Source organism: Stegostoma tigrinum, chromosome 21, assembly GCF_030684315.1.
Source record: "Stegostoma tigrinum isolate sSteTig4 chromosome 21, sSteTig4.hap1, whole genome shotgun sequence".
NCBI classification, from domain to species: Eukaryota; Metazoa; Chordata; class Chondrichthyes; order Orectolobiformes; family Stegostomatidae; genus Stegostoma; species Stegostoma tigrinum.
This window is the reverse complement of record NC_081374.1, coordinates 2,936,798-3,080,976: the sequence shown is the minus strand read 5'-3', so window position 1 is coordinate 3,080,976 and position 144,179 is coordinate 2,936,798. Positions and strand designations below refer to the sequence as shown.

At 45.1% G+C, this 144,179-nt stretch overlaps 4 protein-coding genes across 6 annotated transcripts; 2 read left to right on the top strand and 2 right to left on the bottom strand.

Annotated features, from left to right (window-relative positions):
* Positions 1-22,867: 22,867 nt before the first annotated feature.
* amigo1 (adhesion molecule with Ig-like domain 1) lies at positions 22,868-29,492 on the top strand. The gene has a single exon (XM_048553328.2). The coding sequence runs from the start codon at positions 23,576-23,578 to the stop codon at positions 25,094-25,096; it is 1,521 nt and encodes a 506-aa protein (XP_048409285.1). The 5' UTR covers positions 22,868-23,575; the 3' UTR covers positions 25,097-29,492.
* A 36,857-nt stretch (positions 29,493-66,349) lies between these two features.
* LOC125462856 (probable transmembrane reductase CYB561D1) lies at positions 66,350-78,261 on the bottom strand. Of its 2 annotated transcripts, XM_059653301.1 has the most exons (4): positions 77,927-78,040; positions 77,187-77,282; positions 74,639-74,676; positions 66,350-67,719 (listed from the first exon to the last, which is right to left on the bottom strand). In XM_059653301.1, exons 3-4 carry the CDS (start codon positions 74,648-74,650, stop codon positions 67,216-67,218), a joined length of 516 nt encoding a protein of 171 aa, XP_059509284.1. In that variant the 5' UTR covers positions 74,651-74,676; positions 77,187-77,282; positions 77,927-78,040; the 3' UTR covers positions 66,350-67,215. The 2 variants fall into 2 exon arrangements, with proteins under 2 accessions (XP_059509284.1, XP_048409250.1); XM_048553293.1 differs by lacking the exon at positions 77,187-77,282 and having other exon boundaries at positions 77,927-78,261.
* Positions 78,262-78,398: 137 nt separating this feature from the next.
* Positions 78,399-88,216, top strand: LOC125462913 (uncharacterized). 2 transcript variants are annotated; one of them, XM_059653218.1, is made up of 3 exons: positions 78,399-78,463; positions 85,975-86,141; positions 87,209-88,216. In XM_059653218.1, the coding sequence occupies exon 3, from the start codon at positions 87,219-87,221 to the stop codon at positions 87,975-87,977; it is 759 nt and encodes a 252-aa protein (XP_059509201.1). In that variant the 5' UTR covers positions 78,399-78,463; positions 85,975-86,141; positions 87,209-87,218; the 3' UTR covers positions 87,978-88,216. The 2 variants fall into 2 exon arrangements, with proteins under 2 accessions (XP_059509201.1, XP_059509200.1); XM_059653217.1 differs by having other exon boundaries at positions 87,192-88,216.
* A 10,252-nt stretch (positions 88,217-98,468) lies between these two features.
* LOC125462630 (ataxin-7-like protein 1) lies at positions 98,469-141,129 on the bottom strand. Its single transcript, XM_048552848.2, is given in 12 exon segments — positions 98,469-106,929; positions 111,713-112,559; positions 113,217-113,338; positions 115,478-115,673; positions 120,853-121,079; positions 123,200-123,282; positions 127,090-127,409; positions 129,154-129,370; positions 131,774-131,878; positions 132,134-132,196; positions 141,001-141,105; positions 141,108-141,129. Coding segments are annotated over 12 exon segments (2,325 nt in total). The 3' UTR covers positions 98,469-106,911.
* Positions 141,130-144,179: the final 3,050 nt, after the last annotated feature.

Below are 144,179 nucleotides of genomic sequence, written 5' to 3'. Positions count from 1 at the left end.
CGGGCTGCTCTCTCTCAATAGAGAAAGACAGAGGAAAATGACTGATGGTGGTTTTGCCTGAGGGACACCGTGCCTCAGGTGAGGGTAGAGAGTGAGAAGGAAAGTCTTTCATGGGAACCTCAGCTGGTTTGGCTGTCACTGTATGAAAACAGACACATGCGCCATCAGATCAGTGCAATGTGATAGTGTCATCCCACTTCTAGACTCGGTCATGTGATTTCTCCCTGAAAATTCTCCAAACTGTATGACTCCATCCAAACTCCCTCCTTCTCGTTGACACTTTCCTGACATTGTACCCAGTGCATTTTCCTTAGCACAGGAATCAGGGAATTCTTAACTTGGCCTCATCACCGTCAGATAATCTCAACATTCCTGATCAAAGACATACTTTTTTCTCAGCTAACTGTAACTCTACTCAATCACTGACTGGAAAGTTCCTTTCCCCCACTAGATGTTCAGGGATAGAAGCCACCAATTATCAGCATTTTGCAATCATAGAATTGTCATAGAATCCCTACAATGTGGAAACAGGCCCTTCGGCACAACAAGTCCACACCGACCCTCAGAGCATCCCACCCAGACCCATTCCCCTATAATCCACCTAATCTACACATCCTTGAACACCATAGGCAATTTAGCATGGCCAATCTACCTAACCTGCACATCTTTGGACTGTGAGAGGAAAGTGGAGTACCCGAAGGAAGCCCATGCAGATGCAGGGAGAATGTGCAAACTCCACACAGACAGTCACCTGAGGGATGAATTGAACCGGGTCCCTGTCGCTGTGAGACAGCAGTGCTATCCACTGAGCCACCATGCCCCCCATTGGGCAAATACATCCATGCCTACAGCCGGAGAATGAAACCAGCTTTCACAACACAGCTCCTCGGAGCAATGGATCCATCTGCTTCAACTGAATGGCTGAGCTTCTCTCTGCACTAATATTTTAACCGATGTGCCAAAGTTGTGTCTCACAGTCAATGTTGAACAACCAGTTTCTACACTTACCATCTAGACTACATGTGCCAGCCTTGCTGGCAATCTCCACCATCAGCTGTGTCTCAGGGAGTAACACTCTTACTGATGACTCAGCAGGCTGTTGATTCCAGCCAATCACCCAACAAGTGAACATAAACGCCCAGGCTGACACTCATGCTGGCGAAGTGCTGAACAGTTGGAGGTGCCATCTTTAGGGTGTGATGTTAAACCTGAGCACAGCTGCTCTGTCAGATGGACACAAATGTTCCCACAACCACTATGAAGAAGATTAGAACATAGAACATAGAACACTACAGAGCAGTACAGGCCCTTCGGCCCTTGATGTTGTGCCGACCTGTGAAACCAATCTGAAGCCCATCTAACGTACACTACCCCATTATTATATATATGTTTATCCAATGACCATTTAAATGCCCTTAAACTTGGTGAGTCTACTACTGTTGTAGGCAGGGCATTCCATGCCCTTACTACTCTCTGGGTAAAGAAGACTAGAAGATTTTGAACCAGTGTTCTAGTCAGTACTTATCCCTCAATTAAAATTTCAAAGTGGAAATGTGGCACTGATCCTCAGCTTGTGCTGGGGTTTACTAAAGACTACAGAAGGGCCAGGACTATGAGCCTATGAGAACAATGAGCTTGACAGCAAGATGGTGCATTGAAATGACAAGTGACCAGAGGTCAGGGTCATGTCTGTGGGCTGAGTGGACATATCTTGCAACACCTCCATTACCACTCCACTTGCCTTCTGTTCTATGGTATCTTTGCTCTCTAATCTCACTTGTCATTGAACTTCTCCCTGGCCTTCTCTCCTCTTCCAATTGGACTTCTCCTTTTCTCAACAATGTAGAACACATCCTCGGAACCCTTCAGCTCTGAACATCACTCACCTTGCATTCAAAATATTAACTTTATTTCCTTTCTATACAGATGCTGTCAGACCTATTGAGTTTCTTCAGTACTTTCTCTGCTTTATAATATAACCACATGTTTTATTTTCTCCTTTATGGGTCATTTCCCCTACTTGCAATGCCCAATAATGTGACTAATGTAGATTTGTAAATTAGCTGAACTCCATCTTGTGAGCAACTACAAAGCTGTTTTGCCAAACAATTCTGGTGGAATTTTCAAGGAGTTGACCAAGTGTCTGTCAGAGGGTAGGGCAGTTGATGTTCATATTATTCATAAACAAGGCCCTACATGAGAAACTGATAAAGAGGGTAAAAGTTCACGGGATCCAGGATTATTTGGCAAGCTGGATCCAAAATTGGCTTTGTGACAGGAGAGACAGGCCGGTGGTAGAAGGTTGTGTGCTGGTGCCCAGTGTGCAGTAGTGTGCCACAGTGATCAGTACAGGCCGGTGGTAGAAGGTTGTGCGAGAGGTGCCCAGTGTGCAGTAGTGTGCCACAGTGATCAGTACAGGCCGGTGGTAGAAGGTTGTTTGTGTGCTGGTGCCCAGTGTGCATTAGTGTGCCACAGTGATCAGTGCTGTGTCCCTTATTGTTTGTGACATTCATAAATGACATAGTTGAGAATGTGAGGGCATTATAAGTAAGTTTTCAGATGACACAAAAATTGGTCAGATGGTTGACAGTGAGGAAGAAGGTGATAGGTTACAGGAGGATACAAACAGATTGGTCAGATGGGTGGATCAGCAGCAGATGGAATTTAACCTCGATCATTGTGAGTTGATGCACTTTAGAAGAAGGGAAAAAACAAGGGACTACTTACTGAATACATTAGGAAACTCAGAGAAAAACAGGGATCTTCGGATGCTTGCCTGCTGAACCCTGGGCAGATTCATACAATAGTTAAGAAGGCATATGGTACACATTTCTTTATCGGTCGTGCCATAGATTATAAGAACAGGAAGGTTATGTTGGGTATGTACAGAACATTGGTTAGGCCACAGCTGGATTACTATGTGCATTTCTGGTCACCACACTATAGGAGGCATGTGATTGTACTGGGAGGGGCTATGGGGGCATAGATTCACCAGGATATTGCCTGGGATGGAGCACTTCAGCGATGATGAGAGGTTGGATAAGCTCCAGTTGGTTTCTTCGGAGCAGAGAAGGTTGAGAGGGGACCTGAGTGAATTGTATTAGATTACGAGGCGCATGAATAAAATGACTAGAAACCAGCTGTTCTCCCTGGTTAAAGCAACAATAACAAGATGGAGTGGGGGAAGGAGGGCATCATTTTAAAGTGAAAGTCTGGAGCTTAAGGAGGATTTGAGGAAAACCTTCATCACCCAGAGAGTGGTGGGGATCTGGAATGCACTGCCTGGAAGGGCAGTTGAAGTGGGGAACTTCACAACCTTTAAAATGTACTTGGATGAGCACTTGAAATGTCGTAACAATCAAGGCTTGGGTCGAGAGCTGGATAGTGGGACTAGCGTATTTTTGGTGGATCGGACTCGATTGGCTAAAGGGCCTCTTCTGTAATGTCTGATTCTATGAACACAACGCTAATATCCCACAAACCACTTTAGAAAATGACTCAGCTCAGAGCTATGTGCCATCCTGACTACAAAGGTGCTCCTCTCTCTCAGTGAGTGGGGACCTTGTATTCGCTGTGTGAATTCTTTAAAATATTCTCCATCTGAGTAGTTGAATAGTTCCTGTCCATTACAATAATTTTGATATCAATGACTGACTTGCTGGACTATTTCAGGTGAGAATTAAAAGCCAATCACAAGACTGTAGGTCTGGAGTAACACAGATGGGTTTTTGCAATATAGGCCCATCAAGCTTTAATTAGATAGGCTTTTTAAATCCCAACCATTACCACACAGATCATTCATCCCAGTCTGCCAGCTTTTTGCACATCGGCTGATGAAATACAAACACATAGAACCACATAAGTACTCAACACAAAAACGTAGCACCAATTTTATCAAAAGGTTTTCCTTTCTACACCCGCTGTGTGTTACTGGCACAGTGACAACTCACAAAGGGAACTAGAGGTAAAAGTACACAGTTACTCCTATTGATTTGATTGTTTGTGATTGCGTGTTTTTGTTGTCTGTTGCTGATTGTTTTGTAATGTGTTAGCCAAAGTTATGTAATTTTGTTTTATTCTCCCTTGGGATGTAGGCATTGCTGGCTGGCCAATGTTTATTGCCAATGCCACATTAGAGCATAGAACATGGAACAGTACAGCACAGTCCAGGCCCGTTATCCCACAATGTTGTGCCAAACTTTTACCCTAATACGGAGGTCTATCTAACCACCACCCCTACCTTCTACTATCATCCATATGCCTAGCGAATAGCCGCTTAAATGCCCCTAATGAGGCCGACTCCACTACCGTCTCTCTGGCAATGCATTCCATGCCCCGACCACTCTTTAAGTAAAGAACCTACTTCTGGCGTCTCCCCTATTGTCTACTTTCACTCACTAAAAAACTAAGCTCCCTCATAATAGCTACCTCCACCCTTGGAAAAATTCTCTGGCTGTCTACTCTATCTATACTTCTGATCATTTTGTCCACCTCTAGCAAGTCACATTGCTAAGTGGATTTGAACTCAAGGGCAGTCATTTCCAGCTTACCATGAATGCAGGGTTCTGAAGAAGAGTCATATTGGACTTGAAATGTTAACCCTGTTTCTCAGGGGAGTCTCACCCACTGGGATGAAATAGTAGGAAGTAGAAAGCAATGAGTAGAGACCTCATAGAAACAGTGGAGCTCACACCCAAACCCCTATTCATCCATAATGGTGGCTAAATGCCTTTTGGAAGCAAGACAATTTTAAACCAAGCCTTAGCAGTGGAACAAAGGCTAGATGAAAGTAAAAAGGGAAAGTCGCCATAGTCCTACTAAGCCATAGACATCTCTCTCATTAGAAAGAGAGCCGGTAGTGGTTAAACCTAAGGATCACAGAAGATGAGGGGAAATGTTGAGAAAGCAGGACCTTCAGGACAATCTCATCCAGTGCATGAATGGAACCTGGACTGTTAGCATCACTCCACATTGCAAACTAACTGTCCAGCCAGCTGAATTATTCAACTCCTTGGATGAAACAACCTTAATGTTAAAGCAACAATCGAGCAGACAAGCCCATCTGGTTCATTTTATTTACTCATTTACGGGATGAGGGCGTCACTGATCAGGCAGCATTTATTGCCCATTCCTAATTGCCCAGCAGACAGCTCAGAGTCAACCACATTGCTGTGGGACTGGAGTCACATGTAGGCCAGACCAGAAAAGGATGGCAGTTTCCTCCCCCAAAGGGCATTAGTGAGCCAGATGGGTTTTTCTGACAATCGACAATGGATTCACAATGTTCATTAGACTCTAAATTCCACATATTTATTGAATTCAAATTCCACCATCTGCTGTGGCAGGATTCGAACCCAGGTCCCGGGAACATTAATGATGCTTGTGAGGGCCCAGATCAATATCAGATAGCCCACTGCTTTTGGAAACAACAATAGAGTGGATTGGGTCATTTATTACAATCATGTGCCTTGACACAAAAGCCTTTGTGTGCAGTCTGTGGCAGACAGTAAACACTCATCTTGTGTAGCACACAGCAACTGAAGAGCAGGATGTTCGCTTCATTGTTGTCAATATTTGACTCTCACCCAACACTATCATAAAAATCAGAATAAATGATGGACCAGCACATGATCAGTGCATACAATGACAGTCAGAGAATTGTGTAGCGTCTAGCTGCTAGATTTCAGTGACTGCCATTTGTTTGCCTGACAATACTGGCTGTGCTGAAAGTACCTCTTTGCTGACTAACTTTATGAATCTCTTCTTTCCACTTCAAGGACAAGGGGGGAAAGTATCGTCCTATCAGCAGCGTCACACATTAGGCTTTGACCCCCAGTACAAACTACATTTATCAATGGCGAATCAAGTCATGGAATTTTAAGTGAAAATGTGTTTATGTGCCCTGATTGTCACCCAAAATCAAACTTTACATGTAATTCAATTAGCATCCATCATTTTTAAAAAGCTCACAAATTATTTGCATGCATTTGTGTTGAATTTCAGCCAAATAAAAAAATCTTGGTCCATTAACTCCACATTTTATCTGGCACTTCCTTTATGCTTGGAATTGTCTCTGATATTATGGACATTTTCTTTTGGAAGTGGGGAAGGATTGTAAACAAATATATTGTAAACTGCATCAGAGATAATGGAAACTGCAGATGCTGGAGAATTCCAAGATAATAAAATGTGAGGCTGGATGGACACAGCAGGCCAAGCAGCATCTCAGGAGCACAAAAGCTGACGTTTCGGGCCTAGACCCTTCATCAGAGAGGGGGATGGGGAGAGGGAACTGGAATAAATAGGGAGAGAGGGGGAGGCGGACCACCCATCCCTTCCTCCCACCCCAAGCCGCACCCCCAGCTACCTACTAACCTCATCCCACCTCCTTGACCTGTCCATCTTCCCTGGACTGACCTATCCCCTCCCTACCTCCCCACCTATACTCTCTCCACCTATCTTCTTTACTCTCCATCTTCGGTCCGCCTCCCCCTCTCTCCCTATTTATTCCAGTTCCCTCTCCCCATCCCCCTCTCTGATGAAGGGTCTAGGCCCGAAACGTCAGCTTTTGTGCTCCTGAGATGCTGCTTGGCCTGCTGTGTTCATCCAGCCTCACATTTTATTATATTGTAAACAGCAGTTCTGATCCTTACAATTATTGTTAATAATTGATAACCCAAATAGCAAGATCATCTGTACAACGGGCCAACAGAGACCTCACATCACCAAAATTAATGGAAGATCCATTACAAGTACACAGCAAGCTCCTGCAAGGAGCATATTGCTACTGCACAATGCTGGAGGAAAGAAAACATGCTACTGTATTGACTTATTAGTGAGGAAGATCAGAACTATGTTGTTTCCTCCACTACTGAAGCTGGGAGGAGGGAACATTTTTGCTCCGGTTTGTAAACAATATCTTAAAACCAATGGATGGATTTCAATGCCCTTCGGGACACAGACAAGATAGGGCCTGGGAAGATCTGATAAATTTTTGGGGAAGATGCAAATCCAGATCCTGCATTTTTTAAAGTTAACATTGGGACTTGAATGAATTGACTATTTTTTAGGATGTTGTGATGCAATTTGTCACAGGTGTCAAAACGGGAGCGGAGTTTTCAGAGCAGATTATTGGACTTTGGTTGGCCTGTAACCTCCTCAGAGAGATGATTACCCTAATAATAAAATTATTTCCTTTTAGCAACTCATGAAGAAGGCAAGCAAAACACAGACACATGGAAGATAGAGCAGGAATAGGCCATTGGACTCCTTGAGCCTTCCCCATTGTTCAATATTATCATGGCTGATTATCAAGCTCAATATCCTAATCATAGTCTCGCCCCCATTTCTCATCATCCCCTTAGCCACAACAGCCATATCTATCTCCTTCTTGAAAACACATAATCACAGAATCATTGAATCCCTACAGTGTGGAAACACACTGACCCTCCAAACAGCATCCCACTCAAACCTAACCCCTTACCCTATCCCTGTAACCCTGCATTTCCCACGGCTGACCCACCCAGTTTGCACGTCCCTGAACACCATGGGCAATTTAGCACGGCCAATCCACATAACCTGCACATCTTTGGGCTGTGGGAAGAAACTGAAGTTTCCGAAGGAAACCCACACAGGGGCAGGGAGAATGTACAAACTCCACACAGACAGTCACCTGAGGGTGGAATTGAACCCAGGTCCCTGGTTCTGTGAAGCCTCAACCATTTTCTGTGGCAGTGAACCCCACAAGCTCACTACTCTCTGGGTGAAGAAACTTCTCATCTCAGGCTTAAAATGTTTACCCTTTATCTTTACAGGCCCCTGGATCTGGCCTCCCCCACCCTCAGGAGCATCCTTCCTGCATCGACCCTGCCTAGTCATGTTAGAATTTTTAGATTTCTAAAAGGCCCTGCTTCATTCTTCTAAACTCCAGTGTATACAATCCTAATCAACTCAATCTTGTTAAACTTAAGACGGTGCAGAAAAGATTTACAAGGATGTTGCCAGGAATGGAGGATTTGAGCTTAAGGGAGAGGGTGAACAGCCTGGTCTGTTTTTTTCTCAGAGGCTGCGGGGTGACCTTATAGAGATTTGTAAAATCGCAAGGCACATGGATAGGGTGAAAAACGAAGATCTTTTCCTAAGATGGGGGAATCCAAAACTAAAGGGCATTTATTAGAGAGAAGAAGGTTGAGAGGTGACTTAATTGAAACATATAAGATAATCAGAGGGTTAGATAGGGTGGATAGGGAAAGCCTTTGTCCTAGGATAGTGACAGCGAGCACGAGGGGGCATAGCTTTAAATTGAGGGGTGAAAGATATAGGACAGATGTCAGAGGTAGTTTCTTTACTCAGAGAGTAGTGAGGGAATGGAACGCTTTGCCTGCAACGGTTGAAGATTTGACAACTTTAGGTACATTTAAGTCGTCATTGGATAAGCATATGGACGTACATGGAATAGTGTAGGTTAGATGGGCTTGAGATCCGTATAACAGGTCGGCACAATATCGAGGGCCGAAGGTCCTATACTGTGCTGTAATGTTCTATGTTCTATGGCATAGTTTTAAGGTGAGAGGGAAAGATTTAAAAAGGACCTGAGGGGTAACTTTGTCACACAAAGAGTGGTGTGCATATGGAATGAGTTGCCAGAGGAAGTGGTAGAGGTGGGAACAATTACAACATTTAATAATCATCTGGATGGGTATATGAATACGAAGGGTTTAGAGGAATATGAGCTAAATGCTGGCAAATGGAATTAGGTCAGATTGGGATGTCTGATTGGCATGGATGAGTTGGACCTAAAGGTCTGTTTCCATGCTGTGTGATTCTATGACTCTCCTCACGTATCAGTCCCACCATCCCAGGAATCAGTGTTCACAGCACTCCCTCGAAAGCAAGAACACCCTTCCTCAGATAAGGAGACCAGAACAGCATGGAATATTACAGGTGTGGTCTCACCAATATCTGTATAATTGCAGCAAGAAATTCTTCCAGGACTCAAATCCTCCCGCTATGAAGGCCACGCTACAGCTCGCGTTTTTACTGCTTGCTGCGCCTGCATAATTATTTGCATCGACTCATATACAAGGACACCCAGGTGTCATCAAACATTCTCCTCTCTCAATTCTCAGCCATTCAAATAATAATCTTCCTTCCTATTTTTGCTATGAAATTGGATCTGCTCACATTTATCCACATTATACTGCATCAGCCATGCATTTGCCCACGCACTCAGCCTGTGCAAATCACACTGCAACATCCCTGCATCCTCCTCACAGCTCACCCTTTCACCCAGCATTGTGTCATCTGCACTTTAACAGATAATACATTCAGTTCCCTTATCTAAATCATTAACATATATTGTGAGAACCTGGGGTCTTCACGCTGATCCCTGCGGTACTCCACGAATCATTATCTGCCATTCAGAAAAGACTCATTCATTCCTAAACAAAAATCTGAAAGAACTGTGCTTGCTGGAAATCAGAAATTAAAACAGAAATTGCTAGAAATAACTCAGCAGGCCTGGCAGCATCTATGAAGAAAAAACAGAGTTAACATTTCAGGTCCAGTTTCTGAAAAAGGGTCACTGGACCCAAAACTTTAACTCTGTTTTCTCTCCAGAGATGCTGTCTCTATCCCATGTACTTTAAGTTTGCACATTAATTCCTTATGTGAAACTTTAAGGAAGTAATTGTACTGATGTTGGGTTCCAACAGCCTGTTGGAGATATGTGCTCAACTTTGCACTCTCTTTACCTGTTCGCTTCTGACATTCACCATCATTAACCCAGTGTCAATGTCATTTCAGTGTCGAGGGTTAAATCTCCATTTTGCAGACTTGACAAGCCCAATGATACAAAATATGCTGGTGATGTACATAGGGGAGTCAATGGCCCAGTGGTATCATCGCATGGCTGTCATTCCAGCAATGTGGGTAATGATCCTACCATGACAAATGGTGAAATTTGAATTCAATGAAAAAAAAACCTGGAATTAAGGGTCAAATGATGACCATGAATCAGTTGTTGGGGGAAAAAACTGATGTGGTTCATTAATGTCCTTTCAGGAAAGGAAATCTGCAATCCAGTGAATGAATTACAATTTCTGATATTGCACAGTGCTACATGCTGTGCATGGGAAATCTGGACCATGTCATGATAGCGCATTGAATCTGGAATGATATTTTTCACACAGTAACCCTCCTTTCATACCCCACCCAGTTTAATCTCCATCTCCCCTTAAATCTCTACATATTATTAATAATCCATGCAATCTAATTTCATTATTTTATTTATGAGGTTCCATACCTTTAATACTCATTTTTACAAGAAACATCTGTGAACTGCAATAATTTAATGTTCTATCACCTGACTATGAATTCACATTTTTAAAAATCCCATCAAGGCATGCTGGCCAATTTGAAATCAGTTTTGAAACCTGGAATTAAAATACTGGTGACAGGAAGTGAGTGTGAAATGATCAGGTAATGGTTGAATTGGTTCAATAATGCCCCATAAGGAAGGAAACCTCTTGTCCTAATTTGGCCTGGGATGATAAGTGATTTCAGACCAATATTAACATGACTCCTAACTATCCTCTGACGTATAACTCATTGACCAAACCTTCACTTCTGCCAGGGTAGCGAGGAGACAGACCATCAATTTCAGCCTCACCCACTTCATGCACGTAGCTACTTACATTCCCTTCGGAAATACTATTTGGAATCTACTCCAGCTGCTATTTCTGGCAGAGAGTATCCATTGTCTAAACAATCCCAATATGAACAGATCGTTTTCTAACACTGTTCTATAATTCTTTTCATGGTTATCATAAATTTCTCTGATTACCACCTAACTGACCAAAAGAAAAAGGAAGAACTTACATTTATATAGCACCTTTCCCAACTACGAGACATCCCAAAGCAGATTACAACCAATGAGGTACTAAGAAGTGCTATAAGAAATGTGGTAGCTAAAATGGGAAGGCGATGGCTTTGTGGTATAATTGCTGGATTGTCAATCCAGGGACCAAGGACCTCGATTTGAATCCCACAGCAGTAGATGGTGGAATTTGAATTCAATAAATACCTGGAATTAAGAGTCTAATGACCATGAAACCATTGTTGATTGTCAGGAAAAGCCCATTAGGTTCACTAATGCTCTTTAGGGAAGGAAACTGCAATCCTTATCTGGTCTGCCCTACATGTGACTCCAGACCCACAACAAAAGGCCACAGATGCCCTCGCCCCATGAATGAATTAAGAAAAGAAATCTGTACACAGTAACCTTCCCCAAACAGCCACACTTCAGCAGAAACCAGTAGGAATGTGGGCAATGAGAAGATGATGATTGTCAATAACTGCACTACGAGTTCAAGACACAAATATACAGACATAGCCATAGGGGGACACGCTGCAATCAGGAGGCAAGACTTTAATAAGTCCAGCTCCAAGTCTCTGTCTAACTGTGGCCTACTGTGAATGCTTCATTGCGTTCTGTTCATCGTTTCATCTTGCCTTCATCATTAGCACTGCGGGTGAGTTAGCACGCAGTGCACCATCACTGAAAGCACAGCTGAGGCACCTATTAATACTCTTGATAACAGCGTCCAGCTCAGCCCGAGCTGAAAACAAAATGAGCAGGTTCTTAAATGTGTAGATAAGAAAACATAAGGGAGAAAAATCTGAGAGTTGGTCTGACAGCAAATGCAACTGAGGCCTTTCCAGCTTTTTATACCATTTGTTGTTCTAAAACAGGAGCACTCCCAATTGCAAATCCGCTTAACCCTTCAATGTCCACAGCCACCCCAGTGCATGTGAAGAATGAGCAATGGGTCTGAAGGGAAGGTCTTTTTACATTCAGTCAGTGGATCAGGGTATGGAATGGTTCAGGGGACTGTAAGCCTGTGGAAGGGTTGTGTTGATGTCGTAAACTGCAAGGACAATATACTTGTTCTGATTTTCTTCAGAGCATGCAGTTGCAATAAGAATGTAGTCTCCTAATGCACTGTTAATAAAACATTCCATTGCATTTCGTGAGGCAACAGCTGGGGCGAAATGTTAATTTTCTTTTCCTGGTTGCCTCACATTTTCCTGGATCTGCGCTTTTTAAAAAATGTCAGGTCTCTTAACATCTGAACATCAACCTGTAATGTGGCTGGATCTTAACTTTGTGCAAACAAATTTTGAATGGGTTAAAATTTCACCCACTAAAATGCTGCTTTTCCCTCTCTCTCTCTCTTCATAGAAGCTTCCTGCCTTGAGGCAAGTTCTCCAGCATTTTTCTGTTTTCGTCTCAAATCACTTCCTTGCTCTACTGGACAATACTCCTGCATTAAAAATAAAACCCATTTTCCAATTTGTTTCCCTTTCCAATCTCTCACCTTTCCAGATTTGGAGAGAAATTGTTTTGCTCAAATAGATGTTGACCCTGAACTGACCTATCCTGTCAACACTCCCCCTCCGAAAACAATCACACAGATTTTGTGTGGGAGATGGAGGGGATGACAGTGCGGCAGAGAAGTGGTTAGGAAATAAACGCAGATCTCATTTTCCTTTTAAATGTGTTTTATTGTAAATCAAACAACATGCATTTAACCTGATATCACTGCTAAGGCATGCACTCTGCTGCAGATCCATGATGAATAGAAACTCGAGGATGGGTCCAGTAGTCCAGCAGTAATTCCTTGATGAAGCAGAGGGATCATCTATCAGCGCAGAGGCACTGAGCTGCTGTTGCACACTGATCTCATTCAACTAAGCTGTGGGACCTACAGAGCCAACATCACATTTCATCAATATCCAGGAGACATTCTGAGAGAGGAAAAAGCTGCACATTAGCTGTGTACAAATGAGAGTTTATTAGAATGGCCTGCTCTTCAGCATTTTACACACACTGTCAGCTACTTAATCACAGTCTGCACTCACGCTGCTCCTCTGTCTTCTCCTGTGAGTGACACACTCACCTGGAGTGAGTGTCATTAATCCTCATGGGCGTGTGTTTTGATTCATTTGTGGGATGTGGTCATCACTGGCCATTTGCTGTCAGCACCAATTTCCCTAAAAAAAAGCAAAAGTGAGCTGCCTTCTTGAACTGCTGTAGCCCTTCTGATGGAGGCACATTCACAATGCTTTTAGGGAGGGACAACCTGGAATTTGAAATATACAGGCCACACCATCACGCAAGCCAATCTCCTATCCATGGACTCCATCTACACTTCTCATTGCTGTGGGGTAGGCCGCCAACATCATCAAAGTTCCCACCTGCCCCACTAAAACACTCGTCAAATCTCTTCCAATGGACAGAAGTCAATGAAGCTTAAACACACATAACAACAGGCTCAAGAACAACTTCTTCCCTGCTGTTATCAGACTGCTGAATGGATGTCTCTAATTTCAAACCTAATGTTGATCTTGCTTTGTGCACCTCCTGTGTAGCCAGAAACTTGTATGCTTCACTCTGTCTAAACACCCTCTGCTCTGTATGGAATAAAATTGAAAGAACTGCAGATGATGTAAATCAGAAACAAAAACAAAGTTGCTGGAAAAGCTCAGCAGGTCTGGCAGCATCTGTGAAGGAAAAGAAAATAGAGTTAATGTTTTGGGTCTGGTGACCCTTCCTCAGAACCTCGGGTCACCAGACCAAAAATGTCAACTCTGTTTCTTCCTTCACAGATGCTGCCAGGCCTGCTGAGCTTCTCCAGCAACTATTTTTATGATTTGTATGGCCTTGTTTGTGATGATCTGTCTGAACTGCTCATGAAACAAAACTTTTCACTGTACTTAGGTTCATGTGACAACAATAAATCAAATTAGATCAAGTCAAATCAAATTTGACCTAAAGATGTACAATTAGAGAAATCATTCTAAGTCAGGATGGGTTCGCCTGCACATCCGCCAATGTGGTATACTGCATCCGCTGTACACGGTGTGGCTTCCTCTACATTGGGGAAACCAAGCGGAGGTTTGGGGACCGCTTTGCAGAACACCTACGCTCGGTTCGCAGTAAACAACTCCACCTCCCAGTCGCGAACCATTTTAAATCCCCCTCCCATTCCTTAGACAACATGTCCACTCTGGGCCTCCTGCAGTACCATAATGTTGCCACCCGTAGGCTGCAGGAACAGCAACTAATATTCCGCTTGGGAACCCTGCAGCCCAATGGTATCAATGTGGATTTCTCCAGCTTCAAAATCTCCCTTCCCCCAACGGCATCCCAAAACCAGCCCGGATCATCCCCGCCTGCCTAACCTGTTCTTCCTCTCACCTATTCCATCCTCCCACCTCAAGCCGCACCTCCATTTCCTACCTACTAATCTCATCCTGCCCCCTTGACGAGTCCGTCCTCCCTGGACTGACCTATCCCCTCCCTACCTCCCCACTCATACTCTCCTCTGCACCTATCTTCTCCTCCATTTATCTTCAGTCCGCCTCACCCCTCTCCCTATTTATTTCAGAATCGTCTCCCCAACCCCGTTTTCTGATGAAGGGTCTAGGCCCGAAATGTCAGCTTTTGTGCTCCTAAAATGCTACTTGGCCTGCTGTGTTCATCCAGCTCCACACTTTGTTATCTTGGAAAGGAACCTTGCCTTGTGTAAGAGATGACAGAGCTTTTGGGTTTGATAGTTGGTTTCCAAGGAGATTTGGGAAGTTGATCCAGAGCATCTTTCAGATAATTGAGGAAATATGCGTATTTATCTTGTGTTAATTAGGTTCCTCCTTGCTGATACCTTCGCTCCCATTTGTAATTGCCTGAGTTACAGATTCCACTCTGTGTGCATTTAGAAATGGAGAGTCTACCATTTCTGTCTTGATGATTTGGAATTTCTTGCAATACAGTATCTCCCAGATAACTCTTGTTCAAACTATTGCATTGTCTCAAAACTTTGGGTTTCTTTAGGAATGTTTTCATGGTGAAGAATGTTGGTGAATCATTGGAAGGAAATTGAGGTACATGCAGATTTGTGAATGGTGCTCAAGTCCACAAGAAAATCTGCAGTTTGAAAATAGGCAATAATCAATGCAGAGTAGCAATGACAATCTGACCAAGTGTAAAACTACAATTTCTAAAACAACCAAATATAGTCAAATGGCTGGTTAAAAGAAGTCAAGAGGAAGTGAAGATGTTGCACCTTGAGCACTGTGTTGAGTTCTGGTCAATCCCAGCTTGAGCACTGTATCCAGTTGTGCTCCGACTGTATCTTGAGTACTGTGCCCTATTTTGGTCAGTGAGACAGAAAATGGAGATGATAAATAGAAGAGCCATGAGGCTGATTTCTCAATGTCAAAGCCTGAGCTACAGATAAACATATCAATTTATAAACAGAAATGGCAGATCCGTCAAGATTAGTTCATGAGAGCTGAAACATTACACCTAGACACTTTTCTGCACCCGATACAAGGAAGCAGGAAAAGGCCTGGAAGTAACAAAGGAAACAGAAAAACCAGGGCCAATTAAGGAAAAATATTTCAAAAATATTCTTCTCAACCACCTCTGTCCAGGAAATCACAGTGAATCAGTGTTGTCTGTAAAGACTGTCACCTATCAATGATTCCATTCACTGATCCAGCTGCTTCCTAAAGGCACAAAGAGTCAGTTGATCCCACACCAGTCAGCATCGTGCTCCAGAATTTAACTGTGCTCTGAGTAATCAGCCAATCTGTTCCTCGTGGCTTACAGTTTAAGCCCATGTCACTCAATCCTCTCCAGGCTGTTAAATTTGAATAATCCATCAGTGAGCACATTATCCAGAGATTCCATTATTTTATAGTTCTTTGTTGGGAAACCAAAAGGTTTTTGTTTCTGGTTTCAAAGGAAGCTTCTGAGATGTGATCTGATAGATCAATATAGGGTTTCTCAAGGAAATGGAGAAGATGCATTCAGAATATCGCTTTATGTTAAAATGTGAGAAAGGATTTAGAAGACATGATTTCAAACTAGCAAAAGACAAACTTAAAGCTGATAGTAAGAGATTCTTCGTTATACAGAAAATGACAATCTGGTTTAATAAACTCCTAGATAAGTTAAGGAAGGTTAAAAAAACTGGAATCACCTGCAGAAATAAAAATAAGATATAGCCAGCCCTTAAAACCACACCTCCGGAAGGACACACTGGCGCTGGAGCGTGTCCAGCGGAAATTCACATGGATGATCCTTGAAATGGTAGGTTTAACGTACAATGAACGGCTAAGGGATTGTATTCATTAGCGTTTAGAAGGTTGAGGGGAGATCTAATAGAAACTTACAAGAGAATGTATGGCTTAGAAAGGGTGGACGCTGGGAAGTTGTTTCCTTTAGGTGGGGAGACTAGGACCCACGGGCACAGCCTTAGAATTAGAGGGGGTAAATTTAAAATGGAAGTATGACATTTCTTCAGCCAGAGAGTGGTGGGCCTGTGGAATTCATTGCCAAGGAGCGCAGTGGAGGCCGGGACGTTAGATGCCTTCAAGGCAGAGATTGGTAAATTCTTGATAACACAAGGAATCAAGGGCTACAGGCAGAGTGCAGGGAAGTGGAGTTGAAATGCCCATCAGCCATGATTTAAATGGCGAAGTGGACTTGATGGGCCGAATGGCCTTACTTCCACTCTTATGTCTTATGGTCTTAAGCCTGTTCCACCTGCCAATCAATAGACCATGGTAAATTGTAAGTTAATTCCTTTGGGTCATTTTGTATATATCTCCTAATCCCCATACCATCAAAAATGGATCAATCTCAGTTTTAAAGTTTTCAATTCATTCCTAGAGTCTGCAATTCTGTTGAGGGAGAAGTATCCAGATTTCCAATCCACTTTGTATGAAGAGGTACCTCCTAACATCACTTCTGAATGGCCAAGCTCAAATGTTCTGGATGCACCTCCACCACCTGCCCCAGAAGAAATTACTTCTCACCAACTTTCAATTCCATGGAAACATTTGGATAATTCGATTGGGGAGGACAGTCAGTGAGGACTTTTTTGATTGGATTATGTAACTGTCAAGTAACTATATAGTGATCATTTTCATCATTATCTCCCATAGATTTCTCCCAATCACTCTACCGTCCTACAGAGAGTAATAACAATATTTTGTTCAAACGACATAAGAAATTCTAGATGAATGAACATCCGCTTATTATTAGGGACCCAAAACATTAATTTTGTTTTTTCCTTCACAGATGCTGCAAGAGCTGCCGAGCTTTTCCAGCAACTTTGTTTTTGTTCCTGATTTACAGCATCCGCAGTTCTTTCGGTTTCCGAGCGACACAGTGGCTCAGTGATTAGCACTGCAGCCTCACAGCACCGGGGACCCAGGTTCGATTCCAGCCTCGGGTGACTGTCTGTGTGGAGTTTGCACATTCTCCCCATGTCTGCGTGGGTTTCCTCCGGGCGCTCCGGTTTCCTCCCACAGTCCAAAGATGTGCAGGCTAGGTGGATTGGCCGTGCTAAATTGCCCATAGTGTTCAGGGGTGTGTGGATTATAGGGGATGGGTCTGGGTGGGATTCTCCAAGGAGCGGTGTGGACTTGTTGGGCCAAAGCGCCTGTTTCCACACTGTGGAGAATCTAATCTAATCTTCCACTTATTCCCACTGGACAAGTCACATGATACAACAAAAATGCATTATTTTAATTTCTTTTACTGTATAGACACGTTATTTCTGAACAGAGCAATGTTTATTTCTTTGAAAGTAAGCAGTTGGTCAGGAAATGCATTGCACCTCAGTACAAACTCTCCTTGCCATTTAACCGCCTTTCCTTTATCATTTGCTTAGTCAGCTGGTTTCTTCCTCAGTGACAGTCTATTGTCATGATTGGCCTAGGTATGATACTACAATGAGAGAAACAATCTGTAATACATAACCCTTGAATTGTCTCCATGTATTGGGAATGCCTTTGGGGAAATAGTTTACAAGTGCCTTCCACGTAAAAGGAGAGATTATGTCAATGACAAAGTACTAAAACTTTCCAAAGTGGTGATCCATTTTGTGGGCATTAAATCCAAAATTCCTCTCTTTGCCAATCTTGGCTCCTTAAACATTCTGCTGTTCATATCAGTTTAATTGTGTTTTGGAAGAACAGAGTTGGGCATCACTGATGTTTGACCTCAGGATCTTTTGTTAACTGGATCAGCACTTAAAACCCAATTAAAAACACAGCAACCTGCAGCAAAATCTTCACCACTGGCTGGCCTGGAACCACCAAGCTTGCTGTTAATAAATGAATGCACAGGCCAACTGTCCAACAGACAACACAATCTCTATCAATGTGTCCAGATCACAACCAGACATAAGGTGAGGAAAACCCCCAGTGATTGGGAACTTTGGGAATGGCAGGTCCAAAACTCATCTGTTTCTACTGAGCACATTATAGTCACAATGAAATCCTTTGGGAAGGAAGTAGAGATACACAGAAAATACTAATGGGGAAAAGAGAAGAGGTGCTGAGTACAATTAAGTTTCTCATTCAGGAAGATAAAGATTGTCACACATCTCCTTCTGGAATGTGCCTTTGCAAAGGAAGTCTGGAGAGAGATGCAGTGGTTTGTGTTAAGACTCGTCCTGAGCAGCTCCATGACATGGGGCTGTGTGCTGCACAGTCTGTTCCCTGGGATGCACACTGAGACAAACACCAGCTGTGACTGGAGGACCATCAAATTAGTGAATGACGCTCTTTGGTCTGCCCAAACTTGTTGGTCTTCTAAAGCAAGGATTTGACCCTGACCGAGTGTTGCGAACTGGCACGTTCCAAGGTTCAGGACTGGTTGCTGAGGGATGCACTAAAGCATGGGGGAGCTGCCACCACGGCACAGTGGGGAGAGACCACTGTCTAAGGTCTTTCTGCTGAATTAAATGGGGCTTGTCCAGTTACTGGACCCTCCTGGTGCCTCAAATATATGTAAATATAGTCTTGTAAAAGTAAGAAATACCTTTGGTTTGTTTATTGGATAGTGTCAAACTCCAGGGTTTGTTTGTTTCTTCATATGTTACTGCACAAAACAAACATGTTTAGTGTCTGTGTATGTACATAAAGATTTTTTTATGAATGAAGTATATTTTTGAAATTAAGAAAATGTTCAGACACATCCTGCCAACTCCCATGCCTACCATAGCAAATCTCTGCCATTTTTAATCACGCTCATTGTGTGGGTCAAGGGCAATACCTCGGATATGACTGAATTTGGACCTCATTTGTCCTGCATTGATTAGACGCTGGGTATTGCCAGCAGATATTGTATTTCCTAAGATGGCAATCAGAAATGGAAAGGAGAATGATAAAAGCTGTGGCCTTTATTTTTCCAGGGCCTCTCCAGCATCCAGCATGTTAACTCCTCTAATTGATGTGCTGTCCTCCTTCCTCATCTGGTCAACAGAAACTGTCACCCATACTGTGCCAATTACAAAAATTCCTCATGTCCATTCAAGCAAGACGATTACATATTGAAACTAATGCAGAGCTTATAAGATGCACTTAACTCCACACAAAACGACAGCTTCAAACTGAGTCATGGTGCAAGGTAATGAACAGGGAGAGCAATTAATCAGATAAGGGAGAACAACTTGTTTCAAATTGGTGAAGATGGCATTTATTGCTGATCCTTGGTTACGCTGAGCAGGTGAGGGTTGTGCTACTTTCCTGAGTCACTGCAGTCAAAGGTATTATTAGTGATTACGTACATTTCAGTGACTTTCTTATGCAGTGGTTCTCAAACTCCAGCATATGGACTGCTGCAGGGTAAGTGCTGAGTGAGCAGGATCAGCCATACAGGTTGAGGGTGGGGAAGAATGTTGGGGTGCTGGGTGGAAGATGTTGGGGTGTTGGGTGATATTTCAGAAAGAACACAGACAGTGTTCACATTCACCTCATCACCATATAAACCATCAGGGCCTACTGTCTCTGTCAATAAGATTTTAAATGAAAAATCCCACTCTGAACAGCATGGCAAAAAAACAGAGATTGCAAACCGTTACCTTGGTGACTATCTCTCCAAATTATCTACTGAGTTCCAGGACATCCTATAGATGCTGTCCCATCATTTTACCAGATTGGGTCTTACTTTTAATTAGGTGGAATTTTCATTGATGTTTTGGAAGACCGCACTTTTTAAATTCCACCCATTTTCACTGAAAAGGAAGAGTGGTTGGTTCTTATAGAAGATTGAGGACAGCCATAGATCCAGCTACCTGACTGACATCTATAAGCAAATACCTAATTTCTTAAACACATGATTCACTGCAGCACTTTTATATTATGAATATCATACAGTATCATAGATCAGATGTAGGTATTTGTGATCCATTTGGAAAGAAGCCCATCTATCAAAATAGTTTGAGAATTCCACTGTTGGATCACTTGAGATGCAATTCAACTTCAGGGAGGTGACCACATGGTTTTGGACAAGAATCACAAATAGGTTAAAAACAGGTCACAACAGGAGGGCATGTTCTGAGAAGGATGCAAATGTTTTTACAACAACCCACAATTTGACAATCCTTTACCGATATTAGCTTTGCATTCAAGTCCCTCCAACTTCATCTCCAAGTCAATTACCATCCTGACTTTGAAGTATATCATCTTTCCTTTAGTGTCACTGGGTCAAATTCTTAGAACTCCCTCATAAAGGGCATTGAGTGTTTATCTACAGCACATGGACTGCAGCGGTTCAAGAAGGCAGCTCACCAACACCTTCTCAAGAGAAACGAGGGACAGGCAATAAACACTGACTCAGACAGCAACTTCCACATTCTTTGAGAGAGTTTTTAAAAAATCAGATTTTTGAAAAAGTGAATTCAAAATGGCAAATGCCATTGTAGAAGTTCAACTTACCATCTCTGGGTCATTAGTCCCAATGCCATACTAAGTCCAGAGATAGTAGGAACTGCAGATGCTGGAGAATCTGAGATAACCAGGTGTGGAGCTGGATGAACACAGCAGGCCAAGCAGCATCAGAGGAGCAGGAAAGCTGACGTTTCGGGCCTGGACCCTTCTTCAGAAATAATTAGTCAATGAGGAGGCAGATTGTCCGAGGCTCCTAACATTGAACACATTACAGGGTTAGAAACGATGGTTTAGTGGTATTATTGCTGAAATGTTAACTCAAAATCCAGGTAACATTCTGGGGACCTATGTTTGAATCCTGCCATAGCAGGTGATAGAATTTGAATTCAATTAAAAATCTGGTCTCATGGTGACCATTAATCCATTGTTAATTGTCAGAAAAACCCTCTGGGCAGTCAGAGATGCGCAACAAATTCTGAACTAGGCAGCTACCTCCACAGCTTATTAATGTCTTTTTTTCAAAATAAAAGTTCTTTTTTGCTTATTTAAACTGAAAGTTTACACTGCGCCAAACACTCCCGGGACAAGGACAACATGAGGTGGATCCAGACTGAAGCTCCCTCTGCACTGACCCGATTAAATATTCTCAGGTAAGGTACAGCATAGGGTTAGGTCCAGGGTAAAATTTCTCTTTTAAACTGAAACTAAAACTCTCCCCACACTGTCCACACCAAATTCTCCCAGGACGGGGATAGATCAGGGTTAGTTACAAAGTAAAGCTTTTCGTGTAACAAAAACAGAAGTTGCTAGAAAAGCTCAGCGGGTCTAGCAGCATCTGTGAAGAAAAAACCCAAAACATTAACTCTGAATTTTCTTCACAGATGCTGGCAGACCTGCTGAGCTTTTCTAGTAACTTCTGTTTTTGTTCCTGATTTACAGCAGCCACAGTTATTTCGGTTTTAACAAAGCTTTTCCTGTACTGTTTAATATTTGTATGTTACTCTTCCAGTATCTTGGCTGCAAAGTACGGGCTAATACGATCTTTTACAGTACTGAGGGAGTGCTGCACTGTTGAACACGTCATCTTTTTATATTAAACTGAAGTTCAGACTCTGCCTAGGTGAATGTAAAAGATCCCGCGGCATTATTCAAAGAACTGAAGGAAGGTTCTCGCTGGTCTCCTTATTAATGGCTCAAACAATCCTTAAATTGTCCAATCCAGTCATTAAGCTAATTGTTATTTCTTGACACTGACTGTGATCAAATGGATTTTTGCGGGTCGACAGCACCTTAAAAATACTTCACTCTATAAAACAGCTTGGGACGTCCTGGGACTGTGAAAGGCGCTACAGAAAAGCAGAAATCGCCTTTGTGCTGCATCTTCCAGCTCTGAACTGCCACTCTGACTCCATCTGTGCCAGCAATATTGTTAGCTGTTCCAAAGAGGAGCTGGTTAATATCCCTAAGTGTCTGCCGGAATATACTCTGACAAATAGACTATGACATTGGTAACAGGAGACACAATAACATCATTCCCCCCTGCGGTGTTGCTGGGCTCTAACACTGAAGGGAAGGACAATGACTGAAACTGTGTGTGACTTCAACGTTATTGCAGCAGACGTGCAGTGAAATATTTATATTTACTAAAGGCGAACACGCGGCCAGTGTATCCGTGAGCAAAATCTAACTGGAATCTCAAACCCCATTTACAGGATGGCTGGTTAAATCCGCATTTTAAAAGTTGTTGCATTTCCTACAGCTCCCATTCTAATATTGGACCCATCTTTGTGGGAGTCTCGTTTTCTATGAATTCGATGGGAAATTCTGCAAAATGATTAAACATTAAAATGGCCATGAGAAGGGGGTTCTAAAAAGGGGACAGATTTCAAAATGATTGTAGAATGTTTTTGTCTCAGTGTCATTGCAGAGCTCGTGAACGTACGAGGCTGCGGTAAATACGGCGACAAAACTGTCCCCCAAAGGGTTAACTCCCAGGCACTGTTCATTGGATAGTTGGCTTCAGCATTTTAGCCAATGGGTTGGCGAAAGTGGCAAAGAGTTGAGGATGGATGTTCTTCTCCTCCAATAGAAACAGAGCAAAAAGCCAAGAAATAAACAGTCTATTTTGCCAAGAAGCAAGTGCGCAGGGAGCCGAATGGCCAGCGACCGGAGGAAGGTAGAGGGCGAATCTGCATTCTCTGTCTGGGATGTTCCTGCCCAGGACTTAGTGCACGGAATTTCCAGGCTCAATCCCCTTTCTGTGCCTGCATCCTCCCTCCCCACCCTCCTCCAAAAGTCTGCCCCTTGCTGCCGCCTCTGTCTGTCTCGAAGCTAATCCGTTCGCTGGTTGAACGTCCCTGAGCTGTGTGGAGCCGGGGAGCAGCATCTGAGCTTGGGGAGGCACCGGCGCCACTGGGCTGCAGTGAATGTTGATCCGCATTGAAGGAGGTTCGAAAGGCAGGCGAGGAACGGGGAGCGGTGCAAGCCCCAGGCGGTGGAACCGGTCACCGAGATCACCGGGAGCCAGAAGGTTTGCTCTTCTCACCAGAAAGTAAAACTTTTCCTGTTTGGCCCAGTATGTGAGCAGTGCAAATTGTTAAATGCCGGGGATGGTTAAAAACCGAGCAGTGGGTTTTGTTGCTAAATGCAGGGATCTGGCACGGTGCCAACTTCCACTTGCTCTCTGCACTCTTGTTCAATTATTGATGGCTTCAAATGCAACAACCTGGTGCCAGAAATGTCTCTTTTCAGCCAAGCTGTTTCCCTTGTGTGGTGTGATTCCTGGTCTACTCTGTTACACTCAGTGACCAGTTCCTAAAGCCTGACAATGTGGTTAAGCTGCCTCTTGGAGTCTCACCTTACTAAAGGATACCATTGCGGAGTTTCCCACCTCTCTGTTTTACTTCTCATGACTGTGTGTGCCAACTGTCCCCTGAGCGTGTCCTCTCTGAACTGCCACTCTGACTGCATCTGTGCGAGTAATATTGTTAGCTGTTCCAAAAAGGAGCTTGTCAATATCCCTAAGTCCCTGCCAGAATATACAGCAGTCCTGGACCTCAGCTACAACAGCCTCACTCGCTTGCGAGCCGAGTGGACAACAGTTCATCTGTTCAGACTCCACACTCTGCTCCTCAGCCACAATGGTCTGTTCTTCACATCTGAAGAAGCCTTCAGGGAGGTGCCTCATTTGAAATACCTTGACCTGTCTTCCAACAAGCTCAAAGCTTTGGAAGAGTTACACTTCCATGGGCTGGAAGAGTTAGAGGTACTGCTGTTGTACAACAACCAGATCTCTCAGATTGACAGGACTGCTTTTGAAGGCTTGGACAGTCTGAAGAAGCTGTACCTGAGCCAGAATCTGATCACACGCTTCCCTCAGGAGTTGGTGAAGGAAAATACCAGGCTGCCAGCACTGGAGCTTTTGGATGTGTCCAGTAACAGGATAAAGTCTCTGCCTGTTCAAGAACTCAACAGTTTACCTGCATACCTCAAAAACGGGCTGTACATACACAACAATCCCCTGAGCTGCCATTGTAACCTTTATCTCATGGTCACCCAGTGGTATGCTCGGCAGTTCAGTTCTGCTGTGGACTTCAGAAATGAGTTCAAGTGTGTCCTTCCCTTTAACCACAAGATGTCCATCAAGCTCTTTGAGCTGCAAGAAGACTACATGAACTGCAGCACCATCATTGACTCAGAGGTGGAGGCCTTCCTTGAGGGGACCTTGACTTTTCACTGTGACACCAGACTGAGGAACATGACCAAAGTGTGGGTGACCCCAGACAATGAGACGATCCAGACTGGCCACAACAACCGAAGTTTGAAGGTGTTTCCCAATGGCAGCCTGTGGCTTGGTAATTTGAGGTTGGAAGATTCTGGAACGTATACTTGCCTGGCCACCAGCAGTCAGTTTAATGAAACCATCCATGTCCAACTGAAAGTGCACAATTCCACAGTGAGCGCTGCACATGAGACGCTGAACACTGCCTACACCACACTAGTTGGCTGTGTTGCCAGCGTGATCTTGGTTCTTATTTACTTGTACCTCACGCCGTGTCACTGTCGGTGCAGGAGCAAAGCCGAGAAGCAAAGGAGTCAGCAAGAGGAGAGCATTCACTCATCCATGCTGAGTGCCGCCTCCACCCACGACATTTCTGGGGACAAAGCCGCTATGGATCGACGAGTGGCCTTCATAGAACCATCCAAGGACATGCAAGGGCAAAATGGGAAACTCAAACCCAATGCTGTGGAGGAATTCGAGGACAAGAGACTCTTGACAGTGCCCAGAAAGAAATCTGACTGCGGTTCTGTAGGCTCCGTGTCCTCAGACTCTCCCATTGTCGTTTAACAAACTTTCACCATGTATGTATTGTGCACAGGCTACAGGCAGGATACAGGGTGACAGCTGCCAATGCTTACTATCCAAGCCTGGGAATAATTAACAGCCTGTGAGCTGACACACTCAATAGGGCCAAAGCTAGACATAAATCAGGCACAAGGTGGGTAAGCAAACTGCACGGGTCAGGGTGAGATCTTAATTGTCCACAATATTACATAATATGCATTTATTTTCTTAAATTACTTCATACTCCCAGCTGACTAACTGCGTAGGCTTTGCAATTTCCCAAATGAAACCTACTTGCCGCATCAGCGACTCAGCCTGAATGAACTGACTACAAACACCGGCACTCACCGGTCAGAAATTGCTTCAGTGTGACACCTGCAAATTTGAGACGCTGCTTGCAAAATCCAAACCCTCTGAAAGGCTGTACCAGCATGGGGTGAGGTGGAAAGAAGTCTCAATTTCTGCTGGTGAATTGGGGGATGACTTTTTACCAGCAGAGATTTCCAGTAAACAACCAGGTCTTGGGAGATACTGTAAAGTAATGGCCGGTGACATCATTCAAAATCGAGCTGCTGATCTTGCCTCTGGTGATTCCAAAAGTCCGAGTGTCTGGGAAATATCAGCCTGTGTTTTCACTCCCTCCCTGTGTTGTTTGGCCAGTGACCACTGCATAAGCAGCTGTTATAAACCTCAGGAGGATAGGCCCAAAGCCTCACATGGTTTGGCCACTGATCTCTATTAGTTCACTCTGTGTGAACAGGTCTCTCCCACAGATGCAGCGAGATGAAATGAATGAGGAAGAAAAGGGATTTCATAGGGACACAATTCAAAAGCAACATCCAGGTCATACTGGGAAAGGAAGGGAGCAATTCATATATATCTGGTAATGTTCAGCTGCACCTGTACATTGTATTGCTTGTGTTGTCTGACTTTACATATATGCAGTTCATTTCAGGTTGTGGTTTGTAATACGGGATTCAGCATGCCCAGGGTTAGAATGCAACTCATCAGACTCCCTGCTGCCTGTCTGAGAATTGGATGCGATCGTGACAAGTTTGCTGTACTCACTCATAGCTTAAAGAAATAAGGGAAGTTACTAGACTGCGACCTTAGCCAATCCTGGAACGACAGCCCAGCAAGAGTTAACAGCCTTGGGTTAAGAGTAGACAAAATAGAACAGTGGAAATGAATGAAAAACCTATTGGAGCAAGTTACTGAGTGAGACTGACATCTTCTAAAGAAAAGGAACTTGCATTTAGATAGCACCTTTTTCAACCTTAGGATGGCCAAAGATGTTTCACAGCTAATTAAGTATTTTTTTGGATATGTGCTTGTTGTTATAATGTGGGAAACACAATTCTCTAGTCTTTATTGTTGTTTAACGTCAAATATCCCTTGTCGCTGCATTGTTGTGTGTTAACTTGTATTAGTGTTACTATAACTGTCCACTCTAAGCACTGCAGTACATGAATCATTGAAGACTCGCTGCAGCAGGCAGTGAAGCGGAATGTTGAGTGTCTCTCCCAACTTAGCCCAATGTACTGATCAGCTCAATGCTTCATCCAGTTTCCAAGGGAGAGGTGGACAAAGAATCTTCCTGAATGAGAATTGCATTAACTAAAATTTCCAATGAATAAGTTAAATCCAGATTATAATGAACCTTTATAAGATTAATAAATATATGCAGGAAAAATCTAATTAGTCACAACTTGAAATGGACACAGCATGTAGGTTTATACCTGGCTATACTGCATGTAGCTGCTGGTAGATGCAAATATTTACTTAAAAGATATAATGATTTATGTCTTCACAGCATCTGTAATTATAGGTAGTCTGTGTCAGAGCAACAACAGGTCTGAGGAATTTAGGCAATCAAACATAGAGAACATTGCTCATCATCTGTAGCTAGTTTTTTGATTCTTTTCCATTTCCTTGGCTATTTTTCATCGTGGCTGTGGTTTGAGGCAGGGAGATATTGTTTGTTGATGTTAGAGAAACAGGTGCTGGCAGCACTATCCATTGATCCCTGGGACATTTTGGGTATGGTGATCAGAGAGGAGGGGTGAGGGTGGTGATGGGAAGGGTGGTTATTGTGTAGAAGGTCCCTGACACTTGGCATGTGTGGCGGATACACTTTTATCCAGATTTATCAGAATAATTCTTGCATTCAAACGGTTAAACTCCAAGGAATCGTTATCCATTGGTTGTCATTTCCCTAGAAGTGAGAAGGTTAAGGGGGTCATTAGACCAAAGCTTTTTAAGCTGTTTTGGAGAACGGTTTGGATCAATAGATGGGGAATATTTCCATAGATTGAGGAGGCTAGACTAGAGAGCAACATCTAAAACATTGTACCAGAGCTTTTTGGAGTGAAAGCAGGAAGCACTTCAACTAAAAGGTGGTGGAAATTTAGAAACTCGAAAGATATTCGTTACTGAAATGATTGTTCATTTCAAATCTGAGGTCAATAGATTTTTGTTTGCCAAAGATGAGAGCAAAGGAAGGTAGGCACAATTAGTTTGCAGATCAATCATTGAATGGAAGAACAGGCTTGAGGGGCTGAACGGTCTACCACTATCTCTTCAATCCCATCTTGAACTAGCCTATGTGATATAGAAGCAAACTGCATACCTAAGCTCCTTTAATTGGTGTTGCTTAGTCCATTTGAGAGACATAGCAGTCAATGTGAGTTAGTAGTCAAGTGTTGCAGTTACTGAGAGGGATTGATTTGATGCAGTGAGCAAAGAGTTAAAGCATAGATCTCAGGAGTACTGAGGAGATGTCAGAGATCTGGTGTTCATATTCAATAAGAAAAATAGGAATGTTGTTTAATGATTTTGCAAACCAAACAAATACAGAATGTGGGGTGGGTCACATAATAACTGAAAAATGGAAGGAAAGATACTGCAGTAATATGGGAAACATGGCAGTTATCAAGCTCCTACAAACAACACACAGGTAAATGAATAGATAATTAATATTGGATGCAGAATAAACATTGCCCCAAAACATTGGGGAGAGTTCCCTTGTTTCCTATTTGAAATAGCACAATGGATTGTTTGCATCTACCGGGAGAATAAACTTTAGACTAATGTTGCAACTGAAAGCTGGTATTTCTGCCATTGCAGCTTTCCGCTGTCGCACTGGCAGTGCCACACTGGTTTACTGGCTGCAGCTGAAGTACTGTAAGCATCCGCAGAGGATCACAAGTTTTCTTCAGCCTCTCATTGCCTGCAGCATATCAACAGCCTCTGGAAAATCCCAAATGGGACCACCCAAGAACTTTAAACCTGACCCATATCAGGAGCCAGTTTTCCTGGTCCTTGCACAAGGATCGGTGGAGTTGTGCTCATGTGTGAGCGCACAGTATAGAATTGTGCACCTTCCCGAACCAGTACATGATGTAAGATTGGGATCTGGGATCTGTCAGCCCTTGGGTCACTCCAAGCTGAGTCAAGAGTCAAACCCATCACTGTGGCTGCTTGTAAATTCCAAGATGTTTAAAGGATTTATGTGAAAAATTGTTCTGTCCTTAGTGTTGTTGAATGTATCAGGCCAAAAACCATTGTTTATCTTGCTGGTTTTTGTCTAATGTCTTGTAAGCAGCCTAAAGGGAACTGCAACTGTGATCTGTGTTCCACTTAATGTCATCCCGAAGTACGTGGCATTGTGATGTTAGTGAGAATTATCTTGTTCAGTGAGTATAAACTCACCTTTTACTGCGTGCACTGAATCCTATACCACAATTCTCCCTCTAGCTCTCAGCGTGCCCTCCTGCATCAAGTTACATCAGTCACTTTCTTTTCCTTTTTCTCTGGCAAAGCTTAACAGTCCCATAGGTACCAGATGCCCCCTGGTGGCAGTGGCCTAATTGGCTACAGAGGGCATTACAGACAAATACGTTAACTTGATTGCTGAACACCCATCAGGAGAGTCAAGGTTTAATGAGCAGGAGATTTTGCTCAACATTATTTCTCCTATTTGGGCTGAGGGGCACTGAATCTGATCACAGATTTTCCCTAGTGTAACATCAACACTGTTTTCAAAGGTTTTTATTTTTGAAATGGCAATATTTTTAATCGGTAAGTTGAAGTGTTGTTACATTGCAAATTCTGGGCTGATGAACAATTGCACCTGCAGATCTGTGTGCAGAGCTGAATTAAAGGCACATGGAATGGAAAGAAAAGGTTTCATTTGAGTTCTCTTGAGCTGAACGTCCTCCACCCTCCACCCACAGAGAGAAACATGTACACAGTCTCAAATGCGCACACACAGAAACATATTTGCAGTCTCGGACCCATACACACATAGACAAACAAACACATACACATTCTCAGATATATATACACCCACACAGGAACATGAAAACTCAAAGAATCGATATGTACTCAGAACCATACAAACACAAAGAAACACATGTACAGTTGGACCCACGTGCACAGAGACACACCAATACACACTCAGGCACAGGTATACACTGGGGGTGGGGGGGAAGAGAAACCGGCACATGGATGCACATATACAGCCACAGATGCGTACAGAGAAACGCACACATAGACAAAATCAGTTAGCTGCACAAATAAAAACACACAAATGTATAAGTGCACAGACACACATCCTGTAATGTAGATGTGTGCACACACAGACACACACATGCTCTGATGCAGACATAGGTGCACTCACACAGACAGACAAGCACAGATACTCAGTCTATCACATCTGAAGCAGATTTGCTTTCAGAGTTCAGAATTTGTCACAGCACTTCACGCTTCAGTGGTTCCTGGTTGAAGCTGCTCGGGTCTTTTGGTGACAACTACAGCTGCTAGTGAACGGGCACCACAGAAGCTAAGAGTAACAGCAACAAGGCCGTTCAGCCCACCTTCTCTGTACTGGTTGTAATGGTGTATATGAACCATTTGGAGAGAAAGAAGTATGTTTATGATAGGGTGAGATGAAGGATGGGAAGACTTGTGTGGAATAGAAACACCAGCCCCCAGCAAACCAAATGGCCTGACTTTGTGCTGGAAATTCTATTACAATATTCTCTTAATTAGTACATCCTCCTATTCCTTTCTTCTTTCGTGTGTTTATCCAATTTCCTTTTCACCTCAGCCACTCTGTGGTAATGAGTCCCACATTCTCCTTACTCAGAAAACAGAAAGTGTTGGAGAAACTTAACAGGTTTGGCAGCAACAGTGGAGAGGGAACCAGTGTCCCACATTCTCCTTACTTTCCCATTTAATTGGTTTTTTCCTGATTTCCCTCTTGGATTGGTGCATGTGTACTTTACAAATACCACACTTAGGCTTAACAAAGTGTGGAGCTGGATGAACACAACAGGCCAAGCAGCATCTTAGGAGCACTGCTTGGCCTGCCATGTTCATCCAGCTTCACACTTTGTTATCTCGGATTCTCCAGCATCTGCAGTTCCTGTTATCTCTGACCATACTTAGGTTTTCCAAGTTTCAGTATCACGTCTTTCTGTTCCTGCTTCCATTCTGTTCATTGTCCGAACAGTGATCAAAATTAAACACATCAAACAGCTATCAGCAATCCACTAATTACAAGTGACCAACACATTGTTGGAAAGTCTGTCCTCTCCTGCTCCAAACCCCAGATTTTGTCTGTACAAACCAAACCAAAGTTGCTACTGAAAAATGCAATTGCAAGGGAACACCCAGAGTTGTTCTCACACTGCACTAAGGGACTTGAATCAATTTTGAGGTGCAAGTATTATTGTATTTGTTGTTTTTTGCTTTTACATGTTATTTGACAGCTTGGTCTGAAATTAAATCAGGTAGCTTGTACCAGCCATATATGTTTGATACATCGAATTTCATTTTGTAATTTTCTTTTTATGAAACTTTTTCCTGAGGGGTTTGGCCTTTTGATTTTAACCAACAAAAAGGCTGACAACTGGCTGCCATAGACAGTGGTGTCAGAATGTTCAGATGACACAGAACAACAGTAACAACCTGAATTTCTATAGCAACTTTCGCCACCATAGGGCATTCCGAAGTACTTCTCAATGAAGTACTTTCTGAAGTATAGTCACTGTTATAATCTCAGCAGCCAATTTGTGCGCAGCAAACTCCCACAGACAATAATGTGACAATTAAAAACAGACATTTGCTGGAGAAAGTCAGCAGGCCAAGCAGCATCTGTGAAGAGAGAAAGTAGAGTCAACATTTTGAGTCTGATATGACCCCTCTTCAAAACTGGAATGGCCGGAAAATAGTTTATATGGTGTTGACAGAGAGGCAGGAGGAGCGAGTGGAATAGATTGTGAGGGCATTCACAGCAAAAGACAAAGGGAGAGCTAATGGTGGCAAAGAAGAGATGTAATGTGATAGTGCCTTTCGAACAGATGGATAAAGATTGGGTACAATGAATAACACCCCCGCACTCCTTCAAAGTAGAGCATTTGGACCTTTTACATTAGTTTGAACGGGAGAACAAGGTTTCATCCAAATGATGGCCCTTCTGACAGGTTAGCACACCTTCACTACTGGACTTTATCAATCTCTGGAGTGAGACTTAAACTCACAACCTTTTGACTCAGGGGTTAAGAATGTTACCCACTGGTTCTGCACGTTCAGATCCAAGTGTGCCTTTGTTAAAGGAGACATAGCAATATCTTATTTTCTGAAGAAGGGTCTAGGCCTGAAACGTCAGTTTTCCTGCTCCTCTGATGCTGCTGAGCCTGCTCTGCTCATCCGGGTCTTCAACTTGTTATCTCTATAGCAAAATCCTATGATTACCAGCAGACAGTCAGAGGATCATCTTCAATAAAAACAACACTTTCTGTCAGTAGTGGTGATAATGGTTCCACATGGGTTCTTCCATTTATATTATTCTGTCATAATTACACATAGAAACATAGAACATAGGAGCAGCAGGAGGCCATTCAGCCCTTGAAGCCTGTCACACCATTCTTCACAATCATGACTGATCGTCCAATTCAATAGCCTAATCCTGCTTTCTCCCAATGACCTTTGGTCCCATTTGCCCCAAGTGCTATATCTAGTTGCCTCTTGAATAATTTCAGTGTTTTGACATCATCTACTTCCTGTGGTAATGAATTCCACAGGCTCACCACTGTTTGGGTGAAGAAATGTCTCCTCATCTCTGTCCTAAATAGTTCACCTTGAATCGTCAGGCTGTGACCCCTGGTTCTGGATACACCCACCATTGGGAACATCCTCCCTGCATCTACCCTGCCCAGTCCTGTTAGAATTTTATGAGTCTCCATGAGAACACCCTCATTCATCTGAACTCTAGAGAAAACAATCCCAAACTAGTCAATCTCTCCTCAACCAGCAGACCCACCATACCCAGAATCAGCCTGGTAAACCTGCATGGTACTCCCTCGAGAGAAAGACCATCCTTCCTCAGAAAAGGAGACCAAAACTGCACACAATATTCTAGGTTTGGCCTCAACAAGGCCCTGTATAATAGCAACAACACATCCCTGCTCCTGTACTCGAAATCTCCCACAATGAAGGCCAATGTACCATGTACCTTCTTTATTGCCTGCTGCACCTGCATGCTTGCCTTCAGCAACTAGTAGACAAGGACACCCAGGTCCCACTGCACACTCCCCTCTTCCAATTTATAGCCTTTCAGATAATAATCTTCCATCTTGTTACTGCTTCCAAAGTGAATAACCTCACATTTATCCAAATTATACTGCTTCTGCCATTGATTTGCCCACTCACCAACCTGTCCAGATCATGCTGAAGGGTCTCTGTATCCTCGTCACGGTTCACCCTCCCACCCAACTTGGTATCATCTGCAAACTTTGAGATGTTACATTTTATTCCCTCATCCATTGTGAATAGCTGGGGTCCTAGCACTGATCCCTGTGGCACTCCATTAGTTACTGCCTGCCAATCTGAAAAGGACCCATTAATTCCTACCCTTTGTTTCCTCTCTGCCAACCAGTTTTCTATGCATCTCCATACATATCCCCCATATCCATGCATTTTAATCTTGCACAGTAACCTCTTATGTGGGACTTTGTCAAATGCTTGCTAAAAGTCAAAATATACCACATCAACTGGCTCCCCCTTGTCAACTCTATGAGTTACATCTTCATAGAATTCCACTAGAAGGCAATAAACATTTAAACAAGGATTTCTGCTGCACCATAAATCAGGTTACAGCAACACAGCAAGAACAAATCAGTGAGAGTTCCAAGGCCCAGGGTAATCCAGTAATATACTGTAATTCAGAGAAACAGCCTTCACATTACCCCTGTCCTAGTTTGGGTTTGACAGGTATTGTTCCTATGCTCACACATATAGTGGATACTTAAGGATTAACCAGCTCTTGAGACAGAACATGCATGTGAGATCTTAACCTGAAAATGAGATAACAAATAATTGAGGAATGACAGGAGTAGAATGCAAAAGGTCCGGCCTCCGGTGCCTTTTCCTAACGATCCAAATATAAAAACTTCAACAAACCTTCCAACAGGGTTGCCTACTCTTTTGCAACATATTCCTGGAAGATCCATCATCCTGCGCCAATCCCTCCCCCATTTTTGTGATTGGTCAGGATTGAGCAAGAACTCTTTGTCACTGGATTGGACAGTTCTTGAAAACCAGACAAACAGGATTTTTTTTTCTCCATTGCAATCATATTTTAAAAAAGGTAAAATCATTACTTAAAGTCTTACTAGACCATAGGGCAGCTCTTCCAATAGAGAGAGAGAGAGAGAGAAAGATGACAGGAGATGGTTTAACCTGAGGGTCACCATGCCTCAGGTGAGGGGAGAAGTTGAGAAGGTGAGTCCAATATGACAATCTCAGCTGGTGGAGGAATTGAACCCAAACTGTAGCCTCGGTCTTCATTATAAACTCAGCAACTACCCCCTGCCCCCAACCTTCGTTTACAGACATTGAGCAAATGTGTTGACTGCAAAAGAGTAAGCTGACACCTTGTTTAATCCCACTCTGGACATTTCTCCTGGAATTTTTGAAAGTCTACACCTTTAAGGGTTTGGGAATTCTAATCACACAGAGAGGTTTTGGAAAGCAGTCTTACACTTCAAAAAAAGACTGGATAATGGCAGAATAATAATACAGAAAGTCTAAAGTGTCTGCTTGATAACATCAATGGGTATCCCAGCAAGGATAAATGCACAGTTTTGGCTAAATACACACTATTGTCGTAAAACATCTGAAACAGAGATACAAATATACACTTATAATAGAGATAATCTCAAAAGGCACATCAAACTGAATGGGAAAATACTAAATCTCTCTACAACAGGTGAGTTCTGAGATTTAAGGACAATTTCTGAGTTCTGAGGAAGGATCACTCGACGTGAAACATTAACTCTGATTTCTCTCTACCGAGGCCGCCAGACCTGCTGAACTTTACCAGCGTTTCTAATTTTGTCTCTGATTTACAGCATCCGCAATTGTTTCGGTTTTTATTAAGGAAAATTTCCTGTTGACCATAAAATCACTTTACATCTTCCACAGAATGAATGTGACAAATCTGCTCCTGAAACTCACACAGCCTTACAATTTTCAGTGGTAATTATAAAATGTATAATGACATGCTGTCATAACTCTCTGAATCTGTATTTATCACTGATACCTGTTTGGGGGAATTGTACCATTTAATTTTCTCAGCAAGGTGGAGAAGTTTTTATTTTAATTTTGTGCTCACTGACTTTAACCAGTGTTCCTCACTGGAAACCAGTATCAGAAGATCCCAACTGTGCTCTGTGAGTTGGGGTAACAGTAATAATTTGACTCAGTCATTTGAGAGGGGAGCAACCAGATTCCAGCGCCTGATTATTAGCCAGGGTAGATGTGTCCAGGATTTGCTGTGAGGCCCTGCAAAGTCAAGTAAGGATCTGAGAAGCCTTAATATCTGCACTGAGAAATGGAAAATTGCTCCTGACTATGATGAAGGGTTGAACATTGAGCAGACACTATTTCAAAAATGCGGAGGCTCTCAGTAGGGTAGTTGGGAATTTTTTTACCCTCAGGGCAAGGCCTTATCAGCAGGAATGATGTTGGAAGCAGTGAATGTAAATTGGTTGAAGAGGCCATTAGAGCTGGTTGTACAGAGGGAAGGAATTGGGAGATATAGAGCCATAGAGTCATACAGCATGGAAACAGTCCAACCAGCCCATGCATAGGAAAATTTTGGAGCATAATGGCTAATGTGACTAGTGTGAAGATAAAGGAAGAATGTGAAACAGAATGATGAAAAGCTGCAAGGGTGTAGTTGTTCTCTTGTAATTGAACAAACTAGCTTAATCACAGACTGAGGCCATTCAGCCCATTATATCTGTGCTAGTTCTTTGAAAATACCATTCAATTAATTCCACTTCCCTGCCCAATCTCTATCACCTTGGAAATATTATCTCCTTTAATTATAGATCCAATTCCCTTTTGAAGGGTGGCATTGGTTCTCCTATCAGTGTGCTGCCAGGCAACATCCTGCATTTTAAAACCAAAACTCTCCTCTGGTCCTTTTGCCAAGTATCTTCTACCTGTGAACTTTCGTTATTGACTCTTCTCACAATGGAGAACGTTTCTCTCTGCCTCCTCCCTTCCAGAATTTAGAACACTTCTATTATGCTGCCTCAACTTTCTCTGCTCGAAAGGGAACAATCCCAGCTTTTCCAACTTCTACTGTTACAAATAAAATTTATCTGCTTAAGAGACCTCTCTTTTGTAATTTTCATGACCTTATTTCAGACACTGTTCTAATGGTTTGCAATTAGCCTGAAATTAAAGGTACATGGGACCTGATTTGCTGGACAGTTTCCTCTATATCCCAATGTGTCATCATTTTTTTTAATTAAAGATATTCTCATTATACCAATACTGAATTATTACAAAGTGATTGGTGTTAGCATGAATTATTTGCTGAGAATGTGAGGAAATTTTGTCCTCTAGGGACAATTAGCTCACATTATTAACTTACATTAATTGAAAGATAAAAATTATCCGAATGCTATTATCCTTTGATCAACGTTGTGTGATGTTCCTGCAAACACATGTATCTAACGATGGCTAAACATCCCTTCTGAAGAAGGGTCCCAACCTGAAATGTCAACTTTCCTGCTCCTCTGATGCTGCCTGGCCTGCTGTGTTCGTCCAGCTCTACACTGTGTTATCTCTGACTCCAGCATCTTACTGTCGAGTCTGACATAACGCGGAAAATACCTGGAACAAAAACAGAAGTTGCTGGGAAAGCGCAGCAGGTCTGGCAGCATCTGTGAAGAAAAGATCAGAGTTAATGTTTCAGGTCCAGTGACCCTTCCTCAGAACTCAAGTTCACCAGACCCGAAACATTAACACTGATTTTTGTTTTTCTTCACAGGGGCTGCCAGCCCTGTCGAGCTTTTCCAGCAACTTCTGTTTTTGTTCTTGATGTACAGCATCCACAGTTCTTTCAGAAAATGCTGGAACTGTTTTGGGACATGTAACAGATTTTAAACAAGCATGGAGACAGCACAGATGAAGGGAGGAGGGAATGAACAAATGGGAATATCTGTGATCAATCTGTCTGTCTAGTTATTAAGGACTCTTCTGACTGGTGCTATTTGTTACCTAACCTATTACCAAGGCCTTCACAATCTTCATCCAGATTCCCTTCCCCGAAGCCTGCTGTAAAGCTTCCTCTTCATGTTACGTTTGGGGGGGATACTCACAGGGTCCCACTGTACCCATCACCATCCATTTAACTGGCATTGGGAGTTAATAAGCCAATAAGACATAAAAGCAGAAGTAGGACATTCAGCCCATCGAGTCTGCCTCACCATTCAATGAGACCGTGGCTGATGTCCATCTTTCTGCCTTTTGTCCATAGTTCTTAATTCTCTTACTTGTCAGCTGAGTACTGCCATCTCTCATGGCAGCTTTTGGTTGCAAAATCTCCCCAATATCCTGCAAATCACAAAACAGTACATCTCAGAAGGGGAATGTGTAATGACCAGCAACACAAATGTTTCAGCAATATTTTCTACTTGCTGAGTCACCAGAAAGGGGAATCTGAATCCACAGAGACACCTTGAAAAGGTACAAAGCAGCAAGAAGCAATTCACATTTATACAGGGCCTTCAACTTAGCAAAACATCCCAAAGTTCTTCACAAGAGTATCATCAAGCATGGAGCTACAAAAGGAAATAAAATTCATACCTTGCTCAACGAGGTAAGTAATGGCATTACCATCATGAATCCACCATTATCAACATCCTGGGGTTTACCATTGACCGGGAACTGAACTTGGCAAGTCATGTAAGTACATTGACTACCAATGCAGGTCAGAGGCTAGGATTATTACCCTGAGTACCTCACTTCCTGACTCCCTAAAGCCTGTCAGCCATCAACAAGGCATAAGCCAGGAATGTGATGGAATAGTTATCAGATTGTACAGCTCCAACAATATTCAAGAAGCTCAACACCATGCAGGACAAAGCAGCCCATTTGAGCCCATTCACTCCCTCCATCACCAATGTTCAGTAGCAGCAGCGTGTACTTCCGAGAAGATGCTCTGCAGAAATTCACCACAGTACCACGGACCAAGGAGTCTAACACATGCGCGAGTCAAAGGACATTGGCAAAACCCCATGGCTCAATAAAGGTGAAGGTCAGCCGGGGCTGACCGAGGTGGGATCCCACTGCCCCATGGCACAGGGGGCACCACCAGCGCATCTCACCCATATCGTCAGGGAGGTGGAGCACGAGCGCACATGTTAGGACCCAAAAGATGGTGAACTATGCCTGGGAAGGGCGAAGCCAGAGGAAACTCTGGTGGAGGTCTGTAGCGGTCTTGACATGCAAATTGGTCACCCGACCTTGGTATAGGAGCGAAAGACTAATTAAACCATCTAGTATCTGGTTCCCTCTGAAGTTTCCCTCTGGAAAGCTGGTACTCATCCACCATGCAGTTTTACCCAGAAAAGCGAATGATTAGAAGTCAAAAAGAAAAAAAAACAGGCTGATACAAAAGGTGAAGTCACACGGAGTCAGAGGTGAGCTTGCAAAATGGATTAAAAAAAACTGGCTCGGTCATAGAAGACAGAGGGTAGCAGTGGAAAGCTGTGTTTCTGAATGGACCGCTGTGACTAGTGGTATTCCTCAGGGATCAGTGTTGGGACCTTTGCTGTTTGTAATATATATAAATGATTTGGAAAAAATGTAACTGGTCTGATTAGTAACTTTGCTGATGACACAAAGGTTGGTGGAATTGCAGATAGCAATGAGGACCATCAAAGAATACAACAGGATATAGGTTGGTTGGTGACTTGGGCAGAGAGATGGCAGATGGCGTTTGATCTGGAAAGATATGAGATAGTGCATTTTGGAAAGTCTAATCCGGATGAAAAATATGCAGTAAATGGTGGAACCTTTAAGAGTACTGACAGGCAGAGGGATCTGGGTGTACAGATAAACAGGTCACTAAAATAGCACCGCAGGTGGAGAAGGTAGTCAACAAGGCACATAGCATACTTGCCTTCATCAGCCAGGGCATTGAATTTAAAAATTGACAAATAATGTTGCAGCTTTATAGAATTTTAGTTAGGCCGCATTTGGAATATTGTGTTCAATTCTGGTAACCACACTACCAGAAGGATGTGATGGCTTTGGAGAGGAGACAGAGAAAATTTACCAGGGCATTGCCTGATATGGAGGGCATTAGCTATGAGGAGAGGTTAGGGAAACTTTGGTTGTCCTCACTGGAACGACAGAGATTGAGGAGGTCCCTGATAGAGGTCTCCAAGAGTATGAAGGGCATGGACAGAGTGGACAGTCAGAAACTTTTTCCCAGGGTGGAAGAATCACTTACCAGGAGTGATAGGTTTAAAGGTGACATACGAGGCAAGTTTTTTACACAGAGGGTGATGGGTGCCTGGAATTCGCTGCTGGGGGAGGTAGTGGAAGCAGATACTGTAGTGACGTTTAAAGGGCGTCTTGACAAATACATGAATAGGATGGGAATAGAGAGATACGGTTTCCAGAAGGGTAGGGGGTTTTACTTGTGACGAGCAGCATGTCAGTGCAGGCTTGAGGGCCGAAGGGCCTGTTCCTGCACGGTAATTTTCTTTGTTCTGATAGCACCCTCCAAACAATACTCCAAGATCTGTGTGCAGCTGGCTGAAACCAGAAGTCAATGCATGCTAGATAACAAAGTGTGAAGCTGGATGAACACAGCAGGCCAAACAGCATCTCAGGAGCACAAGAGCTGATGTTTCGGGCCACGACCCTTCATCAGAGAGCTAATGCATGCTAGCTGTGCATGGAATCTTGAAGTGGTTGCACAGAAGTTACAGGGAACCCATGACCACTACCAGTTAGAATGGCAAGAGCAGCAGACACATACAAGAGCAGCAGTCACATGGCTAGGAAGAGGGGATCTTGCAGCTGGAATCTTTTGAATGCTTGCAAACTTCACCTGCAATTAATGATCTAGAACACAGTGTGACTGCCTCAATTGGGCAAAACAAAACAAAGACTATTTGTTCTGCAGAAAACAACATTAGTTCTATGATTTACAGAAATTTATAGCATTTTCCACAATAAATTAGAAGGAGTAAACAATGGATTCTCAGAATTACTGAGTACGAGCCTTCTTAACCTGTAAATCTCATCAGTCAAGTGACAACTCTACAGTAACAGAGCTGACTATCTTCAAGAAAAGCACTTGTAGACATTTATGGATCTGATGAACAACGTATAAATTGTGGCACACTGCGTTAATAATAAAATGAAGGATTCATGATTCAGCTGGGGCTAACAGAGGGAGTTCGCTATCCCAGAAATTCTCACAGGCACTCATCACACATCACTGCTGAGTTAACTTTAGATATGTTTTTTTCTAGTATGGCCAGGAAATAGAAAAAGAAAATTATTTCTGGTTCCTCCTGCAGACATAGCAGTCATCCTCGATATAACAGTGAGAAAGGGTAAAGTAATCAAATCAAGTTGAAGGGCTAATGGTAATATTAATGGGCTAATCACCTTGTGCTAATGTTTTTTTAAATTCATTCACAGAATGTGAATGTTGCTGACCAGGCCAGTATTTATTATCCATCCCTAATTATCCAGGGGCAGTAGCTGTGGGGTCACATGTAGGCCAGCCCAGAGAGGGACAGTATTAATGAACCAGATGGATTTTTCCCAATGATCGGCACTAATTTCGTGACCTTCATTAGGGTCTCATTTCCAGATTTTAGTTGAATTCAAGTTCAAACCCAGGTTCCCCAGAACATTGTCAGGCTGGATTAACAGCCTAGCAATAATACCACTAGGCCAACATCTCCCCTTGTCCTGGAGACATGGATTTGAATTCTACCTTGGCAGGTGATGAAATTAATTTTAAAAATGCTGGGCTAGTGAAGATCATATGGTAATTGAGGATTGTCATTAGGATCTATCTTATTGACCAATGCCTTTAGGGAAGGAAACTGCCATCCTTACCTGGTCTGGCCTACATGTGATTCCACATCCACAGACTGTGGTTGACTCTTAACTACCCTCTGGGCAATTAGGAATGGGAATTAATTGCTGGTCTAGCCAGAAAGGCCCAGATCCCATGAACTTATTTTTAAACATTGCATTTGCATTACTCGCAATAAAGGTTAATGGATGTTGAGTTTTGTTGGATGATTTAATAAGACAGACAAAGAGAAATAATTTTTATCCCCTGCCTATTCATGGACCTGTCTAAATTCTTCTCAAACATTGCTAATGTACCTGCTCCCCTGGCAGCGTGTTCAAAGCATTTACCACTCTGTATATAAACCTTGCCTCACGCATCTCCTTTAAACATTCTCCTGCTCATCTTACATCTATGGCCCGTAATGTTTGACATATCCACCGTAGGGAAAAAAACTTCAACTATCCACCCTATCCAAACCTCTCATAATTTGAAAGAGGACAGACAGCTCAGTACCTCTACTGCAAGCTCTTGGAAAATCTCACGATGCAACACTTCTCTACCTTTCACACAAAACATGTTCAAGAAACAATTTCTAACAGACAATCCCTGCACATACATAGGATATGCTCAGATGAGGAGGAACTTGATGGACACTTAAAGGTGCTGAAAGACAACCTCATACAAACAGGACATGATGCTCAACCCATCAATCACCAGCTCCAATATGCCCCAGTGAAAAACCACAATGACCTCCTCAGAAGACAAACATGGAACATGACCAATACAGTACCCCGTGTCATCCAATACTTCCCCAGAGCTGAGAAACTACACCATGTTCTTCACAGCATTCAATATGTCATCAATGATGGTGAACATCTTACCAAGGTCATCCTTATACCTCCATTTCTCAACTTTAAACTACTGCCAAACCTTAAACAGACCATCATTCGCAGAAAACTACAAAATCTTCAGGACAACATCGACCACAACACTACACAACCCTGTCATGGTCAACCTCTGTAAGACATGTTAGATCATCGACATGGACACTACCTTCATACATGGGAACACCACCCACCACACACATGGCAGGTACAAATGTGGCTCGGCCAATGTAGTCTACCACATATGCTGCAGGCAAGGCATGGTCTATTTGTGAAGCCACGCAGACTTTCTGACAACGGACAGGTGGACACCATGCAACAACAGCCAGACAAGGATGTTCCCTCCCAGTCGGGGAACACTTCTGCGGTCAAGGTCATTCAGCCTCAGATCTTCAGGTAAGCGTCCTCCAAGGCAGCCTTCGAGTTACACAACAACGCAGAGTCACCGAGCAGGGACTGATAGCCAAGTCCCGTATCATGAAGATGGCCTGAAACGTGATTTTGGGTTCATATCACGTTACATGTGACTCCCATATTGTTCTGTGTCTGTAAAATCTTCCTTACTGTCCAGTTTTGACACCGTCACCTTGACAACTTGTTATGATCTCTCTATCTTAACTAGTTTGGACAGTTTTGGGTAACAAGTACAGGTTTACAGTTCCTTGAAAGTGGAATTGCAGGAAGATAGGACAGAGAAAAAGGTGTTGGGTATGCTTGCCTTTATTGGTCAGTGCCTTGAGTGTAGGAGTTGTGAGCAGCTGTACTGGAAATTGGTTCAGCCACTTTTGGAATACCGCATGCAATTCTTTCTTCCCTTCTATAGGAAGGGTGTTGTGAAATTAGAAAGGTTTCAGAAACGATCTATGAGGATGTTGCCAGGGTTGGAGGGTTTGAGCTCTAGGGAGAGGCCGAATAGGCTGGGACTATTTTCCCTGTAGCACCAGAGGCTGAGGGGTGACCATATAGAGGTTTATAAAATCATGAGGGATATGGATAGGCAATTAGGGAATTTTGTAATTATCTCTCAGCCTCAATTAATCAGATTATAGGTCATGCCTTCACTTGCTATTCAGCTGTTGATACTTTCTACACACCGTTTGACACTTTTGATCACCTGCAGAGATTTGTTATTCAGTCTATCAACACTCCACACATGCCATTTGTGCTATCTTTTGATCTCTCTGCTGATAATTCTGCGCCTATGTGCTTCCCCCCACTTCACCTGATGAAGGAGCAGTGCTCCAAAAACTTGTGATTTCAAATAAATCTGTTGAACTAGAACTTGATGTGGTGTGACTTTTGACTTTGTCCACCCCAGTCCAACACCGGCACCTCCACATCACTTTTATACACATCTATCAGGGTCCCCCTCAGCCTCCAATGCTCTAGTGAACACCCCATGTTTGTCCAACCTCTCCTTATAGTTAATACACTCCAAACTAGCATCCCGGTAAACCTCTTTTCCACCCTCCCCAAAGCCTCAAAATCTTTCCTACAGTTTGGTTAAGAGAACTGCATACAATACTTCAAATGTAGCCTGACTAAAGTCTCATACAACTGCAACAATGACATATCAACTTTTATACTCAGTGTCCTTGCACAACAGCACTAGTCACAGACCTCCGGTCAGAAAAACACCACTTCAGATTAGCCTCCTTCTTTTATGACCAAGCCAATGTTGTATCCAACTTACCAACTCACTGTGGGTCCTATGTGACTTTACCTTCTGGACTAACCTACCATTAATGACTTTGTCAAATGCTTTACTAAAGTCCATGTAGACTATGTTCACTTTTCCACTTCAATCATCTTCATCTCTTCCACAAAGACTCAATCAAATTTGTGAGTCAAGACCACCCCTGCACAAAGCCATATTGACTATCCCTAATTGGTCATTAATTCCAAATGCAAGGAAATCCTATCCCTAAGAATCTTCTCCAATAATTTCTCCAGCGCTGATAGAGTGCCTATAACTTCCTGGAGATTCCCTGTTGCCCTTCTTAAACAAAGGGAGCAACATTGGCCATTCTCCAATCTTTTGGGACATTACATGTGGCTAAAGAGGCTATGAGGATCTCTCACAAAGCCTCAGCAATCTCCTCCCTTGCCTCCCTCCATATGCTGGAGTTGATTTCACTAGGTCCTAAGAATGTATCTACCTTAATGTTTTTCAAGACACCAACACCTCCTCCCTCTTAATATCGACAGGCCCCTGAAAATCAATGTACCCCTCCCTCATCATACCATAATCCATGTCCTCCTTAGCGAAAACTGTTGCAATGTACTCATTAAGGACCTCACCTGCTTCCTCTGGCTCCATGCATAAATTTGTCTATCCTCGAGTGAATCTACCCTTCCCCTAGCTATCCTCTTGCTTCTAATATTTGTATAATATGCTTTTGGTTTCTCCTTAATCAAACTTGCTGTGGACATTTCATGGCCCGTTTTACTCCTCTTTATGGTTTTGTTTAAGTTCTTTCCTGACTCCCTTATGTTCACAAGGGCTTTGTCTGATTTCAGTTTTCTAAACCTTACATATACTTCCTTTTCCTCTCCTTAAGTCAGGTCCCAGACTGAAATCTGGCTTTATAGATCATATTATGACTTTTTTAATTGAGGTCATCTTTCATTGAAACACAAACATGCAATGCTGCAGAAGTTTATTCTACAAAAGAAATGAAGAGGAATGGAATAAACCAAACTATTTATACATAACACAAGTTGAAAGATTTGAAACACACCATAAAATGCCATCTCATCCATCCCAACACTATCATGTAGGAGTACTCAAATACTAGAGAGTTCCTGCCTCTTTCACATTTATAGGTTTGATTTAAAGGTTTTTCTCAATTCCCAGTGTTGACAGCTTGTTAACCTCTTCCTTAATTAGTCACACAACTGAGCTTAGACTTTTACAGAGACCTTGGAGATTGTAAGGTTACAGGAGACTGGAGGAAAACAAAAAGGAGGAACAATGCCATAGTAGGATTGAACGTCAAAATGACATTTTACAGTGGAATTGAGAATAACCTCACCAGCTGAGAGTGACAAGATAGGATTGGCCAAATTGAGGTAAGTGTAGCTGGTTACAATTTGGAATGCACTGCCAGAGAGTGTGGTGGAGACAAATTCAATCATGGTTTCCCAAAGCAAACTGGCAAAGGGATTTGAAAATCCAATGCATAAATCACAACAAGCTAGCATTCAATTTCAACAGGTCATAGGGAAGGCAAATGGAATGCTGGCTGCTATTTCAAGGGGAGTACTGTGATCAGTTTTGACTATAATAACTCAGGAAACCCAGCTGGAAAGGAACATCGTTTATTGTTAACACCAAGATAGAGCCACTACTCATGGGGTACATAGGCCAGTCCCAGACCAAGAGAGACAGACGGACACCTCTGGTCTCCTTTAATTTTCTTTTTACCCAGGAGTGCCCTTACACACACCTGAACATTTTGGGTTTCCCATTACCAAACCACTATGACTGTCTTTTTTGTTTCTAACTATTAACCACCACCAATAAACTACTCATGTAGCCAATTGAATATTTACATGCAAAGCCCATTACAGGCAGTGCAAATCATCAGAGGTGAGGCAAGGGGAAGGAAGGGGGAGAAGGAACTAAATCACAATAGAATTGAAGGGGGAAATAGAGCACTATATTCCCCAAAATGCCCACCTCTCTCTAAAGACATCAAGAGCATTGATGGACACCATGTTCTCACTGTCCAATGATTGTAACTAGAGAATAGGGACAAGGGGTTTCTTTTCTCTTTCTACGGAAAAGTGTTATCACATATAACTGAGCAACTGGCCTCTGGAGGCAGTCCAGAGAATGTTCACCCTGTTGGAGTAGAGATGAGGAGGCAGTCCTTTCTCAAGGGGAGTGAGTTGGTGAAATTGTTTGCTGCAGAAGGTTGTGCAGTTTGGGTCGTTAAATACATTTAAGACTGAGATGGACATATTTTTAATCTGTAAGGAAATCAAGGGTTATGGGGGAAAGGCAGGAAAGTGGAATAGAGGATTATCACATCAGCCATGATCTCATTAAATGGCGGAACAGATTTAATGGGCTGAATGGCTCCTCTACCTTATTAGCTTATGGTCACACCCTCAACCAAAAGTGAATAAATGGCAGGAATCTACAATGGAAACCAAGGGATATTAAGCTTCTGAAAGTGCCAATGAAGCCAGTTTTAAGGAGTTCAGAAACTGTCAGCAAAACCTTTGATCAAAAGATTTTTGCATCATTTTTATTGTGCAAGACCCGGTAAAGTCCCAGAACATTCCCAAGATCTCTGTATCCAGGGAGTATATCTCCATAATCAGCAATTGGGCCTTTGAGACTGGCAATGACACTGTAAAAGGATGTGAATGCTGAGTCACAGCCTGTGCTGTTACCATAGCAACAGCATCAGCTCAGTGCTTACAAAGTTGGTGGAGGAAATGCAAGGTCATTGCAATCCTATAAAGAATACTCTTTTTGCATTGTTATTGTTCCAGAATGATGAGTTTTTACCACTTTTATTTTAAAAGGAGTGTGAAAAGTATTTGTGCCATAAGTGTGGTGGAGTAATGGGGCTTGGGAGGGTCTGGGACACAGGAGTTAATGTGTTCCTGAAATTTAGTGAACATAACAGCAGAGAACGTGCCATTCAGCCCATGCTCTTTGGAAAATAGTCATGCTTAGTCCCACATTTTGGCTGTTAGTCTGTTCATTCTTCTTCCTCAAAAAAGTGTTCAACTTCTTTTTGAAATAATTTATCAGATCAACTTCCTTTATCAGGTATGGCTCTGCAGACTTGAATTGGAAAAAGACATCTCCTGATTTCTCTTTGCCAATGTCTTTCCATCAATGATCTCTGGTTATTGACCCCTTTATCAAAAGATCCACAGAAAGCTCCCATCATCTCACAATCCTCTGTCAAATTACCTCTTCACCTTCTCTGATCCAAAAGTTTCCAATTGTTCCACAGAACTGAAGACACTCTAACCTTGTTTTTGATACATACCAAGATTCTGACAGACTTACTTCCTGCACACCAATTGGTCCTAATTAACTGCCCTCAAATTCCATTTCTGGCCATGAATTTTTAAAAATATTTTTGGAAAATTGCCTGTCACCATAGACCTGAGATGGCAGCATTTGCTAACGGCCTTGAGCAGGGTATCAGTGTTATTAGAAATGGAGATGTTCCAAGATTAAGGTTCTCTTAATGTTATAGTCAGAGGAAATGGGCTACATGCATGGGAGAGACAGTCCATGTGCATTTTAGCTGAGTTTCTGTAGGAGTAACTCACTCTGCATCATCAGTGCAGAGATGATCTTGGATCAGAATGTGTTGCATTTTTGTCTTCAGTTTTAGTCTGTCCCAGTCAAATTGGTAGCTCTCCTTATCTATGTGGATGGAGATGAGTCGTGTCTTTTTGTAGCCAATTGATGTTTGCGTACCCTTGTTGTACCCCTGGAACAACACCAAGATCCTGGGAGAAGCAAAGCAGAGATAAGCACAGGAATTCCTGGAAGCCTGATACTCCACGAAGAAAGCCATCAAAAAACACACACAGCTCGACCCCATGTACCCTCCATTGCGAAGGAAACCCAGAAGTGAGGCAATCCAGCTCCACAGACTCCAAAGTCTAAATAACAGGCAGGAAAACACAATGGCACTTCATCGGAGGCTACACTGGTGACATTACCCAGCAGGGTAATGAAACGTCTGCAGAACAATGAGCCAGCTTGGCGAGCCACCAAACTGCAATAGACGATGGTCTGTCTGACCAACTGGCCTGAGTCAGGTGACCATCAAACATCCAAAACTCCACTGCGAGGAATCTTGAAAATGTGACATTAAGAGCTCGAAATGCAAATTCTCACTCCTGGGAGATGCTGGCTGTTATTGAGTACAGAATCAGACACTTCGGTCCAACCAGACCACATTAACCATGTTCCCAGTCTAAACTAGTCCCACCTGCCTGCACTTGGCCCAGATCCCCTCAAACCATTCCTATTTATGAATATATCCAAATATCTTTTAAACATTGTAACTGTACCAGCATCCACCACTTTCTCTGGCAGTTCATTCCATGCACATATTATTGACAGAGGAAAACTGCAATGTCACCTGCGATTTGCCAACATGATGGCTGGTGGCCATAATAACACAGTAGCAGTTGCCAATACTGAAAACCACAACCCACAACACCGGCCAACCCTATTCCTACCCTTAATTTATACATTCACATCAGAAGAGTAAGACACAACTTGATTGAAAGAAACAAGATCTGGAAGGGTTTTGACAGGCTTAACATTTCCTCTTGTGTGGGAATCTAAAACTAGGAGTCACTGTATAAATATAAGGGTTACCTATTTGAATGAGGATGAGGAGAATCTTCTTCTCATTGAAGGACATAACTCTTTGGAACTCTCTTCTGTAATAAGACCGTTCAGAGTCTCTGGATATTTTTAAGGTGAGGTAGATAGATTCTTGAGAAGCTAAATAAATTAAAGGCAAAACGGTCTAGAGTGTGTTGTGATGAAAGGTGTGTGGTTTATATGCACATTTTTTGAGTTTGGATTTCAAAATAGTGGCATATGAATGTTGATTTATTTTAGTCAAGTCCTTTAAAAACTAATTAGGTATGTCTTTCCGGACCCATCATTTTAAACCACTGTGTGTCAGACTGCAGGTGACTGCAATGACTCCTGGAATGTTAACGGGTAGTTTGTTATATTGTGGGAGTTTACAATGAGAGAAAACCTTACATCATTATTCTTAGCAGAATCTAGGATGAGCATTTATTTTTAATTTAGTTCAAAAGCTTTTGAGCAATTTGAAGGAGATCTATCTGGGGTCAGATCCAGGCATAATCTCTTCTAGAGACAGGAGATTGTTCAGAGTAGTTAATGAAATAGATTTCTCAGTGAAAGAGTGTGGTTTGTGAAATTTTCAGATCAGGAGCATTTGGTTAGAAAGTTGCATTGGTTCTCAGTTCTCTAAGCTTCCAGTTGTCTGAATATTCAATGGGAAAAGCCTCACAGTTCATAGGATCAGAACTGAGAAGAAGCAGTTCAGTCAAGCTTACAGAGTCGATCAGGAAAGAAGATTTCTATAAATTTTGATTAACGGCAAAGCGATAGCATTGGTGCATTAATGGGACTTTGTTTTCTTGTGTGTTTTCAAATCTTTCAAATTGTGTTCTATTTCGGTTTTGTTTATTTTGGGTAATAAGCTCATTTTATTGTTGATACCAAATCTGCAGCCTTTTGTTTCAGTGAAAGTTTGCCATAATAAATTAAGGAAAAACTCAAACATCAAGACAGATTTTATTCTGGGATCCAGTAATAAAACCAAGTAGGGTCATAAGAATGGAAATAATCAGATCAGCAATGATCTTACTGAATGGTGAAGCAGCCTCAAAAGGATGAGTAGCTTACTCCTAATTATCATGTTTATACATACTTCATGTGCAACATTTGTAACAGAACCTGCTGCGTAGAACTGCTTTAGCTACAAGTGCATTTCCACTCCTAGTGGATTTGATATGCTTTGTTCCCAGCATCTTGCAATCTTGCATAACTGGAAGGAACAATGGCAAAACTTCACTCAGAGCTTTAGTAAAAAACCAGGAAAGGTCATTGAATCAAACAGTATAAATACATACAGGAAGCACTTAGATGACGGGGAGAAGATTAAGGGACATAGGAAGAAGGTGGGGTTAAGGATAATGTGAAAAGTTAGATAGCTGGAGATGTGGGGGCAAGGTGTGTCGAACAGAAGAGCTTATACCAAAATAACAGCAAATAAAGTATGGTCATTGTTACAATGTGGGAAATATGGCAGCAGATTGACTCTGTGGAAGAGTGGGGCCTCATTGTGCTCAATGATTTGTCCTCTAAAAATGTTTATATTCTTGAGACAAGGCTGCAAAGAAAGTCAAAACAGCCTTCAATTCAGAAAGAATAGTCTGTCAATATCACTGCAGTGATTAGAAGAAAGCCAGCCATAAGCCAGTAAAAGTGGTCGAGGCAAGAACAGCCAATCACTAATCAATTATGAAATTCAACAAATAACAACAGCAAAACCTTCAGAGAAATGGGTTGAATGTAATCCAATATTTATGATATCAGAGCAGTGCAGTAATGATTCCCTTTGAACAGTAATCACAATTCTGTCTCTTGAAAGACAAGAGCTTTATGCTGGCTGAGTTCCAGGTAATTTCCCATTCACCAAGACTCACTGACCCAACTGGGATAAACGTGAAGCTCGAGAGATGTTTGTTGGCTGCAAATAAATTCATTTCAGAACAAAGAAGGGATCCTGGGCTTTCATTAGGTTTTCCACTCTACTTTTTAAATACTTTGTTTTAATGTCATGGTTTTTTTTCAGTTCTTTCCCCTCACTTTCCTGGTGTCACTGAATTCTCCATTGTCTTGTTATTAGGTTGCTAAAAATAATCTTTTACAATGTCACCTTGACCAGCTCAGGCAGCTGAATGCAGACATATGCTAGGGGTTCCATTCTATACTTCGTTAATTATCTCTCCTTTTGTTGGGGAGGTATTAAATTCTGCCTGGCAACAGTCCAGTGAAACTAATTGAAGGGGGTAAGAGAATCTCCTGATATGCCCTGGTCAACTTTTATCCTCGACCAAAAACAGATCGTGCATTATCTTAAAGATGGTAGGAACTGCAGATGCTGGAGAATCAGAGATAACAAAATGTAGAGCTGGATGAACACAGCAGGCCAAGCAGCATCAGAGGAGCAGGAAAGCCGATGTTTCAGGTCCCGAAACGTTAGCTTTCCTGCCCGTCTGATGCTGCTTGGCCTGCTGTGTTCATCCAGCTCTACACCTTGTTATCTCTTGTACATTGTCTTGTTGCATTTTATGGAATGAAATTGGCTGCCATATTTCCCACATTGTAACAATGACCATACTTTATTTGCTGTTATTTTGGTATGAGCCCTTCTGTTTGACAATTTTCTTCAATTCAAATGTTGGGATCTGTAATGCTGTATATGTAAAAGATGCTTGTTTGATAAATCATTTTAGATAATGAAGTGCGTGCGAGTTATGGACAAAGAGAATAGAATAATAATTCTAAGCATGGCTGCTGTTTTAATGAGTCAACATAGCACATAAAAGCAAAATACTATGGATGCTGAAAATCTGAAATAAAAATAGAATGAGCTGGAGAAACTCGGGTCTAGCATCATTTATGTAGAGAGAAAAAAAGAGTTAACATTTTGAGTCCAAAGATTCTTCTTCAGAACGGAGTTTTATGTTTCTCTCTTCACAGATGCTGCCACACCTGCTAAATTTCTCCAGCATTCCCTGTTTGTATTTTAGCCAACACAGCACAATAGACTGAATGGCCGCCTGATCTATAAATTCTATAATAAACATAGAGATCTCATGATGCAACAAAGGGGTATGCAGCATCCATGAAATACCAGAACCTTGAATGAGATATGGTCAATTCCAAACCAATAGTTTGAAAAACCTATCAGTGATAATGGGAACTGCAGATGCTGGAGAATCCAAGATAATGAAACGTGAGGCTGGATGAACACAGCAGGCCAAGCAGCATCTCAGGAGCACAAAAGCTGACGTTTCGGGCCTAGACCCTTCATCAGAGAGGGGGATGGGGTGAGGGTTCTGGAATAAATAGGGAGAGAGGAGGAGGCGGACCGAAGATGGAGAGAAAAGAAGATAGGTGGAGAGGAGAGTATAGGTGGGGAGGTAGGGAGGGGATAGGTCAGTCCAGGGAAGACGGACAGGTCAAGGAGGTGGGATGAGGTTAGTAGGTAGGAGATGGAGGTGCGGCTTGGGGTGGGAGGAAGGGATGGGTGAGAGGAAGAACCGGTTAGGGAGGCAGAGACAGGTTGGACTGGTTTTGGGATGCAGTGGGTGGAGGGGAAGAGCTGGGCTGGTTGTGTGGTGCAGTGGGGGGGGGGGGAGGGGACGAGACGAACTGGGCTGGTTTCGGGATGCGGTGGGGGAAGGGGAGATTTTGAAGCTGGTGACGTCCACATTGATACCATTGGGCTGCAGGGTTCCCAAGCGGAATATGAGTTGCTGTTCCTGCAACCTTCGGGTGGCATCATTGTGGCACTGCAGGAGGCCCATGATGGACATGTCATCGAAAGAATGGGAGGGGGAGTGGAAATGGTTTGCGACTGGGAGGTGCAGTTGTTTATTGCGAACCGAGCGGAGGTGTTCTGCAAAGCGGTCCCCAAGCCTCCGCTTGGTTTCCCCAATGTAGAGGAAGCCACACCGGGTACAGTGGATGCAGTGTACCACATTGGCAGATGTGCAGGTGAACCTCTGCTTAACGTAGAAAGTCATCTTGGGGCCTGGGATAGGGGTGAGGGAGGAGGTGTGGGGGCAAGTGTAGCATTTCCTGCGGTTGCAGGGGAAGGTGCCAGGTGTGGTGGGGTTGGAGGGCAGTGTGAAGTGAACAAGGGAGTCACGGAGAGAGTGGTCTCTCCGGAACATAGAACAGTTTTTCCGCCGCCTTCGCCTCCACGCTTACTTCTTCAACCGGGAACCTAACACCCCCTCCACTGACCCCTTCACCCGCTTCCAACACAAGTCCTCCTCCTGGACACCACCCCCAGGCCTCCTACCCTCCCTCGACCTCTTCATCTCTAACTGCCGTCGAGACATTAACCGCCTCAACCTCTCCACCCCTCTCACCCACTCCAACCTCTCCCCCGCAGAACGGGCAGCCCTCCGCTCCCGCTCCAAACCCAACCTCACCATCAAACCCGCAGACAAGGGTGGCGCAGTGGTAGTATGGCGCACTGACCTCTACATCGTCGAGGCCAGACGCCAACTCTCCGACACCATCTCCTACCGCCCCCTCGATCATGAACCCACACCCGAGCACCAAACCATCATCTCCAACACCATTCATGACCTCATCACCTCAGGGGACCTACCACCCACAGCCTCCAACCTCGTTGTTCCCCAACCCCGCACAGCCCGTTTCTATCTCCTTCCCAAAATCCACAAACCTGCCTGCCCTGGTCGACCCATCGTCTCAGCCTGCTCCTGCCCCACCAAACTCATCTCCACCTATCTGGACTCCATTTTCTCCCCTTTGGTCCAGGAACTCCCTACCTACGTCCGTGACACCACCCACGCCCTCCACCTCCTCCAGGACTTCCAATTCCCTGGCCCCCAACACCTCATTTTCACCATGGACGTCCAGTCCCTATACACCTGCATTCCGCATGCAGATGGCCTCAAGGCCCTCTGCTTCTTCCTGTCCCGCAGGCCCGACCAGTCCCCCTCCACCGACACCCACATCCGCCTAACGAACTCGTCCACACCCTCAACAACTTCTCTTTCGATTCCTCCCATTTCCTACAGACTAAGGGGGTAGCCATGGGCACCCGCATGGGCCCCAGCTATGCCTGCCTCTTTGTAGGTTATGTGGAACAGTCCCTCTTCCGCACCTACACAGGCCCCAAACCCCACCTATTCCTCCGTTACGTTGATGACTGTATCGGCGCCACCTCTTGCTCCCCAGAGGAGCTTGAACAGTTCATCCACTTCACCAACACCTTCCACCCCAACCTTCAGTTCACCTGGGCCATCTCCAGCACATCCATCACCTTCCTGGATCGCTTAGTCTCCATCTCAGGCAACCAGCTTGTAACTGATGTCCATTTCAAGCCCACCGACTCCCACAACTACCTAGAATACACCTCCTCCCACCCACCCTCCTGCAAAACTTCCATCCCCTATTCCCACTTCCTCCGCCTCCGCTGCATCTGCTCCCACGATGAGGCATTCCACTCCCGCACATCCCAGATGTCCAAGTTCTTCAAGGACCGCAACTTTCCCCCCACAGTGGTCGAGAACACCGTTGACCGCGTCTCCCGCATTTCCCGCAACACATCCCTCACCCCCCCCCCCGCCACAACCACCCAAAGAGGATCCCCCTCGTTCTCGCACACCACCCCACCAAACTCCAGATACAACGCATCATCCTCCGATACTTCCGCCATCTACAATCCGATCCCACCACCCAAGACATTTTTCCATCCCCACCCCTGTCTGCTTTCCGGAGAGACCACTCTCTCCGTGACTCCCTTGTTCGCTCCACACTGCCCTCCAACCCCACCACACCCGGCACCTTCCCCTGCAACCGCAGGAAATGCTACACTTGCCCCCACACCTCCTCCCTCACCCCTATCCCAGGCCCCAAGATGACTTTCTAAATTAAGCAGAGGTTCACCTGCACATCTGCCAATGTGGTATACTGCATCCACTGTACCCGGTGTGGCTTCCTCTACATTGGGGAAACCAAGCGGAGGCTTGGGGACCGCTTTGCAGAACACCTCTGCTTGGTTCGCAATACACAACTGCACCTCCCAGTCGCAAACCATTTCCACTCCCCCTCCCATTCTTTAGATGACATGTCCATCATGGGCCTCCTGCAGTGCCACAATGATGCCACCCGAAGGTTGCAGGAACAGCAACTCATATTCCGCTTGGGAACCCTGCAGCCCAATGGTATCAATGTGGACGTCACCAGCTTCAAAATCTCCCCTTCCCCCACCGCATCCCGAAACCAGCCCAGTTCGCCCCCTCCCCCCACTGCACCACAGAACCAGCCCAGCTCTTCCCCTCCACCCACTGCATCCCAAAACCAGTCCAACCTGTCTCTGCCTCCCTAACCTGTTCTTCCTCTCACCCATCCCTTCCTCCCACCCCAAGCTGTACCTCCATCTCCTACCTACTAACCTCATCTCACCTCCTTGACCTGTCTGTCTTCCCTGGACTGACCTGTCCCCTCCCTACCTATCTTCTTTTCTCTCCATCTTCGGTCCGCCTCCTCCTCTCTCCCTATTTATTCCAGAACCCTCGCCCCATCCCCCTCTCTGATGAAGGGTCTAGGCCCGAAACGTCAGCTTTTGTGCTCCTGAGATGCTGCTGGGCCTGCTGTGTTCATCCAGCCTCACATTTCATTATCTTATTTTGAAAAACCTGTCAGTTTGTGTAAAATGAGAAGGCTTATCAAGGATGAGGGTTTGTACCACTTCGGAGATAAGAAGGCAACCAGACTAAGCCCCATTATCCACAGTTAACTCAGTGAGTAGCTCTCGTTCTTCATATCACACGGCTCTGAAATCCCATCCCACTACAGAGTCAAGCTTATCATCCAGACTTGACACGCAGTGCAGTATTGAAGACATTCTACACTGTGACAGGTGCCATTTCTAAGCTGAGAAATGGCACCTAAGGCCCTCATTTACCTTCTCAGATGTGTGTAAAACATACATTAGCACAAGTCAAAAAGGAGCTGGGAAGATCCCCTGGTGCCCTAACCAGTATATTTTCCTTATCAATGACAAAAAGAGATTACAACGTCATTACCACATTGATGTTAAAGTAAGACATGCCAAAAATTGCAAAGAGCACTTAATCGGCTGAGGGGCAATTTGGGATATCATGAGGTCATGAAAGCTGCTACAGGAATGCAGACTTTAAAAATGTAGCCTGTTATTTTTTTCCTTGGGGAAATGGGTGCCGGTGATGCACCATTGAAAACATACTGTCCAGGTGCAGAGCAGCCTGGTACGGCAAATGCTTTGACCAGGGCCGTAAGAAACTCCAGAGGGTGGTGTGCACAGTCCAGACTATCACAGAAGCTAACCTTCTATCCATGGAATCCATTTACACACCTCACTGCCATGTAGACAAACAGGAGGCTAGAAGAACATGGCAAGCCAGGCAGGATCTGGAGGAAAGAAGTTTATGTTTCAGATATTATCCTTCAGAACAGAACACAAGCCCAAGCCCAAGCATGTTCAGGACCAGCTTCTTTCCAGCCATTATCAGACTGTTGAATAGTCTCTAACCTCAAATAATGTAACCTGCAAGCCTCTCAGTCTTTTACACCTGTACATCCTTTGCTTGCTGTGATCTGCCTGTACTGCTCGTAAACAAAACTTTTCACTGTATTTCAGTACACATGAGAATAAAAAGCAATCAGGGGACATTTGATGTTATCCATTTTCACTTGATCAGTGAGCAATATTGTCAGATTAACAATTCCCAATACATTATCAATCATGAAACTTGGGGCATGTGCATCATAGCATTTTACAGTACAGGAATCCATCTGGCCCATCATATCTGCACTGGTTCCTGAAAGAGCTACCCAGATCATCCCACTCTCCAGCCCTTTCTTCACAACTCTCTAACTTCATCCCTTTCCAATATATTTCCAACTCTCTTTTTGAAGCCTCCTATGGATTCCACCTCCGGCACTCTCCCATGCAGAATACTCCAATCCTAACACTAGAATTTTCTTCTCATCTCCCACCTAGCTCTCTTGCTGACAAAATGGTGACCCAGGGTACTCACTTACCAGCCAGTGGAAACAGAATATCCTTCTTTTCCCTATCAAAGTTGTTCAAAATTTCGAACATCTCAATAAGGTCACCTCATAATCTTCTGTGTTCCAGGGAGAACAAGCCTAATTTCTTTAATCTTTCCTTGTATCTAAAATCCCTCAATCGAAGAATCATTCTAATAAATCTGCTTTGCATTTTCTCTACGGTTTCAACATCCTCTGCATTCCAAATCCACTTTGTGGAGAAATTTTGGCACCACCTGTACTTTTGAAAGTTGACAGGGAAATTACTGTATGAAGATCTCTTTACATTGGAGCAAAGGTTATTATCTTTAAATATTAAACTCTTGCTCATTTCATGGATGCTGCCAGTAATAAAGAGGGAGATGTTAGATGCCCCTCTGTCAGAACAGGAACTAAAACCACAATTGGTGGAATTGTCAACCACGTATTCGCCAACTAGTCCCCTAAACAGCCAGATCTGAATGTTTCCTATATCCAAAGTATTTTGCATAAAGCTTTAAATTGGAGAGGGCATTACATCCAGTTTCTCTTAAGACACTCCAGTCAATGCTAGTTTTCATTTTCTCACCTCTTGATGCAAAGCAATGCTTTCCAAAAAGTTATCCAGTTTTTCCTCACATGACATGGGGTCCCAATTTCGCTAGGGGTGTAGTGTGGACTGGGGCACTGAATGGGCTTAGGAATGCTGGCTCATCTTATAGTGAAGCAAGGCTGGGATGTAGGTCCAGGACAAAACTTTGGTCACGATGAAAAATTGATGTTCTTCTCTGCCTTATGAATTTAGGATGGGCAGTGCTTATGCAGAGTGAAGATGGGAGGAAAATGGAGTCATAAGAGAGCTGACAAGCCACCAACCCTCCCTAGCCCCAACCTTACCACTTCACTAAGTGTCCAGTCACATTTTGCAGTGTGTGCACATATTTGGCACCAATTGAAGCATTTTACAACTGATAAATTTCAACAGGGACAGTGGGAAAGGTCCCTGGGGCTTCTTTGACAGAACCTCAGTTAACACTTGTAACACTGCCATTCCCTCATGCCTGCGGTGGCAAGTCAGCCTTGGTTTTTGTACTCGAGTAATCTTTATGCATCTCACATGTGCCCTTGTTGCTGCCAGCTTATGTTCATGGTGACTTTTTCTTGAACCCCTGAACATTGGTAGAATTGACACACAGAGCCTGACGTACGTGGCCCTTTTTGTGAAGCTGGAAGAAAAGTATTCAAATGAAAAGACTTATGAAATTCAATAAACCAAGATATCATTTATTAAAATAGCACATTTTAAAGGATAGTGCAAAATACAATCATTTAATTCTTTTAACAGCTTTACTGCAATTTTATAAGTTTTACTATTCAATAGATTGGAGTTCTGGAAAGTTTAAAAGCCCATCAGAAGCCAACAGAATTCAAAAACAAAATCATCAAACCACATCCAACATTTGCAGGTTGTAATCAGCAGGACATACATCAAGGCACTCACTCCAATTCATCGTCAAGGACAGGTGTATGTCAGGCATGATATTAAACAAATGAGACCTTCTACAAGCTTATCAGATACAGTAGATTGCAGGTCCCAATGGCATTATCTGAACAGGGTGACTAATTCTTGGCTCAGCCAACACCATCAAGAACACCTACTTAGGTCACTGGTTTCTGATGCCAAGTGTAGGATCTTGCTATGTACAAAATTGACTTTAATGGCAGTATGTGCCGCATTTTAAAATAACTAAGACACTTAATCTCTAAAGCAAGTTGCCTCCAAGCTACACATCACCTTGACTTAGAACTATATCACACTGAAGGCTAAATGTAATGATAGAACACAACACACTGCAGTCAAAATGATGCCCAAGAATCCCTCGGAAGACCCAGTTTAAGTTTTAATCAGATTCATTAAAATGTCCTAGTAGATCTTTTGGAATAGCAGGCAGCTGTGCCAGGAATGATTCAGTGGGCTCATGCACAAAGTACAAGGTCTCACTCCAGGGACTTGAGTCTATAATTCGAGCTGATGTTCAGTGCGGTTTTGAGGCCTTTCAGACGAGGGGACATAGGGAATTCTTCAGCATCCTTGGCCAAAACTCATGTTTTAATGATAGTAGGAACTGCAGGTGCTGGAGAATCTGAGATAACGAGGTGTAGAGCTGGATGAACACAGCAGGCCAAGCAGCATTGTAGGGGCAGGAAAGCTTGTTATCTCAGATTCTCCAACATCTGCAGTTCCTACTATCTGAAACAATTTTAATCCCACGGCAAAGCTGGGTCTAGGCTCAAAACGTCAGCTTTCCTGCTCCTACGATGCTGCTTGGTCTGCTGCGTTCATCCAGATCTACACCTTATTACTCATGTTATAATATTGGTTGAAGGATTACAACTAGTTGTTCTCTTGCTGCTTATACATTGGCAGCTATATTTCCTTACAAATGACTACATTTCAAATATTTTGTTGCCTATAAAATGCTTGAGGATTGAGGCAAAGCAAGGCACTGTGGGAAAGACAAGTCATCCTGAAAGCCGAGACTTTTGGCTGTGCGTGATACCTCAATCGTGCATTTCTCTACGAGCACTTCAGCCACACTGCAAACTATAGGAATCTGACAGCTCCACTGATACTTCTCAATTCCTACTCTCAACATGCAACTCCTTCTAACTGCATCAATTAAGTCAATAAATACCTCTGACATTATGTGGTCCATTATTACACACAAGTGATTTGCAATCTATATTAATGACTTGGATGAAGGGACTGATATTATTGTAGCCAATTTTGATGATAAAGTTTGGTAGGAAAACAAACTGAGTATGTTGAAGAGTCTGCAAAGGGATGTAGTGACAACAGTTAAACTGCCAATGTTGTGCCTAATGTAGGGAGATGAGAAGTCGTCCACTTTGGTGTGTAAATGGGGTCTATTTCAACATGTTTATCTCACCGGTGGTTGAAAATCAGGCCTCCAGGAACTCTCATGCTTGCCTGTGTTTCGTTTGTCCTGGTACTGTAACTTTGTCCCAGTAAAACTGATGTCCTTCTATGTTGGAGTATACTGAAACGAGCGAGAGTTGGTTGTGCCATTTTGCTGCGATTTGGCTTTCATGTATCCTGGTAAGTTTCCTGCCCATCTGTCCTATGCAATATTTTTTGCAGTTGCTGCACATGATATACAAAATACCATGCATACATACCACTACAGGATGAAACTGGAACCAAGATTGCCCATCATGACAGACCAGACCACACAAATTCAGAGCAGGACAGAACAGCACTTCAATGGAAGCTAGACAGCACTGAAGATGTCACCTAGAAGGGAGATGAAATGTTTGCACAAAAACCAGTCAGCTCAGTGAACCGACCAACAGCTCCAACCACAACCCAAGCTACAGATCTTTGTTAAAACATTCGGTCTCCTTACTTGAGGTATAGCTATTTCTCACATGTCTGAAGCAGCTGGGGCTGGAATCTGGGGCCTCCTGACTCAGAGGTGATGACACTACTAGTGTACCACTGCACACATGAAGAGAGATATATACTTACATGGGAAACATTTCAGAGAAGACTAGTTTTAGGCTGATTCCCGGGATGATGGAGTTGTTCTGAGGAACGTTTGAGCAGATTAGCAGATGTGACTAATAGACACATTTATTCAAGATTCTGAGAGTTCTTGACAGGGTAAATACTGAGATAATGTTTCCTGGTGTTGGAGAATCTAGAACTGGGGGCAGAGTTTAAAAATAAATGGGAAACTCCTTAAGACAAAGATGAAGAGTAATCTCTTTATTCAGAGCATCGTGGGCCTTTGGGCTTCTCTTCTATCAACATCAGTGGAGGCTAGGTTGCCAAATTTATTCCAGACAGTTAGATATTTTGATCAACAGGGGAGTTAAGGCAAGAAAGTGGTTAAAACTACAAATCAGTTCTACCATAATATCACTGAATGGTAGCGTATACTTGACTGAATGGCCCACACACACTCCTATCTCATGATGTTGAGAATTTACAGCACAGTTAGAGACTATTCAACAAAGCAAGTCTATACACTATATTAGACTCTATTAGCTGTAGGTGGACCCTTAATGCTTTAGGCAATTAAATTCCAAGATTTTATACTTATGCCAAATGATCATCACCATCATGGTATGCACAACGAGTGAAAACAATATTAGCCAAGTCACACAATCAAGTGTTGAATGTACAGCTGAAGTTTTGATTGGCAGTGAAAAGTACATAGGGTTTATTGCAACCAGTGAGCAGGTTGGGGAACCTGAATTGCCTATTCCAAGATCTTGTGTTCAACACATCAGTGGATGCCATTTCCTAACGTAATTTTTCAGAAAATCGGCGGTTTTTTAAATTCATTCACAGGATGAGGGCAATGCTAGCTAGGCCAGCACTTATTGCCCAGATGGCAATTGAGAGTCAATCACATTGCTGTGGGTCCACAGGCCAGATCACGCAAGGATGGCAATTTCCTTCCTAAATAACATTAGTGAACTACATGGGCTTTTCCACCAATGGATTCATGGTCATCATTAGACTCTCAATTTTGTTTATTCAATTCAAATTTCACCATCTGCCATTGCAGAATTCAAACCTGTGTTCCCAGGGCATTACCTGAGTCTCTGGGTTAACAGCCATTACGTTGCATGCCTGAATAAAACAGGAAAAGCTTGAAATTCTCAGCAGGCCAGGAAGCATCTTTGAAGAAAAGAGTTAACATTTTAGGTTGATGATTAAAATGTTAACTTGATCGTCATGAATGTTGCCTGCAGTGTAATTCCTGCATTGAGTTTTTATTTCAATATGTCCTTATTTTCAGTGGCTTGAAGTTGTATAGGAATGTAAAACATACTTAATGCAGTGAACCACTGCACATATGCATGAAATGACCTTGGCAAACAGGATTAAGGAAAATCCTAAGAATTTTTTTTAATATATGTATATACCACACACACAAGCACCAAGAGTGGAGCTAGGGAAAGGGCAGGTCCATTCATGGACAAAAGGAGAAATGAGTGAGAGTGTTTATGAAGCATGTGGGTGAATACTGTGCATCAGTACTCCCAGAGAAGGACATGGTAGATGGTGCACCTAGAGAGGGGTAAGTTGGTCTTCTAGGGCAAGTTGAAATAAAACAAGAGGTGATGGGTGTTTTGAAAAGCATTAAGAACAACCAATCCCCAGGATCTAATCGATATATCCCAGAATAACAGTAGAAAGTTACAGGGCCTTGTACAAAATCTTTGTATCCTCTTTAGTCACAAATGAGGTCCCAGAGCACTGGAGAATAGCCAAAGTTGTTCCTTTGTTTAAGTAACGCAACAGGGATAATTGAGGAAATTACAGGCTGGTAAGCCTTATGTCAGAAGCAGGGAAATTACTGGAGAAGATTCTTAGGGAAAGGGTTGATTCACATTTGGTAAAATGTGAACTTATAAGCAATGGGCAGCATGGTTTTGTGTGGGGAAGGTTGTGTGTCACCAACCCGATTATGTTTTTTGAGAACGTGACGAACATGATTATGAGGGCAGAGCAGTGGATATTGTTAATATGGACTTTAGCAAGGCCTTTAACAATGTCCCACATGGCAGGCTAATACAGAAGGTGAAGTCACATGGGATTCACGATCACTTGGGTACAGAATTGCGTTTGTCATAGCAGAGAGAATAGCAGTGGAAGGGTATTTTTCCAACTGGAGATCTGTGATGAGTGGTGTTCCACAGGGATCAGTGCTGAGACTCTGCTGTTTGCATTATATATATATAAATGATTTGGAGTGGAATGTAGGTGGTCTGTTTGGTAGGTTTGCAGATGAGAGAAACATTAGGGAATTGTAGACAGGCTGGAGACTTGGGCAGAGAAATGGCAGGTGGAATTTAATCCAGACAAATTCGAGGTGATATTCTATGAAAGGTCTAATGCTAAAAAGAGGTATACAGTAAATGGCAGAACCCTTAGAAGCAATACTCAGAGGGATCTAGGCCCACAAATCCCTTAAAATGGAAACACAAGTGGATAAGATGGTCAAGAAGGCATATGGCATATTTGCATTCATTAGTCAGGGCACAGAGTATAAACATTTACAAGTCATGTTCAGCTGCATAGGACTTTAGTTAGGTCACAGTTGGAATACTGCATCCAGATCTGCTCGTACTGCAGCCCGCACCCCCCCCCCCCCACCTCACCACGGCTACCAAAAAGATGTGGAGGCATTGGAAAGGGTATAAAAAAGATTTAACAGGATGTTACCTAGATTGGAAGACATTAGCTTTAAAGTAAGATTAGACAAACTCATGTGTTTTCACTTGAAGTTTGGAGGCTGGGCGAGCAGCCTGATATAGTTGACAAAATTATGAGACACGTGTATACAAGGGAGTTTTTCCCAGGGTAGACATGTCAGTTACAAGGGGGAACAGGGTTAAAAGGTAAAAGGCAAAAAGTTTAAAGTGGATGTGACTGGCAATTTTTTTATTTATACAGAAGGGTGATAAGTGCTTGGAATGTGCTGCCAGGGGAGGTAACAGAGGCAGGTACAGCAGATACACACAGATACATAAATTCACAAAGGATACAGGGATATGGACTGCACGGAATCAAAAGGTTTCTCGTTTTTAAAAAAGCTATCAACTGATGGCGCAGGCTTGGTGGGCCAAAAGGCCTGTTTGCATGCTATACAGTTCTTTGTTGTTTACAAAAAATAATTTTGCATTTCAGAGACATTTAAATATGTTAAATATATCAGGTGACTAACCAAGGTGTGACAGTTAAGTTTACTCAGAATATTTTGTCATTCCCTTGTCCTGATTTTCTACCTTCCTCTCCTTAAAGTCACTAACTTTCCTGAAAAAAAAATCATTCTAATTATTTTAAAAGTTGTAATCAATAGTTGATTTAATAGTGCTCCAGGTCTCAGTGCATTTAGATTTGCTTACGTACTGTCCAAACAACAGAGAGAAAGTGATACGGGGATCTAACACCACAGACTATAGCATGACACCAAGTCAAGATAAAAAAAAAATCATTCTTTAAGGCAATATTATACACAACATCATAATTTACACATGATTCCATTCTCTAACAATATAGATATAGCTAATTAAAAATAGGGAAAATGTAGTCTATTTGTTCCAAGGCTGCAGACTACTGACAGTCACAACACTGTTAAGATTGCACCATCTGTTCCCAAATCATGACAAACGCCAAGATAATAACTGTTGTCAATCAATGGCACCAGGGTTAGAAGGGTACGAGCTGAAAGGGTTAATTTTAAAAACACTGAAGGGGAATCCAACAGAGCTAAACATAATTCATTAATGTTATTACTGTTTTTTGGGGTGGGATACAGTGCAATGGCTGGGTGACTATAAATGGGGCAGGGAATAGACAGAGTACACTTTGAAGCATCCAGTTGAATGATGAAACAGACCCAAGGAGCCAATGGATCCCACTCCTCTTGCTGCACAAGCAATATGTGTTCTGAAATCATTTATAGATAATTAACTCAAATGCTGATCATATCAGTAGCAAAGAGTTTCACACAATTTTCATGTTTCAAAAGGCAGCATGCAAATCTATACACTTGTGATAGCACTGAACTGATTTAGTGCCTTAAAAAGCAACTTACACTGATATTGTTAGCAATGGTCACATCCCATTACTGGTAAAAAGCCATCAGTTCATGAAATAACGGATTTCAGACGACTTACCATAATAACTGTACAGTTTACATACACAAACAAATCAAATGAAGAGCCATTTTTAGTACATGAAAACAATTAATATTCTCTCCAAACAGGAATTAAAATCTGATACTTTTCTACTTCAAAAATAAAGTAAGTTTTTAATTCCTTATAAATTAGATGAGTTAGGTTAAAATACTCTGAAACTGGCAAGCAGGTTGTCTATCTTCAAAGATTGGACTCTATAAGTTGGTCCTTGTCATTTAATTTAAAGATGGTAGGAATTGCTTTCATACATCCTTGACCTAACAAAATTCCATCGATCTTAGTGCCCATGGCCATCCATAGGTTTTTGGAGGAAGGGTACTGCAAATTTCCACTATCCTGCATGTGAAACTGTGCTAACTGATTTCATTCCTAAACAAGCTAGTACCACACATTTACAAGGGATCCAAGGTACTGATTTTGGACAAAACAGTTGCGAACATCCAGTCTATATTCCTCATGGAACTTCGAAATTGAGGGTTACAGCTTACTTGACAGGAACAAAGGATGAGAATCTTGGCCTGACTGTGGTTACTTCATGTAGTCACAGTTAAAGTTAGGAATCAGTCTACTCTGCACAATGTGGTGATTGAACCAATTACCTCCATTTTGTTTGACTCAAATACTCACTAAAGACAGTGTCAAGGGACAAACAGGTGGCTGGAAAAATGACAGGCTGAAAATTTTTGCCAAGATGAAATTCTTAGAGAGGACTTGAAATAGATTAAGTGATAATAATCCAAATGGCTCACTGGATCCTGAGGTAGCTGGAAACCCAGTAGGAGGGAAGAATTTGAACTTTACATTAATATTCAAATCATCCTCAAGTCAGCTTAGAAATAGACTGCTAGAGGTCTGCAGGTGATACTGTGGAAACATTTACAGTGCAATTGGGCGTTCAAACCAGCTGAATATTAGGAGGAGGGTAGACATTAGGGGCTATGGTAGATGAACTGATAGTTGGCTGAATAGTTTTAATTCTTGTCACCTTACAAACTGAACAGAAAGTGTACATTGCGTAAGTCTGCCTGACAAGCTAGTGCCACATTAAAGAAGTGATTCATGTCAGAAATCTCACAGCAATCAATATGAAATAACCTGATTAAAGAAGCTAGTGTGCAAACTGCACATTATAAAAATTGCTATTTATGTGCTTAGTCTGTCTCCAGCATCCTTAACATAGATACTTATAAGTGGTCCAGGTGACTTTAAATTAAGATCATGTGTACCAGGAGCCCATTATACATGTACAGTACCCTTACTGTTCAGTGATGATCCCACTTGAAAGAAAGTAGCTTGAAAACCTTTGTTAGTGATGCAGAAACTATAACTGGTGCTATTTATTAAAATAGCATTGTAGGATATAGTCCAGGATGAGCCACCAACAGAAAAAAATCTGCCTGTTTAACATACCAACCATTTCAATTGCATTATAAGGTCCCACTGCAAACACCAGGCTAGACAGGTCATGTGGTCTTTAGCTAATGGGGAAGGGCGATGATGGAGAGAGCAATCAAACATTCTAACAAAGGTTTTGCTACTGACATTGCAACATCTGCCCCATATTCAAACAAGCATTCAACTGCTTGAAACCTTGCTTATTTTCTGCACATTATTTTTAGGCTATGGATTTTTCTAGCATCCCCGTTATTTGGAAAACGTTAAGATCAGATAAAGGATCATTGCTTGATTGCATTCATTTAAAAATCAATGCAAAGTAGGGGCAAAGTGAGAAAGCTTCATACAACATCTCATAAGTAACATTCCAGTTTTGTTTAAAATACTGTGAAGCTACAGCCTCTGGTGCCAGTAAATAGACACTGCATGAGAACAAAGCTACCACACAGGAGAAAAGGTCTTTAAAATGCAGAAAAATAAAATGGGCACGATCTCTGCACGATGATTAACGCAGACTCCATCTCCAATCATGCATAAAGTGAAATTACTGAGCCACATACAATAGAGTCAAAATTCAACTCCCATACACAACTAAAGCTAGATTAGAATCCAGACCTTTTCTTCAAAAAAAAACTCCGCAGCCTTCCGGACCAACTTAACATTTACAGCTAATTAAGTATAAAATATTCAAGTAACAAAGTAAAAAAAGAGAAGTAATGTAAAAATTCCTGATAATCCAGGAAATTAACTGCATAGTTTAAATTTCAGGAAAATATATGCCTTCTCATACAATTGCAACATTCCCATTTTTTAGATCAGCCCAACACACTGGAATGAAATCAGAATCAACCCTGAACTGTGGCACATCAGAAACTGGGTTGCGAATGTCATCCCGTTCCTTATCTGTACCTGGGACTCCCATAATGACAAGAATCTCTCAATTCCAGTAGTGACACACTTGCTCTCCAAACCATCGGTCTGTGTAATTTTAGCAACACACAGACGTTAAGCTCTGTAATTACAGGCTTGATGAATTCCAGCCAGCACGATTATTGCTCAGCTATTGACTCATTTAAATGTGGTACGAACTGCACATTCAACTTCGACAATCCAACCTGTAACTCACTTCCAGATTTTTGTTGCAGTACGGACAACGCCAATTATATTACAATCTGTAACTTACTCCTAAGAATCCATTCTTCTACATGAAAACCCCCTAAATCTCTTAATGAGATCAAATTTACTACTCTCGCCCTCTCCCTTTCTGGGCTGCAGCTGGAACTTACTTTAGATCATGGCCAATAACTCCTTCTGACAATCCAATTAATTCTAGTGTCTAAGTTTCATTTGGGTTGCTTGCAGCAATAAAGCCTGTGTTTTTTTCAAAATCCTGAAGTTTGTAAAGAAACCAAGCTACAAAAGAATAAAGTCCCACGCAGCACAACAAATGTGTATAACATTATTGGTTTGTCCCACAGTTACAAATCACAAACCTTATTCATTACGTAAAGAGGCAGAGAGACCTGAACAAAGTTCTGAGTGTAATTTAACAATTTGATTATTTCACAAGATGAACAAGATTAATTTTATCTGTAATAATGCTCTAGATGAGGTGAAAAGATTCAGAAACTACAGATTGCAACAACTTAAAGAATTAATTACTTTAGATGCAGCATTACTTATTTATCATGAGAACTATAGTTATAGCATTTCCATTTTCACTGTTAACAGTTATACAAATACATAAAAATAAATCCACATATGTTGCTGCACTTCATGATTTTAAATAATATTTGTTATATTTTGACAACCAGTGCAGTGCAGCAAAGAGGGACCCAGCCGGCCACAGTGTCCCTCTCCATCTGCCCAAGGTTTTGCAACTCATGATATATTATGTTCTAGGTAGAAAGAAACATCAAACACACAGTCACCCTCCAAATTCAGAGCAGCAATGCATGACTGGCAATACACAAAGGTGCTTGTTTACATTCATCTGATCCTTGACTTAAAATCAATTGCATCCATTAGCAATTTGACTTGCAATTATCAGAGCCAGTGAGCAGCAAGCAGGAAGAGAGCAATTAGCCAAAAGCAACATTTATTCCCAGTTGCAACTAAGCCAGGTGTGGAATCAATAGTTGATAGAAAATAGAGTACTAAAAGTTTTTAGAGCTTGTTTTGTTCAAATGAGAAAGTTATTTGCTCAGACCAGCCTGCCAACTTCACATCAGATTTTGGGTTCATTCTTATTTGGTATAATTGAAAGCTGTAGTCCACACTGCATGTGGCAATTACTATTAACAGTGGCACATTAAATCTCTATTTTCTTCTTGGAGAGGTAGCCATTGTTGATTTGATTCATGATGACGAGAGCTGGAATTATTGGTACAATCAAACAGAAGTACCACAAAACCCCATTAACCTGGGATTTGAACCAATCAGAGCACAGACCCAGTACCACTGTAGCTGTGGCCATCAGATACGTCACCAGGCCACATGTGGCGTGATAAAGCCGCAGCCGGGCCACGGAGTAGGTGTTAATTAACTGTGGAAACAGGAGGCAGAGTCCACACAGCAGCTGGCCACTGACTGCAATCACAGTCGCTAGCCCAAGGAAGCTGTGCCATGAGGTCAGGTGCAGGGATTCGGAGATATTCTTGCTGGAGACAATGAAGATAAGACCAACTGAGCCAAAGATGGTGGCAAAGACTTGCATCATCCAATGAATTCGTACCTTGGCTTTAATCGAACAAAAGAAGAAGGGTGAACTGTCCAGTGAGAAGGTCAGAATGGCCTCAGTCATACAAAAACATACCTGGAAAAACAAAACAGGCACATTCTCAATGAAATCAACTTCAACTCTACCCTGAAGTCAGGGTGCTATAGCATTAGACTGATGCTCCATTGCTGTAATTCTTATCCTTTCAGCATCACTGATCTTCAGCACTCCACTCCTGATGGCAGTTGAAAACATGGCAAAGATCTCTAAAATCCTATATTCACACCCTAAACCTCACTCTTAAAACTATATAAATTGGCCTCGCTTCTGGTTATCTAACCTAAAACTCAATCTGTCGAATCCTGTTCGATAACATTTTTGAGAAGTGTTTTGGGATGGGGCTTTGCAATGTTAAAGTACAATAAGTTCAAGCAGCTGTCATTAACATAGCAATTTAAAAAACAACAGCAAACACCCACATAGTGCAATTGTACTAAACAGCACCTCCAGCCTCTGGTGTTTTGGATAAATGGCTATTTGTCATGTGCTAGCCCATATAATGCTGTCAGTAGCTAATGTAAAGCAATATGATGGCTCAGTGGTCAGCACTGCTGCCTGACAGCACCAGGGACCCAGATTTGATTCCACCCTCAGGTGACTGTGTGGAGTTTGCACATTCTGTGTGGGTTTCCTCCAGGCGCTATGGTTTCCTCCCACGGTCCAAGGATGTGCAGGTTAGATGGACTAGCCGTGGGAAATGCAGGGTTACAGGATTGCAGTGGGGAGTGGGCCTGAATGGGATGCTCTTCAGAGGATCAGTATGCCCTCGATGGGTCAAGTGGGGGGATTCTATGAACTCATCTCCAGGCAATCATTGGTGGGACTGATCCCACCCTTAACCGATACCCACAAATTGGACATTTCTCACAGAAATCACTGATAGTTCCAAAACTGGATCAGACTGGCCTTAAATGATAATTGGACCTAGTGCTCTTTCAGTCTGCATGCACTTTGCCATAACCCAACAGGATCTCTCAGATCCTTGGTTATTTCTTATGTGCAGAAACAGTAAATGCTTTCCACGTGCCAACAACTACAGAGTGAGGAAGAGGATTTTAACACCTTAGTTTTCAAAGCAAACTTGCACACTGCTTACTACTGCAGCCTCTAATGACCTGAACGTGCAACACAAACTGAGCTTTTCATCATCCAATCTTACGAAATAAATTTTAAAACCCTAGTAATTAAGATTCCTTTCCCTTACTGATCTTAGTTTTTCCTTGCTCTTGTAGAGGCCATGAAGAAACCTGATTTCCCACTGTGCCACAGCTGTCATAGATGCTGCAAAGTGACAGAGTGGCCTGTGTTCTGAATTTACGTTCACTGTTAGTTCAATAGAGCACTGCCAGGGCTGGTGCCACAGCACCTGCTCAAGAGATTCACAATCCACAACTTTCCACGGTTATCACAATTGTGGCCACCTCCAAAAGACATGATTTCACACCTCCTTTCACAAACTGCAACCGGTGCGTGCTTCCCTTTGAAAGCAGGGAAGCACGCCAGCTCTTCGAAGAATGTTCTGTGCCTACACATCCCATCAATCTGACCCAGGGAAACAACTGACAACATAAACACAACTCTGCATTACGTGAAAGACCCAACTTCCACTATATCACAAATCCATGATTTACAGCTTTATCAAACCAGTATACATTTAGACTGTGCAATTCAATAAGCAGAAAATTGCTTGCTTGACCTCCAGATAGCCTGCTCTACTGAAGTCCATGCATATTTGTAGAGAGAAACATTTAGTGGTAGCTGGAAAACATGGCATAGAGTCACTGCCCCAAGAAACAAAAGCAAGATTTCCAGTATAGACAGTGCGTGAGTCATATCAGTTTGTACTTTCAGGGCACATCTTTCACACAAGTAGCTGTAGCTTGAAAAAGCATCCAAGGAAAACCAGTAAGGCTGATGTGAGAGTGATAATGGGAACTGCAGATGCTGGAGAATCCAAGATAACAAAGTGTGGAGCTACATGAACACAGCAGGCCGAGCAGCATCTCAGGAGCACAAAACCTGACGTTTCGGGCCTAGACACTTCATCAGAGAGGGGGATGGGGTGAGGGTTCTGGAATAAATAGGGAGAGAGGGGGAGGCGGACCAAAGATGGAGATAAAAGATGGTAGGTGGAGAGGAGAGTATAGGTGGGGAGGTAGGGAGGGGATAGGTCAGTCCAGGGAAGACGGACAGGTCAAGGAGGTGGGATGAGGATAGTAGGTAGGAGATGGAGGTGCGGCTTGGGTGGGAGGAAGGGATGGGTGAAAGAAAGAACAGGTTAGGGAGGCAGAGACAGATTGGACTGGTTTTGGGATGCAGTGGGTGGAGGGGAAGAGCTGGGCTGGTTGTGTGGTGCGGTGGGGGAAGGGGACGAACTGGGCTGGTTTTGGGATGCAGTGGGGGAAGGGGAGATTTTGAAGCTGGTGAAGTCCACATTGATACCATTGGGCTGCAGGGTTCCCAAGCGGAATATGAGTTACTGTTCCTGCAACCTTCGGGTGGCATCATTGTGGCACTGCAGGAGGCCCATGATGGACATGTCATCTAAAGAATGGGAGGGGGAGTGGAAATGGTTTGCGACCGGGAGGTGCAGTTGTTTATTGCGAACCGAGCGGAGGTGTTCTGCAAAGCGGTCCCCAAGCCTCCACTTGGTTTCCCCAATGTAGAGGGAGCCACACCAGGTACAATGGATGCAGTATACCACATTGGCAGATGTGCAGGTGAACCTCTGCTTAATATGGAAAATCATCTTGGGGCCTGGGATGGGGGTGAGGGAGGTGGTGTGAGGGCAAGTGTAGCATTTCCTGCGGTTGCAGGGGAAGGTGCCGAGTGTGGTGAGGTTGGAGGGCAGCGTGCAGCGGACAAGGGAGTCACGGAGAGAGTGGTCTCTCCGGAAGGCAGACAAGGGTGGGGATGGAAAAATGTCTTGGGTGGTGGTGTCGGATTATAGATGGCGGAAGTGTCGGAGGATGATGCGTTGTATCCAGAGGTTGGTGGGGTGGTGTGTGAGAACGAGGGGGATCCTCTTTGGGCGGTTGTGGCAGGGGCGGGGTGTGAGGGATGTGTTGCGGGAAATGCAGGAGACGTGGTCAAGGGCGTTCTCGACCACTGTGGGGGGCAAGTTGCAGTCTTTGAAGAACTTGGACATCTGGGATGTGCGGGAGTGGAATGCCTCATCGTGGGAGCAGATGCGGCGGAGGCGGAGGAATTGGGAATAGGGGATGGAATTTTTGCAGGAGGGTGGGTGGGAGGTGGCGTATTCTAGGTAGTTGTGGGAGTCGGTGGGCTTGAAATGGACATCAGTTACAAGCTGGTTGCCTGAGATGGAGACTGAGAGGTCCAGGAAGGTGAGGGATGTGCTGGAGATGGCCCAGGTGAACTGAAGGTTGGGGTGGAAGGTGTTGGTGAAGTGGATGAGCTGTGAGCTCCTCTGGGGAGCAAGAGGTGGTGCCGATACAGTCATCAATGTAACGGAGGAAGAGGTGGGGTTTGGGGCTGATGTGAGAGATGGCTTTTCTTTGGGGGAACATCAGCTCTACTAAATCTAGGATAACATTTGGCCAAAATGTTCTTTTGAAATTTGTGCTAAAATACAGCACTTGCATCCAATAAATGTAGCTCATGTGCATCAAGGAAATGTGTTAAAAGCACTTCACATACCAAATTAGACCGAGCAATGATAAGAACATCAGGAATAAAGGTGTACAGTTCCTCAAGCCTGTTCAATCCCATTTGATACAATCACAGCTGATCTCCTGCCTGTTCCTCATAACCCTTGATTCTCCAAGGCACCAAAAACCAATTCATTTCAGCCTTAAATATGAACAGATTATGAATAATGTGTGGGGATAATTCCAAAGATTAATTTGAGTGAAGAAATTTCTCATGTCAGTTCTAAACGGCTTATCCTAAGACGATGCCCCTGTGTTCCAAATTCCCCAGAAAGGAGCTACAACCCAAGTTGCAACTCAACCTTGTTGAGTCTAGTCAACATCTAATTTCAGTAACATTACTTCATTCTTTAAAGCACCAAAGAGTAGAGAACTAATTTACTAAGCTAACAAAGTGTGGAGCTGGATGAACACAGCAGGCCGATCAGCATCTCAGGAGCACAAAAGCTGTCGTTTCGGGCCTAGACCCTTCACCAGAGCAGATGATGAAGCATCTGCAGTTCCCATTATCACTGATATAATTTACTAAGCTCATCATCCAGACAACAATGCAGTAAACCTTTGCTGTGCTGCCTGCAATGCAAATGTATTCTTCCTTTGATATGGAGATCAAAGTTCCATGTTGTACCCTTAGCTGAGTTTCACCAAAACCCCACACAATTGTCTCGAGAGATAATGTGAACTGCAGATGCTGGAGAATCCAAGATAACAAAGTGTGAAGCTGGATGAACACAGCAGGCCAAGCAGCATCTTAGGAGCACAAAAGCTGACGTTTCGGGCCTAGACCCTTCATCAGAAAGGCCCGAAACGTCAGCTTTTGTGCTCCTGATGTGCTGCTTGGCCTGCTGTGTTCATCCAGCTTCACACTTTGTTACAAATGTCACAAGATCATTTTGTCCTTGTAATTCAATCCTCTTGCAGTAAAGAACAGAGAAATTGAGCCACAAATCCACCCATTTCTTTCCAATTCAAATTTACCAATTCCTGGCTTTCTCCCACGGTCTGAATTAAAGAAGGCTTTTTACACCGACTGCTGCTGTCACAGCTGTCAGTGGCATCACATTGTTCCCAATACCCTTTTGGCAAAAATTTTTAAATAGTCCATCTCTTGTGGTTCTGAACAAGGGACACCACCTGAAACATTAGCTCCGATCTCTCTCCACAGATGCTGCCAGACTTGCTATGATTTTCCAGCAATTTCTGTTTCTATTTCAAATTTCCAGCAAATGCTGTTCATAGAATTTCTACAGTGTGGAAGCAGGCTACTCAGCCCATCGAGTCCTCACCAACCCTCTGAAGAGTGGCCCACACAGCCCTGGCTATCCCTGTAGCCCTGCATTTCCCACGGCTAATCCACTTGACCTGTTATTTAGCATGACCATCGTGCTTCCCATTCTCAGGTTTTGCATCTCTTATAGGGTTGCATGTGCAGAATCAACAAATAAATTATATCATTTATATGATTTCTTTGATGCAGTGAAAATGATCCAAAGCTCTTCACAGGAACATTACCAAAACTATTTAGCATAGAGGCACAAATTAGGACCAGGTGACAAAAATTTTGGTCAAACAGGATAGTTTAACATCAAACATTTTTGACGTATGATGCTTCAATTATAAATTTATACCCACACTTGCCGTGAGAGTGTTAAATCCTACTACACTCAGTGGCAACGTCAGCACCTTGAGAGTTGAGGAGAATGTGAATGCACAATTATGAATGTGGACATTAAAACTGTAACAAGAACAGCTGGCACAAAGCATATGCAGACAGATGAATTTTTAAAAATCACTGTGGCAAAATTTTCTTTCACTAGATAGCTTGCTTTTTGGCCTCGCTCACTAGAAGACATATTGGACCATTGGACCGTAAGACCATAAGACATAGGAGTGGAAGTAAGGCCATTCAGCTCATCAAGTCCACTCCGCCATTTGAATCACGGCTGAAGGGCATTTCAACTCCACTTCCCTGCACTCTCCCCGTAGCCCTTGATTCCTTGTGAGATCAAGAATTTATCAATCTCTGCCTTTAAGGCATCTAACATCTCGGCCTCCACTGCACTCCATGGCAATGAATTCCACAAGCCCACCACACTCTGGCTGAAGAAATGTCGTCTCATTTCAGTTTTAAATTTACCCTCTCTAATTTAAGGCTGTGCCCACGGGTCCTAGTCTCCCCGCCTAATGGCAACAACTTCTTAGCCTCCACCCCTCTAAGACATACATTATCTTGTAAGTTTCTATTAGATCTCCCCTCAACCTTCTAAACTCTAATGAGTACAATCCCAGGATCCTTAGCCGTTCATCATACGTTAAACCTACCATTCCAGGGATCATCCGTGTGAATCTCCGCTGGACACGCTCCAGGGCTAGTATGTACTTCCTGAGATGTGGGACCCAAAATTGGATACAGTATTCTAAATGGGGCCTAACTAGAGCTTTATAAAGCCGCAGAAGCACATCGCTGCTTTTATATTCCAACCCTCTTGAGATAAACGACATTACATTCGCTTTCCTAATTACGGACTCTACCTGCAAGTTAACTTTGACAGACTCCTGGACCAACACGCCCCGATCCCTTTGTACTTCTGCTTTACGAATTTTCTCACCATTTAGGAAATAGTCCATGCCTGTATTCTTTTTTCTAAAGTGCAAAACCTCACATTTAGTCACATTGAATTTCATCAGCCATTTCCTGGACCACTCTCCTAAACCGTCTAAATCTTTCTGTAGCTTCCCCACCTCCTCAGTGCTACCTGCCTGACACCTATCTTCATATCATATTGCTTCAATAATGTTGCATTTTGCTCATGCAGTGTACGGGATTCGGTATTTGTTTTAAGAGTAATTCCACATCTCTTGGGGTTCACAAGCAGCAAGCCCCAAAGGTCTGCACTCTTGACCTTCAAACACATGTAACAGCGGTCTGTTTATACTCATTTTAAGGTCTGCCTAATTAGAATTGAATTCCTGATTTGGTTTGGAAAGGAAGTGCTGTCATTACCTCACTGGGGGATAGAGCAAAATTTAAACCAAACAGTAAGATCTTTGAAGTTATCAACTCAGACTGGAGACAGGATTGAAATTTCACAAGTGATCCAAAAACTCTGGGACACCAGTGTCTAGACCTCAATGACGCCCCTACAGACAGAAACTTAAGATCTGCTTACAGTGATGACTGCATGCAAAATAAATTCATAAATTAATCAGTAGATTCTCTTTTTTCAGTGCACTGGAATATTTGTGTTTCAAATTATCTGCAGACCACAAAGCGTAACACTTACAGCGAGTGTCATGCAAGCTGGGTGCCAAGAGAAACGACCTGGAAAAGAACAAATATTCAGATGGTGAACATTCACAAGTGCAGCTGAGACAATCCAGAATAATAATACAGTACATGTCGTAATAGGCACCATTTCAGCACCAGATGCTATTCTGTGATTCTCTATTCTTTCAGAATTTGTTGCCTAGTCCTAATTGCCTTTGAGCTGAAGATCTCACTCAGCCCATTTCCAGAGGGCAGTTAAGAGCAAACTACATTGCTGTGGAGTTGGGACACACATAGGGTCAGACTGGGTAAGGGCAGCAGATTACCTTTCCTAAGAGAAATAGATGAACCAGAAGGGTTTTTACAACAATAAATGGTAGTTTTACAGTCACCAGAGCTTCTAGCCGCTTTGGTGGAATTTGAGCCGGTGCATTAACTTGAGCCTCAATTATTGGCCAGCGACATTACCATAACACCACCAACTTAATCAAGTCAGTAGTCAGTACTGTACTGCTCTAGGCACAGTGACCAGCACCAGAAAGGAAGCTAGAAGCTGAGACTGAATCAGCTGACAGCAAACGTGTTCTCGTTATCTACCTCACGCCTGTGTAGCAAAAGTCTAGCTTTTGCAGACAGAAGAATGCACATACAAGACTCCATTATCTGGGAGTGCCACAAAAATGACTCATGGGATTTGGAAACACGACACTGAGAAGTGAGAACATGCTGTCAGTTTGTGAAGTATTACATTGGAAGAACATTTTAATTTGTATGTAACCCACACTGCAGCTAGTAGGGAAATGCGAAGCTTTATGCTCAGTCCTTTCCTTCTAAATCTTCACTCCCTCTACCACATCCCTTCTTCTCTATTCATGCCTTTTGCATATACCAATTCGAAGCAGGAGGGTTTCAGATTTCTGAGATTTTTGTTTTAATTCATGCAAGAATATGGACATAAGTAGGCACTGATACATATATTACTGACTTGTAATTGCCTGGGAGGTGGTTATGGTGTGCTGCCTTCTTGAGTGCTGCAATTTGTGTGGTGCAAGTACAGCCACAGATCAATTAGGAAGGGAGCTCCAGGACATTGTCCCAAATGGTGAAAGAACAGCGATATAGTTCTGAGTCAGCATGGACCCAAGCTTGGAGAGAAACCTGCAAATGGTATTCGTGTGCGTGTGGGGTGGGTGTCCCAGAGATTTTAAAATACCCAGTGGGAAATGAGGTCTTGTTCCTCTAGCCAAAATGACAAAGGGATATAGGAGGAAACTCAGACTCTGCTGTTGGAGTTACATCTAGCACAAAAGAAGGTGGTTGTGACTATTAAAGGATGAGGGTTAAAGAACAGCCATTTCAGCTCAAGAACATGCCTGCAGGAGTTCTTCAAAGACATGTCATTTCTTACATCAATGGTCAGAAATGTGGATGTTTACTGATGATTACATGATGTTTAACACTATTTGCAACATCTCAGATATGGAGCAAAATCCTGGAACTCCATTCCCGAACAGCATTGTACACATTCCTACACAATGTATTGCAGCAGCTCAGTACCACCTTAAGGTCAACTAGGGATGGGGAGCAAGTGCTGGCCCAACCAGTGAAGCACACATTCCATGAATGTACTAAACAAAACAAAAAGTAACTTGAATTGTAACTCGCACGGTGGCTCAGTGGGTTAGCACTGCTGCCTCAGAGCATCATCAACCGGGATTCAATTCCGACCACTGGCAAGTGTTTGTGTGGAGTTTGCACGTTTTCCCCGTGTCTGCATGGATTTTTCACGGTGCTCCAACTTCGTCCAACAGTCCAAAGAAGTGCAGGTTAGGATGGATTGGCCATGCTAAATTGCCCGTAGTGTTCAGGGATGTGCAGGTTAGATGGGCTAGCCATGAGAAATGCAGAGCTATAGGATAGGGTAGTGGGATGGTCTTTGGAGGGTTGGTGTGGACTTGTTGTGCAGAATGGCCTGTTTCCACAATGTGGGGATTCTATGATACTAATTAAACCTACTGGGCTAATAGAATGAAGGAATGGGGATCACTGGGTTGTTTTGCAGAAGCCAGCACTGATCAAATGACCTCTTTCTGTGTCAATTCCATAAATTAAAACATTCCAGCTGCTGATAATTGCAGATCACGTGTTCTGACTTGCCCAGTGTTAGTAGAGCAATATAAAAGTTGGGTACTGAACCAATTTTGAGAATAGGGCACACTTTTTAACCTAAACCGTAGTGGCACTCTGCATTTTTGCAGAGAATAAGGCAATGAGGCAGGTTTGAGTGGCAGGGAAAAACTTTTCTTTTTATTCATTCACAGGATGAGGGAGTCACTGGAGAGCTAGCATTTATTGTCCACACCTAATTGCCCATAGGGCAGTTAAGAGTCAACATTGCTGTAGGTCTGGAGACACGTGTAGGCCAGACCAGGTAAAAACAACAATTTCCTTCCATAAAGGACATTGATGGCCCAGATGGGTTTTTCTAACAATTAACAATAAATTCACAGTCATTATTAGAGTCTTAATTCCAGACATTTATTGAAGCAAATTCCAACATCTACCTTGGCAGGATTTGAACCCGGGTTCCCAGAATATTATCTGGGTCTCTGGAGTAACAGTCCAGTGATAATACCACTAGGCCATCGCCTCCCCATTACCTTGAAAAAGTCACAGAAACAGCAGAATATGATAGGGGTAATTAAGAGAAATCAAACAGATCAGCAACTCAAACTCCACTTTAAGGTTAAGGTGGCTGTAGCTATTAAAAAAAATGTTTCAAGACAAATGTGGGGCAATCAGACCTATGGTTACAGGCAGCTGGGGTGACTGGCACCAAGTGACTTACTCCTTGGCAAGCTTATACATGGTGAATAGTCTCCACTGCTATAATAATAATTGTGATCCTTAATTAAACACTACAGACACTGTTTTTACAAAGAGCCAGAATATTAGAAAGTAATACCAAATATTGATTAAAGATACTAGATACAGCAGTGAGAAGGGATTTAATCGCCAGCACATTTCCCAATCGTGTAAACCTACTATTTGACTGCCCCATCTCCACAGGCCACCCCCCACCAATATTATTTAACCTTTCACTACCTACCTACATGTCCCACCGAACCCATCTAATAACAATACCCAGCCCTTATTTCACATGACAGGCTCCCCCCGCCCTCTATCCACCCCATGGTTATCCCCCTCCCGACCCTTGGTACCACTGTCAACCCCCATTGCCCCTCCCCAGGAAGGGGATTTGGATTTACCCAGCCTCGCCCCTTCCCGGTGGGGTGGTACTCACTGGTCCCCAGCCGGCTCAGCATTCCCAAGTACATGCTCAGTCCGATCGCGCTGACATGCGCCGCCGCCACGGCCGCCTTCCTCAGGCAGGGCAGAAGGCCGCCAGGCCGCGAGCCGCTCGGCTCAACCCAGACACCCAGGGGCTCAGGGAGCCGCTGGGGACTCCGCATCGATGGGCCTGTCCCGTCCTCCTGGTCCCTGACCACCACCGCCAGCCCTCAAATCCCGCGAGCCCCGGTCATAGCCGGGCAGGCCTAAACATCCGGGGAGTGGGCGGGGGCAGGGCATGGACTGGGTTGGACCGGGTGCACTGGGCGGGGCAAAAGCATGGGCGGTCTGGGGGGGTGAGGCGGGGCGGGGCGCTTTGAGTGGGCGGCCGGGTTTGGGGCGGGGTTGACTAGGGGTCGGGGTCGGATTAACGGCACAATGTCTGCGCGCTAACCCCTGACGTCATCGCGTCGTGTCGATGGCGTCATGGATTTACGGAACTGCACATGCGCATTGACGAAGTGAGCAGTTCCACCCCGTGATTTAAAAAGTACGGTCAGCCCGTTCCTTCAGATTGTAAAGAATTTAAATCTAATTGTCGCCATCCGCCTCTAGACTTACGAAATAACCTCAACAATAATTATAATTGTGTTTGAAACATGAATTCTCTCGATACCACACAACAGTTTTTAAACATGTTTAGTACACTGGAGTTCGAGAGCTTCGACGAGTTTAGCTGCAGATTGGAGCTTTTCCAGCAGGTTCCCCACGCGCGGGGCAGAGTGGGATGGGGGGGATGAGGGTGACGGGGGAGATGGGGGCGGGATGGGGGAGATTGGGGGGGAGGGGGAGAGGAGGGGATGATGGGGGAGAGGAGGGGATGATGGGGAGGGGGGTGATGGGGGGGAGGGGGGGGGTGATGGGGGGGGCGATGGGGAGGGAGGAGATGGGGGGGAGGGAGGAGATGGGGGGGGGAGGGAGGGAGGAGATGGGGGGGAGGGAGGAGATGGGGGGGAGGGGAGGGAGGAGATGGGGGGGGGAGGGGAGGGGAGGGAGGAGATGGGGGGGAGGGGAGGGAGGAGATGGGGGAGGGGGGGGAGGGGAGGGAGGAGATGGGGGGGAGGGGGGGGGAGGGGAGGGAGGAGATGGGGGGGAGGGGGGGGGAGGGGAGGGAGGAGATGGGGGGGAGGGGGGGGGAGGGGAGGGAGGAGATGGGGGGGAGGGGGGGGGAGGGGAGGGAGGAGATGGGGGGGAGGGGGGGGGAGGGGAGGGAGGAGATGGGGGGGGGAGGGGAGGGAGGAGATGGGGGGGAGGGGGGGGAGGGGAGGGGGAGGGGGGGGAGGGGGAGGGGGGGAGGGGGGGGAGGGGGAGGGGGAGAGGGAGGGGGAGGGGGGGGGGAGGGGAGGGGGGGGGAGGGGAGGGAGGGGAGGGGGGGGAGGGGGGGGAGAGGGGGGGAGGGGAGGGGAGGGAGGGGAGGGGAGGGGAGGGGGGGGGAGAGGGAGGGAGGGGGGAGGGGAGGGGGAGGAGATGGGGGGGGAGGGGAGGAGATGGAGGGGAGGGAGGAGATGGGGGGGAGGGGAGGGAGGAGATGTGGGGGGAGGAGAGGGGGGGGAGGGGGGGAGGAGATGGGGGGGGAGGGGGGGAGGAGATGGGGGGGGAGGGGGGGAGGAGAGGGGGGGGAGGGAGGGAGGGAGGAGATGGGGGGGAGGGAGGGAGGAGATGGGGGGGGAGGGGAGGGGAGGGAGGAGATGTGGGGGGAGGAGATGGGGGGGGAGGGAGGGAGGAGATGGGGCGGGAGGGGAGGGAGGAGATGGGGGGGAGGGAGGGAGGAGATGGGGGGGGAGGGGAGGGGAGGGAGGAGATGGGGGGGGAAGGAGGAGATGGGGGGGGAGGGGAGGGAGGAGATGGGGGGGAGGGGAGGGAGGAGATGGGGGGGAGGGGAGGGGAGGGAGGAGATGGGGGGGAGGGGAGAGAGGAGATGGGGGGGGAGGGAGGGAGGGAGGGAGGAGATGGGGAGGGAGGGAGGAGATGGGGGGGGAGGGGAGGGAGGTGATGGGGGGGGAGGGGAGGGGAGGGAGGAGATGGGGGGGAGGGAGGGAGGAGATGGGGCGGGAGGGGAGGGGAGGGAGGAGATGGGGGGGGAGGGGAGGGGAGGGAGGAGATGGAGGGGAGGGAGGAGATGGGGGGGGAGGGGAGGGAGGAGATGGGGGGAGAGGGGAGGGGAGGGAGGAGATGGAGGGGAGGGGAGGGAGGAGATGGAGGGGAGGGGAGGGAGGAGATGGGGGGGGAGGGGAGGGAGGAGATGGGGGGGAGGGGAGGGAGGAGATGGAGGGGAGGGAGGAGATGGGGGGAGGGGAGGGAGGAGATGGGGGGGAGGGGAGAGAGGAGATGGGGGAGGGAGGGAGGGAGGGAGGAGATGGGGAGGGAGGGAGGAGATGGGGGGGAGGGGAGGGAGGAGATGGGGGGGGGAGGGGAGGGGAGGGAGGTGATGGGGGGGGAGGGGAGGGGAGGGGAGGGAGGAGATGGGGGGGAGGGAGGGAGGAGATGGGGCGGGAGGGGAGGGGAGGGAGGAGATGGGGGGGGAGGGGAGGGAGGAGATGGGGGGGGAGGGGAGGGGAGGGAGGAGATGGGGCGGGGGGGGAGGGGAGGGAGGAGATGGAGGGGAGGGGAGGGAGGAGATGGAGGGGAGGGGAGGGAGGAGATGGGGGGGGAGGGGAGGGAGGAGATGGGGGGGAGGGGAGGGAGGAGATGGAGGGGAGGGAGGAGATGGGGGGGAGGGGAGGGAGGAGATGGGGGGGAGGGGTGGGGAGGGAGGAGATGGGGGGGAGGGGAGGGAGGAGATGCGGGGGGAGGGGAGGGAGGAGATGGGGGGGAGGGGAGGGGAGGGAGGAGATGGGGGGGGAGGGGTGGGGAGGGAGGAGATGGGGGGGGAGGGGAGGGAGGAGATGGGGGGGGAGGGGAGGGAGGAGATGGGGGGGGAGGGGAGGGAGGAGATGGGCGGGAGGGGGGAGATGGGGGAGGGGAGGGGGAGATGGGGGGAGGGGAGGGGGGAGGGAGGGGAGGGAGGGGAGGGGGGAGATGGGGGAGGGAGGAGGGGAGGGGGGAGATGGGGGGAGGGGGGAGGGGAGGGAGGAGATGGGGGGAGGGAGGATATGGGGGGGGAGGGGAGGAGATGGGAGGGGGGGAGATGGGGGGAGGGGGGAGGGGAGGGAGGAGATGGGGGGAGGGAGGATATGGGGGGGGAGGGGAGGAGATGGGGGAGGGGAGGGGAGGAGATGGGGGAGGGGAGGGAGGAGATGGGGGGAGATTGGGGAGGGGAGGGGGGAGATGAGGGGAAGGGGGGGAGGAGGGGGAGGGGAGGGGAGGGGAAGGGGGTGATGGTGGAGGGGGGGGAGATGGGGGGGGAGGGAGGAGATGGGGGGGAGATGGGGGAGGGGAGGGAGGAGTGGGGGAGGGGAGGGAGGAGATGGGGGAGGGGAGGGAGGAGATGGGGGAGGGGGGAGATGGGGGAGGAGGGGAGGAGATGGGGGGAGGGGGGAGATGGGGAGGAGGGGGGGAGATGGGAGGGGGAGGGGGGAGGGAGGAGATTGGGGGGGGGAGGGGGGAGATTGGGGAGGGGAGGGAGGAGATGGGGGGAGGGGGGAGATTGGGGAGGGGAGGGAGGAGATGGGGGGAGGGGGGGAGATTGGGGAGGGGAGGGAGGAGATGGGGGGAAGGGGGGGTGGGGAGATGAGGGGAAGGGGGGTGATGGTGGAGGGGGGGAGGGGGGGAAGGGGGGTGATGGGGGAGGGGGGGGAAGGGGGGTGATGGGGGAGGGGGGGGAAGGGGGGTGATGGGGGAGGCGGGGGAAGGGGGGTGATGGGGGAGGGGGGGGAAGGGGGGTGATGGGGGAAGGGGGGTGATGGGGGAGGGGGGGAAGGGGGGTGATGGGGAAGGGGAGTGATGGGGTGGAGGGGGGGGAAGGGGGGTGATGGGGGAGGGGGGGAAGGGGGGTGATGGGGGAGGGGGGTGATGGGGGTGGGGGGGAAGGGGGGTGATGGGGAAGGGGAGTGATGGGTGGAGGGGGGAAGGGGGGTGATGGGGAAGGGGGGTGATGGGGAAGGGGGGTGATGGGGTAGGCGGGGGAACGGGGGTGATGGGGGAGGGGGGGAAGGGGGGTGATGGGGGAGGGGGGGAAGGGGGGTGATGGGGGAGGGGGGTGATGGGGGAGGAAGGGGGTGATGGGGGAGGGGGGGAGGAAGGGGGTGATGGGGGAGGGGGGGAGGAAGGTGGTGATGGGCGAGGGGGGGGAAGGGGGGTGATGGGGGAGGGGAGGGGGGGAGATGAGGGGAAGGGGGGTGATGGGGAACGGGGGGGGGAGGGGGGATGATGGGGTGGAGGGGGGAGGGAGATGGGGGAGGGGAGGGGGGATGATGGGGTGGAGGGGGGAGGGTGATGGGGGGGAGATGGGGGAGGGGAGGGGGGATGATGGGGGAGGGGAGGGGGGAGGGGAGGGGGGATGATGGGGGGGAGATGGGGGAGGGGAGGGGGGATGATGGGGTGGATGGGGGAGGGGGGGGAGTGATGGGGGAGGGGGGGGTGATGGGGGAGGGGAGGGGGGGTGATGGGGGAGGGGAGGGGGGGTGATGGGGGAAGGGAGGGGGAGGTGATGGGGGCGGGGCGGGGGGAGGGGGGTGATGGCGGGGAGGGGGGGTGATGGGGGAGAGGGAGGGGGTGATGGGGGGGAAGGGGAGGGGAGGGGGGTGATGGGGAGGGGAGGGGGGGTGATGGGGGAGGGGAGGGGGGGAGATGGAGGGGAGGGGGGTGATGGGGGAGGGGAGGGGGGGTGATGGGGGAGGGGAGGGGGGGAGATGGAGGGGAGGGGGGTGATGGGGGAGGGGAGGGGGGGAGATGGAGGGGAGGGGGGTGATGGGGGCGGGGAGGGGGGTGATGGGGGCGGGGAGGGGGGGTGATGGGGGGGAGGGGAGGGGGGTGATGGGGGAGGGGAGGGGGGTGATGGGGGGAGATGGGGGGGAGGGGGGGTGATGGGGGGGAGGGGAGGGGAGGGTGATGGAGGGGAGGGGGGGAGATGGGAGGAGGGGTGGTGATGGTGGGGAGGGGGGTGATGGGGGGAGATGGGAGGGGGGGTGATGGGGGAGGGGAAGGGGGGAGATAGGGGGGTGATGGGGGAGGGGGGGTGATGGGGGCGGGGAGGGGGGTGATGGGGAGGGGAGGGTGATCGGGGGGAGGGGAGGGGGGTGATGGGGAGGGGAGGGTGATGGGGGGGAGGGGAGGGGGGTGATGGCGGGGAGGGGAGGGGGGAGGGGGGCTGATGGGGGGGAGGGGGGGTGATGGGGGGAGGGGAGGGGGGGTGATGGGGGGAGATGGGATGGGGGGGGAGATGGGGATGGGGGTTTGGGGGGAGATGGACATGGGGGATGGGAGAGATGGGGACGGGGATGGGGAGGAGAGATGGGGATGGGGGGGAGATGGGGATGGGGGGGAGATGGAGATGGGGGGAGATTGGGATGGGGGGAGATGGGGACGGGGGGATGGGGGGGAGATGGGGGATGGGGGGAGATTGGGATGGGGGAGATGGGGATGGGGGGGAGATGGGGACTGGGGATGGGGGGGAGATTGGGATGGGGGATTGGGGGAGATGGGGAGATTGGGGGGAGATTGGGTTGGGGGAGATGGGGATGGGGGATTGGGGGGAGATTGGGATGGGGGATTGGGGGAGATGGGGATGGGGATGGGGGGGAGATGGGGATGGGGGATGGGGGGGAGATGGGGATGGGGATGGGGGATGGGGGGGAGATGGGGATGGGGGATGGGGGGGAGATGGGGATGGGGGATGGGGGGGAGATGGGGATGGGGGTTGGGGAGGATGGGGGATTGGGGGATGATGGGGGATGGGGGGGGAGATGGGGATGGGGGGGAGATGGGGATGGGGCATGGGGAGGAGATGGGGATGGGGGATGGGGAGGAGATGGGGGATGGGGAGGAGATGGGGATGGGGGAGATTGGGATGGGGATTGGGGATGGGGGGAGATGGGGGTGGGGGATGGGGGGAGATGGGGGTGGGGGATGTGGGGAGATGGGGGATGGGGGGGATGGGGAATGGGGGAGATGGGATGGGGGAGATGGGGATGGGGGATGGGGGGGAGATGGGGGGGTGGGGATGGGGGATTGGGGGGAGATATGGGGATGGCGGGGAGATGGGGGCGGGGGCGTGGGGGAGAGGGGCGCGTGGGGGGGGGAGGGGGGCGTGTGGGTGGGAGAGGGGCGCGTGGGGGGGCGAGGAGGGAGAGGGGCACGTGGTCGGGGAGAGGAGCGTGTGGTGTGGGAGAGGGGGTTGGGTGGGAAAGGGGCGCGTGATGGGGAGAGGGGCGCGTGCGGGGGAGAGGTGGGGTGGGGAGAGGGGGCGTGTGGCGGGCGAGGGGGTGGGTGGGGGAGGGGGGAGAGGGGTGTGTGGAGGGGGGGCGGGGTGCGCGTGGTGGGGAGAGGGAGGTGGGTGGGAGAGGGGCGCGTGGGGGGGAAAGGGGCGCGTGTGGGGGGGAAGGGGCGCATGTGGGGGGGAAAGGGGCGCGTGGGGGGGGAGAGGGGCGCGTGGCGGGGGAGAGGGGGGTGGGTGGGAGAGGGGCGCGTCGGAGGAGAGGGGGGGCGGGCAAGGGGTTGGGGAGAGGGGGCGTGGGGAGTGCGAGGGGGTGGGGAGAGGGGGCGTGGGGCGGGCGAGGGAGTGGGGAGATGGGGCGTGGGAGGGTGGGGAGTGGAGGGGAGAAGGGGTGGGGGAGAGAGGGGGCGGGGGGTGGGGCGCGGTGGAGGGAGAGGAGGCGGGGGTGGGTCGGGGGAGAGGAGGGGGCGGGGTGGGTGGGAGGGAGAGGTGGGGGCAGTGGATCGGGGGAGATGAGGGGGCGGGGGTGGGGCGGGGGAGGGAGGGGGCGGGGAAAGGGGGCAGGGGTGGGGGGGAGAGGGGGAGTGTGGGTGGGGGGGGGGCGGCGGGGGAGAGGGGGTTGGTGGGGGTGGGTGGGCAGGGGAGGGGGGGCGGGTGAGAGGGGGGCGGGGTGTGTGGGTAGGGAGGGGGGGGTGGCGGGGGTGCGGGGGAGACGGTGGGGTGGGGGGCGGTCCGGGGAGAGGTGGCGGGGGTGCGGGGGAGACTGTGGGGTGGGGGGCGGTCCAGGGAGAGGGGGCGGGGGTGGGTGGGGTGGGGGCGGGGGAGAGAGGGGAGGGGGGTGGGGGTGAGAGGGGAGGGGACGGGGACAGGGGGATGGGAGAGGGTGTAGGGGGATGGAAGAGGGGGGTGGGAGATGGGGGGGTAGGGTGGATGGGGTGTGGAAATGGGAGAGGGTGTAGGGTGTGGGGGAGGGGAGGCGAGACGGTGTAGGGGAGGGGAGGGAAGGGGGTGGTGTTTAGGTGGGATGGGTTGCGGGGGGGAGAGAGAGAGAGAGAGAGAGAGGTGTAGGATGGGGGAGAGGGACAGATAGGAGTGGGGGAGAAAGGGAAAGGGGAGGTTAGAGGGAGTTAAGGTGGGAGAGGGACTGAGGTAAGAGAGAGACCTGGGGCTGGCATCGAGGAGAGGTGTGAGGGATAATGGGGTGGGAGAGCGACAGTGGAAGGAGAGAAGAAAAGAAAATGAGGGAGAGACGATGAGGGATGGTATGTGGGGACAGGTGCAGAAGAGATGAGAGAAATGGTGGGAGAGAGAAGAGGGGAAGGAGGAAGAGAAAAGACGTATGTGGGGTAGGATCCAAGGGGAGAGGAGTTAGGAGAGAAGAGTCGGGGGTTGGGTGAGTTGGGGCTTAGGGGAGGAGAAGGCATCACAGTGGAATCAAAGGGAAGTGCAGGCTTGGAGGGAGTGCCAGTGACAGAAATGGCAAAGGGCAGTGAGACGTATAAGATGCTAAGAGATATGGGAAAAGGACAATGGTGGTGGGGAGCGCAGCATGATGAATAGTGATGAGGACGGGCAAGGGTAAAGGGACATAGTGAGAGAAATGGCATGTTCTTTACATGTGAAGTATTTTTTTTTGTTTTACAGTCTCAAGAATTTGGTTTCACGATTATTTATTCTTGCGCTTACAGGCTACAGGGAGCATCTTCAAAAAGTCTAGGACCCATACGGTCAAGAAGGCAAACGAGACACGTACAGTGCCAATTCCCAGTCATTTCAAATACACCTCAGTGAATCTGCAGTGTGTTCACTATGGACAGCCACGCATCCGATCTACTGGGGTGAGACCCAAACAGAGGTAATTGCTTATTTTGCCATACTTTGAATGAAAGTGAGATTTTCAACATAGATCTTGTTCTGCATTCAGACCCCCTGGTGAAAGTCACAGCTGTCTGACCAAGATCACTGGTGGGTCTGGCAGGAGAGCTGACACTGCTTCCTTTCTGGACAGGTGGACATAGCACCTGAAGTACCATCCTTGCTGAATTCGCAGTCCTCAACATCTTGACTTGGACAAGTGCAAATTCAGCATGTGAGTGGCTGTTTAACCTAGTTTCAGGTCATTGCTATTCTATTCCTAGGTGGATCATGTGCTGATTTTTGATTGAGCAGTGGAACAGTTTGGGAAATTTGTCTGCAGTTACGGGGTTTGGCTTTTGAGATTCCCTGGCCAAGTCCGGTCCTGCCCTGCTTGCTGCTTGCTTCCCATTCCCACTCGCTTTGTCACTCCTGTCCTGCTCACTGTAACACCTGCAGTTTCGCTTAGCTTCTTCTGCCAATGGTGAAATGTAATTATTTGGGAAAGTGCCTGAGATGTTACTGAAAGGAGATGAGGCTGAAGTGGGTGGAATGTCGTTGGTCAGGGTATTGCTATGGGAATGTAGCAGAGATTACTGGTCTCTATCATTCACTCTTTTCCACGAACATTAATAGGTGTTCTCTACCATTCCCAAACAATGCAAAATGCAAGGTTTTCATGTTTTCCCTATTTCTGGCAATTTTTATGAACACAGTTACTGTTGATTTGCTGTTTTGTACATGTGAGAAACAGAGACTGGCTGCTGCTGATGTACAGAATCTGGGATGGGAAGAGGAAGATAATCAGTGAAGGGCCATCCTCAGCTACACATTCCAATAGTTTATTGACTCAGCACAGATGGGTGGAACGAGAAACTTGATGGGTGAGATTCATTGGTCATGAAAGCAGGAGCCTTGAAGTATAGTGACTTGGTGAGGGGAGCAGACCCTTTTTAGTTGTTGGTACGGGCAGCAAATACATGCTGAGAGTGGAGTTGATAGGGATTAATGCCTGTTAATTTGGGCATTTAATGTCGTTTAATCTTCTCAGGTTTCTCTGGTCTCCAGGTATCTTGCAATGGGTTGTGAGGCCTGCATCACAATTCATTTTGACCCAAACAAGAGCCGGTTGTGTGTCACTGCCTACCATCTCGTACACTCTGGCCACATCTTGGATCCAGAACTTTTACGGCATCTTGGCCTGTCTTTGGAACGATTGGCTCCTGACTATCGCCAGTGCAGAACACAGCAACCCATAGCAGGTGGTCTATCAGTTGTAGAGCAGCAGCTCTTCTCTCTCACCACTGACGAGAAACACAGTTTACTGATCACCAGATGGAAACAGCTGTCGCATGCCATGTTGCGGAGTGGCACAAAGCGTTTCCGTAGACAACTGGACTGGCTGGATCGGCAAATTCAACGTTGGCAGCAAGGGATGGAAGAGGATATAGATATTGATGAGAATTATGGGCCCAATGATGTGCCACTCAATCGGCAAGATGCACCTCGAGAAATTGTGGAGCACTCGTATGCCCGTCTGCATCTATCCCCAGCTGTCCCTCAGGGAGGGACAGTTACCTCAGGCATCAGCAAAAGAAGCATTGCCACACAAACGTACACCTCCACATGGAGTCCCACCCATGAGACAACTGTTCAGACACTGCTGAGGCTTCATGATTTTCGCTTACCATCAATTAAGCAGCAAAGACGACCAAAGGGATCATGTGCTGAGGAAACATTCAGTAGGAAGAGGCAGCATACCAAAAGAAAACCAAAGGGAACATGTATTGACAGTGTTAATGTCATCATCCCTGCTCTGTCCACTGAGCCAGGGTAGCATCAAGGACAGTAAGCATGTCAAACCAGCAGAGACTATGAGGAAATCCCTGACCAGTTGCAAGGAAGACGCCTCTGCAGCACCTCACCAGTCACAAAGAATAATGCCCTGGCTACGATAAGGATGATGCAGCCCCCAACTGCCATGAGTACATTCGCCTTGCCACCAGGAACTGCCCTCTTTTACCACCAGGAAGATGTTGGCTTAAGGAGGACACCAGCCCAGCCCATCAGAAAGATGCCAGGCAAGTCAAATCAGCTATGATCTTATTGAATGGCAGAGCAGGCTCGAATGGCCTAATCTTGTTTGTATGATAGTGCCCGGCAATTAATACCTTAAACAAAAGAGAATCCACCCAGATCCACTTCATATGCATTGGTGATGTATTGGTTTGTATCTTCCCCACTGTCAACATTCGGGGTAGGGAGTTTACCATAGATCAAAACCGGAACTGGACCAGCTGCATTATACTGTGGCTGAAAGAGCACGGCACAGACTGGGATCTAATTCTGATCTAAGTTACTAACCTCCTGTCGCCCCAAAGCCTGGCCACCATATATGAAACGCAAGTGTCTCACTCCTAGACATTCATAGCATGTAAGGATCTTCAACCCATTACCTCCATCAACAGAGATATAACTAAACCATTGCCATTTGCAGACAACCACCACCCTTTGGGAAAAGTTATTTCTGCTCCGTTCCTCTCTTAGCCTTCTGACTCTTAAACCTTTGGCCAGTTTGTTGTCCAATCTACTTAAGAGAAAAGTGTCTTCCCCTAGTTATGCACTTCACAATTTTCTACAACTCCGCCAGCATCCCTCTAAACCTTCACGCAGCATCAAGCCCTGAGAAACCTCCCCCAGTACTCGCCTATTTTCTGCCCTTAACCAGATTCAGTATTTATCACAGGTTACTAGATTCTAGCTATAGATAATCAGTTAAACTCTACAAAATAAACCTCTAAACCCTTCACAAATTCCCCCTTTCACGAACTCACAGATAAATTTAAACAGGGAAATGAAACCCATGGCCCAAGAGAATACTGGGAAAGCAATTCTGTAGTCTTTATTCACAGAATCTGCTTGGTTCTTGCTGATCCTCAATTTTCCTTTTTCTGAATGCTTCCAGTTGTTTGCAAGAGAGCCAGGGTAGCTGGTAGACTAACGAAAGGTCTATGACTTCCCCAATTCAAAGTGACTACTTGCAGCATCTGTTGAAAGAAAGATGAGCTGATTTTCTTGGGATTAAAATAACTTACTGCAGAGAACTGAGAGAGGTTTTAGCTGTTGCAGATTTGATGGTTTTTCTTTTGGTCTGGCCTAGTTTTTTTTTCAGTCTTGCTCATGACCCAAGCAGTTCAGATAACTGACAACCTTGTTAACAGGCAGAAGACCTTTGATCAAAGTCCATACACCAATCAGCTTCACTTGCAAAAATAACCCCTCAACTACAAACTGTCTGTATGTTGCTGGATCCGTACAGTTAGTGTCCTTATGCTTTACCATATCTATCCTAAAACTTACTGCAGTATGGTCACTTTCTTTAACAAGCTATCCTACTATTACAGCTTCCACTTGCTTGAGTTGTACATGTCATCCCTCTGTTTAAGAAAAGAGGCTTCAGATGTGTGATTCTGACTGTGCAGGGTCCTATGGCATAAAATAGCATGTTTCCTCCTGTAATTTTTACTTCTAAAATCTTAACTTGAAATATTATCCGATCATTTACCAGGGACGTAAGAGAAAAGTAGAACACAATTGCCTGTTCTTCTGTGATGTCTGATACATTCAGCATTCCTCCATTTCACAGGAAAAGTTCCGAGATGGTGGTAGAGTAGCACTCCTGAGCCAGAGCTTGTCCACTCCATCTGTTTCTTTTTTCTCTCCCTTACTTTTCCTCTTTTAACCTCCTGCTTTTGGGTGGCATCGGCAATGCCTGGGTGGACTCGGGCTCCCGGTCTCAGCATAGACTTGACTCCCACATGGACTTGAGCTCCCAGTTCCAGGTGAAGCCCAGCACAGTCTAGGTTGGAAGGATCCGGCATTCTGAACTCTTATTTATGGATTTATTGCTAGACTTTCTTATTTCTTTGTCTTTTCCCCCCCCCCCCCAAGAATCTGTCCCTAGGTACCTCAGTACTTAAGACAGCACTGCAAGTGGTGACGTGTAAACATTTCACCCTATTCATGTGACTACATGTGACAAAAGAACTAAATCTAAATCTAATTTGCCACTGTGGCAGCAGTATGTAATAATATATGATGCACTCCAGTGACTGGGCAAGACTCCTTGAACAGCACCCTCTTAAAAACATGACCTACAAGACAGCAGACATAGCAGTGCACCACCATCTGTAAGTTCTCCTCAAAGCCAAATGGCATCTTTACATGCCACCCAGGTTGCTAGTGCTGTTAAGAAGGCTTATGGTGTGTTAGGTTTTATTGCTAGATAACAAAGTGTGCAGCGGATGAACACAGCAGGCCAAGCAGCATCTCAGGAGCACAAAAGCTGACGTTTCGAAGGGTCTAGGCCCGAAACATCAGCTTTTGTGCTCCTGAGATGCTGCTTGGCCTGCTGTGTTCATCCAGCTGCACACTTTGTTATCTTGGATTCTCCAGCATCTGCAGTTCCCATTTTCACTAGGTTTTATTGCTAGAGGGATTGAGTTCCGGAGCCGTGATGTCATGCTGCAACTGTACAAAACGCTAGTGCGGCCTCATTTGGAATATTGCGTGCAGTTCTGGTTGCCCCATTACAGGAAGGATGTGGAAGCATTGGAAAAGATGCAGAGGAGATTTACCAGGATGTTGCCTGGTCTGGAGCGCAGGCCCTATGAAGAAAGGCTGAGGGACTTGGGTCTGTTCGCATTGGAGAGAAGGAGGCTAAGAGGGGATTTAATAGAAACATACAAGATGATCGGAGAGTAGATAGGGTGGACAGCGAGAATCTTTTTCCGAGGATGATGATTTCAGCTTGTACAAGGGGGCATAGCTACAAATTGAGGGGTGATAGATTTAAGACAGATGTCAGAGGTAGGTTCTTCAGAGAGTGGTAAGGGCGTGGAACGCCCTGCCTGCCAATGTAGTTAACTCAGCCACATTAGGGGCATTTAAACAGTCCTTGGATAAGCATATGGATAATGATGGGATAGTGTAGGGGGAGGGGCTTAGATTAGTTCACAGGTCAGCACAACATCGAGGGCCAAAGGGCCTGTTCTGTGCTGTATTGTTCTATGTTCTACGAAAGTATATCACACTGATACTTCACTGTTATAGTGAGTTGTAGGAACAATATTCCTTAAGAGCAGTTACTTGGATTGGAGCAGTTGAACAAAGTAGCTCACTACCATCTTAAGGACTATTATGGACAGACAAATAATGCTCTCATTGGGCGAGGAGCAGAGAGGTGCGGCAGAATTGCTGGGGGGTGGGGGTTTGAGTGCAGGAAGCAGTGGCAGAATGGAAGAGGGGCAGGGAGGAATTCCAGGTTTGTGGGCGACTGGTGAATGTGTTACCGCAGCACACAGACACAGTCGACTGGTTGGTCTAATAGCTCACTGTCCCACTGTTCAGGACCAATCTGGTGTTGATTGTGACATGGTCATTGGCAAAGGATGTACAGGCACCACTTGCTAAGCTTTTTCTGGTGCACACAAACCTGCTGCTGCTGACCTGCCGTTGAACTGACAGACAGATGCTAAATATCGTTGAGTGCAACTTAGTGTAAGTGTGGCATGGGGATATGCAGACAGCGGCAAACTTGTTGCCAGTTTGACTGTTTGTAAACTGAAGGGAGAATTACATCTCCAAACGAAATCTTATTGTACCCCTCGAAGTGAAATTCTTGGCAAGTATTAAGTAAGAGTAACAGAAATCCTGTCATCTTAAAGTTTGGTTGATTATTTTGTAAGTATGCACTTAATATAGCTTGTTCAGAGTTTCAGAATCTGATGCAACATAGCAGTATATAATGAGGGCAGAATGAGCTTTAAGAGTTGGAGGGCCTCCTCTACCTCCTGTGAAGCTCTGCATGTTCTAGATCTCCAATTGGAGCTATTCATATGCACACCTCTTCCCTACACTTTTCGTGTGTATACTTCACATTAGTCTCAATCTTCTTTAGAAAAGCATGTAAGTTTGTGTGCAATCCTAAAGGGGAGAATCAGTGATTTATGCATGATTGACTTTTTTTGTCTGTTGTGCTCCATCTGCACATTTCCAGGGCAGCCAACAGTTGGACTGGACCTCATCACAGAAGGATCCATTAGGAAGTCTGGTTCGTGCACCAAACTGGGACAAGGCCTCTGTCTTTACCTACCTACTTGTCAGTTGCTGTGTTTGCAGAGTGTTGATGTATTGAACAGGAGGTACGTCTGAGCTTCTCTTCACAAATTGTTTTACCTTCGGAGATAGTGCTAGGTTGTCATAGCATATTGATATTGGGCATCCTCAGGACTGGAAAAAATTGTTTATTTCAAGAATCCATTGTTCTCCGGACAAACACTCTTTAGCTGCAAATTTGCACACTGGAATACTCTGTTTGCCCAAGATACATTCTTAGCCAAAAGTTTACTCAGTGCACGTGCATAGCTATTTGACAAGACATCTGTGGGTGTCAGAGTACGTGCAGTATGAGTAACTGAGATGTAACAGCAGGGGAAGAGGCCTCTTGAAGCATCATATGTCTCAATTTTCTTCACATTTTGTAGCCCTTGGACTGTAGCCTTGTATGTTACGTCATTTCGAGAGTTGTGAGAGCATGGAATGCGTTGCCAGCAGCAGTTGTGGAAGCAAGGTCATTGGGGTCATTTAAGAGACTGCTGGACATGCATATGGTCACAGAAATTTGAGGGTGCATCCATGAGGATCAATGGTCGGCACAACATTGTTGGCTGAAGGGCCTGTTCTGTGCTGTACTGTTCTATGTTCTATGTTCTATTTCACGTATTAAATGTTGAGGTATTGATTAAGCCTCCATTCGACCTTCTTATCTCTGAGGAAAACAGCCCCGTGTAGCTAGTCTATATGTGCAAATTTCTGCAAACATTTCCATCAGTGCTATTCATAGGTGAACTGTTTTCCAGTGTGACGCAGTCTTTTCCTGCAATTTGTTTCTTATGCAAGATAACCTGCTTGTCTTTTTTCCATGCAGAGACATAAACTGAGACCAGGGGATAGGATAATATTGTGAAGACACTGTGTGTGAACCTACATGATGATCATAATCATCCAATATGAACTCATTTGGTTTCTCTTCACTTTTATGACTTGTCCTGTATCTGTGTTGTCAAGGATTAAAGAACAGCTTGAGACAAGGTCCTTGAGAGGACTTAGTGCCATGATCAGTCAGCAAACAGGTGGAAGCATTTCCACAAAATTGTATGACATCGGTCCATTTTCCAAGCTGGAACAGAGATTATGTCTCTTTACCAATCCTGTTAGAGCACATCAATACTTTGGGAATGCAACAGAACAAGGCAACTGACAGGTTATCATTTCCCTTCACAAACTATTACTTTTGGAGGTAGTGCTAGTCTCTAGTTCTGAGGAGTCAGCATTTCCTGGTTGGGAAAGTCAGGCTGGCTAATAGCTGTGTGTGTGCGCGTGCTAGAGAGAGTGCCAAAATATTATACACCAAGCACAGTTTGGGAAACAGCAGCTTGTCTGCAGTCAGAAGGAAGAACAAAATTAGAACTACAGCCATTCTGAAACTCTAGTAATGAGGGTTACAAGTATGCAGGCCTGTTTATAAAAAAATAGTTTATCCAGGTAGCTGCAAATAGAGTGCCTTGAGCCATTTCAAAGGAGTGGAATATGATAAGGGGTCAGAATTATAAAGTCTTAAGACTTCTGCGCAACCTGAAATTACATGAAGAACACAACCAAGATAGCCAACAACTTGAACATGTCATCTTTTGAGGCTATTGTAAATGAGCTATAATCTTCACCCTCTTCCTATACCCTGCATACAGTAATTGACAGTTAAGATGTCAGTGAAAGAATCAAAAATAGTAATTGTATATGTCTAAATTATGGAGTATTACAGACCTGACTGCCCAGTTTGTGTACAAATCAATGAGGAATACTTGAGGCTCTGTTGTGGGTTTTCATGCAAAGACAGTGATTGAGAAATCCCATTCAATGTCATTGACGGATTCTCTTCATTAGTTACTTTACCTGGAAGTGTGGTCATTGTGCTGGCCTCTTATTGTCTTTTCTTTCTTATCACTGTTCCCTTTGCCATTTTACCTCGTAACGGTGCCCCATGTTTCCAACGTGATAGTCATCACATGAAAAAGTACTTGTGTACTGCAAGATGTCCTCCATTTGTATATATCAGAGTATTATTACTAGAAAATAAAGGATTTTCAACTTCTATGCCTTGTTTTATTTCCAGGGTTTAATGTCCAATCACCCCTCTCCATCACATACCCCCACCTCCATATCACAGCACCCCCCCCCCCCCCCCCATTACTCTGTTTCTCATAATTGAGAGAAGTCTCAGGCCTTACTCTGTCATGCTTAATTGGCTGCTGTCATTTTTAATGTTGGTGATAAACTTTTGTTTAGAAGTGTTTGTGCAGGTAGTGGGATATGTGCCTGCATGTGTCTGGTGTCAGTGCAGTCCATCTCTAAATTCCAAGTTGCCTTCCCTCTCCCTCTGTTTTCACTGTTCGTATCAATAATTTGTACTTGAGTAAACACCTTTAAGTCAGGAAAAGATGTCAGGTGTTTAAATCTTACAAAATAATACTTGGCCAGTGGGGACAGTGGGAAGCAAAAGCCTGAGCAACGAGGTGGGTTTTAAACAGTACCTTAAAGAAAAGAAAGAATCTCAGAATTATAATAGTGCAGGAGGAGGCCATTAAGCCCATTTTGTCAGCTCCAGCTCTCAGCAACTTCCTGCCTTTTCCTTTAACCCACACGTTATTTCTATTTAAGTATCCATCTAATACCCTGTTTCAAATGAACCTGCCTCCACCATGCCATATAAAAATGGGTTAGTCACACATCACGTTTGCTTCTTTTGCCAAAGACTTTTAAACAGTGACTTTGATCCTCTATACTTGGAGGTGGAAAGAGTTTTCTCCCTGTCTATTCTGTCTAGATCCATCGAGAATTTGAAAATGATTATCTTCCCCTCAGCCTTCTGTCCAAGGAAGGTATGGAGATTTCAGGAGGGAATTGCTGTGTTTGGAACTCAAGCAATTGAAAACACACTAATGATGGAGTGATTAAAGTTAGAGATACTCACAAATTAGTGCACAGATCCTGGAGGGTTGTGAGGCTGCAGGAGATTACAGAGATGGGGACGGACAAGGTCATGGAATGATTCAAAAACAAGATGTGAATTTTAAAAATTGAAGCATTGTCAGACCCAGGAGTCAATATAAGGCGACAAGCATACAAGAGATTGATAAACAGGGCTGATTGCAGGCTAGGATTCAGGAAAATGTTTGAATAAGCTCACATTTATAGACAATGAAAGATGGAAGACGAACAATGGAGGAGCATGGTTGTCACGTCTAGAAGTCAAAGGCATGGATGAGGGTCTGAGTATCAAGTGAGTACAGGCAGGTAATCCAAACGATTAGGACTATGCTCTGAGAAAGGATATCAATCTGAAACATTGATTCTATTAGATGTTGCCTGACCTGCTGAGTATTTCTAGCATTTTCTATTTTAATTTCAGCTTCCTAGCTAAGCATCTGTACTTTGTTTTCGAACAGTAATAGGCTACTCTGGCCATTTACGCAGGTCTGTATTATATATCCAACCACCATCTCTTGTAATCCTTAATACTTTACCTAATGAAACTCCCATCACAATTTTGAAATTTTAAGTTGTATAAGGCCAAAATAACTAGGAGTGGCCATCTGGCCTGTTGACCTTACTCCACCTTTCAATAAAATCATGGCTAGTTTTTTCGTGGACTCAGCTCCACTTACCCATCCCTCACCATAATCCTCAATTCCTTTACTTTCAGAGACCTATCAACCCCGTCCTCAGCATTCTAAGGAAGGGTCACTGGACCTGAAACGTTAACTCTGATTTTTCTTCACAGATGCTATCTGACCTTCTGAGCTTTTCTAGCAATTTCTGATTTTGATCTGCTCCCCCTTATTTTGAGGTTATGCCCCCTCATTCTAATTTCACTTGTCAGTGGAAACAGTCTCCCTACTTCTATCTTATATATTCCCTTCATGATTTTATATGTTTCTATAAGAGGCCCCCTCATTCTTCAAAATTCTTATGAGTATAGTCCCAGTCTACTCAATTTCTCTCCAAAAGCTAACTCTCTCAACCCGGGAATCAACCTAGTGAACCTCCTCTGCACCCCTTCCAATGCCAGTGCAGCTCAAGTAAGCAGACCAAAAAAGTGTACACAGTACTCCAGGTGTGGCCTCACCAGCACCCTATACAGCTGCAGCATAGCCTTCTGTGTTTTTAAAGTCCATCCCTCTAGCAATGAAGAACAATATCCCATTTGCCTTCTTAATTACCTGCTGCACCCTCAAACCTACGTTTTGTGGTTCATGCACACGGACACCCAGGTCCCTCTGCTCAGCATGCTGCAATTTTCCCGCCATTTAAATAATAGTCCATTTTGCTGTTATTCCTACCAAAATGGGTGGCCTCACATTCATCAATATTGTACTCCATCTGCTAGACCCTTGTCCACTCGGGTAATCTGTCTATATCTCTCTGCAGACTTCCAATGTTCTCCGCACAGTATGCTCTACCACTCATTTTAGTGTCATCAGTGAACTTTGACACACTACGTATGGTCCCCAACTCTAAATTATCTGTGTGAATTGTACACAGTTGTGGTCCCAACACTGATCCCTGAGGCATACCATTAGTCACTGATTGCCAACCAGAAGAACACCTATTTATCCCCACTCATTGCTTTCCAGCCTTGTATCCATGCTAATACATTACCCATAATGCCGTGTACCTTTAACCAAAGCAGCAGCCTTTGGTGAGGCAACTTGTCGAAATCCAGATACACCATATGTTAGTTCTTCGTTGTTCACCATGCTCGTAATGTGCTCAAAGAGTTCCTGTAAATTAGTTAAACATGACATGACATGCCTTTTTTGAACCCATTCTGTATCTGCCCAATGAGACAATTTCTACCCAGACGGCTCACTATTTCTTCCGCGATTATATTTTAAAGCATTTTCCTCACTACACAAGTTAAGCTAACGGGCCTATTGTTACGCAGCTTTTATCTACCTCTTGCTTTAAACAGTGGCATCACATTTGCTGTTTTCCAGTCTGCTAGAACAGCCTCAGATTCCACTGAAGTTTGGTAAATTACCACAAACACATTTGCTATTTCCCTTGCCATCTCTTTTTAGTACTGTGGAACGTACTCCATCAGTACCAGGAGACTTGTTTACCATTCACCCCATTAGTTTGTTTCTGAGCCTCAATATCTTTCTTGAGAGTGGGTTCAATTTTCAATAACATCATTTCTGTGCTCCTGACATCACTACTGAATGGCCTGGCTGCATGGTTCTGTTCTCCCTATCACCAGAGGAAATGTTTTCATTTATTGTTTACGTCACTCACCAGAGCCTCAATTTAGGCCGAGTCCCATTGCAGTACAGGGAGAATGCTGCACTGTCATAAGTGTCATCTTTGAGGTCAGATCAAAAACCTAGGCCCTAAATGAGGTTATTTCAAAATAGAACAGGGGATATCTCCCTGGTATCCTAGTGAATTCTTATTTCTCAAATAATATTGTTGAGATTAATTCTTTGACCATGTTCACTCACTGTAAGATCTTCTCACGCAGAAAATCATGAAAGGCACCATATAAATGCAAACCTTACCTTTTCTTATTTCCAAGTGTTGCTCTTCCAGTACACGTCAATTATAGATGTTCTCGCTCTGGTTCTGAAGGATTGTTGTTTCTTAGGTATGCTGCTAAACCAAGGTCAGATTGACCTATTTTAATAGATGGAGGCTTTCCCAAAGCACCAATTGGAGACTGGGGCGTTCTAGTGGATTTTTTGGGAAAGTGCCCCTCCATATCCAATCCTACTATCTCATCATTAAATAGAACTTCATTATTCACTTCACTGTTGTTCAAGGGATCCATGTTGTGTCCCAGTTGGCTACTATTCTTGCATGTACACAATGAGTGGACTTCAAAACACATCAAATGATATGTGAAGTGCTCTGTGACACTTCTGAATTGTCTAATATAAATGAAAATACTCTCTATCCTCACACCAAGTTGTGTATTCATAAGACAAGATGCTACAAAAATTCTAATAAAACTTTATTAAAAAAAATATCCAAATTGTTCACCAAACAGTGATAAACAACAAAAACTCTTTATTCAAACTGTCTGTTTGGATGTTATAAATTATACATTTATTTGCTTATAAACCAAAGAACACTGAGGTCTAAAGTCAATATAAAAAACCCATAAATATTAGTCATTATAATTCAAACCGAACATTTTCCAATATGGGTGGGAGGTGCAGAAAGGTTGTGGGGGGGGGGGGGGAATAGTTGACGTCATGATTGGCAATGAGCCAGGTTGAATGGGATGTCGAGTCAGCAGCGTAATGACTATCCAGAACAAGTGGATCGGATGCCAAGAGCAACATTTCTGTGTATGCTGCCCATATCTGTAGGCACACAACAACTCAGAAGGTACAGGACATGCTCCCCAGTATTTGTCCTCTTTTAAGATTCAAATGAACAAATAATTTAGAGGGCATAATGACCAGGAACAGATTGTGGATTCCAATTGTTATTGATCCCTACTGGGGAAGGAGCAGGGACGATTCAAGATCAAAATCATTCTGGATTTCTACCATGATTACAATCCAGTGATCCTTTCAGGAAAGAACATGTACTGGAGAATTATGATGAAGACACAAATAAGCTAAGCTATGAGGCATTCAATGGTCAAACAACCAATTAAACATTCACCATCTGAGCACAGTCTTAGCATAGTTTGGGCGCTCTGCAAGTACTCCAAACCTCAGGGATCAGCACCTTCTGTGTAAGTGTGTGTTTCTATTTCTGGGAAAGGGGGCCACAAAAGGGGTTGACTCTGAACCAGTGCTGATCAGAATTAAGCCTGCTGAAATCCATTTCTGTTCACTGTCATTGTCCTCCTTGATCATTCTACAATAGAACAAGTGGTTGATTCAGAAATAATTCAGCTGACTCAAAGCTACAACTGTTGCATTGCACTATGGACTTTCACAACATGACTGCTTTCTCAGCTTTAAAACATGGGGCATGAAATTAAGAGTGCATCATGTGGGGAAAAATAAAACAGGTAGGGCAAATATAAAATTATATAAGAAATTTGGTCTCAGTCTGAGACAAGATAGGTTTGCTTCTTTAGTCTTTATTGCAAAGGGATTGGAGTACAAGGATAGAGAAGTTTTACAGCAATTGTTCGGGACACTGGTGCGACTACAGCCACAATATTGTGTGCAATGTTGGCTTCCTTACGTAAGGAATGATACTGTTGCACTCCCTTTAGGGCAACAAAGGATTATTTGACTGATTATTGGGATAAGGTTTGTCCTACAAGAAATTGAGTACACTAGGCCTTACATTAGAAAATGTTTGCCTTAACTGGGGAATCTGGAGAACTGGATCACAGTCTCAAAATAAAGGGTCAGCCATTTTGGATTGAGATGAGAAATTTATTCACTCAAGAAGTTTATTTCAAACTACCCACGAGAGTGGTGGATGCTCAGTCAATGAATATACTCAAGTAAGTGGTGGGTAGATTTTCAGATACTAAGGGATATGACAATATGGCTGGAAGTTGGAACTGAGGTAGAAAATCAGTCAAAATCTTACTGAATTATACAGCAAGCTCAAAGAGCCAAACAACCTACACTTGTTTCACATGATGTTTCCCTTACTGGTTTTCTCAGCTTGACTTCATGCAAATCTAGTTCATAATCAAGGTCATTGATAGCTCTCTGATATCACAATAGCAAGAAAACTGCCAACGTGAAGACCAACATATCTTACTTCTCTATTGATCAGCCCATAACGCTGCACAAAGACCTAGCCAGAGTGTTCCAATAATGAGGGTATTACAGTTGACTGTCACCTCACTTTTAACTATTTGTTTACAGTGGGAATCACTAAACGTTCATGCAGAACCCGTGCCTTTCTAGGCTAGAGATGCTGACAATAACAGTAACAGGGATAGTTTCAAGGCTCAGACATTTCCATTTGGCTCAGCAACACAATGGGAAATATTTTGGTGCAATCAGGGCTTGTCCTTTTATCTGTCATCAGTTCCAACTTATAATTCAGTGATGGCCCAGTACCATGAACAAAGAAGATAGGATCAGGTTTCTAAAATAACTAGCAAACACCGAATGATAAATGAGTATAGAATTAAGTAGTTCAGTATCACACAAAAACTAACTAAATATAATCGTAAAAATAGAAAATGCGGGAAACATTCAGCAGGTCTGGCAGCGTCTGTGGAGAGAAAAACAGTTAATATTTTGGATCAAATTTGACTCTACTGTTTTCAAAAATAAAAACACATTAAACCTGAAATGTTAACTGTGTTTCTCTCTCCGCTGATACTGCCAGACCGGTTGAGTTTCTCCAGTATTTTCAGCATTTCCTTTATTTCAGTTTTCCAGCATCTGTAGTATTTTGCTTCTGCCTTACTAAATATAATTGTCAATTTACAGGCCTGAGCAGAGGCCTACATTTGAGGTAATTGCTTGACTCCGTATTTTATAGCTTGAAAGAGCTTTCACTGCAATGAATCCAAGTTGGGGAAAGCTGGTGGTGTAGTGGTCAGGTCACTGGACTAGTAATCCAGAGCCCCAGGACTAATGTTCAGAACACTATGGCAGGTGGTGAATTTTGAATTCAAGTTTTAAAAAAGGATCTGGAATTAAAAGTTAGCCTTAGGGCAACCATTGTCAATTGTTAGAATCCATCTGATTCACTGATGTCTTTCAGGAAGGAAATCTGCCGTTCTTACCTGGTCTGTCCTACAGGTAACTCTAGGCCCACGGCAATGTCAGTGACTCTTAACTGACTTCAGGGTAATTAGGGAATGCTGGCCGATGCATTGATGTCAACATCCATGAACAAATAAAAAATGTTGAAATAATCTAAACCAGACCCAGTTTCATTCCCTGTTCCAGTTGGGGTGACTTGATATAATAAAATCAAGGGAGGTGAATGTTTCAACAAGATTCTCCATTAGTAAGTGAAAGTTTGGCTGTTGCTACAGAGGAGAAAATAGGAGGAAAATCATATTAAAACAATACTGGAGGGGGAGGAAATATGGCATACAGCAAACATCCAACTGAGGCTGTGGGAAGGTGGGCCACCAAGAGCATGGGAGCGTCCACCATGAGCGTGGCCAGATCCTACCCCTGCCCCAACATCTGTCTTTGATTTTTCAGGGGCTCCGGCTGACTAACCAAGCATTGGAAGCATTTTTTTTTAAACTATTAGTCTCAGATTTGCAACATTTTTTATTTTAGACCCTCATTTGAGTGCAGAAATCAATTAGAAAAGAGAAAGCAGAAGGGTGAACAGACAGAAATTACAAAAAGGCTTGACGAGATTTCCAGTTGCAAGAGAGACCGAAACTACGGCTATCAATAAATCCAATCAGGGATTCTGAAGAAACAGATTTGCCCAGAGAATGATGATAATGTTAAATGTGCTGCCCCAAAAAGGGTTTGCAGTGAATAACATAGCCACATTTACAGGGAAGGTTGATAAATACATGAGTGAGAAAGGAACTGAATGTGATAATTTGAGAGGAAGCAGTCAAGGAGGACAGTTGTGTGGAGTTTAAAATCAGCACCAAGTAACTGAACTGGTTCGAATTAGTAAATTCTATGCAAGAGGTGATCTATACAAGGTCTTCAAGATAATGAATGATTGTGATGAGTAGATATTGGTTGATCATGAGGCAGTAATGATGGGCACCCAAAATTAAAACCAGAAAAAGAATTGTATAATCCAATTTTCCTCTCTCTCTGAGTTTTCCAACAGTATAATTGCTTCTTTTAACAGTTTCCATGGTATTTATAAATCCCATTACTTTTTCTCAGTTTCAAATTGTTTCTCACTGTGCACATTGCTATGAAACAGGCACGTGAGAGCAGGTTAAAATCCCCCACAGTGGATTCACATCTCACCTACTGTTTCCATCCCCCGTACTTGGGTCACTTCACCCTAGTTTACATCAACCCGGACAGCTTCAGGATGGACTGTGGAGTCCACCAGATACAAAACAATTTGACAGAATCAATCCAGACCCAATATCCCAGCCCAGCCTCCACGTACATTAAAAAAAAAAAAAATTGAAACGAATACTCAAAACCTGATTCAGATTTTGATGCTTTGATCTGTACAATGAACTACAAGTACCAACAGCGCAACAGTATGCATTCTGATAATTCACTGCCCTTCAGCAGTTGCTGAGGTACCTCTCTTATCCTTAATGCATTACATCTGGCATTTGTAACATTAGATCATGATATATATGCATTCATCTGTATTTATAGATATATAGCTGACCAGTTCGAACTGTAAAATTTCATAGACAATGTGTCGATACTAGATCAATACAAAAGATATTTGCATAATTATCAATACAGAACTATTACAAACTTTCCAGACATTTACACACCTTTGCATTATGATCTCCATGACTGACACTAGTTCAGTATTAATGTTCCCAAGGTTCTCTGTTACTCAGTCACATGAACATTTATTATGAGGGTCATCTTTAGCGCTCCACTGAATTGGCTGTTTAAGGCAAGTGGGACTTGGGTATCAAGAGAAATGAGTTGACTGGTTCAGAGAGTTAATCAGAATCTCTCCTGTTATCTCAGGGAGCTGAGTTCAATTACATCAGAGACTGATGGAATCAAAGATACCTTGATTTGCTGACCGTTTGGGTTGTGTGTCAAATAAGCCTGGCACAGTCTGGATCGAGCATGTAGTGCCAAGTGCCCAGCATAAAATTGCTCTTGATTTGGGACCAACTGTCAGCAAACTAGTGATCTTAGTGACAGAAAGCAAAACACAGCAAGCTTAGAAAATGGAAATTGTCATAGCGGTGGAAGAAGGGTGAGGATGCTCATTTGGACTGAGCAGAAGGGTCTTAACCCGATCAGACTTATACAGTGTTCTTAAGGTACAGGTACCAAGATGCTTCACAGAGAAACATGTGAAAAATGACAGTCTCAGGGAGTAGTGACTGTAGCATAACTGGATAGATTTTAAGGAGGCTTTCAAAGGAAGGGGAGGAAAGTAGAGCAGTGGGTGAGGGGGATACAGCTGAGAGAAGACAGTTCCATACACAGTCAGTGGGAGGAATAAATGCAGCTTTTTAACAAGTATCCAATGAGTAAAATGAGTGAACCAGGAGCTAGCACTGGAGAAGTTTACAAAGGCGTGAAGGAATAAGGCTGGGGAAAGGGACTGGAAGGGATTCATAAACACGGAAATCACTTATTCTCATCAGGATTGTCAGTGAACAGGACCTGGTATGGGATTGAACAGGTAGTGGAGGGGAGATCTTGCAAAGCAAAGACAACGGATAGTGATAACAACACTGGACCAGGTAATCCAGAAACAGAGGCTAATGCTCTGGAGAGAGGGGCTCAATTACCATCAGGCAAAATTTGAATTCAATGAAAAATCTGGAACCAAAAACTAATCTAATAGTGGCCACTGCTATTGCTGTTTAAATTCATCTGGTTTCTTAAATTTCCTTTAGGGAAGGAAACTGCTATCCTTACCTGGTCTGGCCTACATGTGACTCCTGACCCACTGCAATGTGGTTGACTCTTAACTGCCCTCTAGGCCATAAACCAAAAGGCCTAGCAGCACCCACATTCTATAAATGAGTGGATGTGGTCAATGAATACGGTACAATGTGCTCTAATCCAGGAGTAATTGATATTATGATGATAAATGATACTGGTTCCTGACATTGGAAAAGCTTCATTCTCTAGCACCAGACATCCCACAAAAGCATAAGCAAATCCATAAATGGTAAAATTAATTATAACTCATGCCATCCAGCAGGAAGCTGAAGTAGTTAGACTGACACCCGATTTCACCGAGTGTTCAAACTTGTTGAATATACAAGGAAAAATTGAAGCAAGAACATTTGCAGGGCTGTGGGGAAACGGCAGGGAGGAGTGAGACTAATGGAAGAGGTCTTTCATAGATCTGACACAGGCACTGCCCATGTTGGTGTTGTATCATTCCTCTGTCAAAAAGCAATATTTGCTGTAGGGAGTGATGGGTTAGGCTGAATCCAACTGAGTGTATCCCAGAGCTCGTCCAAACTGGGCACAAGCTCCCAGCCACAGAAATGACTGAGTATAACAGTATGCATTCAGATTCCATCTGTATCTGGAACCTCGTCCTTTTTGTCACTGACAAAGCACAACAAATTGTGATGATTTATTCTGTTTTTTAAGCCTAATATTTCAACTATTTTTTAAGGAAAAATATATTACCACCAGGAGAAACACTTGACAGCTTGATGCTGACTCTCAGTCACTAATTCATGGCACTGATTGTGGGAAATTTACAGCAAAATAATTACGTATATTTATTTAAAAATGTTTAAAAAATGTAGTAATATGATGAAAAAAGTTAAGCAAAATAAAACAAAGCCGTCAGTTCTCAAAAAGACTGATAAAAACAGGTTGATCAAGAACAGGAATATTGAAATGGCTGAATGAAATTATAGAATTGTTAAAGATTTCCTGCTCCTAGTGAGAAATATTGAGCAGCAGTCAAAAATGTGAAATATTTGCTCAGCTTATCAAGGGATGGTTTGAAATTTGATAAGTTGTTTGAAAGAAGGCCTGGGTCTCTCAGTGAACCCGTTAGACTTTGAACATTCCAGAAATCCTCTATCAGGCTTTGTGAGACCTGAAAAGTGTTCCTTTCCTGAAATACCAACTCTCCACCCATGAACATCTGCAGCCTGCTATTTGTAACATACTCCACGTGCTGGATGATTCTGCAGTGGATATCATAAATTAATCCTTTCTTGTTGGATCAGGCACGAGCTCTCTGCAATGGTGACCAAATGAGACCGTCTTCAGCGTTAGGTGTAAGCGGCAGGCCGAACAACATTTATTGTTAAAATGTGAATTGAGATTAGCCCCTATTTGTCAGGGTCAGTGAGAGAGGAGAATGCTATTTCAAACTGCTCACCCAATGCCCCAGCGATTTATATGTAGCCTGATTTAGTACTGAGTTTTGCAAACCACACAGGAGAATGTGATGGCCTAGCGATTCAATAGGTAGACTATTAATTCGGAAACTCAAGTAATGTTGGTGGACCCAGGTTGGAGAGTCATGGCAGATGGTGGAATCTGAATTCAATAAAAATTTGGAATTAGGTACCCAATGATGACCATGAAATCATCAATTGTTGGAAAAACTCATCTAGTTAATTAATATCCTTTAGGGAAAGCAAACCTACCATCCTTACCTGGTCTGGTCTACAAGTGTCTCCAGAACTGCAGCAAGATGGATGATTCTTAACTCTCTTAACTGTCTTTTGTGCAATTAGGAACGGGCGTTAAATGGCGGCCTAGCCAGTAATACTAACATCCCATGAATAAATAACAAAAAATACCTCGAAAAGTCATTGTACAATCTTAGGTAACGCACTTTAAGAAAATGCATGTGGGCAATGTCACCCAGTGCCAGGCAGGCAGTTTGTATGACAGAGCTAGAACTTCCAGATGACTTCAGCTGTAGTGAAAGGGCAGGTTGTTAATAAAAAGCTTCTAGAATTAACGCAATTCCAGGGTCACTGAAGGTGACACTATCACCAAGCAGCATAGGCCAAGCTATTATTTGCAACCAGGCTTCAACAGCAAAAAGATCAAATCATTCTTTGCCTTGCAAGGATCCTATCACAGTCTGTCAGGATTGTACATGCAAGAGGAGATTTTTGAAAAGGAATCTTCCTCGGCAGAGTTGCATTCTGGGAAATCATGACACCATGGCTTCTTCAAACGTATAACATGTCAAGAAGTGGGGTAAGAAAAGCTGCCCATTCATCTCCAGATCCTGTGTCCTCTTTCTCCTGACTCTTGGGTTCATAGTTGACACGTTCAGGTTTTTCCAATTCAGTGAGAACATCAAGTCAGTGACAGATATTGTCCTTCTCCCTTAACCTTCACCCCTCTCCCAGGCTGCTCAATGTGGGCACTACAGGAGCAAGAGCAATACAGTGCTGGACTGGGTACAGGGTTGGCTCTTGCTTTTGACCATGATGGCGAAGTACTTAGGAGTCACTTGAGAGGAGTGGCTCCCAGGAGAAGGTACCCAATAGGTGTCCAGCACCTATGGAATCAACCCCTGATGTGTGTCAGTGCCTTTAGGAGGGTATGGGGGGTAGGTGCTGGAGGGGAGAGGGGGAAGGCACATGCCATGAGGAGACCTGGGCCCGCTGCTGGGCACCCAGGCTGAAGACGCGGTGAGAACACTTCCCTTCACCCTCCATTGCTCTGGAGGCCAAATCACTTGATGTGCATCTCACCAGCGATTTGGTAAGCATTTGTAAACTGCACCCCTTCCCACTGGTGCAGAGCAAGGATGCCGTGTCAAGCAAAGACGAAGGCATAACCTCAGAGTGGACAGATGAGGAGCAGAGAACAAACAAAACAAATGGATGACAAGGTGCAGTGACTCCTGCTACAGACACAAAGGTCGACAAAACAGTTCATACCGAATAAGGCGACTAGTGCGAGTGCCTGCTTTGATTTGTGCAGAAACAGCCTGTGGCACAGCGCAGGTCCCGGCAGCCTGGACTGTGTCCGGTTTGAGTGAAGATCTGGAAGTGGCGACTGATAGACAGAAGTCTTCGGGTTCCAAATCACCATGAAACTAAGCCCAACTTGTCCTCAGGGCCGCACTTTTGCCTGGGGAAGACACAGGGGGGAAAAGAGAGATTAACACTCAGGAAGCAAGCTCACTCTCAGAATGTGCAGTTTTATTCTCACAACCACAGGACATCCAAGAGCACTCTGCAGTATTTCTGAAGAGTATAATGTAGGGAACACAACAATTTGCACACAGTAAACCTCCACAAAACGCAACAAAATAGTGACCAAGTAACCTCTCCAAGTGATGCTGGTTGCGGTGTAAATATTGCGGCTGTACACTTTATCCTCTTCGGAACAGTTTAAAGTCTTCTTTGATAAACACAGCCTCCAACTGTAAAGCATTTCGTCAGCCCCTGCAGAGCGTCAGCCTCAGCTGTGTGTTTGGAGTCTCTGGGTTTGGGTTTAGCCCATGATCTTCAAAATCAGAGATAAACTGTTGCTTTTGGCTATCCTCTGAGTCACAGCTAATGTGAACAGAACATTTCAGATGTGGAGAAAGGAGATCACATTAATTGAGGGTCACCAATTCAATGGGAAGACAAAGGTAAGGGTTTGATTCCTTGTCCTACATTTATGGTCGGGATTGATTAGCCAAGTGTTTAATCTTCCATCTGAAAACACGGTGTTCTATCCTAGTGACTGGAAGCTGCTTGTTTGAAGTGAGAGTAATGATTGTTTAAAATGCCTAAACTCTGGCTAGCACTTTGCATGTATCGGAAACTTGGACACGCTGTTCAGTCACTGTGTCTCTCTTTCCTCCGAAACCTGCACCAACACGTACAGCAGAGACAATGCCTCCAAGTTACACACTTTTATTGGGTGGCCGTCCATCCTGGAGGGACCTCTACCCAATGACCTAAGCTGGTGGCCAGTTGAGTAACACCCCAATTTTATAAGGTTTATCCTCGTTCACAAATTCCATCCTGACCCTCACCCATTTGTCATTTCTTTCATCCAAACTCCTCTACTTTAGGCCACACTTATTTCTCCTACAATCTCTTCTGTTAGGCGGAAGTTACAGAAGCCTAAACACAAACAGATTCAGGAACAGCTTCTTCCCGGCTGTTATTAAACTGATGAATGGATTCTCTAGCCTCCAACAGTGCTGATCTTGCTAACAGTGATCTCACCTAGCAACATGCCCTGTGCAATGTAACCTGTTTGCATCTAAGTCTTTTTACAACCTCTGATCTGCACATCCTTGCTTACAATAATCCACTTGTACTGCTCATAAACAAAATTTTTCACTGTACTTCAGTACATGTGAGAATAAATCAATCAATCCACAATTTTATCTGTTCCACAATTGGTGATCATGTCTTCAGCTAACTAGGCTTCAAGATCTGGAATCCCCTCTCCAAATTGCCTGGCTTCTCCATCATCTTGTTCCTCCTAAAAAGATATTTCTTAAAATCTTCTTCTTTGACCAGGGCTGAGATGAGGAAGAATTTCTTCACACAGAGTGTGGTGAATCTTTGAAATTCTTTACACGGTTTATGAAAGCTCACTAAGCTCCTTCAAGACAGAAATTAATACATTTGTGGAGACTAATGGCAACAAGGAATATGGAAATAGCCAAGACTGTGCAGGTAGACTTGAGGTAGATGATTATACAGTACAGAACTTCAGACCATCGAGTCTGTACTACCAAAGCTACCCTTAACCAACACTAGTCCCATCGCCTTGAATGTTATGACATTTCAAGTGCTGATCCAAGTACTTTCTCAAGATTGTGAGGTTATCCACCTCAATTACTTGCTCAAGCAGATTCCCACAAAACTCTGGGGAAAAATGCCATGATCTAATTGAATGATAACCCAAGCTCAGTGTGGCAAATATATATATTTCTAATTTTTTGGTCATGTGCCTAATATTTACTTTCATGTCTTGGTGTTTAATTTTCTTCGATAATATATGAAACATCTTGGGGTGTCTTATTATTTTAAAGGTTCTACATAAAGATAAATTATGTCCTTCCAAGACAGGCGAGTTTAAAAGATGGGCAGCAATATGACAGCACCATTACCTGCATGTCACACACCATTCTGACTTGGAACTATATCACTCTTCCTTTATTGTTCCCTGGTCAAAATCTGGGAAGTCCCTCCCTAACAGGCCTGTGAGTGTACCTGCACATCACAACTTGCAACAGTTAAAGGAGGCAGCTCACCAGCACCTTCTCCAAGACAGTAAGGATGGGCAATAAACTGCTGGCCCAGCTAGTGATGTCTGCATCTCATCAATGGAAAAAACAAGTCAACATGGACCATGCCCACTGGAAATCTCTCTTACAGTAAGCAGGATCACATTACATTGCCTTTATAATCCGCTCCCATTATCCATTTCCACTGCTTTGTAATTAAATACAAAATACTTCTGTTAAACAGTAAATCTCAATGGCATGTTTGTGCAGGAGTTAGAAACATTTCCAGGCATAATGCGCACAAGATAACTGAGGTTTTCAAACAGGAAAATAATGTGTTTATTTTCCTTCACTATGTGTTGGTGAGGCATCAGATCTGCAAGTGTTACTCAGCCTGTCCTTCTTGTCAATTAGATCATGGATGAGTTTTCCTACTGTCAGTCACATATGCTTAATACTTTTGCCTATAAAACTCTGTGGTCTCAGTTTGCAATTATCACTTGATCCCTAACATCCACAGTACTTTCCAGAATCCTACTCATTTTTAGGTGAAGATGTACTTCTTGGCATCATCCCTGAATGACTTGGCTTGAATGTTATGGTTTTGGAAACCCCCATCCGACTCCTTATCATTGCAGCATAATTTCTACATCATTGTATTCCAGCCCCTTCAGAGAAAAGCCAACATTCCATTAGCCTTTGGAATTATTTCCCAATCTGTCCTCTATATTTTACTCCCTTCTATGCAAATATCTTTAAATCACTCCAATCCTTCACAGTTCCGAAGTTCTCACTATTTAGAAAACATTGATGCAGTTTTCTGCTTGAAAGAGCAAAGGATAAACTGTAAAACTACAGACTTGTCAGTCTAACCTTAGTGGTGGGAAACTATTGGAATCAATTCTGAGGGGCAGAAATAATATGCACTTGGAAGAACAGGGATTAAAGACAATCAGCATGGTTTTATTAGGGGGAGATCATGTTTGACCAACTTGACTGACTATTTTGAAGACATGACCAGATACGTAGATAAGGGGAATGCATTTGATGCAGTCTGTTTGAACTTCAGCAAGGCTTTTGGTAAGGTCCCATGGAGGAGATCGATTGTGAAGGTAAGAGTCTATGGGATCCAAGGAAATTTGGCCAATTGGACCCAGAATTGGCTGAGTGGTACGAAGTGAAGGATGATGGTTGAAAGGTATTTTTATGACTGGAAGTCTGAGTGCAATGGGGTTCTACAGGTATCAGTGTTGGGTCCCTTGCTGTTGTAGTATATATGTGTGTTAGACTTAAACGTAGTGGCTTGATCACTAAGTTTGCAGATGATACAAAAATTGGTGTTGGTGAATAATGAGGAGGATATAGATGGGTTTCTCAGTTGGGCCAATCAGCAGCAAATGGAATTCAATCTGGTTAAGTATGAGGTGCTGCACTCGGACAGTTCAACAGGCAAGGGAAGACATGAGGAACAACAGGACACTGGGAAACACCAAGGATCAGAGGGACCTTGGTGTGCATGTCCCACTGGTATCTTAAGGTAGGACAGGTGGATGAAGTAGTTAAGAAGGCACATGGGATATTTCCTTCATTAGCCAAGAAATCGAGTTTAAGATTAGGGAGGTTATGCTGGAACAGTATAAAATGTTGGTTAGGCATCAGTTGGGGTAGTGTGCATGGTTCTAGAATCCACACCACAGGAGGGATGTGACAACACTGGACAGGGTGCAGAGGAGATTTACCAGAATGTTACCTGGGCTGGAGAGTTTCCATTATGAAGGGGTTAGATAGATTGAGGCTGTTTTCCTGAGAGCAGTGCAGGCTGATGGGAAGTGTGATTGAGATGTATAAAATTTTGAGGGGTGTAGACAGGAAAAAACTTTTGCCCCTGGTGGAGTGATCACTGACCAGGGACGTAGATTTAATGTGAGGGGCAGGGGGTTTAGAGGGGATGTGAGGAAAAGTCTTTTCATACAGGAGGTAGGGGGGAATCTGGAACTCATTGCCTGGAAGGGTGGAAGAGGCAGAAACAGTTGTCACATTGAAGAAGTATTTAGATGTACACTTGTGATACAAAGGCAATCGAGGCTATGAGCCAAGTGCTGGGAAATGAGACTGGAATAGTTAAGGTGGTTGTCTTTGACTGGTGCAGAATCAATTGGCTGAAGGGCTTTTTTCTGTGCTGTAAATCTCTATGGCTCTATGATCTGAGACTATCACACCCTGCCTCTCTTTGCACCACTAACTGTCTAACTGACTGTGCAAACAGGCAGTTAATATCAGCCCAGTATTTACATTTGCAGTCATGAGGACAGTTCAGAATGAGGTAAAAACTTTCCACCTTCTCACAAAAGGGATGTGACAACAGCCAAAGACTTGCTCTGGTCAGAGACTGGCAGCAAAATAGATAACTTCAGAATAATCAATTGAACTTCAGCACGACTCCATCTAACGCGTGCACACACTGGCATACTCCATACTCACTGGGTGCAGAGGGGAAAAGCAACCCTGGACAATAAATAAGAGTGAGAATCTCAAATAGCACTATTCTTCCCTAGCCTAAGAAGATTCAAGCCAGGTGTCACAGCACCATAGGCCGTGAGCAGCCAGCTCCAAGAGGGCACGCGTTCCTTGAAGTTATTGGACAGGTTCCCTGCACGGACACTGTGTTTTCTGTACCTTGTGTGGGTGAGAGTTGCTGTGAGGTTGCATCGTTGTCAGGCTCTCCTCTCTCTTCCTCTGAGCACCGCCAACATCGGGCGCCTTGGCCATTTTTGTGGGTTTTGAGCAGGAGGCTGCATTCTTCCGTTTCCTGCCCTCAGTCTGTGCCGGGGAGGTGGGGGTCGGTAGTGGGGACGTTGGGTTGTGTCCTCCAAGCCGCCTTGCCTCACTTAGGTGGACCTCCTTTTTGGGATCAAAGTGTTCCATTGTCCTGCTGTTCCCTTTAAGGGAGTTCCCTGAAAGGCCCAGAATTGCGGTCGATCCTGAGCGCCCTGCTTTGGGCCCGTTGGCATTGAGTCCGTTGCTCACCCTGTGTGAAGAGGTATTCGAGTGAGGTGGGTGTGAGGCTGCCCCACCAGGGGGAGGAGCACTTATCCTATCCAGACTCAACACGCAGTTTCTTTTGAGGGGGTTATCCGAGGGAGGGGCTGGGTTGCAGGTAGCAGCCCCCGATTTCTTGCGTTTGCCCGGAGATGTCTCGCCAGTGGAACGGGGCTTCAGGTGAAAAGCAGGTGCCCGGCTGCTCTTGGCCCAGGTTGTTCTACGGGAAGAGGGAGAGGGGACGCGAGCTGAAGGGGTCAGTGGAAGGAGTGAGCGGCAGCAGGCAGATGGCGGCTCTGGAGGGGCTCGAGCTCCAGTGAGGCTGGCAGGCAAGGGCGCTGCTTTCAGTTCCATGCCCATGGAAGAAGCTGAGGCGGGCAAAGATCCCGAAACAGATGAAATAGATGGGACAGAAAATGCCGAGGGGGCCGGAGGTGGGGCAGCAAGTGGTGTTCTCTGTGGATCCATGGCTGGAGGAATCTTTCTGCAATGAAACCAAAAGAACAAAGGAGTAAGATATCATCAAGATATCTCTATCACTCACACACCCAGACTGACCATCTCAGTACACTGTCAGAGGGAACCGCACACAGTCGGAGGGGCAGGACAGAGGGAAGTCTACACAGTCAGAGGGGAAATACAGAGGGAACCACACACAGTCAGAGGGGCAATAGAGAAGGAATAGCGTATGAGGGGAGTACAGAGGGAATCCTTCACAGTCAGAGATAATGCCACATGGTTGCACTGAGGAAATATCAACCAGTTGAAGGGAAAGTACTGAGTGAGCAATGCACTGTGGGGGTTCAGTACAGAGGTAGCTTTGTATTTCAGGTAGACCAGAGGGAATACAATACCTTAGCAGAGAAGGACTGACGGGAGAGCTTTACCAGAGGAGCTCTGCACTATTGAAGGTGCTGTCTTTCAGGTTAACCTAAATCATTTTTGTAAGATAATGTCTATATTTGACGCCCAATTGCAAGAGGGGCAACAATTTAAAAATATTTCAGAATCCGTAAAGCAGTTTAAGACTACGAATGGTTGGAAAAAACACAACATAAATCTTCCTCTGCAGGTGACAAAACCCCTGCCCATGTCCCAATGCAAGAGAATATCTAGTCAATAAAAAGGTTAATGTTCTGACCTCCACATCTGAGAATTGAGGTGTTTTTCCACCATGGAATTCAGGGCCACACGGAAACGGTCAAAGCGCCTGTTGAAGACGTAACAACCTCGACTGATCATCCGGCTTCCGAAAGTGCAAAACTGGAATGGAGTAAGGAAGCAATCAGATACAGACTGCGACCAACCCTGCACACCCCGAATAAGAGGAACGAAGGGATCAACGGGATGGGGGAAGCTCATCGTCGAAAACGCAAACTACCGGAGCAGCTGCAGATCTGAAATAAAAACTGAAACTGCCGGAAATACTCAGCACTGTCAATGAGACGAGCAGAGTTAATGTTTCAGCTCAATGAACTTTCATCTTTCTCAGTCCGTAGATATCATCTTACCTAATAGACAATAGGTGCGGGTGTAGGCCATTCGGCCCTTCGAGCCAGCACCACCATTCATTATGATCATGGCTGAGCATCCACAATAGTGTCCTGTTCCTGCCTTATCCCCAAATAGACAATAGGCAATTTCAAGCCTTTTTTTTAATTTTAAAATTATTCAGGTCCAGCTCCCAAATCATAGTTAAACTATGTACAAGTTATGAAAGATACTGATTTATTGAAAATAGGACAGTTCACTGCCAATGTTAGGCAGCACCTCTTTGTATATGGGAATGTGGAACTCTCTCCTCTGAAGAGCTGTGGTGTTTGAAGGAGCTCACTTGATTTTGCAATGCAAATTTATGGCAGCAAGACAGGTAAGGTAGAGTTAAAATAGAACATTTTACAGAATGTAGAATAGAGTCTCACTGAATGGAGGAACTGCCATTGGGTACAGAATAGAATATCTTCTATGCCTTAATACTGAGGACAGTAATGATGTGTCTTGTGTCTGCCACGACTGACAGGGGAGCCTGTCGCTCTCCTCTGGCTGTGCACAGGAGAATTCAAGCTCATGTGGAGTGAGGGAGAAAGATACAATTTGTATTAAAGCCACCAGGAGAGAAAAGCATTGCACCATGGCAGGAACTGATATTCAAATGAGATGTTAAGCTGAGACTCCACCCACTCTCGTGAATAGTAAGATCCCATGACAATATTCAAAGAGAACAGCAGAGCTATCTGCCGTGTCTTGGTCAATATCCTTCAGACAACGTCACTGAAACATCAGTAAAACAGATCATCTGCTCATTAAATCACTGACATTGTGGCAAATTGCAAAAATGCTGCTTTGTTTCAGTGTCAACATTACAAATGTCTTACCTTGGCCACATACTCTGGGATGCCATTAGGTGGAAAAGGTGCTACATAAATGGAAGTACTTTCCTAGGTAATTGAGCAGATATAGTTTCCACAGGCAGGAGGGCAGGCAGAAATAGCTTTTAGAAAAATGTCACAAAGTTCTGGGCGCCCAGTTGAAGAAGAGATATTATTAAGCTTGAGGCGGTTCAGAATAGATTTACCAGGATGTTGCCAGGTATGGAAGATTTGAGTTATAAAGAAAGGCTGGGACATTTTTTTGCTAGAACCGAGGAGGTTGAGAGGTGAACTTATAAAATCATGAGGGGTATAGATAGGGTTAATGATGGGTCTCACTTCCCTCTGATGGGGGATTTTAAAACTAGGGGACATATTTTTAAGGTAAGAAGAGAGAGAGATAAAAAGAAGTGAGGGACAAATTGTATACACTGAGAATGGTTCACGTATGGAATGAACTTCCTGGGGAAGTGGTGGTTGTGGGCATGAATAAAACATTTAAAAGACATTTGGAAAACTTTGGAGGCATATGGGCTGGGAATAGGCTGGTATGACTAGTTTAGTTTGGGATTATGTTTGGCTGGTTGGACCAAAGGGTCTGTTTCTGTGCTGTACGGTCCTGTAAAGGAAGGACAAAAATGCAGAGAATATTTATCTGCAAACTGCAATCTGGAATGCATAGCTGAAAGGGGGGGTAGAAACAGATTAAATTGCCATGATCAAGAAGGAGTTAGATAAAAACGTGAAGGAGAATTTGCAGAGCTATAGAGAAAGAGCAGGAGAACGTGATTAATTGAGCAGCTGTTTCAAAAAGCAGTCAGCATCGGTATGATGGCATGAATGGCCTCCTTCTGTGCTGTATCATTCCATTTAAGTAATTAAAAAACATTTCATGGCGAGGACTGAATAAGGCAACCTGGCTGTAGATAATCCCAAACTCAGTTGTTCTCTGGTGAGGAGAATTTAAAACATAAACATTCCCAGAAAGACAAACGAACAGCAGAGAGAGCAGCTAAGCTGAAATGGTACATACTGCCAGAGGCTTTGGATGAAAGCGTGAATAGTGACAATCCAGCTTCTCAGACTCTTCTGTCATTTCTCCATCACTCTCCTCACTCGATAGCCGGCTGTTTATCTCAAACCTGAACAAAGGGTAGGGGAGCTCAGGATGTGGTACAGGGTCAGAATGGGGCCTCTCATCTTCAGTCAGCTCACTTTGTAAAGAACCTCTGTGGAAAGGAAACAAAGAATATGAACAGCACAGGGAGAGCTCAGCTTGGTGCAGCAGCTCACAAACCCTGAACCCTCTACCGGTGGATGTAGAGAGGTATAATTTCTATTTGTAGCTAAGACAACTAAGGGTCAACATTAATATCTGTGGTCAAGGAAAAGGAGAATATTGAAGAGTATGAGATCCAATTAAGCATTCTTTATTCAAATGCACCATGTATAAAAATCAAACCAAATGAATTAGAAATGTTGCTCATGGGAGAGAGGGTTGCTGATTAGGCTAACATTTATTGCCTCTCTCTAATTGCCGTTGAGAAGGTGGTAGTGATTGTAACAAGGCCAGCCAGAAAGGCCTCACAGAATATGAATTCCCTGATTAGGGCCACTAACCAATCAGGGAGTCCTGGCTGACAGGAGTGTCAGAGGTTCTGAGATAACACTGTGTAGGGCTGGATGAACACAGCAGGCCAAGCACCATCAGAGGAGCAGGAAAGCTGACGTTTCGGGCCTAGACCCTTCTTCAGAAACGTCAGCCCGAAATGTCTGCCTTCCTGCTCCTCTGATGCTGCTTGGTCGGCTGTGTTCAACCAGCTCTACACCTTGTTATCTCAGATTCTCCAGCACCTGCAGTTCCTGCTATCTCTGTGTCAGAGATTCTGATCACTCTGAGAGCTGGTTCTGAGGGAGCTAGATCAGTGCCAAGGACTCTCCACGTGTAAATAAAGGGTCACTTGGTGATGGGATACCAGCCTCTGTGGGACTTATTTCAGTGAGCAGCCCTTTTGAACAGCTGCAGTCCATGTGCTGTACGTAGACCCACAATGTTGTCAGGGAGGGAATTCCAGGCTTTTAACCTAGCTACACTGAAGGAATGGTGTAACATTTCTAAGTCATGATGGTGTGTGTCTTGGACTAGAATTTGACAGCTGCTGAATGGTATGGCATGGTAATTATCACACAGTCATGCCTTCAAGGTGGATTAGTAAAATTCCAGATTTGATTAACAGCCTAAAGTTCAACAGCATTAACAAATAGTGATCATAACATGATCAAATTAACAGTGTTTGAAAGGATGAAATGCGAAAAAGCTTCTAAATATTTGACTTAAGATAGACTGATTTCAATGAAGTGAGACAGATACAGTCGACAGTAAACTGGGCAAATCTGTTAATGTGCAAAGCAACAAACGATAAATAGGTGGTGTTCAACAATAAATTAATGCTGTACAGAGTCAATTTATACTTTTAAAGGGCAAATTTCTTCTGGTGAAAGTACATTTGTGGACAATTAAAGGCTTCAGAAACACATTAGCAGAAAAGAAAAACCCTACAAACATACAAAAAGGTGCAGATCCTGGGAAACATGAGAAGTATGCAAAAGCGCAGAGGATGGCAAAACAGACAGTAAGAGCTATAAAAAAGAAACCTGAAGAGAAGCAAAAATGATATCACAATCAATATAAGTTTCAATTCATGAAGATAATGGTGGAAAGCAAGGAACTGGCCAAAATGCTGAATAATTACATTGCTTCAGTATTCGCAGCAGAGAAAGAGATCAACATGTCAGAAATCTCAAAGATATTGTAATTGAATCGGAGTAGAGAATCAACAACTTTAACCGAAGGAAGTTAACAGCAATGAAAAAAATTAATGTCACTAAACGATGAGAAGAGAACAGGACCTGATATTTTCACATCAAATCTTGAAACTTGCAGTCTAACTATAATCTTTCAAATTTCTCTTGATTTGAAAACCATTCCTTCAGATTGGAAAATTGCCCACATCACTTTGCTATTAAATACCGAGCCAGCAAGAAACCAGGGAATTATCAACCACGTAGCCTAGAATCTTTAGTAAGGAAACAACAGAGTTTATAATTAACAACAGGAATGCTCAACACCTCAAAAATGTTCAGTTCAGTTATCAGTGAGAGCCAGTAAAGATTTGTAAAGAGTTGGTCATGCCTGGAAAATCAGGTTACATATTTTGAGGAAGTGACTTAAATCATGAACTGGAGAATGTCTACAAATGTTATTTACATCAACGTACAGAAGATTCCTCACCAAGCACTGTTAGTTACAATTGAGACTTCGAAGAAATTGAAGACAAATCTCAGAACTAGTTGGGGAACTGGCTGAGCCTGAGGAGATAAAGAATAGGAGTAACGACCAGGAGCTCAAGTTGGCAGAATGGGACATGCACCGTCCCAGAGAGATGTCCTGTTCCACTTAGATATTCAGTGCATTCATTCATGGCTTAAACAACAGGATAAAAAGCCATATATCCAAGTTTACTGATGAGCCAAAGACAGGAAAGTATTGTAAACAGTAAAGGTGAGAAATTAGAACTACAAAGAGATATTGGAGGATCAGGAGAATGGGCAGCAGTGTGGCAACATGGCATGCATGAGGTCATTCAATGTGAATCAAAATAAAAGATCAGATTATTTTTAATTGGTGAAAAGCTAGAAACCACAGAGGCCCATAGAAACTCCAGGTACACAAATTATTAAAATGTTATGAGCAGATACTGACAAAAATCAAAAGAAAAATCAAGAGAATGCTGGCCTTTGTATCTGATGGATTAGAATACAAGAGATGAGAAGTATTCTTTTAGCTGTGAGAAGCATTGGTAAGAACTCACCTGGAATTACGGTGAACAGTTCTGATCAACACACCCTAAATAGATATAAGGGAGTCAAAAATTATTGGGAGTAGATGAAAATATGGAGTTGAGCGCACAATCGGATCAGCCGTTATCAAACTGAATGATGCAGAAGGCCAAGAGGGGCCGAATGGCCTACTTGTTTCCTATTTCACACATTGGCATCGGGCAAAGTGCAATGTTGATGTACCAAAGTTATATCTGTGCTTAAACGAGTTAAACTGCAATGACAAACTAGGATTATCTTACCGAGAAGAGTGGATGGTTACAAAAGTGATTTGGTCAAGGTTTTCAAGATAGTGGGCAGGATTTTGTGAGGAGTGACAATCTCGTATCAGATGCCCCTCTGGCCCTTCTTTAACAATAGAGGGTGCTCCATATTTCTGACAGGAAGTCTGATCTGGGATCCCTCAGAAATACACAGCTGTACTTTTGTTCTGATAATGCAGAATTGTCAGGGGAAAGAAAACCACACTCACTTTTCCTTGCAGTCAGCTGTCATAATCTGAAATTTACAGGTTCACTTTGACAGCTACTGTGCAAGTCCATGAGGTATGTGTACAGTTGGGTGCTGCAAGGGTAGACAGGGTGGCAGCTTGGCAGAGTACCAGGTTACCAGGATGGGGTGTGGGATGGGGATAGGGTGACAAGTGGGTGGGATGCCAAAGTGCAAAGTGGCAAATGATGCGGTTTAGGCTAGGTTAGGGTGGGTGGAGAAAATGGAGTTTGGCAGAAGGCAGGGACGGTGGGAGTCAGGTCTGGGGGGGACTTGGGTATGGCAGGGGCTAGAGGGTATTGGATTGGGTCGAGCAAGTGTTAGGTATTCGCATGGTGTTGTATCTGGCCACATTTGTTTGTGCAGTGAAATTATTAAGTATTTGTACAACACAAAGGGTGGTAGAAGTTCGGAACTGTCTTCCACAAAAAGCAGTTGATGCCAGGTCAGTTGTTAATATCAACACCGAAACGGCTTGTAAGAGAATTTACATATCACAAAAGTCAATATCACTCAAAAACCTCCCTTCCCCAGCGTCCTGTGTTATCAACTGCATCTCTACTGATGTTCATCTAGCTGTCTCTCACTACCATTTGGTAACTACTCCCCACAGCGTACTGAGTAACTGATTGTATCTCTACTGACATTAATCCAATTGCTTCCCAATCCAGTTATCAACAGTTACAAGTAACACAATATAGATAATAATAAACCATTTTTATGATTTTGCATCCAATAATAGTTACTGAACAGAACACAGTTTTATAGTAAATTATGGTTTCACTATTACAAACTGAAAGTGTCTTTGCAAGACACACTTTTGCAGGATACTTCCTTGCAGTACATTATTTGTACAACTTAATAGAGAGTTATCCCAAATCAGGACCCAATGGAAGGTTTTTAGTGGCAATTTGCACAAGATGTAATCAGCAGGCAAGGTGTAAGTGCACCATCTGGTGGCACCAGCTGGAACTGTACACTGGAACAATATTTCAGCCCAATGCCTACGGACTGCTACATGGGACCCATTTACTTGCTTATAAAACAAAATGATTTTTAATCTTGGCTGAAGTGCTCTTGAAAAAATAATGTGATGCTGAGAGTTTGGAATGAAAAAAAGATAGCTAAATAAATCGGCTGAAATCAGGATGCTCTCAGGCTCTCAATTCCCGCTTCCTAAGATGGAAAGGTTGATTCCCACCTGAATTAGCTGGAGTATGTGGGAGGAGGCTCATGTGGAGCATAAGCCCCAGCAGGAGCCAGTTGGGCCAAATGGCCTGTTCTGTGAATTCTGTGCAACGTGAAATGAGCTGCAACATGCAAGTTTCAGATATATCGATTCTGAAAAAAAAAATTTCAAAGTTCAAAGTCAGCTTCAGTTAATGCTCTACCCCCCTGGTCACCTGAAAAGTCTAAGAATTATGCATCATCTGTGGCAATACTCTCTCACCTCCAAAACACAGAGTTATTCCATGGTCCTGACACTTCCAATGCAGCATTGTAGAATTCCTCATGCAGCCTTACGAGAGCAAGCAACACAGCTCAAAGCAGAGAAACGTGGAATTTAACCAGCCTGTATAGTATAGTAACCACTGGTGTTTCGAGTAACATCAAAAGGGAGCAAGCAATTTAACCCCTCAAGTCTGTTACATAGACTGAGGAGGAGACCACTTTGAGCTTCCTCAGGCAATCTGTTAGATCATGGCTGATCTGCACTCAACTCCTTCTCCCACTTTACTCCAGACACTTGATAGCCCCCACCCAATAAAGTATGTTAATCCTGGATTTACAAATCCAATTGAGCCCAGCACCCACTGCTTTTTTCTGGAGGTGGAGACTGGTCCAGTTTTCTACTAATCTAGATGAGGAAAAAGCAGCTTCTTCTGAAAGCCCGAGCTCTAAATTTGAAAGATTGTGATTTATCTTGGTCTAGATTCCCTGAGCAGAGGGAATGACATCTCAGAACTACCCTCCGGTCAAGACCCTGAAATCCGAGAATCCTGGAAACTTGGACTGTACCTTGAACCAGAGCAACCGGAAATCTTTGGCCGGTTTGGAGTGATCCCCAACATCGCCGAACCCAGAGTGGCCTCCTGCCCTGGAGAGACTGGCATTGTCTCCTTAACCTGTAGCTTTCTCTCTTTACCAGTCTCCTTGTTCTTCAAACTTGCCCGATGTTCTGCCAGCAACTCATCAAAGGCAAGTCGGCGTCCCGGCACACTCCTCCTCTGTGTCAACGAGTGCGTCTAATATAGAAACATACAGGGCAAGTTTAACACCAGGTGATGCCGAGCAAAGAGTATGTCAATTTACATTTCTGCAGCATCACAGAACATCTTTCACAGGAGTATAAATCAGAAAGAATTTGATTTAAAGCCACATGAAAAGATATTAGGATAAGTGATTGGTCAAAGGAAGGATTTAACGAATACCATACTGGAGGACAAGAGAGGTAAATAGGTGTAGGGAGAGAATTCCAGAGCTTAGAGTTCATGCAGCTGAAAGCACAGCTGCCAATAGTAGACCAATTCAAATTGGGGATGCACAAGAGGCCAGAACTGGAGAAGCATAAATATTTCAAAAGGTTATGGGCCTCAAGGAGATTAAAGAGGTAGAGAACAGTAAGGACATGGAGGAATTCACAAACCAGACAGAATTGTAGACTCGAGTAGACCATAAACATCAATGGATTAGTTGGACTCAATGGTCTGTATATCCCAGGCCATATATCATTTGTACGTCAGAACTGAAGCATTTAGCAACCCAGTAGCACCCGAGTCAGTGGCCACAAGTCCAAGTCTCACTCTGCATACATTAGCACTGTCGGAGGGCCAGCGCAGAGGGAGTGATGGAATTTGATAAAGACAAGCAGGAAGTTGACTTGCAACAAAAACAGGAATTGCTGGAAATGCTTGGCAGGTCTGGCAGCATCTGTGAAGAGAAAGCAGAGTTTACATTTTAGGTATGGTGACCCTTCCTGAGAACTGACAGTCAGTGCCGAGGAATGATCACCGGACATGAAACATTAACTCTGATTTCTCTTCATGGATGCTGTCAGGCCTGTCAGCACTTCCAGTAATTCCTGTTTTTGTTTCTCATTTATAGCATCCACAGGTCTTTTTGTTTTTATTTAGGATGTTCACCTGTTTCCCTAAATTCACCATTCTTCCAAATACCATCACTAAAAACAGAATTACGGCTCAGTCACATTAATGCCTGTGAAAAACTGTTCATACAAATAGATCTTGCATTACAACAACTGCACTCTATACAATTTTGAATCGTCTGAGAGGTGTAAGCAATTGGTGCAAGGGCTTATTAACAAGCTGGTATGCATGGCTGACTTTGTAACTGTAAATTATCCGTCTGTATCAGTGATAATGAACTCCTGTGTCAATGCATTACCATTTTATAAACTGGTGTACAATTTTTTTAAAAATTCAGCAACTGTTCTGTCCAAGGCAGGCTCACAGCTCAAACATACAGGGAGGCACTGACATACCCATCACAATTGGATCCCTTCTGGAATGAAGCTTTTGTTACCTCTTGCTATAAAATATATATCCACCGTGACAGGATGACAAACCAAGTCGAAGAACAAGAAAAGTCTAATATTTCTATCAAGTCTGTCCGACACCACAATGGGTAGAACATCTAGAATAAACGCTTCTTCCCTACCTCTTTCCATCACATCCTAAGAAATAGGAACAGGAGTAGGCCATTTGGTCCCTCCAGCCTGTTCTGCCATTCAACAGGATCAGGACTGATCTGACACTCCACATCTCCACTTTCCTGCCCTTCCCCCAACCCTTGATTCCCCAAACGATCACAAACTATCTTAGCCTTAAATATACACAAGGACTCTGCTGCCACAGCTTGCTGTGAGTTCCAAAAGACTCAAAGCCCTCTGAAAAGAAATTGCACTTCATCTCAGTCTTAAGTTGGCACTCCTTTATTCTAAGGATCCTTTCGTCTTAGACAGTGCCATGAGGGGGAACATCCGCTCAGCATTTATCCTGTCAAACCCCTTTTAATCTCTCGGGGGAAGCAAAAATCCTTGCGAAAACTCATTCTTATCCCAAAGAATGCTAAAGCCAAACCAGGAGATCACTTGTATTAGTATTATATAGCAAAGAACAAAGTAAGGTTTCCTTTTCTCAAAATTATAACTGACTCCTAAAATCGACACTGCAGCTGAGCCTTCAATTTATCGGGCCTTACAGCCAGTGAGGAACCTAGGTGCCTGTATGCTTTAAATCCAGAAACTGAGCTACATGGAAACACTGCCTGCGGGAAAATACAAAAAAAATGCAAACTCAAGGTAATATCTGGGACAAGGCGGGAGAGAAAGAGAGAGTGATATTACCTTACAAGTTAATGAACGTGTGCAGTGTTTCTTGGTGTTTGGGTCCATGACGCTGCAGTGCTTATTGAGGTCACTTTCTTTCTCTGCTGGGAGATTATACGGAGGTTAGGTGCTACGACAGATGTTTCCTGTTAAAGAACCTGAGACACCTCAGAACTTCCCCTCCCACCACACAAACATGCAAACATTACAGTTAGCAATCAGGGGTCTCATACAGTTTCCAAGAAACTTTCCTGAAATCATAAAAAAATCTAATAATGAGACAGAACAAAGGTTTTTAAGCAGTGAAAGGGACTGGGGGTGTTTAATAGTGGAGGAATCCTCAAAGCACTGACTGCTGTGCTACTGAACCGTTCAATAACAGCTGCATTTACATACTGCCTCCAAGAAAAATGGTTATTAAACATAAATTGGACATTTACCCCATAAACAGATGCTGGGAAACATGACCAAGGGCTTGGTCAAAGGTAGATTTTAGGGGTGCCTTACAAGAGGAAAAAGATGGAGAGATTCAGTGAGGATGTTAGGTGACAGATATTGATGCTGTTGGATAGTCCCAAACAGAGCCACATGTCTCTGCCTCCCACTACTGCCTTCATTCATTTATCACATTGAAAGGTGGCTCTGCACGAAAGTAGACATCAGCTGAACTGTGACAATCCCTGGGCAAACAACTGTCTCACAGACATTAACTCTTCATTGGAGGGGGGAAGACACCACACTCCACTGCCTTCCAGTACTCCCAAGACAGTTGGTTTTCTGAAAGCGATTTGTTCAGAGACAATGCCGCATTATGTTCAACCACTGTGGGCACACAAGATAGGGTGCTGAGTGACAATCAGGAGATTGAGATTCCTTCTGCTCCCGAGATGAGTTCAGGTGATCGAGCAGCCTCTGCATCATCTCATGACTGTTTTTTAACTTGGAGCCAAAGTCTGCAGAAGCTGGTTGCAGGAACATCGCTACCTGGTCTCCAGTCTTCACAGAGCCATGCTCACACTCACTGAGCCATCAATAAGTGATTGTTGATACAAGAAACAGTAAACGCTCAAAAACCTGGCTAAATCCTTTAGGAAAACAGACTATATCCTTCAGGAAAAGAAACAATAATCAAGATTCCTTCCCAAAATCCACAAACCTGACTGTCCTGGTCAACCCATTGTCTCCGTCTGCTCCTGGCCCGCCGAACTTATCTCCACCTACTTAGTCTCCATTTTCTCCCCCTTGGTCCAAGAACTCCCTACCGACATCCGTGGCACCACCCATGCCCTCCACCTCCTGCAAAACCTCCAATTCCCTGGCCCCCAACACCTCATTTTCACCATGGACATCCTATACACCTGTATTCCTCATGCAGATGGCCTAAAGGTCCTCCGCTTCTTCCTGTCCTGCAGGCCCGACCAGTCCCCCTCCAATGATACCTTCATCCACCGAGCCGAACTCATCCTCACCCTCAACAACTTCTCTTTCGCCTCTTCCCACTTCCTACAGACAAAGTGGGTGGCTGTGGGTACCTGCAAGGGCCCAAGCTATGCCTGCCTCTTCGTAGGTTACATGGAACAATCCCTCTTTCGTACCTACACTGGCCCTAAACCCCACCTCTTCCTCCGTTACATTGATGACTGTATCGGCGCCGCCTCGTGCTCGCACGAGGAGCTCGAACAGTTCATCCACTTCACCAACACCTTCCATCCCAACCTTAAGTTCACCTGGACAATCTCTAATACCCCTCTCTCCTTTCTGGACCTCTCTGACTCCATATCCGGCAACCACCTAGAAACTGTTGTCCATTTCAGGCCCGACAATAGATAATAGGTGCTGGAGTAGGCCATTCGGCCCTTCGAGCCAGCACCACCATTCATTATGATCATGGCTGATCATCCACAATCAGTATCCTGTTCCTGCCTTATCCCCATAACCCTTGATTCCACTATCTTTAAGAGCTCTATCCATCTCTTCCAAGAAAAGTATCCAGAGAGTTGTCCTGGATACTAACTCCCACAGCTACCTAGAATACACGTCCTCCCACCCACCTTCCTGAAAAAATGCCATCCCCTACTTCCAAATCCTTTGCTTCAGCCACATCTGCTCCCAGGATGAGGCATTCCACTCTCGTACATCTCAGGTGTCCTCGTTTTAAAAGGACCGCAACATCCCCCCGCGCCCCCCCGGGGTTGAGAACACCCTCGACCGTCTCTCACGCATTTCCCGCAACTCATCCCTCACACCCCCTGCCCACAATAAAAATTAAAACAAAATCCCCCTCGTCCACACGTACCACCTTACCAACCTCCGCATCACCCTCCTACACTTCTGCCATCTGCAATCTGACCCCACCACCATAGACATTTTTCCCTCCCCACCCTTATCAGCCTTCCGGAGGGACCACTCTCTCCATGACTCCCTCGTCCACTTCACACTTCCCTCCAGCCCCACCACACCCGGCACCTTTCCCTGCAACCACAGGAAGTGCTACACCTGCCCCTACACCTCCCCCCTCATCCCCATCCCAGGCCCAAAGATGACTTTCCACATCAAGCAGACGTTCACCTGCACACCTGCTAATGTGGTATACTGCATCCGCTGTTCCTGTTGTGGCCTCCTCTACATCGGGGAAACCAAGTGGAGGCTTGGGGACCGCTTTGCAGAACACCTACGCTCGGTTTGCGCTAAACAATTGCACCTCCCAAACCATTTCAATTCCCCCTCCCATTCCGCAGACGACATGTCCATCCTGGGCCTTTTGCAGTGCCACAACGATGCTCCCCGAAGGTTGCAGAAACAGCAACTCATATTCCGCTTGAGAACCCTGCAGCCCAATAGCGTCAATGTGGACTTCACAAGCTTCAAAATCTCCCCTCCCCCTACCACATCTCAGAACCAGCCCAGCTCTTCCCCACCTCCCTAATCTGTCCTTCCTCCCATCTCAAGCCCCACCCCCATCTCCTACCTACTAACCTCATCCCACCTCCCTTGACCTATCTCCTCCCTACCTCCGCACCTACACTTGCCTTTACTGGCTCCATCCCCACCTCTTTGACCGGTCTATCTCCTCTCCACCTATCTTCTCCTCTATCCATCTTTTATCCTCCTCTCCCTATTTATTTCAAAACCCCCTTCCCCTCCCCCATTTCTGAAGAAGGGTCTAGGCCTGAAACGTCAGCTTTCCTGCTCGGCCTGTTGTGTCCATCCAGTCCTACACCTTGTTATCTAAGAATCTCACGTGTTTTTTTTTAAGATTTGTTTTAGACCTCTCGCACATACTTGGAACACTTTTTCGGTTTGTGCAATGGACATGTTTGAAGTAAGATTGAGAATGGAAAATCTAAACTCTGCAGTGAGTTCAAAGGTCAAAGTTCACTGGTTACCCACAGATGTCAGCTACCACATGCCCTTGTTTGTCCAAGTTTTGTCCACATCCCATTTTAAGTCTTACTATTGCATTTGTGAAAGAAATGTTTTCCCTTAATTACAGCGCGGGGTTAGATACAGAATAAAGCTTCCTCTACATTGCCCCCATCACCCACTTCCAGAGAATGAACAGCACAGGGTTAGGTGCAGAGTGAGGCTCCTTCTATACTATCCCCATCAATTATTCCCAGGACAGGGACAACATGGGATTGGATACAGAGTAACACTCTCTCTACACTGTCCCATCAGATTACTCTGTATCTCTCCTATCTGGGAGCACTTTACACCAATCGATGTTTGACTGCAGTTGATACTGTTCCATTCCCAAGGGAAAAATCATCACACACCTCAATCACGAAAATATCAACTGATTAGAACAATCAGCTTTAAATATAACAAATCATTGGGTAAATCCTACTTCCTTTCCTCTACCGTTTGACCCTTACATTAATTCAATAGACATAGTGATGCAAGCTCACCAATAATTCTTCGGTGGATTTTATGGCTGTTTTTCCTGTTACTGAGTGTTGGCTCCTCCAGCACAGGAGACCGCTGCCCTTTACCGTTCTGAATTACCGCAGACGGCTGTAGAGAATCGGCCACCTTCAGGATTGTGCTCGCTGCCATCGCCTTTTTTGCAGAATCAAGGCCGGGAACTGGACTGGGTTTACTGGGAGCCAAAGTAGAATCGGGTGGGGACAAGGAAACAGCTGGGAGCTTGGAGCTCAGCTTGATGCAGGAGCTGTCCGTCTTTCTGAGAGTCGGGATCTTTTCCAGGTTTACCACAGGAACAAATAAGCTGCAGCAGGATAAACATGAAGTTTAATAAATAAATTCTAGGCATCCAGTTCAATCCAAACTTGCTCCCACATGAGCTTCAGCAGTGACTGATTAACAGGTTATTTGGACAAATGGAGCATTGCAATAGGACTCAATACTGCTTCACTCATAGTCCACACACATTCAGTTTCCAGGAGAAGGCCCAATGGCAAGTGAGACTTCCAGAACCTACAGCAAGAGCTCTCCCCATTGCTAACTGAGTAAAGATAATGAATGTGAAACTAGACAGACCAGCAACTCGTCAAGTTTAATTCTCAACTCAGATTTTGGACACAGCGTTGGCCTTCCCCCGTGAGAATTGTAGGCTGGCTTAGGGTTCAAGGCATAAGTTCAACATTTAGGACTGGGTTCAAAGTTAAGGACTGTGGGTTGTGGGTCAACATCTGACAGCCAATTAACAAACATAGCTAGAAAGCAAATGGACTTTGTGGCAAAGATTTACAAAATCACGAGGGGCATGGATAGGGTGAACAGTCAAGTTTTTTTTCCCCCCAGGGTAGGGGAGTGCAAGATTAAAAGGCATAGGTTTAAGGTGAGAGGGGAAAGATTTGAAAGGAACCAAAGGTACAACTTTTTCTCACAGAGGGCGGTGCGTGTATGGAATAAGCTGCTGGAGGAAGTGGTGGGGGCTGGTAAAATTACAACATTTAAAAGACATCTGGATGGGTATATGAATAGGAAGGGTTTAGGGGGATATGGGGCAAGTGGGACTAGATTAATTTAGGATACCTGATCAGCATGGATGAGTTGGAGTAGAGTCTGTTTCCATGATGTACATCTCTATGACTTTATGACTGTACGAGGGCTTGGCCTGCCTGCGATGCCCTACACTTTCAAACCATCAGGCTGTTATTGCCTCCTCCTACATGAAGGTTGAACCACGTGTGCGATTTCCCAAACAGCAAGCTCGAGCCATGAAAGTGTGCCCGAGAAATGAAGAATCCTCGAGGAGAGTGAAGCAGTAAAACTAAAACTATACTGGGTTCATTTTTAAACCTGCTGATTTGCCACTTTAAAATTAACACCCTTTGAGCGAAAGAAAACAATCAACCAGGATTCCCACTCCAAATCAGGATCCAGTGAACCTTGCTTGAATGCTTGTACAAACAACACCAGGTTAAAGTGTGATGCTACCTGCAGTCAAACAGCCAGCTGGAACTCTCGGTCTTGGGATTCACGCCCAGAAGAGCTGATTGAGCTGAGCACAAGATCCTACCAGTTGCGTGTCTGTGCTGACTCTTTGAATAAGTTATCCTGTTATTCCCATGTTATTATTCCTTCCCCTTAGTCCTCATGTTTCAAGTATTTATCTAATCTTCCTTTTGAAAATTAAATCTGCTTTTACTGCCTTTCCAGACAGCACATTTCAAATCATAAATTGCTGCATGGAAGAAAAAGGTCTCTTAATCTTCTGGCAATTACCTTCAACCTGTGTCCTCTGGTTGTCGACCCCTTTTACTGCTGGAAGGAGCTCCCCTCCCTGTCTAGTCCATCACAATACTTCATAATTCTCAATACCTCCAACAAACCTCTCCTTAACATTCTCTGCTCCAAGGGGAATAACCCCAACTTTCTCCATCTCTCCACAGAGCTGAAATCATTTATTTCTGAGTAGAGCAGTTGCTATCCTTCTCTAAGTTTGAATGAAGATATTTCTCTCCTCTCGCTCTACATAATCACAGTCAAAAGTATAATCAAATTACCAGAGATTTTCTTTTGGTCCCTTTGAAGGCACGTCTAACTGTAGCACCTTGCTACCAGGGCTCTGTAGCTTCTCTTTGGAGGAACTGGTGCCATGGTTAGCGGTCACAGTAGTTTGGACACTGTTATATCGCGATTTCTGCAGGACAATAGAGTTTGGGGAATTCAAGGCAGGAGGTCTTCGTGCTGACAGTTTGCTCAGAGACCCATGTCTTCTCTCTGAAAATAGTCCGAGTTATTTAGATTCCTTGGCTTGATATCAAACACACAACATACAATCTGAAGAACCAGTGTTCACATCCTGCTATTCCCGTTGCTAGGCTCAGTGGTAGCACCTTCTCACCTCTTAGACAGAAGGGCCCAAGGCTGGGGGACTGTCTCACCATTCGAGGTACTATCTTTCAGATATGGCATCAAATAGAGACCTCTATCAGCTCTCTTAGGTGGGCATAAAAGATCCCAGAAGAGCAGGAGTATTCCTTTTGTTGTCCTTGTCAACATTTATCCCATCACAAAACTAAATTACTTGGTCATTTATTTGACTGGGGTTTGTGAGAGCTTGCTGTGCACTTTCTGCATTTCAACAGAAGCCACACTTCATTGACTGTAATATGCTATCATGACATTTTGAATGGCATTACAGAAATAAAAGTCATCATTTCATAACGTATCTGAAATTGAAAGGCTGGTATCAGTAAAAGTATTTTTTTCTGTATTCATTCATTGGATGATGGCATTGCTGGTCAGACAACGTTTACTGCCCATCCCTAAGGGCAGTTAAGAGTCAATCACATTGTTGTGGGTCTGGAGTCACACGTAGGCGAGAGCAAGTAAAGATGGCAGTTTCCTTCCCTAAAGGACATGAGTAAATCAGATGCGTTTTATCAGCAATTGACAATGGATTCACGGTAATCAGTAGATTCTTAATTCCAAGTATTTATTGAATTCAAATTCCACCATCTGCCATGGCAGGATTTGAACCTGGGTCCCCAGAACATCACCCGAGTCTCTGGATTAACAGTCCAGCAAAAATACCACTAGGCCATCACCTCCCACCGATGTGGAGCCATTGGACCAATACTCTTTAGGTAAGGAAACCCGGTCAATACATATGACTGTGGTCCCATATTGGCATGGTTAATGCTTAACAAACTCTGAAGCATCTGAACAAGCCACTCATTTCAACAATTTGAATCTATATAGCATCCCAAAACAGGAAAAGGCCCAAACAGCTACACACGGGTACACTAAAATTAACAAAAGCAAAACTGTGTAGATGCTGGAAGTTTGAAATAAATACAGAATGAGCTGGAGAAATTCAGCAGGTCTGGCAGCATCTTTGGAGAGAGAAGAAGAGATAATGTTTTGTATCTGGTGTGGCTCTTCAAAACTCCAAGATGGAGACGGGTGATGTCACAGAGGTGAAAGGAGGCATCCTGATGAAGGGTCAGTGACTCAAAACATCAACTTCCTTCTTTCTCCACAGATGCTGCCAGACCTGCTGAGTGTCTCCAGCTATTTCTGTTTGTGCTTGTGAAAGTAGGAAGTCTTGCTGACAGTACAGAGAAGCACCAGGTTCAATACCAATGCTCTGCATTGACTGGTGGCAAGTCTATAACTGGTTAAACTGCAACAGTAGCCTGGCATACACAGAGCTCTCGGTCCTCTCTGGTTGTTTGGACATTGCTAACTGGATAACGGATGCATTCTTGGCTGAAGAGGGGGGCGTGATGTGATGGCTTGGTGGTATTATTACCAGACTACTAATCGAGGGACCCTGGGACTGTTGTGGGGACCTAGGTTCAAATCCTGATGGCAGATAGTGGAATTTGAATTCAATAAAAATCTGGAACAGATCAACCGTTGATAGTTGGTAAAAATCCATCCGGTTCACTAATGTCCTTTCAGAAAGGAAGCGTTATCCTTACTTGGTCTGGTCTACATGCCATTGCAGAACCACAGCAACATGGCTAACACTTAACTGCCCTCTGAGTAGTTAGGGATACGCAATAAATGCCAGACTAACCAGCAACACCCACGTTCTGTGAATGAATTTTTTTAACAGTGTGTTGGATACAGACAAGCTCTACCTCAGTGGATCTATCACCAGGCTGGAGACTTTTGCCAGCCAGGTTTCTGCACATTTGCATTAAAATATGTTTTCAAATCACTTTTGAATACGGTCAAAGTCAGAGAGCTAAATAATTTCAGCACTCAAGCTAATAGGGCATGTACAGCAAAGGTTTAGATACAGTGTAAAGCTTACTCTACACTGCCCCATCAAACACCACCAGGCCAGAGACAGCTTGGAGTTAGATATATAATAAAGCTCCCTCAAATGTGTCTCTACCAAACACTCTCAGGATGGGCATAGCACAGGATTAGATTCAGACTAAAGCTCCCTTCACTCTACACTGCCCGCATTGTATACTCCCAGAGCAAGGGAACAGTAGCTGAAAGGCAAAGTGAGTCCAAAGATGATGCTGACGTAACCTTTCTCAATCTCAAGAGTTTGTGTGCTAGCTGAATAAGTTTAAGACAGCATTTCCCAGCAGTATCCAATCCACTTTTGTTTCCTTTGGAAAAAAAGACCCAAAGATACCAAGACACAAAGTGACTTACCAGAGTGCATCTGGAATGCCTGAGGTTTAACTACTTGTCCACATTGGTTACAAACCACAAGGAAGAACTCATCATGGGCTGGACAATGACCAAAGATCGGCATATCTGAAATAGAGAGGAAGTTAGCTAGTGTGCGCACACAAGTTGGAATTGCACAAAGAAAGCTGGGAATAGGGGAGTAAGGCAAGGGGTAAATATGATCTCAATACCTGTTTCATACCTGCATTCTGCATCTCCCAACCCCAACCCATAAACACTCCAGAGCACTCCCCAGCCCTGGTGATATTGGGAATTTCAAATCATTCAGACCGAAGTAACTGTGGCTGCTTTCAGTCCTTCATATCCATCCCACTACCTTACCTTCTCTAATGAGCCTCATTGTTTCAATCTTCTTTCTCACATCTTTGCCACTGTCCTCTGATTCTGTAGAAGTGAAAGAAAATATGTTCAGTCACAACACTCAAAGCAATCTCCCCAAATCAAACGAAAAAACTGTAGTGCAGTGAAAGAAACCAATCAACTCTATCTCCTTGCTAACACACCAGCCCCTTTGGTATAATTATAAGCTCATCTTGCATTTGCACAGCACAGGAGGTGGCCATTTGACCCATCATGCTCATGCTAACTCTTTGAAAACTCTTTTAATTAGTCTTACTTCTCTGTTCTGGAAAATATTTACCTCTTTGCCCTGGTTCATTAACTAATCTTTTTCTAGGGTTTATTCTATCGAACATCATAAAATTAAGAGAACCTCTTAAATCTTTGCTTAACTTACTCTGATTTAAGGAGAACAACTCCATCTTCCTCAGTCTCTCTGCATTACTGGAGTTCTGAGTCCTTGGTACAGTTCCAGTAAATCTCTTCTGCACCTCCTCTAACTTCCTTCCTGAAGTCTGTGCCCAGAATTGGACACTTCACTCCAACTAAGGCTGAATCAGTGGTTTTCAAGTTTTTATATAACTTTCTTGCTTTTGTACTACCTCTTGCGTCTACAAAGCCAAGAATACCATACAGGCTTTTAAACAATCTCTCAACCTGTCTTGTCACCTTTGAAAATCTGTATATATCCAGCCGCAGCTGCGCCCCCTGCCAATTTATACTATTTAGTTTAGCTTGCTTCTGCTCATTCTTCCCACTAAAATGGATCACTTCACACTTTGCCACATTAAACTAAAGTTGCCATGTGTCTGCTCATTTCACCAGTTTGCATCCACCTCCAGTCTGTGTGTAATCACCTCTGTGTGTTTCTGGTCAACTGCATGCTTCAAGACTACGCCCCATACAATACTGACCTGGATTTAGGTACATAATCAAAAACAGCAGTGGTTGTAATAGTGTTAAACATTACTCCCTGCTTTCTGCCTCTTAGCCGATCTTGTATCCAGGCTGTCACTGCCCCTTTAAGCTCATGGGCTTTGATTTGCTAATAAATCCATTATGTGGTATGATGTAATCCTGGCTGACAATCTGGGAATGCTGGGTTTGAACCCTTCAGCACAATGAACAATCCGTTTAGGTGTTAAATTCATGACCCTATAACAGAGGCAAGAGTTATAACTGAGCCATGACCTGCACAGTAAGTGTACAGCACTGTGTACAGCAGGACTAAAACTATATTCACTTCAAACTCCGGAATTCAAGGCTTTAACTTTACGCTGCTAAAGCTTTCTCAAATTAATTGTGATCTCTGGATTCCTATCCTGGTTAGGTTACCGACCATATTTTCCACAGCTTGTAACGTGTTAGTGCGCTCCTAACGCCAACTTATACAGAAAATATGCTTCTCAAATCAGAAACAGTTAACTGAAACATTTTTCAAAGTTAAAATTACCAACGCACAGCAAAGCCGAATTTTGAAAATCAAATATAATATTGAAATGACAAAAACCCTAATTGTTGCAAGCTCCTGTCCCACTTATTACGTGAAGACTATTAAGATAAATATTCTAACCCAATCACCAACTGACCAGACCACAACAGATTCAAGCGCAAAAGGAGAATTGCTTTCTGCTTCTGAACACAGCTCTGTGCATGAAATTCACTTCCATCCTCCACAGGCACCAGCTCCCCTCCTCTAAACCCATTTTCCCAGTCCCTCATGTTCAGTCTGGGCTGAGAAGCCTCCTGAGGTCAAATAGCCAGGCTGCAAGGATAATGTTAGGAAGGTGTCACTTTCCCAAACAGTCATTCTTGAAGTGGGAGATTTGAGAGGAAATGTTGGCAGGACATTCCAAGAGGAGGGGTGGAAAGAAGAAGGATTTTCATTCCTACCGTGCCTTTCACAAGATACTTCACAACCAATGGAGTACTTTTTAACAAGTGTGATCATAGCAGTTAAATAGCACACAGTAAGGTCCCACAAACAGCAATACAGTGATGGCCAGACAATCTGCTTGATTGTGATATAAATGTCTAGCAAGCCATGGAGCTGAGCAGAACTTCCCTCCTCTTCAAAACAGTGCCATGAGGTCTTTGTATACATCCAGAAAGAGAGGTGGGATTTGCTGTAACATCTCATCTCAAAATAATGCTGTACTCCTTCAACTCTGCACAGTGACTGTCAGACTGAAGTTTCCGGAGGTGAGGACTTTTTTTTAAATTCATTCACAGGATGAGGGCATCACTGGCCAGGCAGCATTTATTGCCCATCCCTAATTGTTAAGAGTCAACCACTTTACTGTGTGTCTGCAGTCACATGTAGGCCAGACCAGGTAAGGATGGCAATTTCCTTCCCTAAAGGCCATTAGTGAATCAGATGGGTTTTCCCGACATCATTAGATTCTTAATTCCAGATTATTGTTGAATTCAAACTCCCCATGTGCCGTGGCCAGATTTGAACCCAGGTGCCCAGAGCGTTATCTGGATCTCTAGGTTAACAGTCCAGTGATAAGACCACCTGGCCACGGCCTCCCCAACTGATGTTGTTACAATAACAACATTGGTTTACCTTATAAAATCTTCCCCAGGCACTTCACAAGAAAGCTATGAGACAAAATGTAAGGACTGAATTACATATTAAAACAGCAGAGAGAGGTGAAAGTGCTAAGAGGTTTATGGAAAGAAGTACATAATCCAGGATCCAGGCAGCTGAAGGCACAGTGATCAAAGGTGGAGAAATGGCAAATGGCAGATGGTTGAGAGGTGGTGACCTCAGCTAGAACTGGCACGGTGGCTCAGTGGTTAGCATCTGCTGCCTCACAGCGCCAGGGACCCAGGTTCAATTCCACGCTCAGGTAACTGTCTGTGTGGAGTTTGCACATTCTCCCCGTGTCTGTGTAGGTTTCCTCCAGGTACTCCGGGTTCCTCCCACTGTCCAAAGATGTACAGGTTGGGTGGATGGGGAATGCAAGGTCATGGGGTTAGGGTAGGATGCTCTTCAGAGGGGTGGTGCAGACTTGATGGGCTTTATGGCCTCTTTCTGCACGGCAGGGATTCTATAACTCAAAATGACAAACTGAATCCTGGCTAAAAGCAAATGCTTTTTATCGTAAAGGTTTTTGCTCTTGGTTCACACCAGGTCTACCTCATATAGTATAGTCAAAGGGAGGAGATCAAAAGGAGAATGAATTAAACGCAGCAACAGAATCATCCCCAGCTGCCCTCATTCACCTCCTGGGGCCAATCTGAATAGGAAGCTAAAGGGTGCAGCATGTTTGAGTTGATAGGGTTGTAAAGAAGGCATATGGTGTGTTGGCTTTCATTAGCAGGGGAATTCAGCATAACAGTCACAAGGTTATGCTTAAACTCTATAAAACCCTGGTTAGCCCACACTTGGAATATTGCGTTCAGTTCTGGTTGCCTCATTATAGGAAAGATGTGGAAGCTTTAGAGCAGGTGCAGAGGAGATTTATCAGGATGTTGCCTGGACTGGAGAACAGGTCTTACGAGGAAAGGTTGAGGGAGCTAGGGCTTTTCTCATTGGAGCAAAGAAGGATGAGAAGTGACTTGATAAAGGTGTACAATATAATGAGAGGCATAGATAGAGTGGATACCCAGAGACTTTTTCCCAGGGTGGAAATGGTTATTACGAGGGGACATAATTTTAAGGTGATGATGGAGGAGTACGGGAGATGTCAGAGGTAGGCTCCTTACACAGAGTGTGGCAGGTGTGTGGAATGTGCTGCCGGTAGTGGTAGTGCAATCAGATACATTAGGGACTTTTAAGCAACTCTTGGATCGGCTCATGGATGATAGTAAAATGTAGGGTACGCAGGGCAGATTAATTTTAGTAGGATAATAGGTCGGCAACAACATCTTGGACCAAAAGGCCTGTAATTGTGCTCTACTGTTCTATGTTTCTGTTGTCTCTGTGGGGAGGCCATCTGCGATCAAACCTGAACCACCAGCTTCAGCAGCTGGTGGAAATACATTATTTCCCCTTTCAGCTTCTATTGGATGGTTTTAACGTAACAGACAGCAATGCAGGCAACACTCACGCTGGGTCACCCACAGAAACAGGGTTCACACTTGAGGGAAACATTCTTTGACTTGTATAGTTAATGTCTCAAACGCATAAATCATCCCCTCTAATTATTCGTGCAGCGTGCGATAAAAGACCTGTCCCGAACAGTACTGTACCCCAGTGTTATACAGCGACCATCCCGACCCCACCGGTACTGTACCCCAGTGTTATATAGCGACAAACCCGTTCCCCCCCGGTACGGTACCCCAGTGTTATACAGTGGCAGACCTGTCCCCCACCGGTACTGTACCCCAGTGTTATACAGTGACAGACCTGTCCCCACCGGTACTGTACCCCAGTGTTATACAGCAACAGACCCGTCCTCACCGGTACTGTACCCCAGTGTTATACAGTGACAGACCCTGTCCCCACCGGTACTGTACCCCAGTGTTATACAGTGACAGACCTGTCCCCACCGGTACTGTACCCCAGCAGTAACTAGCAGCAGCGTGACATTGTGTTACTGAGGTGCCACTGTTATGGCACACTAAAAACCAAACCAATAGGAAAATCCTGTCGGGTGCCCGTGACAAAGAAGAAACTTTGCTGAGTGCTGGAGAGGGCTGCTTAAGAGGTACAGAGGGAGAATGGCACAGGTTCCCCAATGTGATAACCGAGGTCTAACAAGTCTTATAGAAGTGGTGCTGAACTTGTAATGCCCCCATTAGTAAGGCCCAGGATACTGGATACTCGGTCTGTCCAAGTGTGTCGTTAATGTTTTTACAAAGGTAATGCAAATCAATAGATAACAAACCTTCATTTCATCTTAAAAAGTGACGTTTCCAAACAAAATTTCAACTCCTAAAACTTGTGAAAATTATTCATCAAAATAAAAGCGAGGTATTGGTCTTTCGATCCTTAAACCTGAACATTCTAAATACAGGCGCCCGAAGGGTAAAAGACAGATGAGGCGATAATTTCTTTGGTTACTGATTAAAACAAAACCAGGTGAAGGTGCTCTTCCCCAGGCAGAAAGGCTTTGCATGCTCCAGAAAGCCCAGGTTTCTAGCTAACCTACTAAACTGCAATTTACTTGCATTTTTATTTGATCCATTGAATCTCAATCCGATGTTAATTATTTAATAAAAAATATGCTTTAAAAATTTTGTTACAAATGTGAAACCTGTGAAATTCAGACCTCTGAATGGAGTACGGTGTGAGGGACAGATGTATAGCCATCAACAGTTAGAATTAGGTGAGTTGAGCAGATTTTGAAAATGTGTCTGTGTTCTCAGTGGAAGGCAGTGTTTTTTTCAATGGATTTGAAATATCCATTGCTTTAGATCTCTCTTTAGCTGCTATAATCATTATAAATACAAGTAAATATGATGTTGTTAACACAGCCACATTAGGGGCATTTAAACAGTCCTTGGATAAGCAGATGGATAACGATGGGATAGTGTAGGGGAAGGGGCTTAGATTAGTTCACAGGTCGGTGCAACATCGAGGGCCGAAGGGCCTGTTCTGTGCTGTATTGTTCTATGTTCTATGTTCATGGGCAACTCAGCTGTAAAAAGTAGGTGCGCTGTGGAACTGTTTGTCTCAATGAAGTGTGCCATGTTCCTGAGATGATTGGGAACCACTGTTCTACGTGTGCATCCGGGCCTTTGGATCAGTCACCCAAACTGAGCCACTATTCCCACGCTGACCTCAGCCACATTTGATTTCCACTGAAACTCAGTATAAGCCCAAGGAGCAGCATCTCATCTTCCAATGAGGCACAGTACACCCCTCCAGACTCAACATCGAGTTCAATAATTTCAGATGATAACCACTCTCCTCTGTTCTTTCATATAGCCTTTGGTGGTGATGTTTCTTTACTTCCTCTAGACACATCTTTTGCCGTGACTGAAAAATGTTAGAGACATAACAACTTTTAATAAAGTGCAGCGGCAGGCAAAGCAGAGTGAAGAACAAAATGGAAGGTGTAAGACAGACAGGGAGAATGGTGTCAGGCAATGTGGAATGATAACGAGAGAAGTAAAAAAATCAAAGATGAGTCTGGAGGAATCTTCACTGACAACCAGTATCAAAGAGGAAAGGAGCTGTGGGTACGGTCTGATATTATTAAAATCGTTATCAAGTCTGGTTAGGTCAAATTACTGAAAATTTTGTTGCTCAAGCTCATGTTCCTCTTCACTGGCACAGCGCAGGGACTGGTGACGGAGGGTCCAAGGAGGAGTGGGCTAGACTATTTGGTTTGTGCATGGGAAATCGAGTTTCTCAAACTTGTTTGAGTTTTTTGAAGACATGACCAAAAAGATGGATGGGTACAGAGCAGCTGACATTGTCTACCTGGGCATCAGTAAAAGCTTTGACAAGGTTCCACATTGTAGATTGATTAGTAAAGTTAGATCACATGGAGCTCAGGGAGAGCTTGCCAATCGGATACAAAATTGACTTAGCAGTAGCAGACAGATGGTGGTGGTGGAGGGTTGATTTTTGGACTGAAAGCCTGTGAGCAGTGCTCTTCCACAAGAATTGGAGCTGGGTCCACTACTGTTTGTCGTACATAGAAATAATTTGGATGAAAATTCAGGAAGCATGGTTAGTAAGTTTGTGCAAGACACTGAAACTGGTCGCGTAGTGGACAGCAAAGAAGGTTATCTAAGATTACAAAAGGGATTTTGATCCAATGGGGAGGGAATGGCCAAGTGGAATTATCACTGAACTGTTAATCCGGAGTCACAGGTAATGTTCTGGGTTCCAGGTTCGAATCCCACCACAGCAAATGGTGGAATTTTAATTAAATATCTGGAATTAAAAGTCTAACAATGACCTTGAATCCATTGTCGACTGTCAGGAAAAGCCCATCTGGTCCACTAATGCCCTTCCCTACCCGATCCGGCCTTCAAGTGACTCCAGACCCACAGCAATGTAGCTGACTCTTAACTGGTCTCTGGGCGATTAGGGATGGGCAATATATGCTGGCCTGGCCATCAACATCCTCATCCCACGAATGATTTTTTTTTTCAAATTGGGCCAACGGACTGAGGAGCAGCAGGAGGAATTTAATTTAGATAAATGTGAAATATTGCATTTTGGCAAGACAGAAACGGCAGGATTTATGCACTTAAAGGCAGGGCTCTGGGGAGTGTTGCCAAAGAGACCAAGGAGTGCTCATGCATTATTCCATGAAAGAGTCGTCGCAGATAGACAGGGTGGTGAAAGCAGAGTTTGGCACGCCTGCTTTCATTGATCAGAACATTGATTATAGGAGTTGGGATGTCATGTTGCGGCTGTACAGGATATTGGTGAGGCCACTTTTGGAATACTGCGTACAATTCCGGTTGTCCTTCTATAGGAAGGATGTTGTTAAACTTGAGAGTGTTTGAGCTAAAGGGAGAGGCTGAATAGATCCAAAACTGGACGACATAGGTTTAAGGCAAGAGGGGAAAGATTTGAAAGGGACTTAATGGGCAAGTTTTTTTCACACAGTGCTTGTGTATATGTATTAAGCTGCAGAGGAAGTGGTGGAGGTTGGTACAATTACATTTAAAAGGCACTTGGATGGGTATATGGATAAGAACGGTTTAGAGGGATATGGGCCAAATGCTGGCAAATGGGACTAGATCACAGCAGAATGTCTGGTCGGCGCAGATGAGTTGGACTGAAGGGTCTGTTTCCATGTTGTGTGATACAAAGGTGAGATGGTGATCACAAGAACCCTGATGAAGGCCAACCTGACCCACCCAGTTGTACGTCCCCGCGATAGCACAGCCTAAACATCCCAGTGTTAGGATCCCACGGAAGTCCAGCCCTTTTCCGCCGGGCGCTAGGACCCTGCGGAAGCCCGGCTCCCCGCCGCCGGGCGCTAGGACCCTGCGGAAGCCCGGCTCCCCGCCGCCGGGCGCTAGGACCCTGCGGAAGCCCGGCTCCCCGCCGCCGGGCGCTAGGACCCTGCGGAAGCCCGGCTCCCCGCCGCCGGGCGCTAGGACCCTGCGGAAGCCCGGCTCCCCGCCGCCGGGCGCTAGGACCCTGCGGTAGCCCGGCTCCCCGGCGCTAGGACCCTGCGGAAGCCCGGCTCCCCGCCGCCGGGCGCTAGGACCCTGCGGAAGCCCGGCTCCCCGCCGCCGGGCGCTAGGACCCTGCGGAAGCCCGGCTCCGCGCCGCCGGGCGCTAGGACCCTGCGGAAGCCCGGCTCCCCGCCGCCGGGCGCTAGGACCCTGCGGTAGCCCGGCTCCCCGCCGCCGGGCGCTAGGACCCTGCGGAAGCCCGGCTCCCCGGCGCTAGGACCCTGCGGAAGCCCGGCTCCCCGCCGCCGGGCGCTAGGACACTGCGGACGCCCGGCTCCCCGCCGCCGGGCGCTAGGACCCTGCGGACGCCCGGCTCCCCGTCGCCCGGCGCTATGACCCTGCGGAAGCCCGGCTCCCCGCCGACGGGCGCTAGGACCCTGCGGAAGCCCGGCTCCCCGGCGCTAGGACCCCGCGGAAGCCCGGCTCCCCGGCGCTAGGACCCCGCGGAAGCCCGGCTCCCCGCCGCCCGGCGCTAGGACCCTGCGGAAGCCCAGCGCCCCGGCGCTAGGACCCTGCGGAAGCCCGGCTCTCCGCCGCCCGGCGCTAGGACCCTGCGGAAGCCCAGCCCCCTGCCGCCCGGTGCCGGGAGCCGGCGGCACTAGGACCCGCCGCCCTCTGGGCGGGAGGAGGCCGGCCGCAGGTTGTCCGTTCAGACCGTTTCCCTGGCGCTCGCTGCTGAACCGTTAAAGGCCCCATAGCCTCCCCGAGCTGGACGAGCGCCTCCCCCACCGTGTACCGAACACACTCACCGTCCGACAGCCGCAGCGCTTCCGCCCGCTCGATCCAGCTGCTCCAAGACTGGCCCACGAACGCCTCGGGACTCGGGAGCCTGCGCTCCGAGGCCGCCATCATCTCCCCGCGCGCTCCCGAGCCGCCATCACCGCGCGCGCGCCCGCCACGCTGCGTCTTCACCGCGTCTGCGTGCGGGGGGAGGGGCGAGGCCGGGTCTCGGCAGCTAGTCCTCCCCGCCGCTAGGGGCGCGCCTCTCCCCATGCAACACCGGCATTTCCTTCTCCCCGCCGCTAGAGGGAGCGCCCCAGTACTTCCACCTCACCGCCGCCAGAGGGAGCGCCCCAGTACTTCCACCACTCCGCCGCGAGAGGGCGCGCTGCCCCGCCATATTCCTGCTCCGCGCCGTTAGGGGGAGCCAGAGAGGTTGCCTGCACCTACTGGATACTGTCAGCAGAGGGCGTGCCAGCAGACAAATCATCTCAATGAAACAACTAAACTGCACCTTAACAGGGCTGGAACTAACGTGTATTTACTAGTATAAAACAAACTCATGGCGCTAACCACTGTGCGACTGTTACATGGAATTAATAAAGCTGAAACTAGAAGTAATGCATTAATTAGCCTGATTTTTTACATTCAGATTTTATTGCCACGTACTCAAGTACAAAAAGTGCATAATGTGCCACATGCAGCAATCATGTTCAGTGCCAAGATTCCTTGGTACAAAAAAGTTTAGGTACAAAGTAGTAATAGAAATGAGAGTTAACAAGTTCAACATTACTTAAAACAGAAGTTGCTGGAAAAGCTCAGCGTTCAGGCACTGTCTGTGAAGCAATGAATCAGTTAATATTTTGGGTGTAGTGGCCCTCAGAAAAATAAAGAAATGGATAATAGTTTACATTAAAGTCTTTCATACTTTAAGGTTGGAACATAAACGAATAAGTTTGAAGTTCAACAGTCATTGAGGAGTCCTCCACTTATCATGTGCTCGAAGCCACTGTTGCTGCTGTTGGAACTGCCATCCGACCCATCTCCCCCCACCAGAGCCTCAGGGATATGCCAGGGCAGGATCCACTCACAAGCCAAGCCAAGGTTCCAGACCGGGACCTGCCACGAGAGACCAGGCTGAGACCCACCAAAGAGGGAAGACAAAGAAAAAGAAAGGAAACAGAAGGACCAGAGGTGGTGACCAGGTGTGTAGACGAGGGCAACGCGTCTGTCATTGTCACCTTGGACCTCAGTCAGGCTTTTGATAAGGTCCCAAAACGGGAGACTTACCTTCGCTGTCAAAGTGCATAGATTCGGAGGAAAGCTGACAAAATGGATGCAGAAGTAGCTGAATGGCAGGAAGCAGAGGGTGATAGCTGAGGGATGTTTTCCGACTGGAAACTTGTGTCCGGTGCAGCTCTGCAGGGATTAGTACGGAGTCCCTTTCCGTTTATGGTTTACGTAAATAATTTAGACTCGAATGTTAAAGGGTTGATCAGTAAATTTACAGATAATACAAAAATTGCTGGAGTGGTAAATAGTGAGGGGAATGGCCTTACATTACAGATGGGCTGATCAGTAGCAAGTAGAAATCAATCCAGAAAAATGTGAGGTGATGCATTTGGGCAGGACAAACAAGGGAATACACCATGGATGGTAGGAGCCTGAGAATACCGGTGATCAGAGGAACCTTGGCGCATGTGTCCATGTTAAGGTAGTGGGGCAGGTAGGTGAAGTGGATAATTGCCCTCATTAGCTCAGGTAAAGAGTTTAAGAGCAGGGAGGTTATCCTGGAAGCGTACACAGTTATTTAGGCCTCTGATGAAGGGTCTAGGCCTGAAACGTCAGCTTTTGTGCTCCTGAGATGCTGCTTGGGCTGCTGTGTTCATCCAGCCTCACATTTTAATCATCCCAGTTATTTAGGCCACAGGTAGAGTATCATGTGCCGTTCTGGAATCCATGTTCTAGGAGGAATGTGTTGCAGTAGAGAAGGTGTAGAATAGATTTACCAGAATGTTGTCTGTATACTTTGTCAAAGTATTTCCACATTTATCACACGCCTTCATTTTACAGTTTAAAAACATTTTCTGTAGTTATGTGGCTCATAAGGACAGGTGCTGGTACAGTTCAGATGTAGCGTGTGCCCATGGTACAGATCCCATGTTTCTCAGGACTGATACCGGTGGGCCATGAGCTGGACCCAACACCAGCCTTTGAGCCATGTTCATCACTTGTAGCTGATTCACACTGTCAGCAGTGACTGGAGTGTTTTACATTCAAAGAGAGATTGGATAGACTAGAGGAGACTGAGGGAGAACATAATTTTGAAGATCGACGGGTAGGGTAGATAGGCAGAACCTTTTCCCCTTGGTGAAGGGTAAACAGATTTAAGGAGCAGGGGGGTTTAAGAGAGGATGTGAGGAAAACACTTTGCACCCAGAGGGTGATGGGAATCTGGAACTCACTGCCTGTGAATGGGAGGGGCAGAACCCCCTCATCATCACATTGAAGTAGTATTCAGAATGTCTACTTACAGTGCCGTGAGATTACCAGGGAATGGCTAAATGCAGGAAAATGGTATCAAAATAGTCAGGTGTTTGTTCATAAACTGCGCAGGCTCAACTGGCCTAAACGCCTTTTTTCTCCGCACACTGTAGATCCTTATTTTCTTCACGCAGAAGTGCTACTGCTCACAACTGAACATCCTTCCCACCTTAAAATAACAGACTTTTCAAAAACAATTATATCTTTTTTCCACCACTAGAAAAAAAAATCATTCATGTGGCCAATTGAATATTTATGAGCAAAGCCCATTAAAAGCAATGCTAACATTAAAAAGTGAGGGGTGGCCAGGAGGAGAGGGAGAGGACCAATCAAAAATGGAGTTGGAGGGAGGGCTAAGGCCCTGCAGTGGCCATTTTTCTGTAAAGGCATGAACAGCATTGGTGGATACCCAGTGCTCCGTCTCTGTGGAAGAGGGGCAGCAGTCAGCAGAGATGATCCCCCCCCCACCCCACAGCCCGCTGCAATGGACCTGTTAATGCTAGCCAGGCCAGACCCAGAGCAGATCCAAAAGGATCCTCCAATCTGCCCACAATCTTCCCCAGCAGTTGCCCAGGCTGGAGACCTTAACTCTATTCACTAATTTACAAACGGTGGGCAAGCTGCATTCTCCATACCCATTTTACAGAGCGCTTGGGGTGAGTGG

Bases quoted from the DNA above. Each gene is read 5' to 3' on its own strand.
- LOC125462856 (XM_048553293.1), bottom strand. From the start codon at position 78,095: ATGCGGAGTCCCCAGCGGCTCCCTGAGCCCCTGGGTGTCTGGGTTGAG. The intron at 74,677-77,926 runs GTGAGTACCACC...GTTCTTTTCCAG, and splicing joins GCTGAGCCGGCTGGGGACCA to GTCGTTTCTCTTGGCACCCA. The intron at 67,720-74,638 runs GTAAGTGTTACG...TTGTTTTTCCAG, and splicing joins CAGCTTGCATGACACTCGCT to GTATGTTTTTGTATGACTGA.
- LOC125462913 (XM_059653218.1), top strand. From the start codon at position 87,219: ATGGGTTGTGAGGCCTGCATCACAATTCATTTTGACCCAAACAAGAGC.
- amigo1 (XM_048553328.2), top strand. From the start codon at position 23,576: ATGTGGTTAAGCTGCCTCTTGGAGTCTCACCTTACTAAAGGATACCAT.